Source organism: Dermacentor variabilis, chromosome 5 (assembly GCF_050947875.1).
Source record: "Dermacentor variabilis isolate Ectoservices chromosome 5, ASM5094787v1, whole genome shotgun sequence".
Lineage (NCBI taxonomy): Eukaryota > Metazoa > Arthropoda > Arachnida > Ixodida > Ixodidae > Dermacentor > Dermacentor variabilis.
The window spans coordinates 182,890,170-183,034,348 of record NC_134572.1 but is presented as its reverse complement, the minus strand read 5'-3'; the positions used below and the strand labels follow the sequence as shown (position 1 = coordinate 183,034,348).

Below are 144,179 nucleotides of genomic sequence, written 5' to 3'. Positions count from 1 at the left end.
TATTTACAAAGAAGCAACACAAAAGTAGAATCAGTGGTCAAACAGGAGGCGAGTGCAAACAACGCAAATGTGTATTGCATCCGCATCCCGGTGCACTTCCGTTCGCGATCGAAGTCCGCAGGCACTCCGGTCTGGAGCAGACGACGATCGCAGTCCACGTAGCGCTACCTTGCTTCACGCGCGCATCAGAGCTCCGCAAGCAGCAGCGTTATCATCAAGACCTTGCCCGTCATAACCACGAGGCGGCGCCGAAAATTGCCTCCTCATATCTCAAAGCGAAAGCGACGGGCGGCAACTGCCGCCCCTGCGGCTTGCTCCGTCTCCTTGCCGGAGGACTCGTAACGACCCGGAGACTGTCAGCACACCATAACTCTTCAGAGGCGCCGGTCGATCGGTGGCGAGGGAGGGCGGCAACAACTCGTTACGCGCGCTCCTCTTCTACGAGGAGCAGGAAGATAAAAAAAACAACAAGAGATGCGACAGTGTTGTACATCATGGATTCTCAGCGATGCGTCGCCTACGTATACACCAGTCTTCGTGTACACACCTATACCTTTCGCTGCCCCGTGGCATGCCCAGCAGAAATAGTAGTAGCGCCACGTAATCACCTGCTTAGTTCCCTGAACCTGTAAATACGGTGTTGCAACTGCCAAAAAGCTTTTTCGTAGCTCATTCTACTATAAGAAAAAATATTCAATAACTCAAATAATAGCGATCACTAGAAGAGCCACCTGTTTTCTGGCATGAGATTAAAGTCTAGACAAGTTTCCAAAAACCAGTACGTGAAGCCACATAGCTGTTATGCCTCTGTTCCTCGGTGAAACACTGCGAAACCTACAGCGCACGCCTGCTCCTGCAGCAGCAGCAGCAGCAGCAGCAGAAGGTAGTGGGAGCAACGAAGTGGGTACTGGAGGTGGAGGCGACGCCTTGTGCTATGCACCATTTTACTTGAAGTTTTTAGCCTTCAATACTTGCAGAGCAGAGTGGCTTCTTTCTTGAATGCAAGCTTTCTTATTTTCCCTATTCCTAGTCTCGTTGATGATTGCTCTTCTTCCTCAATAGCCTGTGTCTTTGCGCATGCTACACTGAAGCGATTGATTGCAGAATCTGGGGCCGTATAACGTAAAACTATTCCAATATGTTTTTTATTCCAATCTCCTGACGTCAAATTTGCGCAACCGCCGACGCATCGGGCGATCACCCGCAGGGTTGTCTGAATAAACCAATGAAATGCTCCCCTCGTTCATAGGAGGTTACTTTTGTTTGCTTGAAAAACGAATAACATTGCTTGCATTGAGCGGCTTGTCTTATCTAATTGGCTCACAAGAGGCGAGGAGCATGCTCAAGTGGAGAGGGATTCGATGGGGCCGTGCCACTGCACTGAATCTCGATAACCGGAAGAGAAAAGTGGTGCCGTCGTCTGCGATTCGTCCGCTTTCTCTTACTTAGATTGCGGTGGTTCGTCGACAGTCGCGGCGGCATGCAACGGAAGCTTAAGGATGACGCTAAAACGGATCCTCAGCAAGGAAGAATTGGCAGAACGAGGTCGTAAGCGTGCCAAAATTTCTCGAAAACGTTACACGGCCACGCAAAAAGATTTATTACATGCAAATAAACCCATGCTCTCTGGCAGGGGCGAGTAGTCAGTGCCGCAGCCATCGGCGGCAGCCATCTTTTATTCCTTACGGAACGGTACAGCCAGCGGTTATTCAGAAAAAAAATTCAGTTTTGTTCGGCACATTAATGCATCTTAGACCCGTACGCGACACTTTGACGCGGTAAGTTTTTGCGGTTTTGCGATGTCACGTGAGAGGCAGGCGAAGTGGGTGCAGCCCGAAAACTTTTGAGCAATAACCGAGAGCTAATGGCAAAAAGGCGTCGAATCAGAAATAAATATTTTTGTTTTGTTGGGTCAAATTATGCATAATCAGTGTGTACACGTCATACCAGATGGGGATCTATCGCAGTTTTCGTGACGTCGCGTGACAAACAGGTGAAGGGGTGTGGTCCAAAAAAGTTTTTGACCGATCGCAGTGGGCTGATTGCAGAATTGGAAAAGTTTGGAATAGTTTTACGTTATAGCGCCCCTGGTTTTGCTGCCCCACTTGGTTGTGGTCGCCCTGTTACGACTCTCGGATGTGGGGGCGTGGTCAGTTGTGTTGGAAAGCAGTCTCTCGAGGTAAGCATTTGCTCCTGCAGTCTGCACAGTTACATAGACCCCCAGTAGACACGCACCGTAACTGGTGCTCCCAGTTCGTTCTTTCCTGCTGCAGCCATGGACGAATTGTGCTTGTGGCCTTCCTCGGCCGTGGCTTCCTCAGAAGGGAGACAAGTATATGTTCTTACATGGTTCAAAGTGTATGAAGTTGATGGCCACATGGGTGAAAATGCCCACAAAAGTGGTTGCCGAAGGTGATGCCCACGGAACCGATTTGTCCATATTGAGACAAAGTGGGGCACCAAGTGCGAGCCACACGTTAGTGGCCCCCAAAAGAAAAGAAACGCGCAGGTTTCAAAGGCGTTAACGCTAAAATACCGGGTGTCCATGTGGTTGTGTTGGCTGCGGCAGAATATGCCGGCGTCACCTGATTGCTTCGCAATGGAAGTTGCTCGTCTTGAACAGCAACTGTCAGTTCAAACATGTGCGACGCTCGGTCCAATCTGTTCGTACTGATGGTTGTCGCTCGTTACCAGAGCACCCCGTGCGACGAATGCAAGCATTATGCCTGTAAGTAGGTGGCTGAATGTATCCTAAGAGACCCTTGTTCAAATACATGTTCACTGTTCCCATATGGTTCGTAGCCAATGTGTAATGCATTGTCTGAACCTCACGCGGTGATTTATTGCTGTTTAGTTTCGCTGTTATCTCACTTGGTTACGGCTGCCGTGTTATGTTTTTCGAATATGGCGGCCTGGTCAGTTGCATTGGGAAGCAGTCTCTCGAAGTAAGCATTCGCTCCTGCAGTCTGCACAGCGACATAGACTCCCAATTGACACACACCATGATTCGTGCTCCCCATTTGCCCATTCCTGATGAAGCCATGGGCAAATTGTGCCTCTGGCTATTCTCGGCCGCGATTAGGCATGAACGGAGACCAGCATACGTGCTTACATGGTTCGAAGTGTATGAAGTTGATTGCCGTATGGCTGGAAAGGCCGCAAAAATGGCTGCTGAAGGTGATGTCCACGCAAGCGACTTGCCCATATTGAGACAAAATAGGACACCAAGTGTGAGCCACACATTAGTGGCCCCCGAAAGAAAAGAAACGTACAGGTTGGAAAGTAGTTAACGCTAAGATGCCGGGTAGTCCATGTCGCTGTGTTGGCTGCGGCAGCAGATGCCTGTGTCACCCGATTGCTTCGCAATGCAAGTTGCTCTCTTTAACGGCGACTGCCACTGCAAACAGGCGGGACACTCTGTCCAATCTGCTTGCGCTGCTGGTTGTCGCTCGTTACAAGACCGCCATGTGCGACGACGGTGAGAATTTTACGAGCTCGCGTCAATGATTCCAGCGTATCTCGACATGCAAATTTTATTTCTGCTGTTGCACGAGAATGTAAACTGCTTGTCTTCTGCCAATAAAGTCGCACGTTCTGTTCACTCACTTCTGGCTTGCTTGTATGGGCTTCAGTAGAGGCTCTTTGGTCTCCTGGCCATTAAAACGCACCAGCTAGACTCTAAAAACAAACAGATCCATATTTCACTCTTTTCGAGAGATCGACCCTCTTTGAGAGAGAATAGGGCAAGTCCTCTTGACAGTTTTGTTACTCCACCGCAAAGCAGTGCTAGGGCTCTTCCGCAGAATGCTAATACTCTCCCCAAAGGGAGTGCTAGTACTCTTTCACGGAGTGCTAATGCTCTCCCCACAGGGGTAATAGTACTCCTCCAGACCGAGTGCTTCTACTCCTCCAAGCCGAGTGTTTCTACTACCCCAAACAGAGTGCGTGTACTACTTCAGAACAGTGTTAGTACTCTTCCCAATAGTATGAAAGCACGATGTAGATCCATGGTCACGTTTGAATGGATTCGTAACACTTACCTGTGGCAAGTATTTGATTCCTTCATAAGCAGCGTCTGCACTCAAGCTTAGTGAATTGGATGTAATCAGTAGTCGCCGAGTTACTCAAATGGCACATTTTCTCGCTTAAAAGGTGAAAATCTTTATTGATCAGTCACAAGACAAACTGAATAATAATTTGTGAACCATACCGACAAACACATAAAATCAGATTACAATGATGCCCATGAAATTTAGAAGACATCTTGTAATAATACATAAGTATATTCTCTGAAGTTTCATCAGTATTACAGTGTATAAATATCTTTTCATTTCAATTGGCTCCTTCTTTTCAAAAATAAAGTATACAATTGAAAGTTAAGCATAGAAGAAACATGTGCAAACTCATAAAGTATTGACACTGTGTGAGAGATAGAGCATGAAACCTTTATTTGAAGCAGCCACTTGTCAGTCGAGGTGGGAGGGTCCCTTATTCCAGGAACCCTCTCGCTTGGATCGCCCTCCCGGCCCGGGCGACGAGTTTGCGCTGATCGACCAGGTCAGGCTTGGAGATCGCAGCCTCCCACGTTTCAGCGAGGAGGTTTGGGTCTGCGTCTGTTGGGGCTACTAGGTGTGCCGCTGTGATGGTTTCTCGGGTTTTCTTGCATTGCAGTAGGATCGAAGAGAAATATACGCCACATTACTGGCCAGCAAACTCATTTCTGGCACAAAACGCGTGCACTTACATGGGAAAGGTTTCCAGATGACCTGCTATGCATGTGGCTGGTAATGTAGATAAATTCGGCAAGAAACTTCTTTTGTGTGCAATATTCTAAGACCGCAGCTCATTTGATGACGTCCTGTACAGCACATGGATGTTCCTGACTGAGAGCACAGTGCATTTAGGAATGTGTTGTATATTCTCTTTGCTGGCTTTGCTTATGTTTTACGTAAAGTTATTCATGTATGGACTGCGCCCCATTGTTTCGAAGTGTGTCTTGTCGTGGTTCTGCAGCAATATCCTGCCCGGTCTCAAACCGGTACAGAGGCGTATTCGGTTGGCCTCCTCACGAAAATAGTTTCCTGGTGCTGTTGTAATTAATCCATTACACTTTTTCACAAATAAATAAGTTTAAATTTACTATATTATCTAGTGTGTAGCAAATGAGAATGAAACTGCAAGGAGCATTGGCATTAAAATCTTGCGCATCAAGTTTCTTGTCACATATGGCATCTTTTCATTCCCATTACGGTAAGAATGCTATACTTATGAGGAGCAGCTTGCATTATTACATGATCAATTATTGTGACTCGCTAAATACGCAATCTAACTGAAGTATAGCATGGCTTCAGATGTGAACCTAAAGCAGATGTGATGAATATGATGCATCAAAGGTGACATGAGCATAAGTACAGGCAGGGAAGTGCACGAAAAAGACAAACAAAGAAGCAAAACAAACTGACACTAGCATCATCCCGTTTCATATATTCCTTCCATGCACGTGGATTTTGCATGCGACTATGCATATACTTGCACAATGAACCAACTACCTGAAATCAAAACTTTTTTCCAACTGAAGTGGTTGAGATGCGCTCAAGTAAGAAAAATTATCGCACTTACACAATCTTCGACTCAAAACAAGTACATATGTGTCTAGGAAGATTAATACATCACCTCACTGTGCACTCTATTTTAAGTGCAAAAGAATTATGTCTACAGAAGCCATGAAACTAAGGGGCTTTTGCTTAACACCATATGTTCACATCCGCCTATTGATTAGCAAGTTTTCTACTCAGATGCTCTCAGTTTTTTGCATTGAACGCATCCCTATCACCACTAGCATACTTAGTTGGCAAATAGGTTGAAGAAACCACAATTTTACATTTTTAAAATAATTTTCAATTCCAAGTGACTCTCTGGCTTCTGAGACGCAAGGTGTTGACCACTGTGTACACAGTTCAAGACTTTAATTGCTCCTTGCTTTCGCTTGGGGAGCCACAAGCAGTTCTAATGAATTGGTTTCATGAGCATGCACGTAAACCATAATGACTTCTTAAACATGGGATTCTCATCCCTCAATGCTTCCCCTTTCTGGAACCTAAACGGAAGCCATACTTCTAAAATATCGTGTAAAACGAGATAAAAGGGTAGGCATGCAAATCTATCTGCTTCATGTCGGCATTTAAAATACAGAATCACAGTAGTTTATATTTCCACCGCTGCATTCACATGCTGTTAAATGTAAGCTGTTAAATGTACGTAAGCACCTAAGCAAGCATGAGTTGTTGCTTATTAGAGTGAACGCAAGTACCGTCCTCATTGCAAGTATGCATCATGTCCCTAAGCAAATATGCAATTTCATTGTACAACTATATTTTATCACGTGGATATATCTGTTGAGAGGGCAATGGCACTTACTACTATGTCTTTGTCTCCAGAGAGCATACTTGATTTTCACTTTCCCATCAGAGACATTACATAAATATACCATGTTAAGATGACTGCCGAGAGCCCGTGAGAATTTTCATCTCGGTGGGACATACTCTATTTTGATTTTGTTGAGATTTAGTCAAATGGTACATCCAATACACCCACACTGTAGTTTTCTTGACCAAATTGCATGGTAATGTATTTTGATTCTTTGGCGTGCCCTTCTCTGCACTGTGTGAAGTCGCGCTGGGCTGGCTCTTTGACATTGTTGTGTTCTTGCAGCTGCCTTCTTGCGTTATATAAAGCGGGTTCCAGAAAAATATCATGCGCAAAAGTCAACACGAGCACATCGTGTAAACAACATCAAGATCGTCGAGGTCATGGCGCTAAAAAAAAGTTTTAGCTCTTAGTCTTCCTACTGAAATGCATGCGAAACATAAATGACTGCAACACTCAACTGCTAAACTAACTTCAATTTTTAGATTTAAACAAAAAAGAAATAACGGACAGTTCATCCTCGCTCGGCACCAATGTTAAAATACAGCTGCTAATCAATTGAATATTGGTCATTGTCAGATGTAATAGGTCTGTCATTAGTCTGATGTGTCGCAAACACCCCTTGAAACACATCCTAAGCACGTGCCCAGTGTGCCCCCCGCACCATCTCTGGTTGTGCCACTGGTCAAGCCATAAATTGAGGATTATATCTGCAAACATTATGCTCAATGGGGATGAAAATATGGTCCTCCAGTTCTATGGATATGACTGGACGTGCCCATAATAAAGGGCAACAAGGCTTCTTATTGCAAGCTTACCCACATTTCAAGAACAAGAAAGTTCCCTGCGGCCTGCATCTAAGCTTACTAAAAGGCATGAACTTGTTTTCATTTATGAGGTGCGCAATGGAGTTCATTTTGACAGACTTGACAACTGCTACAGTTTGAAATCTAGCATTTTATGTTCTTGAAGGCATGTGAAAGTTGCAGTTAGACAGCAGTTATTAATTTCTTAGACAACTCTATTTTTGTGTACGACAGATGACTGGAAACCCAGAATTAAAAGAACATTTTAATTTGATGCTTTATTTCTCTACTAGATATAGTAAAGTGATAAACACATTTTGATGTGCCATGCAATAGCAAGATGCACACATTACTCTTGTAACCCCCAGCGGAAGGGTGATTTAGCTGTTAATATGACATAACTCTGAAACGCCAACTCATATTAGCAAATGCACAGGCATGTCCAAAACAATAAGCCTATGCAAAAGCCGCTGCAGTTGTAATTACACACAGCAGCCGTTATATTCGATGCCGATGCATAACTTGCTTCTTCAACATTCACCGAGCTTGTAGACATAAGCAGCCTTTCAGATTCGCACCGTGCTCGAAAACCGCAACAGGCGACATAAAATCAGACATATAATCACACCATTTCAATACATGAGCAATAACAGCTCAGTGCTAGTGCTAAACACCATGAGAGCGAATTAGTGTGCAACGGCGAGGAGTGACGGCTTCGAGCGACAAAACGCGCCATCGCTTGAATAGATCGCTCGGTTCTGGAAATGTAGAAATTGTTGCTCTTCTCCCGGAAGTGCTATGAGCGACTAGCCAATAGCACGAAACCGGAACAGGATGTACATCGCTCAAATACTGCCGATTATCGCGCGAAACGAGCGAACGATTGAATTTTTACACGTGCAAGGATAACAACCGACTGCAAGACCTTCAGGAATATTTTATGCTACTTTTTACAGTAAGATACATCAACTTAAATTACTAAAGCACGCGTCACGCTAGTTTCGACGCGTGTTTGCAGCCCTCATACCGGCAACACCGGGGAGGCGTCGCTCAATATCGTCGATCGGCCGGAGTACGACTTGAAGGCGACGAGCGAACGCGACAGCCATTTCTATCGCATCGCTTGTAGCTGTCGCGCGCGAGATCGCTTATATGGGGTTTATACGGTATTTCGCATAAAACATGGTTTTCTCATGCGTTTTCAGTAAGTTCAAGATAATGCGCCCAGTTGGCCTCTTACAGCATGCAGCTGAATGCCTGCGGCAAAGTTTCTAACTAGTACTGGTGCTGCACGTAACTTCAGTGGTCGCATATTACTCATGGGCGAGACACCGTGAAGCACGCGGCTTATTTAGAAAGAAAGCACGCCACCAGCAAGATGACGCCTTCTGGAATGTGACTCCTTATTTCAACAGCCTTCAGTACACAGCAGACTGCCAAACTGAATAAATTCAAACACACAAAACGCACGCTAAGCACGCTACGCGTAAACTCGGAATCATGCCCTGGTGAACAAACCATTTTAGGCGTCCTCTCGTCACGCGTCTTATTGAACATACCATGGTTCTGACAGCGTTTCCGATTTTCAAAGATCTTACGGACAGCGGCAAGTGATAAAATCACATGCAGTTATCGCGACGACTGGCTTTTGCTATTGACATCGAGAGACACAGCGCGCAATGCCTAGGCCGTTGTCAATCGCGTCGGCTAAGCGCCGCGACGACTTCCTGGCGAAAGCATGTCATACACGCAGAATGTGCACCTAAGTTATAATTCACTTAAAGTGTAGGATTCGTTGTTATATCCAACGAATGACGAATGAGTGTCGTGTTTTCGCGGCGACACGAGATGCGATCGCCCTTGGATGGCCTTCGTTGCTGCTCGCTGGACGGATCACCTTTCTCCAGTGCTGTGTTGTTCCGCGACGTTGAGCGCGCGCGCGGTGGAGCAACTCCGTGTGAAAAAGTAGAGCGCTGACTACGCGTTCCTTTGAATTGTGGCTGCCTGTTCTCTTAGAAGCAGAACGGTGTGTTCTTTGCTCAGTCTGCGTGACTGATACATCGCCATGTTCGGGGCCAGCCTCTACAGTTGAAGCAGAAGACTACGCTACGTTTTGTTCTCCATTGCCGCAAGAGTAGAACGGAAATTCTACTTCCCCTCTGAAGGGGAGAGTGAAAAGAGCATTTGACATTCCCCTTGGTGACGGAGTGAAAAATTCATTTTACTCCACTCGACATTTCGAGAGAGTGAAAAAACGCTTTGAAGAGTAAATAGGCCGCGTCCCTCCTGCAAAACCCTCTCTAGTTTTTAGAGTGTACGCCGCAGCCAAGGCATTGAAGCATGCCGCATAGCCGGCAGGGCAAGCACGGCGCGTACCAGCGTACGCTACCGATGAAAAACGGCCATATTGGATTGTGCTCTAAAAACGCATTTCCGCTTGCTGGTTGAGCAGTGAAATCTGGCGTCCACCTAAGCAAGTTTCATGCGCTGCCGCTGCTACCACTGCGGAAGGCGCAGTTTCGATTCGTTAAAGTTGGTTCTTTATTCTATGGAACAGCAACGACGGCCATCCAAGGGAGATCGTGTGTAAGCCATCTCGTGTCGCCGCGAAAGCACGACAGGCTTTCGTCATTCGTTGGATATAACAACAAATCCTCCACGCTAAGTGAATGCTAACTTAGGTCACATTCTACGTATTGTTAGGATTGGGGGGGGGGGCTCAATCCCATCGCTCGTAATCAGTTGTCAAAATTGGACTTGGGCATGAATTAGATGGTAGCTGGCCCATGCCGTCGTCCAACTTATCCACGCTGAGGACGTTGTTGAAGGGTAGGACTGATTCTGATGGAGAACGAGGAACATGGGTTTATTTACAGTATCTACATGCAGTTCATCAGTCTAGCATGACTGCGAGAGAAAGTACCTCAGTCTAACATGACTGCGAGAGAAAGTTCCTCAGTCTAACATGACTGCGACAGAAAGTTCCCTGAGCAGCCGCAGAACAGCGGTTTATAAACACTCGGTCCTCCCTCGATCCCAAGGTAAGGGAAACGGCCGTCGAGTCATCGTAAACAAGTCACCCCTCTGCGGGACGGCTTACACACACACATTCACACACACACTTCTTTGCGCGAGGTTCACGGTCCGGAGTCGACGTCAGACGGACTTCGTAGAACTCGGGGCTTACGTCAGGAAAGGCGCCTTTTATTCCCCAAGCTGACGCCCGTAGCGGGCCGCCATGTGCCCATTGTCTTGCCTCTTTAACGGCGCGTGGGAAGGAGCCTCGAACTACGTTACCTCGGGGACTCCCTCGTTCACAGCACAGCAGATTGGCGGTGGCGGGTTCAGGCACAAAGCCTGCTTCAACGCAGTCATCTTGGCTCCAGCGACAGAGAGTTGAGGACACACGTATTGTCCTTCACACACAGTCGACTTAGTGACGCCGGTGCTAGAGGTTTGTGGTGGCGTTCCGGGAATGTTGCCGCCGCTGTCGCAACTTGCTGGCAAAACATGCACTTCAGCTGGCCGTTCTTAACAGTATATCACATGATATCGCCAGGATGTCGTCGCAGCGCTTAACCGACGCGATTGACAAGGGAATAGGCAAGTGCGCTGTGTCTCTCGATGTCTCGAAAAAGCCAGTCGTCGCGATAACTGCATGTGATTTTATCACTTGCCGCTATCCCTAAGAGCTTTGAAAATCGCAAGCGCTACAGAACCACGGTATGTTGAATAAGACGTGAGGCGAGAGGACGCTTAAAATGGTTTGCTCCCCCAGCCCATGATTCCAAGCCTACGCGGAGCGTGCTTAGCGTGCATTTTATGTGTTTGAATTTATTTATGTGTTTAAATTTACTTTATACGGAACATGAAGGCGACGGCGACTGCAGGAATGCGCCTGGAGTGTCCGTATAATTGGTGTCGCAATAATGTAATAAGAATATCCGGCAACTGAAGCGTCCCGTGGCCCATTACTTTCCGCAAAATAAGAAGTGACAAAATCAAACTTTCCCCATGCGACAATTCGCTGCGCCGCAACAATGTTTTTTTCTTTTGTGCTGCGTGGCGCACCGAAATGAAATAGCGGAAAGGAAAGCATTAAGACTACAATCGAATGCCTTCTTTGGGCACCTAGTGGGGCTACCGAAGGAATATCGAAGAAAACGTGAGACGCTTGGTCCACAGAGAACCATATTCCTGTTGATGGGTATCCTACACCGGCGAGACAAGGCTTTCTGGAGAGTTTGCGCTCAAGCGAACGCGTTGCAACACATCGAGTCCCCACAGTGATGGCGGCGAGAGACCATTGTTTCTTTTTCTCGCCTGCTAGCCAGAAGGAGTCCAAAACTCTGGCAGGTCAAAATGCACTCGGCCAGAGAAAAACGAACGCGCACCGCGCGTTGGCCGGGGCAACACGAGAAAAACGCATGCGCTCTGGCTGGCTCTGGCAGCCCACGGGTAGGAGAACAAGAAAACTGAAGAAACTCAATGTGCGCTCGCCATTAAAAGCCAAAGTAAAAAAACAAAGAACGTAGTTGCCTTTGCTGTGCCTTGACATGGTTCCTTTGGCGCAGGTGAAAAAAAAAGCATGACGGCAGAAATAAACCACCGCACTGCTTCGTCTCATCGGAACTCGCTGTGTCCTTTGTCAACTTGTCTGATAGTGTGTGGATTTGGCTTGTCTCGTATCGTCCGATGTACGACTTTAGAAAAGGCAATGCAACTTTGGGCGTCAAATGTTTATAACAGCATTAAACCCACAAACTTCTGGAAATGAAAATCTAAAGCACTGCTTTGGAAATGTCAATGCACCTTTCGCATCAAAACTTTTTGAGAACATTATGCCCAGAAAGTTTCAGAATTGAAATCCAAGCGCTCCCTAGATACCACGGCCTTTGCGAGATGCCGCGACCAGTGCGCTCGCCATCAAAACACCTTTCAGACTTTGTGCTCCGATGGGGCTCCTTGCGTTACGATTAGCGACTCCCGGTGCAGGGGCGTTGCCGCGAAATCCAGCGCGAGTTCGCAATGTTCATGCTAAAATTTTTTTCGAGCGTCAAAAGGACATTCTAGACAAAATCAAGCATGATTTTCGGAACCGGGAGTTGTTTTGGTCAGCGGTGCATGACAGCACGAAAAAATTTCGGGGGGGGGGGTGGGGGAGGAGGGCTGAAGCAAAATAAGCCCCCCCCCTGGCTACGTCCCTGAAGAGGTTCGGTCTACTCTTGAAAAGCGAGTGAAATATAGGGCAAGCAGATACTCCCTCAGAGAGAGTGCCCGGAACTCTCTTTGTTTTTAGACTGCACGACTTCACAATAAATCGCAAGACACCAGATTTCACTGGGCCAATTGAGATTTTTATGCGCGTGACCGTTTTCTAGAACACTTAAAAAATGGCGGAACTCATCTCACGATTACTGTCGACGATAATGCCATCAACATTCTAGCAATGCAGCGACGCGCCGTATTTCTGCTTTCGCGTTTAAGATAGAATAGGATAGGAATACCTTTAATAAAACGCCGGCAACCGATGGTTTGACGCGTCGTGACGTTGGCCAAGCGTCGATCCGGGGCTATGCTCTACTCTGCACTACCCCAGTTCGGCCCATTTGTGGCGGGTCGTGAGGCTCGTGCTTTTCGAGGGCACCCCAGGCCTGCTGGACGGCCCTTGACTGTACACTGCAATTATGTGCCATTGATCCGCTGGACCCACTGCACAAACACCACACAAATCACTCGGATAGAGTTCTGGGTGAAGCATGTGTTGCACTGCCGGGATGAGGAGTGGCCCAGTCTGTATCTGCCTTAGGATGACGGCCTCCTCCCGAGTGAGTGCCGGGTGGGGAGGCGGCATTGTCCGTCGAGCTAAGCGGTAGCGCTTTGTAACTTCGCCATAACTGGTCACTGAGTCCTTGGTTTCGAACCACCACACGGAACGGTCACTCTCGCGGGCGCGGAGCGTAAGCGCTCGCGCCGCCATATGGGCCGTCTCGTTGTGGTTCGGTGAGGATGCACACTCGCAGGAGTGCGCAGTGAACAACTTGATGCGGATGGTGCTGCCGCGGTCTTGGAGCTGGAGCTTGCCTCTGATGGCGGCCGCCGGAGCGCATACTCGCCCCTTGGCAAAGTTGCTCACGGCGTTCCTCGAGTCGCTGAGCAGGGTGCGACACTCGGCCTCGGAGATTGCCAGAGGGATGGCAACCACCTCTGTGTTTGTGGCGTCCGTGCACGTCACGCTCGCTGCCATTGTCTTGGTGCCGGTAGCCGCCGCAACGACCACTGCCGCGAAGCCTTCCAAGAGAATAAAAGCGCAGTGTGGCGACGATGGCTACTGATGACGCCAGAGTAGCGCGCGTCGTCTGGGAGGTCTGTCAGCGGCGGTTGTTGTGGAACGCGCCAACGCGTCACCCACGCGCTGCTTCTCGCTTTCTCCATCCTAGCGAGGTAGTCGCGCCACATTTCGATCTGTCTGCAACGTTCTGCAGATCTTCCGCGCTGGTCAATACATTGCGCAACGAAAACACGTATAGAGCTCCGGACAAGCCATTCCAAAGTGCAAAGAATGCGCGAACTGCTTTTGGTCTGGAGACTGTGAGCGATAGCACGTAACGGCGAAGGCTCAGAGAAGCAAGAGTGCGAAGTCGCGTCGCCGCTCTGAAACCTCTTCTCAGCGCAGCGATCAAAGCAGCTCGCCTCAACTTTGCTGCTGAACACCGCTGCCTGTACGAGGAGGGTGGAAGTATATGATTTTCATAGACTAGTCTACAATTTTGATCCACTGGGGTAGACAAAAGAATTTGTCGGACAAAAAGCACACGCTCCAGACAAACAGATTATCCAGGAGATGGACGCCAGTGAGCGCACGTCTGTGAAGGTGTCGCGGGTAGATACACGCAAGGGCATCGGTCCACTGGTAAGGATTGATGAGAGGTGTACTTGTGCTCTCTATTGTATCTTGCTGGAGCACCAGATGATTCTCTACGGGTAGAATGTAGCGCATACAGATGGGTATAATTCCTTCCAACAGGAATTGTATCCTGGTCGCACTGCAAAGGACGTGGCACGACTTTTCAACGAAGGAGGAGTCATACAACATCAATGGCATTGTCATTTCCGCCGGCAGCGAAACACCCGCTGACGTGGAAGGCGTCATCGAGGGCGACCAACGTCTAGTGCTCAACGGTGAAATTTGCGTCGCTATAGGGACTCTTCGACTGCACGCAGGGAAAGCGAAAGTGATGCGGCCAAACTTCACCCAGGAATTCAAGCACATCATCAAGGGCACGACGATCGCATGCATCGAAGGAAATTGGGCAAACTAGCATGCGCATCTCCTCTCGAATTCTGCCGCAACTACACCGACGAGCATAGTTTTCTCGAACCAGACGTCGACATAAATGCAGGTATCCCCCTGAGTAAAGAGCAACAGCTGAGAAGTCTTCTTCAACGATACAAAGGCTGCTTTTCGACGTCCTCGAGGATTCGACAACCACCAGTTGCAAAGCATCGCGTAATAAACAAAGAGTGCGCTCTACCACTCCGCCCGAGCCCGTATCAAGTTTCTACGCGAGAACGTGAAGCTATTAGGCAGCAAGTCGACGAAACGCTTCACGACGACATCATCCAGCCGTCGAAAAACCCGTGGGAGTCTCCGGTAGTCTTGGTGAAGAAAACAGGACAAAACCCCACGTTTCTCTGTCGATTATAGTCGACTGAACAAGATCACCAAGAAGCACGTATACCGCTTCCAATGGATAGATGCGCATTGGTTCGGCTCTGCAACGCTAAATGCTTCTCGACGATGGACCTCAAGTCTGGCTACTGGCAAGTAAGAGTCGACGAGAGAGATCGCTAAAAGACCGCCTTCACCACGCGAGACGGTCTCTATGAGTTCAAGGTTATGCCATTTGGACTGTGCTCGGCGCCTGCAACGTTCCAGCGCGTAATAGGCACAGTTTTAACAAGATTGAAGTAGCAGACCTGTCATGTTTACTTGGATGACGTCGTTTCCCTCTCCGGAAATTTCGACGATCACCTTTGGCGACTTGCGGCAGAACTAGACTAGGGCTCAATTTGAAGCCAGAAAAGCCCCAAAAGCCACAAAAGGACAACTGCCTACCACCCGCAGACGAATGGTTTTACGGAGTGCCTCCATAAGACCCTCGCCGACATGATAGCCATGTACGTCAATATCGAACACAAGACCACGGATGCCGTTCTACCCTACGCAAGTTTCGCTTACAGCACAACGGTGGAAGAAACAACACAGATGCCGCCGTTCAAGCTGGTTTACGGCAGGAACCCGACTACGACTCTCGACGCCATGCAGCCGCACGTCACCGACGAAGAGATTCTTCAAGCCGTCACCTTTGTGCATCGCGTCGAATCAAGAACCAGCACAGGACTACCAGCCAACCCTACAACCTTCGACGAAGCTACGTCGAGTACCAGCCCCGCGATCGTGTTTGGGTTTGTATCCCAATACGCCGAGGAGGACTTAGCGAGAAGCTTTTACGTCTGTATTTCGGACCCTACAAGATAATCCGAAGCAATGGCGCACTGGACTATCAGGTCGTACCAGACGGCATTTCGCTATCACAGCGGCGTCACTCACGTCCTGAAATAGTTCACACTGTTCGACTTAAGTCGTTCTACCAGCGCTAATGAACTTTGGGGCTTTGCGTAGCAGACCGTTGGAGTTTCTTTTTTGCACTGTTACTTTGGACTTTGTTTCTGTTATAAGTGATCTTTTGTGTTTTGCTCTCTCGTTATGTTTGTGGCATTGGGACGACGCTTTTTGAGAGGAAGGCATTGACACGTGGACTTGTTTATGTTTTTAGGGCGAACGCTTTTCACCGCCTAACCAAAGTTATCGCTTAGGGCTGGGAGCACCTGCATGTATCGGAAGCTTCTGGAATGTTATCGATGGTTGTTTCCGCTTTGGGCTGTCACATTGTGTAATCTGATGGCACGCTTGCGCGACGCGAATGGTGGGCGCTATAACGTAAAACTATTCCTAACTTCAGACTTTTCTATTGCATTTCTGCCGTCGGCCCTCCGCTATTGGTCCAAAACTTTTTTGTACAACCCCGACTTCACCTGTCTACCGCGCGACGTCACGAAAACTGGGATATGTACACATATCCAGCGTGTACACATCTGATATGATGTGTACACGCTGATTATGTATGATTTGGCCGAACAAATGGAAAATAGTTATTTCTGATTCGACGCCTTTTCGCCGTTAGCCCTTGGCTATGATAAAAAGTTTCGGCTGCACCCACTTCACCTGCCTGTCACCCGACGTCATAAAACCGCGGAAGCTCACCGCGTCAAAATGATGTGTACGCTTTAAAGATGCATTAATATGACGAACAAAACTGAATTTTCTTCTGAATAGCGGCAGGTTGCTCCGTTCCGAAAGGAATAAAAGATGGCTGCCTCCGACCGCTCACGCACTGGCTACTCGCACCTAACGGAGAGCATGCGTTTATTTTCGTACAATAAATCTTTTTGCGTGGCCGTGTAACGTTTTCGAGCACTTTCGGCACTTTTACGACCTTGTTCTGCCAACTCTTCTTTGCTGAGGATTCATTTTAGTGGCATTCTTAACCTTTCTTTGCATCAGCCAACTCAAGCTAAGTAAGGGAAAGCGGACGAATCGCAGACGCCGGCACCACCCTCTTCATCCGGTTATCGATTTTCAGCGTAGTGGCTCGGCCCCATCGAGTCCCTCTCCACTTGAGCGCGCTCCTCGCCTCTTGTCAGCCAATTAGATATGACTAGCCGCTCAGTGTAGGCCATGTTATTTGTTTTTCAAGCAAACAAAAGTGACATCCTGTGAACGAGGTGAGCCTTTGGTTGGTCTGTTCAGAAAACCCTGCGGATGACCACCCAATGCTTGCGTCGGCGGTTACGCAAATTGGACGTTAGCAAATTCGGAATAAAAATATATTGGAATAATTTTACGTTATAGGGACCGGTGTAGAACTTTCTGTAGGACCCGCGAGCACCAGCGATTTCTCTGGAATCTTCGATGGCTCGTATATAAAAGGTGACGCGTTTAACAGGCAGATTAGATTGCGACGATCGCCGACCGTTTTCGCCGCTATTGCAGTGTTTTGAGTGTAACTTGCTTTTGTTGGCACAAGTTCGCCCAATAATACTTAGTTTCATCATTGACAGTATTGCTAACGTGTTCTTTACCGTCACTACCACGTGACAATATAGACGACTTAATCTGTTTCTCGAAGGCAAATGGAGATCATGAAAGTCACGCTCGCATAGCTCTCAGTGCCCTCAGCTTCGGACATCTGAATGTAAGCTTGAAGAAAAGTGCATTCTTCGAAGACAAAGTAGTATTTATAAGCAGGGCTTTTGACGGCTACACCAAAAGCACAAAGCAGGAGTCCGTTGAAAGAATTTCCATGTTGGGGAAGCCTTACGACGTACAGTGGCGTGCAATATGACTTAAAACACCCTTGTTCGTGGTCGAAGGGGCTCCATGGGTACGCGGTAGCTCTGACAGGCGAAATAACGGCTTATAGAATACCAATAATTGAAGCTGTGTTTAGGTCTGGGACTTACCCAGTGTCTGCGCGGTCTTACAGTCTTGGACCCCCTTCGACCACGGGTACCGGTGTTGCAGGTCACATTGCACGTGGCTGTGCATTCCCTGTGTACATTCCTGGGCATCTCTGGACACTTTAGGGCCTTTATAAGTAACTACGCAGTAAAGACAAGATGCCTCATATGACTGATGCAGAAAGGCGTACCATTCCTGTGGAATGGCGAGTCTGAAGGCGTCTACCATGAACTAGTAAGGCTTATATCATCTGACCCTGTTCTCCGCATTCATCATTTCTCTCGACTATTTGTGCTAACATTGATGCATCATATTGCGCAACTAGGGCAGTGCTCTATCAGATGCTTTAAAACCGACCTGACCACCAAATACACTATGTAGTGGGACACTGCAGCTGTACATTTAAGGCTGCAGAAATTTACACCACCACCGAAGAAGAAACACAGGCCGTCTTGAAGCTGTTCATTATTTCCGGACATACCTAGAAGGAGCGAAATTAACACTTTTCACTGACCATCAGGCATTGACACACCTTGATATGGCCGAACCACGAGGGCGCATTGCAAGGTGGTTTAACTACCTGCAACAATTTGATTTCGTCGTTTCGCATAGCCCTAGTTTACTACTTACCGACGAAGATGCCTTATCCACATTGCTCGTCCCCGAAACGAGCAATCACGCGGAACCGATAAATTACGTGAAGCTATGGGAAGGCACACAAGAAATGAAAGTACATCGTGCCACTGACAATGGTTCTGAAGATCCTTCATCTTTACCATGATACTCCAAAATCAGGCGGACATTATGGACTTTGGCGCAGACACAGCAAGTTACTTAAGTGGCCACATATGGCCACATATGAATTAACACATTAGCAACAACGTACGAATATGATGTAATAGTTCTGCGGAAACCCGCACGGCGGAGGGAATTAATTATATTGAGGAAATCAAACGCGCACCCAACCGTATAAATTGCTACAAAGGAGACAATGGGTTTCCCTTGAAGCAATTGCTACGATTTGGTGGATGTCGGATAGTCTCTAAATCATGTAAGTACCTGTAACCCATGTCAATTAAACAAAATAAAGTTCACCCAGGCGACAGATATAATGGTAATCCCGCAGCATTCGCGCGTCCCCTTCGACGTTGTTCAATCAGAGTTTGCGGAGCTAATGAATGCGGGTGAAGGTTTCAGAAAAACGCAAACGTTTCTACTTTGCATAGACAAATGTGCCAGAGCGCTTGCGGCGAATGCAGGAAATTCATCCACGGCGTCATTCTTCTTGTTCAAGCCGAATGTGTTTAATATACGAAGATCGCAGTGCGTGACAACACACCTGCATTTCGAAGTGCCAAACTAGCGAAGTGTACTCGAAATCATGGCCTTACTCTCAAATTTTGCTCACCCTACCAGTCGACCGCAAACGATCGTGCGGAGGCGCCATTCGATATGTGAAGCCATGCATAAGTATGTACCCATAATTTGCAGGTGGTTGAAAATGCTACATAGGCGCTGCTGTGAGGCACCATGACCGTTCATGCAAAAGTGGCCTGGGGTGCAGCCCTCTCTTTTCCGCCTCAGGAGTCGCGCCGATCCTTCCTGCGGATCGCGAGCAGGGCATCCTGGGCAATTGCTTCAACTTACCGAAACAAAGAAAAGCGCTCAAGAGGAGGACATCTACAAACAACGCATCAAGCGAAACTTCCACAGAAGACACAACAAAGAAATGCCGCACATAGAGGTTGATGAAGTGTCTTAATAATGAAAGGCGTTGGGACTTCAAACGTGAAATTTCACTGACCCTTTCCTGTGGCAAAGATTGCATCACAGCTTGGCATATTGAAAACAATACTTTCGCAACAACTTGGCCACGTTCAAGTAGCATGCCTATCGCCCTTCATATTGGACACTGTGCGCGCCGTACCGTGGGGTAGTTCAGTGACAACAGGCAGCGACCGTCGTGGCACGAGTAGCCGGTGGGACCCGGATTGCATGCGCCATGCGCCCGACTGTTTACGCGAGGTTAAAATAGAAGACAGTTTGAGACCAGTTTAAAATACGACTAACGGGTGTTTTGACGACAGGAGTGACTTTGAGTTGTGGGCACAGGTTCGCCCTTAACCCTTTCACTGGCAAGATAAGAAATACCTGACCTAGAATGTATTATTGCTCTGTTTCTTCTTCCCATTCTTCAAATAGATACGAAATGAAATATGAAAAGGTTTCTCTGCCAATTAAGTGAGATACAGCGGGTCGAAAATATTTTTGATCGATGGGTTAAAGGCAAATGTTTCGTCGAAAACTGGTGTTTGCTACTGCCTTTGACAAGGTAAACGCGGGTTCTTGGGATGCACATCTATGGATAAAAAATAAAAGCTTTCTTAAACAACTTAAAATAACTTCGCGTTCACGATAATATGACCACCACGTTCGCTAACACAACGACAAGGTATTCGAGTTTTGTCACCAAATCATTTGCTACTACTCACGGTCGACATTTTTGTGAATACCACTGTTGATTGCGTACAGAAGTTAAATTAAATTGAAAGCCACAGATTAATATTTCGTTTTGTCTAGTGTTTGTAGATGTTTTTGTATGGTGAGCAATATTGTTGAGTTGCCAGTTAAAGGGTTAATAAATATCGTTGTTTTATTAACCTGTGTTCCTCAACGTCGCTACTATATGGTATCTGGGAGCCTCTGGTAAAGTTGGTTAACCGCCCTACCTTTTCTCCCTCGATTCTCTCTCTCTCTCTCCCTCTGGTAAAAAAGAGCGGGCCTCCATCGGAAATGTCGAGTACTACACCAGGAGGTGTGAACAAAGAGAGCCAGGGAGGGTGAAGCATGCTGCATTTGGGCCCTGAAAAACGAGGAATAGCCAAGGGTACGAAGAAAGAGGAGGACGAGGGCGGCAGCTTGGTTAAAATAAAATGGCGGTATACATGCCTCTGTGTTAAGCTGTGTGTTTCCTTTAATGGTGTTTATAAGAAACCCTACAAGTTTAACCGCTTTGAAGGATGTCCGTGTACCAACGGTATAACACAGTGGCGACTACGACCAACATCATTCCTGACACGTTCTTGACAAGTTCATTCCTGTCAACAGACATTGCTCGGTGGCACCATAGCTGGTCACGCTGTTTTCGCTAATCTGCTCACTCTGACCATGTGCATGGATGCTCGTCCGCGGAAGAGTCGGGGTCCTAATCACACAGTTTCGCCACATACGCATTCACCGTGACGTTGAATTTACGTGTGACTTGTACCGCAATTTTCTGGTCCTGCCATTTCCCGATGGCAATGCCTTCAGGTGGTTTTTCCATTCGTGATTAATCAAAGCGATGCTCTGCTGGAGCGTTGCTTCCGAGGTGCTGTTTACATTGAGAAGCAGCACACGCTTCGCGCGCGTACTATCGGTGTCATTGCTTTGCTCGTCGCGCGACGTTGTGATTAATTGAGGACTGCGCGCGTTCGTAGACTTGTACCGGCCAATGTGCAATGGAACTGCCGCTGCTTTTTAGAATGACTGCTATGATTGGCTTAGAATTCGGCTTGTGAAATGTGGGAAACGTTCCAACTCGCTTTCACTTGTCAAGGTTATTGTGCTTTACGAGAAAACGTCAGCCCTACAGACCCTTTCACGTCGTGAGCTGACACTGGCGACCAACACGCCGTGAAAAAGAGAAGGCCATTGACGCAACAACTTCACAAGCGGACAAAAGACTGCGCGAACACTAAGGCGCTAGTAAGTGGGCGCAGCGTCAGACAACTACGAAAATCATGCAACGAACAACGAGGTAGACGACCTGTTCTGTGGAGGGTTCCCCTCGTCCTTGGATATAAAACTTGTACGCCGATTACGTCGGATAGATGCAGGAGATTAGTTAAGGCTGCCCTGGCTCCCGTGATGACGGAGTCACCAATTCTTATGAAACGTGTAAATACAATCCTTCTCGTTTTGGGCAAGATGCCCGCCTTCGTCAGTGTCTCTTGCCTATTTGGTGAAGCTCACTTCACCTGGTTCAGATGTCCTGACGAACTCCTCATAGAAAGGAATCAACTTTGTTTACATACGCAGTGTTGCGCCCAGCAGCCCGATGCTCTACGCATTCGGCAATGGACGACCTAGTGACCCATGTTGAGAGCTCTTCTGCCTTACAGCAGCGACACAGAGGCAATTTCGGTAGATTGGCAGAGAAAGTTGAGCTTTAACATAAATCGTGATTCGAAGCTGTGTAATGAACACCGTCGAAGTTGACGGGGTGAAGTAGTGTCGTAATATTCATTGAGTCAATTCATGCGACAGGAACACCCGCATATGCTGCGTGCTTTAAGGCTTGAGTGTAACAACACGGCTTGGCTAATTATATTTTAATAGAGTGTTCTTATGTGACAACTGTGAGCTAGAATATAGGCACTTAAAAATCACATCGAAGACGGTTTCTAGTGTTTTTCTCAGTATTTACCTCGTTGATATAATTGTTACGGAAAGTATCTGTTGCCACCATACTAATGTCTTTGTTTTCAACTGATATATGCTATTTTTAGAATGCGAATCCTTCACGTAATGGATTATGACTACCCTGCATAGGAATACAAAGACCTAATCAAAATAGTAGTTTCTCTCTTAGCCTCCTATCGTAATCAACGCGGTTTTATTGTTTGAATTCAGAAACTATAATTCAAACGAAATATGCTATCCAGGTGATCTTCAGTAATAGAGAGGTGTACGACTCAAAAAACACACCATTTGTTATCTGCCGCACGAAGTAAGCTCAATGAACATTAAAATCATGCTTCATAATAATTGCGATATTACTTAAATAATCCACGAGAGTGCTCGTTCATTCGTAACACTTTATTGCGATGAACGTGGTGTTCAGGTCTTGAAGTGCACAATTATGCAATGATATAACCTTATAGGGCCAAGCAGCATTAATACTGATTTCTCGATTTTTTACACTTAAAGAATTATTAAATCGCAGAACAGAGGATCTGCAGAATCATATTGTTGTCTGGAAGGCTCCTAGTGCTAAAGGCCGCATACATTGTTCAAATGTTAGAATTCTGTACACATGAAAAAAAGGTTAAGTATAGGCACCGAAATCAGAGTCTTTCTACGGGTTGGTTCCACTTGCTTTATTGTGCGAACATTCACCTGATGTAGAGGGCGCAGGATATTGCAATCCGGAATGAGTTAGGATAATCAAAAAGGTAAACGAAATATGTCGTTATGTCTCCGAAGGTCAAATATGAACATTTGATGGAGCCCTGCAGCTTCACTGCGTAGACCTGATTTCTTCTATGTAAAAGTGACAAAATACGCGTGCAAGCGACCTCTCATGGATGATGATGCCGACTGAGGAAAGTAGCACGGCAAGTGACATGCAGCATTGGCACTTAGCTAGTTAACCATCGAGTTTTCTGTTTTAGACAAAACGATTGCGTGTCATTTTTCGCTGTTCATTCCGCTCATTTCACAACGCATTAAGCACAACCACAGCTTGCTACTAATAGTATTGTCAACTATACGGAGCCCGCAGATCCTTGTAATATCATAGATGCCCTCGTGTGCTTTGCTCCGTCTCGTGTCACGTCTCCGGAAAATGACAGGTTCCTGTGAGTATTGCTGCCTGTAGAGAGTAGAAAAAAACAAGCATGACATGACACAACAAGCACGGAAGTGCTACGTCACGAACACAAATGAAAAAAAAAACGCGTCGCGAGTGCACAAACGCCATCAAACTGCAAGTGTGTGCAAATGTAAATGGCCAATAACGAAAAAACAACAAATTGTTTCACAGATGCAGTGAAAATAACTGCACGATCATAAAACCATCAGCCCGCTGGTTAATACTGCTAAACACAATTTGCAGGGGTCGTACCGTGAAAGCAGATTGTTGAATTTCATGATACCACAAAACATTATGGGCAAAGCAGTGTTAAAACTCGTAACACTTACTGTCGTTAGCTGCGTGCATAGATGACCTGGAAATTGATTTGGTTGGTTGGTTATTGGGGTTTAGTGGCACAAGGGCAACTAAGGCCACGCTGCACCAGTCACAAGACAAAAGGAAACGCAAGGTTAGAGGGAAATTGATCTAGTGCAAAGATAACACAAGAGCAAATTACTGCCTCACTCTTCCTTTTCTTTTTTTTTTCTGCTGCTGCTGCAAAATTCCTGCAAGCCAAATTTTTCTGGAAGTGCATAAATAATGGAGACAGCAATCACACCAGCTTGCCATGATTAGACGCCGCTTTTAGTGCAAATTTATGCTTGTGTCAGAGTTTAAAGGCGCATTGTAGAGAAATGATTATTGAGTAAATCGCAGAACCACCTCTCAAAACCAAAAGCCTCTAGTAGCGCCGTCGTCTTCCATGTCTTTCAGCTTCAATTGGACACCTCTCTGTGCCACGCTCGGACTCTTCGAGCCGCGTACTCTCGAGAATAAATCAAAGGCCTCTGATGACTAGACTAGGCGGTCGTCTATGAATGTGCCTCGCCTATGACACTTCGCTGGCCAATAGGACCTGACATAGACCTTTACAGCGTGGCGACCTCGAGGCGGTAGGTTTGGAAACCACATTCAACAGCGACTGAGTTTGCCGTTTTGGCTGTCCAAGGGTTGTCACCACTAACCGTGGACGCCAATTCAAATTTGACATTGCGCTGACAAGCCTTCTTGGTGTCCGCCTTAGCCACAGTCCTGCCTGAGCAGGACTGTAAATCAGGCCTGAGCGACCGCGTCGTCAGCTCAAGGCTGCCCCATCGTCCGTGGTGCCGCTGCCTGCTGGGTCAACTAGCTTCCCGTCCTCCTTGCCGGCACCCGTTTTGCATTTAATCGTTGCAACGTCGAGCTTTTTCACAGGTGACGCACCCCCAGTGTCAGGTTTTTCTCTCGCTTATTGTAAAACGAACAGAGCCATTTATTTTGGCTTCTGCAAAAAAAAAGAAATGATACGCCTAATGGTAAATGTTGTTCTTGTGTGGTCCTCACAATCGTATCTGACGACAGAAATTTAAAAAGGAAAATGGAGGGACAGAAACGTGGAGACGTACCAGTACGTAGGTGACGCTGATAGGCTTAAAGAAGACCACACATGCAAGGAAGCTGAGATGATTTACGGCACGACTCTGCGGTCACAGGGTGAATTTTTCGCTCCGCTGCTTTCATCACTGTCTAATGCTCAGGAGTGTGTTGAGCAAATAAGAGTGCTTTTTACCGCCTACGCGAAGCCTTCCAGAAGCCTTCTATGTAACACATCTTTTTGAGTCAGAAACTAACCTTGTCGACCCACGCCAGTGTGTTTCGGGAAGACATTAGACTGACCGTTGCTCCACAATACGACGACCCTTTTCAACTTCTCTACCGAGCTGTGAAGACGCTGATAATCCGCGCTAATATTCGTGACAAACTTGTTGCGTTTAATCACGTCAAGCCCACGTTTACATCAAACACTGTCGTGTCATCAACGCCACCTTATATTTTTGCCCCTATTTCAACCATCTTCCTAAGATAATCTGTTTTGCGACATTAGCTTTTGACTCCAGTGCTGCCTACGGAAGAGAGAACCCTCTGGCGGCACCGTGGTCTCCTGTGAGCCCCACTTAGACGCGTTTCTGAGCTTTTCTCGGGTATATTGAGCAACACGCTCTCCTGAATAAATCAATGGACTCTGCTTCGTGGTCTCATCAGTAGCCTATGCGTCTGCATCACCCACGACAGGCCCTCTAATCGTAAGACCTCACTTCGGCATCTATAAGCCTGTTCTCGCAAAGAACAAGTGAAATGCTACCAATATCAGACTATCCATCGATTTCTGCTTTTTTTCTATTGTATTTCTCTAATATTATAATATGCCCTAGAATTCGTGCTACCGCGTTCTTATTTTGCTCTCTTCAAACGAAAACAAATGAATGATGGATTAGCTAACCATGGGAATAGAATAAGTCCAACGCTTAAGCATGGGGCGATTTTCAGGACTGTAAAGCTTGAAACAGGTGATGTACACGATAGGATGCTGCACCAGTCAGTCTTAACGATTCGTCAGCCTCGCCTTACATAATTGCTCTGTTTCCGTACAAGGTGTTTTGTAGTGCTTGGAAAAAGATTTCATAAATGCGGAAGGTGAGGTCATAAGCGACATACTTGCGGGTTTGTTTTACCACAGACGCGTGTATATTAAATTGACGCTCGAGCTAAGCATTAGACGAGTAGGTATGAAAATTATATCAGTTGACATTTTAACTAAACTCATCAGAAGACTAGCCGTAATGCGTGTCTTCCATGGTGATCGTGAGAGCGTCCAGAAATACAATAAGCTTATGCTGGTAATTTTTGCAGCGTAATTAAATTATGGCCAAAATCACCCTGCAAACAGAAATCGAGGCGCCGGAAAGTGCAAATTACGCTGCCTTAGCAGACGCCCAAAAATAACATGACTCTTTACGTCTAACTGTTGGGCGAGCACGAACACAGGCAGATCGCGACTTCATGAGGACACTCGCTTCACACTCACCCACTAGTGCAGCGTAGGCGGTGATTCCATCGTGTAGAGATACCCGGTGTAATGCCCCGCACAGACGAATTTGTTATGATTCCGAATAATTTTAACATGTTACAGCTATATTTCGGAATACTTTTATGTGTGTATATGCTTTGTCTATGACATAAAATATCTTAGGGTATCCAAAACTGCAGTAAAATAATTTTTTTCGTGCATGCATTATAACCATATTTCCACTGAACGCTTACGATATGCCAAGAAGTTGTTGCTTAGAGGACGCTGCTCCAATAAGGCACGTCATTTTACGTGCTAGATTATCTTTAAAACACATTTGTTCACAAATGGCTGATGGTGAGCTGAAACGTCAGACATAATCCTCATAGGAATCTCAACCTGTAATAGACGCTAAAATAGAAGTGTCTTTCAGCGAATGATTTATCAGAAGAAACATTAATCTCTGCCAAAGCAAAGTACAGTGCGTAGTTATTGTGTACTTTCGGAGAAATATTGCACTCTGTTGAAAACAACAATGCAAGAGACAACATTGCTGTAGCTATTAAGGCAGTGGTCTAGCAGGATATTGACCCGTACTGGAAGCACAAGGAGTTTACATGCAATATATGCCGCAATACTTTCAGTAACGAATCATTAACGTTGGAACATGCTCATTTTACCTTATGTATGTACAAAAAAGCTAAACTTTTTGTAAAAGTTGCCGCTTAAATTTGTTGGCTTTATATCTACAAGTACTAACCCCGACTTGCTTGTTCGATCGTGCAGTGAACATGCCATACCTCGGTTGCAGACTATCTAATTGCAGTTTTTGTTTTCTGCACAGTCCAATCGCTCTAACCAAACGTTCCAACGTAACGGTGGTCGTTTACGAACGGAGACACGCGAGCGCGTGACCTTTTCTCCGTTGCGGCTGCTTAGAGCAACCAGCAAATGGTAGCAAGAGGAAACATGTCTGCTTCTATCGTCATCTCTAGACGGCGATAATAACCAGCCATAGCGCATAGGCATCCGGCTGCTGGATTTAGCTGGATTCACTTCTCGCCATGACTGCTGCGCAAGGAGCCGGACGTGCAGCGCAGCGTCTGCTGCTAGCAGACCGCACGCGGTGCACCAGCGCGCTAGAATTGTCGAAAGTGCCGACAAATGTGCAGTAGTTCTTAGGTACTCCCAGTCTATTTTAATGCGTAAGCATTCTATATAGCTACTTCCCTCGGAAGTCTGTCCCTCCGTCCGGCTGTCTTTAACGCGTGAGATATACGATTCGTAGCATAGGTATACATGGAGTCCTATGGGAGCATATATAAGAATGTCTTCTAAGTGTGACTACTGAGATTTACGTACATGACTATATATGTTCAGAAGTGAAGAGGTATTAACAGTGTCCAATGTTATATACGGCTAATAAGATTAATTAAGAACAAATACCCTAAGCGTAATGAAAATAATTAAGGGTAATAAGGAATAGTGAGGCTAATTAAAATTCAATGAGGGTAAATAATCTGGCAATTCATGAATAATAAGGAGATATTAAAATTATTCCGCCCTAATTACCGTTAATTAAATAAATAAATATATACTTACTTTATTAAGCAGATGCCTCCTTCATACTGGTAATTCAGTCTGATAATTTAATACTCAATTAACTAATACATTCGGCAAATGCCACCATCACACAAATAGTGAAGCTAGATTATTCATTTAATTAGGCTGAACCACTGAATTATAACGTGAACGCATCGTTGTCTCCTAAATCGTTCCGTATCAGGTGAAGGTTCGCGTTAGGCGGGGAGGCGAGAATTCAGACCTGCCTACTGCAGTAAATACTCTGGGTGTAAATAACAATTACCGCGTCTATGTTGGCACTTGCACGTTTCCAGTCAGCTCGCGTATAAAGACCGGTTTGCTAGCCGCAGACGCTTCGCTGTTCGGCCCGTTCTTGAGCATCCCTCTAGCGGGGTAGGGAGTCGAGTAGGCGCTTGGCTCTCAGCCGTGTCTGGTTATTCTGGCCCCCAATAGATGACGCCAAATGCGCACGTGCTTCCCCTTGCTGCCGCTTGCTGCCACTGTGAGCTGCTACCTCAGGGTACAGGCCACATGCTGACGTATTCCCGTTCATAAAGGGCCACTATGCACCTCTAGTCTACGGATAGTTTAACTCGGGAAAAACATGTTTGAATCCCTCCTATACAAGATCACGCGGCAGTTGGAGGGTATACGAACCCTCCACCTGCCGATAATTGACTTGTCAGCTAAACAGAAATAACCCAGTGATAAATGTTTGCAGCAAAGTATGGATAACAACTACTATGTTGGAATAAAAGGTTCGTTTATATTGGTAAATTGATATCAATTAGAGAGAGAGTAAAACATTTTTATTAATAATGTTTCAATGGCGAGAGCAGTGTGGGAGGAACCATCAGTCCAGGGTTCCTAAGTTGATTCCGTCGATGTTTCGAGCCCGTTGTATCATAGCTCGGAGGACCTCGGGAGGTCCGTCGCGGAGGGCATCGTCCCACAGCTCTTTGCTGCGTAGGGGGTAAAGGAGAGTTGGCAAGGGAGGAAAGGGGTTTGCAGTGCACTCAATCGTGACGTGGAAGATTGTGGGCGAGCTGCCACAGCCAGGGCAACGATCTGCTTAACAGTGTGGGTAGAATTTATTGAGAGAGACAAGATTTGGAAAAGTTGCGGTTTGTAACTGGCGTAATGCCACTGCTTCCTCCCGCGAGCAGGACGGCGGTGGTGCGGCGTGGGTGCGACAAATGCGTGTATAATGACGGAGTATTTCTTTGTAACGGATTAAGAGATCCCCCCACTCTGAACTAATCGTCTCACCCCGCCGAGTCGCCGGGAGAGAAATTTCTCGGGCAACCGTATGTGCGCGTTCGTTACCCGGCAGGGAGGTATGACCAGGGGTCCAGAGTAAGTGGATGCGGGGAGGTTTGGTTGGTGTATTTTGCGGGATCTGTTTGAGAATTTGGTGCGCCGCTCTCGGGATGCCATGCCCTGATAGGAACGCCCGGCATGCCTGTTGCGAGTCCGTCAATATATACACTTCCTCAGGAACACGGATGGCGTATCGAATTGCAAGAGCAACACCGAGAATTTCTCCGTAAGCGGCATTTGTTCCGCGCATTGCAGCAGAGTCTCTCAGGGATTCGGTGCGATCCAAAACTACCGAGGTATAGCCCTCTTGAGTGCGTGATGTGTCCGTGTATAAAGTATGTGTTTCCGGGATGTTTGCAAGCATGCGGCCAATGTATCGTACACGGGCTTTGCGCCGCCCTTTGTCATGCTCGGGGTGCATATTACGTGGCAATGGATGAATACTTAGTTCTTGGCGTATCGCTGATGCCAAGATCGTTGGACGGGTTTCAGACTCAAGGGCTGGGACAGAGTATCCTAGCCGTGTAAGAAGATGGCGGCCAGTAGGAGTGAGTAGGAGGCGCTGGCGATGGCTGACCCAATGTGCCTCTAGCAGCTCGCCTAGTGTGTTATGTGTCCCTAAGTTAAGGAGACGATGAGTGGAAGTATATTTCGGGAGGCCATGGGCCAGCTTCGTCGCTTTGCGAATCATTGCGTCTATGCGAAGTTGTTGCGCTTGGGTCAACCGCTGAAATGGGAGATGGTATGTAAGGCGGCTGATCACGCATGCCTCCACCAAGCGCAGCAGGTACTCTTCGCGAAGGCCCGAGCGCCATGTTGGAGACCCTCCGGATCATGGCCAGAATTTGCTCAATCTGTCTTGATGGAAGGGAAACAGTGTGGTTTGACCTGCCGTCCGCTTGGACGTGTAGGCCGAGGATACGAGCACGATTAACCTGTGGTATCGGTGTGCCATCCACGTGCACAGTGATAGGGGGAGTAGAGGAATGGCTCCGGGGGCGAATGATTATGAGCTCCGACTTTTCCGGAGCACATCTTAAGCCGGATTTTTTCGCGTACTCGGAAACTGTATCGCCTGCTTGCTGCAGTAGGTCCTGGATGGCTCCGTCGGAACCCCGTGTCGACCAGATAGTAATGTCATCCGCATTAATAGCGTGGGCGACATCAGGGATCTGGTTTAGTAGCCGGGAGCCCTGCGAGCGCGATATTGAATAAAGTAGGGGAAAGAACTGAGCCCTGGGGTGTCCCACGTCCTACAAGGGGAATCGTACCGGATCGATGCGGTCTCATTCCTACGGTGGCTGTGCGATCTCAAATAAATGCGCGGATATAGTTGTACATACGAATTCCACAGTGTGAATGTGCAACATTGCGAAGGATGAGGTCATGTTCAACATTATCGAATGCCCCTTTTAGGTCTAAGGCGATGAGTGCTCTCATTTGGGCGGACGAAGGAGGTCCTATGACTTCCTCCCGCAATTGTAAAAGCACATCTTTGGCAGACAGATGAGCCCAATATCCGGATTGAGAGTTAGAAAAGAAGGATTTTTCTTCGAGGAAGGGCTGCAGACGGCGCAAGAGTACATGCCATAAGCTTACCAATGCAGGATGTTAGGGAGATGGGTCGTAAGTTTTCAACCTTAACAGGCTTGCCCGGTTTGCGGATCAGTGTGATGTCGGCGTGTCGCCATGCTGGGGGAAGCATGCCCTTGCGCCAGCAATCATTGAAGATATGGGTGAGGTGGGAAATATCCGCGTCACTGAGGTTACGAAGGGTGGCGAATGAGATGCGGTCGGCTCCCAGTGCCGTGTTGCGGCGTAGGTCTTGTAGGACCACCCGCACCTCGTCAGATGCGATGTCTGCATCGAGCAATTCGTTCGCCTCGTCTACATAAGGATAGTCGGGGTACTGCGGGGGCGGGCCTGTGGGTATGAAATGCTTCTCTAGCTCTCTGAGTAGTGTATAGACATCGTCGCTGTACTCGTGCATTAGGACGTGCAGCTGTTGAAATGTTTTTCCCTTTGTTGTGGTGGCATCTGCGAGTGAGCGAAGAATCGACCACGTTTTTGCTGTGCTCATTGTGCCTGAGAGTCGATCGCAAAATCCACGCGAGTTATTCCTCGTAAGGATCTCTGCATACTCCTGAGATTCCCGTGTAATTTGATCTATACGTTTCCTAAGTTTGCGGTTGAGGCCTTGTCGTTTCCATCGTCGTGTAACCATCTGCGGGCGTTCCAAATATGAAGTAAACGCGGGTATATGTCTGCTGTCTCGGTTGTGGTGCGCAGTGTGCTCGTGGTGGCCTCTAGATCTTGTGCAAGAGAGTCAAGCCAGCGTTCGTACCCTTGGCGCTCAGGTGGGTCCTGGCGACGTTCCCTGAATTTCGCCCAATCCGTTATACACACATTTCGCTCGGGCATGCGCGCACCCCGTAATGACAAGGTTGTCGCTACAATGTAGTGGTCACTACCAAGGTGCTCCTCTAAAGGCCCGAGCGCAACGACTGGGCCAGTATTGCGCACGAAGGTAAGGTCAGGGCAGGTGTCACGAGATACGCTGTTGCCCATCCGAGTGGGGTGCTACATCTTGCATAGGAGTCGCGATGTAGTGACCGTCGGGCACTGGTGGGGATGACACGAAGTTAACGTAAGTCAGTTCCGAAGGTGGCAAGCGAACGAAGTCGACGGAGCTGAGGCCAGTACGGTGTTGTTCAGCGGGGTCCAGCACAGGTAGGTCGAGGCGGAGAGTACTGGCGGAACAATCGATGAGAGCAGAATGTGCGGAGAGGAAGTCTAGGCCGAGGATGATGTCGTGGGGACAGTGAGCGATGACTGTGAATAGCACGGTAGTGGAGCGATCGGCGAAGGAGACGCGGGCGGCACACATACCAATTACAGGGGCTGTTCCGCCATCGGCGACACGGACAACAGGCGTCGTGGCGGGCGTGATTATTTTCCTGAGCCGGTTACGAATGTCAGCGCTCATTACCGACAAATGCGCCCCAGTGTCTATGAGAGCATATACAGGAACACCGTCGACTTGCACGTCAAGAAGGTTCAGATGAGTGGGCAACGTTATGAGAGGATTTGGCGGCGTAGGGAGCAATGCAGCGTCACCTCGAGGCGCTGCATCGTCTAGGTTTCCGGCTGGGAGCGGCGTCCGAAAGGAGTCGGCGAATAGGAGCGACGGGGCTGGGGGGGGGGCAAGATTGTCGTCGTTGGGACGAAGGCGAACGAGAATAGGGGCGGTTCGGCGCAGGAGAATCGGTGGCGGCATTATCTGAGCGGGCAGCATAGGGACGAGAAAGGCCACCTGGCGGGCGAGAGTAGGCAGTATATTTAGACTGGTTCAGGGAGCTCCAGCGACTGCGACAGTGCCGAGAAATGTGCCCAATTCGATGGCAGTGAAAACAAATTGGCTTGTCGTCTGCAGTGCGTCATTCAGAGGGGTTGCGGAAACGTGGTGGGTAAGAAGGTGCGGGACGGGGTGGAATCGAAGAAGCCGGGTGAGTATCAGGGCGATGGGCCGAGCCGATGGTGTGAAGACCCATGTTGGCGAACTCCTGGCGGACAACTGCCTGGATCAGGGAAAGAGTGACTGCAGGTGCATTGGAGGGGCTGGAGTCGAACGCAGCCGGATAGGCGGCCTCGATCTCACGCCGGACAATCCTGGTAACATCGCCAGTGTTGTTGGGACGAGGAGCATCGGCACAGGAAGATGTCGCTGGGATGTTGGGCCGACGGGCAAACTGTTGGTCAATACGTCGGCTTTTAGCGAGTTCCAGGCGGCGGCACTCTTTTATAACTGCATCCACCGTCGCCACGTTGTTAAATACGAGCAAGTTGAAGGCGCCATCGGCAATGCCTTTGAGGATGTGGGAGACCTTGTCGGACTCAGTCATGTGTGCGTCAACTTTGCGGCATAGAGCCAAAACGTCCTGAATGTACGTGACGTATGGCTCCGTTGACGTCTGCACGCGACCGGAAAGCGCCTTCTGCGCGGCAAGTTGGTGACCGTAGGGGCTGCCGAACAAATCTCGAAGCTTTTGCTTAAGCGAATCCCAACTGGTCAGCTCATCTTCGTGCGTCCAATACCAAACTCGAGGTGTGCCACCGAGGTAAAAAACTACGTTGGCGAGCATGATAGTAGGGTCCCACCGGTTATTGCGGCTGACATGTTCGTACAGGCTGATCCAGTCCTCGACGTCTTCCCCATCTTTTGCCGAGAATACGCCAGGATCACGGGGAGCGCAGAGGGTGATGTAGGTCGTCGAAGTGGCAACAGGTGTCGGAGCCGGCGGAGTCGGGTTGTCGCCGCCGGGAGCCATGAAGGAAGGCTCGACGTACCGTCCACTGCGAAGCTCCGTGACGAGATACAGGGAACTTCCACCTCCACCATTTATGTTACGTTGGAAGACACCGACGAAAATGTATTTACAAGTATATTTACAAGGCAATACGCCGCAGTTGGCCAAGAGGCCACAGCCCGCGCTAGTTTCCAATCGGCGTCGTCGTCTTCTTACTGCTCGGCTCTTTGTCATTGGAAATACTATCCCGTAGCAATATGATGCGTAAACTCAACAGCTTGCAAAATAAGCGCTCACGCGCTGCGCCTGCCGCTTCAGTTGGGCCTAATCTTATGTGTGTGTCGCACGGCGCGCAATTGATCGCGGTCGAGTCCGATCGGGATCGAATTTCTAGGTGGCGATTGGCTCCTTTGAGAAAGCTATGGGAGAGTCAATCGGGGTCTTGGAATTTCCCTCCGGATCGGGCTTGATCGCGAACGCCAGTGTTAAGCGAACATATTGTTCCGACATCCAATTTCGGTGGCCCAAAGCACATACAAGGAATCTTGGATCCGGCCTTAGTTGAAACGAGATAACGTATGTCCTCGCGCGTTCCCGCCACGTCAATTCTATTGTTTTGAAAAGGAAGCTGGTCATCGAACAATCAAGCGACTGGTGCTGCGTACGCACGCGCCTATTTTATTCACGGCGTCAGCGCATGTTAACGGACACTTTTTTTACATCTGTTTGCCTGCTACACAAGATCAGGCAACCGGACCTCACGAAGTCTGCGTTCCTGACGAGTTCATACTAAGCATTCCGCATTGTAAACATTGTTTACGGGCCCAAAAAGAGAAGTACAAAAGACGGGGACAGATAAATAGTCTGTGTGTGTTCTTTCTTTCTATGTATCTGTATGCGGCCCAAAGTGATGTTCAGCACAACCCATGAACTTGCCCAAGAAGTCGGAATGAGCCGTATTGACTTTGTATACATTCCCAGTCCACCGAATTTTCAAGTGCATCACAGTGCTCTGTTGTTTCCTGTACCTTTTCTATGCACAGTTCCAGAGAGGCGGGCCATATGTAAATTGCGAAAGCAGTGCCAGTCTGTGTGCAATTATTTATATCTGTAATAAGTAGCCCTGCATGTAATAATTTTTCCCCTAATAAGGCGGGCAATTCTATTAAAAGAACATTTGCATGCTGTGAGGAGTTTTGTGCGCTAAATGAAAGTTTCTTTAGTAAGCTGAGGCGCACTGGCACATCAACCGGCTAAAAAGGTGTCGAGTGGCCTTTTTATTGGCAGCTCCACTCATTGTTGGGCACGCTTCCTGTTGGAGGAGAGCGTGGAGGTAATTTGAACTGCTAATCATTACAGTGTTATATGTAGTTGGTGTACTCATGAGTACTCTCACTCGTACTTGCTCCCAACTCAATTCACAGGAGGGAGCACAGTTGAGTTTGATTGGAACTGAATAGGATGAATATTAATGTGTGGTAGGTAATAAGAGTATGAATGAAATTCAGTGACAGTGATTTTGAGTGGACCGAAGTATTAACGGGCGTGATTGTTAGCGAGTGTTAGTGGATGCATGTATGTCAGTGAGTGCCGTTAAGTGTGAGCGGGCGCAAGTATGAGAGTGAATGAGTGCTAGTACATGTGAATTGACTATGAGCGCTAGTCAGTGTTAGTGAGCATGACTGCGCCTGAGTGCCAGCTAGTGTCACTGAGTACGCAGCCTGCAAAAATGCACAGTTTCGAGATGCATCCGCACTTATAGAATGGTAGTTTAACTGTAAATTTACAAAATATGTACAGGGACTCCTAGACTAAATGCATGAAGCTTTGCTTGGCAAGGCACCGCAATGCGAACAAACTGCCTCATAGTTACGAGCACAGCGACAAACAATGCCAGCGCAAATTATAATTTAATAATTTAATGCGAGAATGAGGTAACACATGAATGCACTTTTAACTTATGATTCAATCAGACATCTAAATAGACTAACTCATTGCACATCATTAGACACAACATATTCATAAGAGAAGCAATAAAAATAGCTTCTTATAGCACAACTTCGTTTGCATTCCTCGACTGTGCGCAACAGTGGAACACATCTCCCTCAAGTTGTAGGAACTTCATTATTCATTTTTGCGAAAATGCATCAGAGCGTACGAACTTTTGTGAAAATGAACATCAAAATCTTCAGCTATATTAAATTATGAAAGTATTCTTAATCAAAATAAACATGGCGAAAAATGCGCACGCATGTTTATAAGCAGTAGATAGCACATTTGTATTATGTGAAGAGCGGAAATGTTTTTATCAAACAATGTTGAAGAATTCTACATATCTGTGATAGCAGCATTTTAAGCTGCTATCACAAAAATGAGCACAGGAAGTAAAAGCACAGGAAGTGAAAGAGAGAAACGGTCATCCACCTGTCTAGCACGAAACTGCACTGAGTGGATGACAACTTTTCCCCTTCGTGAAATTTTCTTCACCTTGCGGGCTTCCGCATAACTAACTGATTTGCCAGAAGGGACTTTGCATTGAAACGTTGACTTGTTTTCAGATGTAAAGTCTAGAAGCAATAGTTGTCATAACTGGAGAGAACTCTTGATCCTGACATGTAACATGCTGCAAGTAACATGTCTAAACAAAGCTGGTTGGTTTGCTGGTTTTCAAGTAGTTATGCTGCTGATGCAGCATCCAGTTTTTACAAGTGCACTTTGAGTTTACATGTACGCGCCATTGTCTTTTTCTGTCATACACAGGTGCAGAAGTTAATGAGGCACCTGATAAGCTGAAGTGATTGCGTCACGGGAAGCCGACCTATTTACTATTGATAATAGCGTGAAATTTATTATTACGCGGGCGACACAACTATTCTGGTTACCGCACCGGATTCCAGAGAGGCTATCGGGATCGCAAATGAGGCACTAACAAAGCTCTCCTTGTGGTCTACCGCAAATTCAGTTAATATAAATACTAAGAAAACAACAGCTGTTCTGTTCAGACCGAGAAATCGTAATGCAGCTACAGCCTTAACGTTACAACTTAAAGGGCCCCTGAAACGGTTCGGACAAATTTTTGTAGACGCGTAGGGTACAGCTTAAGTAGAACATTCGCACCACAATTTAAGTGAAGCGTTACGTATTAATGGAGCTACAAGCGATTAGAAGTTACCCTCCTCCCCAGCCATGCTTTTCCTCCTCAACTCGTTCGCCGAGCGAGCGGGGCTAAGCTCCGCCTTCACTGGTCCTGCGTCACGATGCGACGTCACATCGTCCACTTCCGGTTGTTTTGGAGCCCGCCCCCGCCCGCGCGAAACCTCTCCGCTAGCCGCTTGGCTGTCGACCCCAAGCGAGAGCTATCGAAGCAGCGTGCATTGCGAGCATTCTGTCGTAGCGCTGAACGTGTCTGGTATTCCGTTAACCATAGGCAAGCTGGTCATTTCGGAAATTACTGGAGGCATAAACTCAAGCTGATGAAGGAACTTTGGCGTAGACGTACGTGAGCGGCCTGATCGGTCTGCACGGTCCAGACACTTGTTGGCGCAGCGCTTAACCAGCCAAACAAAGCGCTAATATTACTGTAACCAAGTGTAAAACATTTTAAACATTTATAAAAACAACGATTTGATGATTACACTCCTGCGAAAAATACGCACCAGCAGCAAAGAAGAATACGCTTCGTTGCTGCTACTGCGTATGGTTGAGCTCTATGCCACCAGGTGGCTGCACCGTGCAGACCATTCACATTTGCCCTTCTGCTCATCTCGGCTCATCCCGTTACGGCACAGTCAAGCGGCCAGACCCTGTCCCCTTGCGCTTACGTTTGCTCTAATACGGGACTCGCGAAACGCTTTTCCGTTAGTAATCTTCCGGTGTAAAGTGACGGCCACAAACGCGCAAATCCTGGCGCCGATCGGATAGCGGCAGTCCGATGCGCAGCAGCCAGTTCGCTCGTACGCTGCCTTGCAGAGGGGCACGATGTCGCAGCTTGACATGTTGCCAGTCGCTACGTTTGCAGTCCACAAGGCAAGAAAGTCGAATCATAGTGCTCGCGAAAAGACTGAGACCAATTCTGACCGCGGAGCTCTCGTCAAAATGGAGTACGTTGTAACACAAGCAGACGACACTTGCTGTGTGCCGGAAGTGCTTAAGTGTACTGAAAAATTGTTCTTGTGCATTCTCTTTATGCTACTTTCTTTTTATAAAAACAAATTAACTAACATTCCAACTATTACGAAGATCATTTGTTTACCATAAAGTTGGAAAAATTATCGATCACGCGCCCTGGTCAGCCAATCGGATAGCTCGTCCCACTGACGTCATATGGGTGATTTCGGTCATATGGGTAGGGGCGGCTTAACATTCCGCCGAGCAGTGCGCTGCGATTGGCAGCGATGTGCATTTTTAAAACCTTTTAATAAATTACACGCTTTACGCAGAGCACTTAGATGTGTCAATTAATGATCAGAAGGACCTACTCTAACGACTCAGTACGTTTGTAGAAAATCGTCAAAAGCGTTTCAGGGTCCCTTTAATACTTCCATTAGTCCGATTGTGCCTACTCTTAAGTGTCTTCGGGTTGTATTCGAACCAAATATGTCGTGGAACATACATGTGGATTTAGTCGCTCCTAAAATATCCCGTGTGAGTGCGAGCTTCTTCTATAGAAATCCTTGCTTCTCAGTCAAATTAACTATGCCCATCTTGTTTGGGGTACTACGACACTTTCTAATATCACCACATTATACAGAATACAAAAAATGCCATCCGTAGTACCCTGGATGTTCCCCACGACACACATAGTCACCCACTTTTCAAAAAAACTGAATTTACTTCCTATGCTTTATATTTATGAGCAAACACTAATTCGCCGGTATAAGATAGGCAGATATTTAAAAAATTAACACGTTTAATACTATCTCGAACTTAAAACGTAGAGATGGGAAGCTAAATACGCGCAATTGTGAACTCTCGGAGATGCCTCGGGCAAGGACTAATTGCACCTAGCAAATGTTGCGCTTTACATTACTGTCTTGTTTAAACAAAATCTACACTGCATAACTGTCATTATTGTGCTTTTTTCCTGTCTTTTCTTTGTTTTCGCAAAAAAGAAAGAAATTTGTTTTTGGTAACATAATTTGTAGAATTGGACATTGCAGTATGTATTGTATGACACATTTGTCGACTTCATATATGTATAATGTGGATTAGTAATTAGCGTTAATTCTTTTTCTTTTTCCCTCGGTTACGTGAGTGCTATATCTACTATATATACATTCTGTGTCACTTGAATTCATTTTACATATATAAATGCATCATGTCTGTCACTCATGATATTGAGACTTAGGTGATTCTAGCTGAATATGTTACCCCTCACCTTATGCTTTGTCACTGCCTGTTAAAGAGAGCTGCGGACCTCGTCAAGCCATATAAAGGCTTTTTGTTCGCGGTCCTCAACCTTTTGGTCCTCAACCCCTCCTCTCTCTAATGCCTCTGACCCTGAGAGTACTGAAATAAATAAATAAATAAATAAATTGAATTAAAAGATAATCTTTCCGGACAGGATGTGTGGAAGGCAGCCCTGCGCCAACAAGTGTAAACTGCGAAGAGGCAGCCCAGAATGGTACAACTACAGCCGCCAGCCGCCGACCTGGCAGCATAAAGCGAAAGCGGCCGTCATCGCTTTTACAGGATGTGGTGGCGGTCCACAGCCGCACAGAAAAGCGAGCCGCAGAAAATGCAACACAGTCCATTAAGCTGCGCAAAGAGCGTGTGCAGCTGCAAAAGGACGCCAATGAAATAAACAAAAACAGCCTTCAGGTGATAAAAAACTATTTTGCGTTCAAGCTAAATAAAGATTGAATGGGAAGAACCCAAGATCAGTTTTGTTTTGCTTTCCTCAAACTCGTTCGTAAGATACTCATTCTGGATATCCCATACATCCATCTGTACTTGTTTCCACTAAATGTCTAAACCAGATCTATCACTATTTTATTCTAAGGAGGTGAGCCAATGTATCACTCTTGAATGTACTTGTTTCAGTGAGAAAGCCACAAAACGATTTCACTTTCAAGATAAAAAGCGCACATAAGCAGACCTGTCACAATTTTCTTCTGAATAAGTGATGCAAAGTTTCACTGTTGAAGAGATTTGTTTCAGTGCGAAAGCCACAAGGCAAACTTGGTATTAATATACAAGGCACGCTATGTGCAAATCAGCCTTTCAAGAAGATAGGGCCACCTATTTAAGTGCCAGCCAGCCTCTATGAGGCACTTTATCCCTGTTTTTAAAACTTGTATCCAGACAGTGTGCTTCCATCTGTCGGTGCCTTTCCTGACGTTGAATATAAAAAGTCAGTCATCCACTCCAGCCTTCTGTAATCTACCAGTACTTTAAAATACAAAAAGATAACAAGAGCGGAGCCATAAGTGCCCGTGCAACTGCTACGAAACTCTCTGCACTGCTTGTTGCCACTTTTGTCATTGCAGTAGTAAAACTGGCACACTAGTGAGTACAAGAAAACCAAAACAGACAGCACATTTACACTAGACGCTAAGTAATGTTCACAACACACTGGAAAAGTAAGGGGTAATCTCCATGGTTGGTGTAAGGAAACTTTCCTTATCGAGCACTGCACTGAAAGCGAGACCTTGCTTGTAGTAGACATACAACTTCTTGTACAATTCTCACAAACTGTGCAGATGGAATTTCTGTACCATATAGAATGTAGACTGAGTGCTTGTCAGTCTCATGGTGTCTTCTAAAAATGCGGTGAGTCAAAACACTTAGGTGGTCCGCCATGCGGCAATATGCTTTGCAAGAGCATTTCTCACTTCCACTAGTGGCTTAATATGACTGCTTGTAGATGCTGGCTGAGCCCGCCTTGCATCTTTACTGCGCACAACTTCAATCCAGGTTGCATCACAGTGATCTGTTAGCTGCTCACAGATGTTTTTCTGAACCCAGCAAGCACGGATGATGCAGTTTACGTTACCGATAGCACATCCCATGCCCTCATGCATGATTCAGAAGCGCGCTTTCAGTCTCCCGAAAGTATTTTCAACAGCACGTCTAGCGCTTAGCAGATTATATCGGAAGATATGTAGTACTGAACCAGTAGTACCTGGCTTTGCAAAAGGTTTCATCAAATGAGGCTGTAGAGTGAATGCTTTGTCAGCCAAGAGAACAGGCCCAACCGATACTCCTTCAATTGATTTGGCATCCAACCTGCACAAATTGCTGCTAAGTACACTTGGCAGACGTGACCGCTCGAATACTGCCGCATCACATATTCGACCCGGGGATCCAACTTTCGTGCACATAAATCTGTAGTGCTGATGAACAACAGTGAGAAGAATGGTGCTGTACCACCCTTTATAGTTGAACTAATCGGCAGTGTGCCCCTTCGGAGGGTACACTTCAATATGACAGCTATTCAGGGCGCGAATTCCTTCAGGAAACCTTGTAACAGCGTTGAACTGACGCAGACGCTGTACTAGACCTTGTGCTTAGAGGAACTGGACGTACCGCGGTTCAAGGCGCCGCACAACAACACTAAAATTTGCGCAATATTATATTAACCGACGAGCGGCCGACGCCAAAGAGATTGGCCCCGATTCTGTCTTCAGCGGGTGTAGCCAGCCGATATGACCCAATTGCCACGGGCTTCTCCGGAGGGATGGCTCTGCGCATGTTCGTGCCTTACCGTGCCATCGATTACCGTGCTATTCTTCCCGCTCGCGAGAACCAAGCCGAACAGCCGAGACCACGAGTAGACGACACTGCATTTCAGCTTTCTCTCTTTCCTGCTCGAGTTCCACAATGCCTTGTAGTACACGGTGCACCTTCATCTGCTTATTGTGCAGAACTGTTCGTTGAGCAGCAAACATAATGAAGAAGTCGTCGCGGTGTTCGTCCCCCATCACATGATGCAACCTTGCTCAGCACCATCAAACAGTTCGCGTCACCACATCAAGGCTAGCAGAAACGACAAAAGAAAAAAAAGACACAAGCAATAACGTACAGTCTTGCAAAAATACACCAGAAACACAGGGATTACAACTATTCGCAGCGCACGTGCTCAGGTAAAAATACCAATCCGACAATGGATTTTGGCTTTCGCACCGACCGTGAGACAGACATTGGCCTTGAGTCGGATGACTAGCTCTGTTGCCGAACCCCGCGAAAGCAATTTCATCAATATGCTCAGAGAGTGCAGCCGCTAACACGGCGGACATATTTTAAAGAAAATAAAGTTTTTATGTCAATATAATTAGAAAGAACAGCTAAACAAACACATTTTCATTGGCAGTACTGAGTATCACGTGACCTGCTTCACAGCGCTGCAGCAGCACTGAGGACAGGTTTTTCCGTGTAACATATGTCCACCTGCAGTTACTGGTAACCATAGTTCACTCCGGTAAGTGAGCTACGTTGTAACTGCGGTTAACACGCCCGTGTAACTAGGGTATTCCGGTATTCCGGTAAGCGCGGGCGGTTTGCCGCTTTAGCGAGGGCGTAAACATGAGCGGCCAGATTGGTGGCGCCATCTGGTGGGTAAAATCTTAACCACATAAACACAGAGCCCATTACTATATTCTTCTTAGCTGCTGGTGTAAATTTTCTACAGCGGCGTAATTGTGTTCACATTTACGACGTTGCCAAAAATTTGCACCGGCAGCGAAGGAGAATAAAGTAGGTTACTGCAATTTTAGCTCTGCGCTTGTCTGGTTGAGCTCTACAACACCAGAGGGCTGCACCGCTCCGGCCGCTCACGTTTACGCCCACGACCATCCGGTAATCCGCCCAAAGCACCCCCGTTTGCCGGAATAGCGGACATGCTAAAAGTCTCTACTGGCCAAGAATTATCTTCCACCGGAATTCTCAGTTCACAGATGTGACCGCATGTATGATGCGCGTGTTACAAACGTCGGTGGTGTCCTAATTGCCGTCCGGAATTATATTAGCTTTACAAGGCGTGCAGATCTTGAGATTGTACCAGAGATTGTGTGGGTTGAAATTCCTGTTCAAAGCGCCAAGAATTTGTTGCTCTGCGTAGCCTACTTCCCCCCTAGCATGAGTAACGTGGAGTTTTCTAACCATATGAATAACTTAGTTGAAATTATTGATGCTGCAAAATGTAATGTCGAGGTAGCTGGCGATTTCAATGTTTCGTCTATTCTTTGGGTTTCTTAACGCACGACATCTGTGCCTTTATCATCACCTCGCTGCGATGCGCTGTTCTTTCTTTATCGAATTTCTTGGATTAACACAGTTTAACACGGTTCCGAATTCCACTGGTAATGTTTTAGGTCCGATTTTGGCTAATTTTTGCGTTTCTAGTTTTTCTGCTGCTGTTAGCGGTTTAGTTCTTGTGGACCATTGGCATGTTCCGCTCAAATTCGTAATTTTTCTAGAGACGATTTATGTGTTGGGTGAGCTTGTTCGCTCATTTATTTTACAAACGCCAACTATCTAGGTAGGTCATTACTACTAATTGAATGATGCAGACTGGTCTGAATTGTACCGTACTGCAGACATCAACAAAGAAGTTAGAATCCATACTGATAATCTAAAATGTGCTTTAGAAGCCATCATCCCCTGCAAAGAGTTTCGTCCCACTCGCTATCCTGCGTGGTTTTCTAAGTAATTACGCGGTCTACTGCGTAAAAAGCTAAGATGCCATAGGAAATTCAAGAAAACAGAATCAATTGAGTGGTACGAAAAATTGAGTGTCTGGAGAGGAACAGGTAAAATTCGCAATGCGTAGAGACAGTGATGCATACATTGACTTTGTCGAAGAGCGCGTAAAATGCGATCCAAAACGTTTCTGCTCGTATGTAAAGATAGCTGTTCTGAGGGGGCTCAGATTTATGTCATAAATCATCCATCTCGTGGCAATCTTAGAAACTGCGACGATATTGCCAATGCATTCGCAGAACATTTTTCCTCGGTTTTCCTAAATAAAGCGCATGATAATAGCTCTGGTGACTGGCAGTATGGCTTCAGTGACAATTTCAGCATTTCAAATATTACAGAACGCAAAATTGCGGCGGCCGTAAGTTGAAACCAAAGCATCCTCTTGCTAACGACCGTATACGAACTTTTGTTATCAAAGACTGTTCTTCTATTTTTGTTCATGTCCTTTCGCAAATCTTTCATCTTGCTTTGCATACAAGTGTCTTTCCTTCTTGGAAGAATTCAATAGTTGTGGCAGTTCATAAAAGTGGCAGCATGATTGACATAAAAAATTATCGCCCGGTGTCCCTCTTGCCTCCGTTTGCAAAAGTGTTTGAAATAGTTATGTTTACACATCTGTTGTTTTTCCTTAAGCATAAGATTAGTGTATACCGATGTGCTTTGTTCATGGTAGGTCTGTGGAAATAAACCTTATTTCTTTTCATGGTGCTGCAGCACCTGCTGTTGCTAACCGAAGACAGACACCGTATACTTCGACTTGTCAAAAGCATTTAATGTTGTTTCTCATGATCTTCTTATTCACAAACTCGTGAGTTACGGCGTTAGTACTAGTCTATGCATGCTGATTACAGACTACCTGACAACTCGGTTATATTAAGTTTGCGTCGGTGCTAAATACTCTTTGTCTTATGAACCAACTTACGGTGTTTTGCAAGGCTCGATCTTAGGCCCATTATTTTTCAGTATCTGTGTTAGTATCCTTCAAGCACGTTTGTGTTATTTGCGTCTCCTTTTATACGCTGACGAAATTAAACTTTACCGCTAAATAGAATCAGAGCAGGATTGTGAATTATTACACGAATATGTGAATTTTCGAGCGGAGTGGTGGGCTTCCAACTTTTTGTGCATTAATCCAACTAAGGCAATGGTTTCATTCAATCGGAAAATTTACCCCTTACTATACGAATACTCATTTGATAAAATTCCTTTGAATAGAGGGAGTTGTGCGCTCGTCTTAGGAATATTGGTTTACTCCCGGCTAACTTTCTAAGAACACGTTTCAAGCATCCGTAATGCATCCTACAGGAAGTTAAGCCTCATATCAAGGATGACTAAAAGTTCACGAATGTGAAGTGCGTTATTCTCTTGTATTCTTCCTTTGTCCTCCCGAAGTTAGAGTTTAGTTTTGTTGTATGGAACTGTATTAATTTGACAAATGTCGCGAAAACTGAAAGTTTTCAGCGACGTTTCCTGCGTATTCTATACGATCGTTTTCTTTGACGCCGTGTATTTTATGCTCAAAAGCGTGTACTGCAGATGTTTAACATTAGGTCCCTAGAAATGAGGCGGAGATATCGTGTTAGTTATTCTTGTATCACCTAACTCACAACCACTTCTCCTATTCGAGAGAGAGACAAAAAGTGATGCATAGAAAGGCGGGGTTACTGTCAGCTCTAACGTTCTGCGTGCCTTGCCTTAACATGCGTAATTCTAGCATTTCCTGCGTGAATTCCTCTTGCACCTCTAAATCTATAACACGTCTTGTAACAGAGGAAAACACCTTGCGTCATGATCTTGATATGTTCAACTCTACTATCTGACTTCTGCATTTGATTAATTCAATTTTTTTTTTGCACTTTAGCATTGTTGTTTGAGATATTGCGTTTTGTTTTTCGGTCTTATGTTCTTTGTGTTACACAAGTGCCCCAATATTAAGGCGTAAAGCTGTTCTTGGGCACTTTCAGAAAATAAATAAATGAAATGAAATATTGGCCGATTAAGTTTAGAAAACTGAAAAGCCGATTTTGGAGAACGAAATATCACGTCGTCTTTTAGTGTTTCGACAAATGCATTCTAAAATTACAACGCCGCACATATAATCCAATGGAACGCTAGAAAATGCTGCAGGAGTTTGAAATTTGCTTGGCTTGAAATAAGGAATCACGTTAGTAACCTAAATAGTGTAACTCGATTTCAGAAATTTCCCTATAAGCGTTCCCTATAAGAATCTACATTGCTGTCACACCATGGGAACCGATTAGTGGGAAAATGTGAGTTAAGTTGATTTATTACTGCCTCACCAATGCGTCCTCAGAAATATAGTCTATTTAGATATTTATGGACGTGATAAAGCGAAATCAATCGATTGTCGAGCTTTCCCTATTGCAAAGTCCAGTGGCCCTTGCCCAGTGCGACACCTCATTATTGGACCAGTGTGGAGCTGGGTACTAGGACACTGGACGTAGGGACGCAAAATGCTCGAGTACGGGCAAGGGCCCAAAATGAGTTTTTATGTTACTTTGCACAATTTCTTTAATATTACGATTATAAATACAACCAAATCGGATACACTGTGACAAAATAATGCCGTAGTAATTTTCCTCGAAAAGCGAAGCATCGATAGCAGTAGCAAATTGTCAGACAGCTGTACGAAGTGAGGTTAGTAGCGTTGTTGGTCGTATGAACTCGTTAATTTTGGCTCATTAACTAACAAGCATGGTGTCGCACTTGCAGAGGCAAACCAGAACATAACTCACTCGACGACCGCCGACCCACGCTGTCATAACGCTGGGGCGCTATAACGTAAAGCTATTCCAAACTTTCTATTCTAACTTTGCAATCAGCGCTCCACCGTCGGTAACAAAATTTCGGAGCACCGCCAATTCGCCTGCCTGACACGCGACGTCACGGAAACGGCGAAAACGCCCCATTTGATGTGATTTGCGCACACTCATTGTGCGCGATTGTACCAAACGAAATAAACAAAATTATCTCTGATTCCATGCCTTTCTCGCGATTAGCCCTCTGCTATGGGTCAAGCGTTATCGGGCTCCGCTTACTTCGCCTCGCTCTAACGCGACGTCTTAAAACCACGAAAAGTCACCGCGTCAAACTGACGTGTACGCGTTAAAGGCGCAATAATATGCCGAACAGAACTGATCTTTTTTTCTGAATAGCCGAGCAGTGCCCCGTTCCGAAAGGAATAGAAGACGGCTGCCGGCCGATCGCTCTGGCACTGGCAAATCGGAGCTGGCAGGGAGCATGGATTTATTTGCGTATAATAAACATTTTTTGGGTGGTAGTGTAACGTAATAGAGCCCTTTCGGCCCATATACATGACCTTTCCAACTCTTGTTTGCTGAGGATCAGTTTTAGTAGCAATTTTACACCTTCCATTGCACGCCGCCGCAATTTTCGACCAGCCATCGCAAGCTAAGCTAGGGAAAAACGGACCAATCGCAGACACTTGCTCACGTTCAGTGAGGTTACCGCGCATTACTATCTGTCGAGACGGGTATTCCCCATCCCGCACCCCGCCTTATGCAGGGCGCGGGCGGTGACCCTTTGACCTTTACAAGCCCGTGTGTATCGTAACCTTGCGGTTCTTCATGCGATATACCCTGAACGGTATCCCAGTGCGGACAGCCCTGCCTGTGGACTAAGGGCAACATTGGACCATGTGTTGTGAGAGTGCGAAGCCATTGGCTCCTCCTTCAGCGAGGATAGGTTGGCTGCGCTCTTGGGCAGCCCCGAACTCAAGGACCAAACTCTGGCCGTCCAGAGTGCCCGCGATCGGGCCGTCAAACTCGGCTTGCCAGTCCCTGCGTGAGACTAGCTGGCTGGCGCGGTGTCTACCCTGCGTCTTCTCTGGACCGAAATCAAGTTATTTCACTCACTCACTCACTCATCGCAGACGCCGGCCCCACCCTTCTCATACGGTCACCTGCTTTCACTGTGCTGCATCGGCCTCATTGAAATCTTCCCCACTTGAGCGTGCTCCTCTCCTCATGTCAGCCAATTAGATAAGAAAAACTGCTCAATGTAAACAATGCTATTCGCTTTAAAAGCAAAATAGGTGCCCTCCTACAAACAAGGACCGTGTTTGATTGGGCTTTTCTAACAACGTTGCGGGTTACCGCTCGATGCTTGCGTCGGTGGCTACGTAATTTGAGGTCAGGAGATTGTAATAAGAACACATTGGAATAGGTTTACGTTATAGGGCCCTTGGCGTGAGAAAGAGCGGCAGCAGCAACGAGCGAGTTGCCCTTCATGCTACCTCTCGCTCCAACGCGAACCAAGCGGCGAGAAGACAGCGCACATGAAGCCATAAGCCCTCGGCGAGCCTAGAATCTGTAGCCTACGCAGATAGCTTTGAATAATGGTCCGCGCTCAGCCATGCCATACGCTGCCAACGCCGGAGAAGAACATCCCAGCCCCCCGCGCTGCCTTGCACGCGACGAAAGAAAGCGAGCTTCGTCCCCGCCTCCTTGCCTCTGGCATGCGAGATCGAGCCACCATAATTCTGGGCTCACCCTTGCACGCTCGCACTCTCACCCACAGCATATGGCACTCGAACACGATGTTGTCGCATTTGGACTTGATACGGAACATCACGGCTATACGGCGGATATGTGCCTCGAGTTTCGGTATAATTGATATCGCAATAAAAATAACAACGCCAAAAGAAAGAAAACGCTCGATCCACTGATCTCCAGATTCGAAGACCGACCCACTTAACACCAGGGTGTCTACAAAGTTGACATTTCCAAATTCCTTGAGTTTTCCAGGTTCTCCCTGAGTTCCTTTGCAAAATTCCCTTAGTTATGCAGAGCTATGCTTTATGTCAAGACGGGTTGAAACCATATCGCTCGATGCTGTCACTCTCTAGTAAGCATATGAAAACAAATTTTTTAAAAGACAGCTTAATGAAATTTGAATACTAAGGAGTAATGTTTATGCTATTCAAAAAAAGAATAGAAAGGAGGGGTTGGTAAAGTGCACAGCAAATAAAAAGCCTTCGAAAGAAATTGCAAATTGAGTCGAACATTCTCATATACAAATAAAAAGGAATGCATACACAAGCAAATATTGTCGAATATCAGCTATTTCTGTCAACTGATAGCAAGCTCAGTGGTATGAGGCCCGAACTTTGACACCAATTGAGATTCTCTCTCAACAGCTCGTAAGTCAACCTCAACTGTCCTGACATACTCTCAGCCCGCGAACGACGCCTCAGTGTATTGTTTCACTGCTTTAAATAATTATTTTGGTTTGGATGAGCGGCACCTGCATCTCAGCATCAGCCAACACTGTTTTTTGAGCTCAAAACGGCGGCAGCACGCTTCCTTTCCCGTTCATTCTCCAATGCGTAGGTGCTTTCTGTTCTTGTCCGCCTTCCGCCACTCATTCGCCACCCCGACCATTTGAAGCATCTTTTCGGTCAGTTTGAAAGTCCACTTCCGATTTTGGAACTCCCCAGGGGCCGCGAAAACGTCCGAAAATCAGCCGGTTGGAAAAATAAATGCATGTCATTTACTGCCCTTAAGGGTTCAATCCGCCACATGCACATTAGAAAACGCTCTGCAGGCCTGTCAGTACGCGTATTAGGCATATTGGCGCTTGTACTCTGACAGGAAATACCGGGTGCACGCGTGTATAATTAAGGAATACATAATGTGTCCCGTGGCAACCGCCCCTTCCCACGCTTGTTATGCTTCACTGCAATACTTTTGCATAAGCTTCACCAAGTAACATTTCTGTAAGAAGGCGAAGCTGACTTTCGGTAACCGGCATTATGCAACGCACCGTGCTTTCCAAGCTTCTAAGCCAATTGCGAGCACCACAAATGCGGAGTCCGTGGCATTGCTGAGAGCAGCAAATTCTTTCAATAAAAACCGCTGCACTCAACGGCAAGAAGCTTCATAGCGAACGTCGAAGCAGCTAGAATTAGCGTTGCCGCAGTGGTGGCTACGTCTGCCAGCGGATCATCGTGTGAGAGCGGCGGTTCGAGGCAGCGACGTAATCAAAATGGCAGCTGTGGTGGCTTTGAATAATGCCGTTTTGGACCTGTGGTCACGGCGAAACGTCTGGAAAATCGGACGGCGAAGAGTTCTTGCGTACAGAATTTCAGACGTTCTGATAAATTGACTCTATGGGGTACGCGGCGGGGCCGCGAAGCCATCCAAATAATCGGGAATCCGGAAAGTCTCTCGTTGACTGTACACTGGCAACTCCTCCAGCCGACGACAGGGCGTCAAAGACTATTCATTACGATTCCTGTCTGTTACTCGAGCCAGCGTTACCGCGATTTTCAACCCTTTCAATAAACTTACAGCTAATTTTTCCTGATAGAGGCACAAATTCCCTAAGTTTTCCCTGACTTTTTTCCAGACTACACAAAATCCCTGAGAATTCCCGGTTTTCCCGGTTTCCCCGGTTGGTAGACACCCTGATTACACGGCACCACACGACGACGAAATCTAGTTTACCTTTCTTTCCTCCAGGTAGCAGCCGCTTTCTATTAACCGTCTTGTCTTTCATTGTGTGCATTGGGACACATATTTCAGTATCGTAGTGTATATGACACGCAAACCGAAGCCAGCTCATCTGTTTAGAATGGCTTACCCAGAATCAAAAAGCCATTCTGGAAGTGAAAGGCAAAAGAAAAAAGGAAGAAAAGTGATCAGCCCTATGAATAAGTTATTCGGGCCGGCTCGCTGGGGGATGAGGCATTATTATTAGGTATAGGTATTTATTGATGTAACTTCATGTATTGTCATTTACCAATATTACCGATGCATTGTCATTTTGCCGATTATTCGCCACCCTGGCCTCCGCCAAGCTGTCTACTTTCCGCTTTCTTGCCAGGACAGCGTTTAACACCCAATGTTGTATGTGTACTGTGAATAAAAAAAAATTGCGCTGAATTGAATTAGATGTAAAAGGAAATTCGCTTTTGAACTTGACAAAAACAAACTCTTCATGTCACACCTGGTACAGCCGTACCGATCATTGTGCTTAGCGCTGTACTTGTGCGACGTGCGTGACAAAGAACCGAATTGATTAACCATGAAAAATTTAATACCAGTTAGAGTGTAGTCGCAATCATGATTTATTTAAATAAAGTAACATTTACTTATTTAAGGGGCCCTGTAGGAAGCAGGAAGCTTCCTACAGCCCTTGGACTTTAACGGGGCCTCACGGTGACGGTAGAAATGCACCTAGAGCCTCCATACAATTGCTATCACAATAAAAACTTGTTATACAAGACAAGCTAGTTTAACTGATAGCGAGTTCTCTTATAGTGCTTATACTCTGACCAGGACCACCCAAACTCCAGCACCGTGCGGCATTTTCATTATTAAACGAGTATCTACCTAACACATCACTGTGAATTCCTGTGTGACCAGCTCTCAGTGCGTTTAGATCCAGTGTACGCCCAGTGCACCAGTGAGCTCCTAATGCTCCCATTATGATCCATTGCGCTCGAAGGCCCAGGGACATGCTGTTTTTTTTTACGCTGGTGTATCGTTTTTACCAACGGTTTTGACAGAATTTTGAATGGCGGGCCCATTCCTGAGATGGTCCATCGATAAAGTAGGATGATGGCTGCACTTAGGGTTGTCCTTACCTAATTAGCAGATACTTAAACATGTCCCCGTAGGATTGTAACGTACGATTACCCCCAGCCAAAATTGACGCTCAACGACGACACTATGGCTGCACTTAATACATTCTCTGCTCTGCCAAGTCATTGTGCAATGAAAGAAGAGTAAACGAGTGAATGGAAGACAAAAAAGAAATCACATTTTGTATATTTGAGGCTCTGCATTCTTTTCATTCAGTTCAGAATTTGATTAGTTAGAAGAAATCAGTTTATGTTTAAGAGCATTCGGAAGAGCGAAAAAAAGTGAAAATTCACACAACTCACCTAATCCGGCATCCAGATACTATAGATGCTTAAGCTCATGGCGATGCAAAATAGCGACAGGATGGGCATCGTAGATGCGCTAGAAAAACCTGTAATAGATAGAGAAATGAGGGAAAAGCAGTGGGAGAAATAACTAATCGCTAATTATTGATCCGTGCTGCAAAAACTAAACTTTAACATAGTGAGTCTGACTGCATCACATCAGAAGCATTAACCGATTCGGGCACCTCGCTATCTGTCATTTCAAATTTAGCATTGAAAACTAATTGAATACAAAAGTGTGCGACGGTTGAACTTGTTTGGTCCTGTTTCTGAGTTTGTGATTTTGTGGGCTTTCTGTATTCAAATGAGCAAATCTTTCTGCTCAAGCGTGTTTAGCTTAAGCGGGAGCGCTCTCTCCCATAAACTATAATTAACAGAGCGACCTGGTTTCCTAATGTAACTGGGACGCATGACAGCGAATCTATAAACAACCGCGCACGTGCATTGAATGAAGGATCGCTCATGTTTCTTTTTACATTCCAGTTCTTTCGGACGTGCTTTGTTTCGCATGGATAGTTCACATACGTAGTTCACGTACACTGAAAAGAGGAAAATAACGCTCAGGAAATTCAATTCGTTCAGCCGTTATTTATTCAGAGTAATCTTAGGCGTATTTACAGGAGAGAAAACTTTTTTCTTGGAGTTTTAAGGCCGTTACATTAGTCACAAAATTTCGCACTTGAGGCTGATGTAAAATGGTATCGGGAGGATGGAATCTATTCTTAATGAAAAATAGTGAATCCTGAAAGACCCGCCGCGATTGTGTAGTGGCTATGGTGTTAGCCTGCTAGCACGAGGTCGCGGGATCTAATACCGGCCACTGCGGCCGCATTTTTATGGGGACGAAATCGGAAAGCCCCCGTGTGCTTAGCACATGGTAAACAACCTCAGGTGGTACAAATTTGCCGAGTCAGGTCGTGGTTCTGGCAAGTAAAACCCCATTATTTAATTTTAATCCTGAAATACTGTAATCAATGAAAATAATTATGCCAGAACTTGTTTTTTGGACTTCTACAAATGTCAATAATAACCATTTTTATTGACTAACCTGTCTAGTGTTTCTTAATTAGGAGCATTTATAATATTTTTACGACAACTGAGGAATCAACAATTGCTAACTTTCGACGCGTTGACGAATTAGGTAGCTCTACTAAAATTAATTGAAAGGGCCGTTGTTCGTTAGCTGACATTCACTAGCCACTGTATTTCATTCGAGGCAAGTTTCCATTCACGTGCTTGCTCAAAAAATCTGCCAGCTTTAACAAATCATGTGTTGAAGCTTGAGCGAGTTATTAACGGTTGTTTTAGATAGTGTTCCTAACAGACGCGCACTGAGGAAGCTTCAGTCGCGGCCTGTTCCTTATTTCTTTAGTAGGTGTGCGCTGTGAACGCCTTACCAAGCCAAATTCATATTTATCTCGTTGCGGTACTTTCTAAAGCACGAGTAAATTATACAGAACCAACACTCACCGTAAGCTCCCCAGGTCAGTTCTGCGAAGACAGGGAGAGAAAATAAAGCAGAGTGATCAACTGAAGATCTGGACAGACTGATGCACATATATGTAGTATGAACTAGACTTAAAAGAAACAATGCCACTGCATCAGAAAACTTCGAAAAAACACGCTATGTGCAGCCTAACCAAGTTTCACCCCTGAACATATCGGCATTCAAGCTGAGTAATAAAAGAATCGCCTTGCGCGTTTTATACCTATAGGAACGACGGTAAAAAAAGCAGTGAAGTTACATTCGGGAGACGAAGATCTAAACTACGTATAACATAAAATCGGCTCACGTCATGAGTAAATGAAGGACTTCAGCGCAAACAGCGCGAAAATCAGGACGTCAGTAAAGGACAGACAATTGCGCCGAAGAGCTCGTTTTCTCACGTGCTGTTTTTGCACTGTCTACGCTAACGCAATGAACCAACCAGCCCGAATGCGTACGCTCCTGTAAATTAGTGACTTCTTCATTGTACAGTTACACCTCGCAAGCTACTTACAAGATTCCAAACCAATTTTCTCTTACTTATACTGCGTCCGTAACAAGACGAAGTTATTTACAAGCCCTTTATTGTACCGGAAGTCCAATGAATTTGTTCTTCGTCCTATCGGCTTGAAAATACATCATTGCCAATTCAGTAACTTGGTGCATAGCAATTAACTATGTACGAATTGCCGAATTTGCAACATCCACACAAGGAGTACCTCTTGCACATGGTCATTTCCGATTATCAACATCACTTCCATGAACACCAGATGAATATTTTACTTCAAAAGCAAATTCGGCTTTCGCAGACGCTGCACGGATGACGTGCGCATTCAAAAGGTGCCCCTGCAGTTCCATTTCTCTAATCTGTTGTGTCGTGTTTGGTGCCCTCGTTTGCTTATTTAGAGAAAAAATTCTAATCTATGCATCTAGCCAAAGCAGATGAAAACGCAAGAGGGCGCATCATTTGCAATATCTAAAAAGCTTCATCAAGACAATAAGTAAGGTAACTGGCACACGCTTTATTTAGAAATCTGGAACTAGTGCATATTTTTAGTTTTTCATTTTCGCCTCCTGATGCAACGTATTTCGTAACAAAAGATTAATTTATGTGGCGAAGCGTAATGCAGGTGCTTCTGCAAATAAAATGGCTCTCAAGTGATCTTGCTGCTGTAAATGTTCTCAGATAGACGCTATTCTAGCGTACTTCTCAGAATAAACATCCCGCACAAGCTTATCATGTCACTGTCGTCGTCATAAATAGACATGGCGTAGCGGCCGTGTTCTTGATCAGTATAAACTGTTTCGTAGCAAACTTAACTGCAGCAGACAAATTGAAGGTTTTATCAGCCGTTAACGATATTTAGTGGATATCATGGACGTAGAAGTGTTGAAAATACCTTGACATTCACTTTTATCGTCCTTACACTAAATTTAATCGGAAGAACTCGAATTCTTGCCCTCTTCTGACGTCTGCCGAAAGGCGCAATACCACCATTCGTGCAACTGCCGAACTCTCACCAGCGCACCTTTTCCGCGTGGCAGTAACTCTTGCCAAGAAGCATTGTGCTTTGGAGGATGTTTTTGTTCGGTTTCCAGCATTACGAAAAGTTCGACGACAAATCTTGCCAACGAATATTATTTGTACATTCATTTCTACACCGCCGTGCCGGGTCAGAATTTAGTTCTGGCACTCTGTAACCCATTGAGGAATGACCTACAGAATGCTTCATTTTGCCTAATTCTCTATAAGGCATCTTGCTCAAAGCCTTCTGGGCAGATTTCAGCTTTATAGAGAGTTTAAGTTCATCGTCTCAACCACTCGGCAACGACTGCGCATATTATAGAGCGTTACTTTCGGGCATTATCAACAGTGTAAGTAAAGCAGTTACTACTGCAGTAACTCACAAATTTTTACACGAAAATGTGTGCAATGGTGCGCTCGTAAAGCTTGGTCAAAGCTTCGCGATATAGGCTACTGAATAAAGGCAGAAGTGACGGAGCAGTCGTAACTCACCTTGCGCGAGGCTTAACCTCCGCGTCTGTGCGTAGTTGCTGTATGGAATCTCCAGCACACACTCGAAGAGGTCGGCCAGCGAAGACAGCTGGCTCTCTGCCATGTCGGCCTGTAGAACCACTTCGAAGAGGCCTTCCGCCGTGGCTCTAGTAAAGGTTCGCACACCGGCTTCTCCCACGGGTCTCCGCCGGCCGCCTTTTATGAGGAACAGCTTGAGCTCCGGCTTGGGGTACATGCCCCGAGCCGCACACAACAACCGCACTGAAGGTTCTTGAGATCGCAGTCGCGGATGTTGGTCTGCAAGCTGCAGTGAATTGCTGTAGTTGAAAGAAAACGATTTCGCCGGAACTGAAACAGAAGAGAATCAAGGGGAAGTGTTAGGGATCACTAAACGAGTGCTAAATAATATCAAGCTGCGGCCATCTTACCAAAGATGCTAAAAGCGCTCTAAATCTCATGCGTTATCTCACTTTCAAAATGAGAAGCCTAACTGCGCCTCCATGGTTTTGCCAGTGTCATCCCGTCTGACATTACGTCTGGCGGACAATTCCTGGTGGTTTACCGTTTATTTGAATCAAACCGAGGCGTTAGCGCGATTGCAATGCAAAACGAAACGACGCCGAAGTGAACAGCGCACCGGTTCAGCAATAGAAGACTAACAAATACATTATTGAAGTGCAAAATTTCTGCGCTCTTCAACAGTCACAAAGAAATGTTCACTTTTCGCAATCAACCTATTTACTTAATTAATTTAACAGTACTCCTGGTCTCATCGTAGATTATAGCCCGAAATGAGCATATATCTTGTTATCAATTTTCCTGGTGCATAAAAAAACACAATCACATTCAATAACATTAGAATAATTAGATATAACAACAGCACATTTCATAACAACTGCAACATAAGAATAAGCAACACACCTAAAGCGAAGCACTCCTCTCGCTAAAAACTTGCCGTGTCTAAAATTTTACTTCGCATCCCTGATATTTAACTAAGATCTGCACTTAGTGGAATGTTTTACTTGTTTTAAATAGCTTGTGTACGGAGGAGACAAGATATTATTAGCGGCTTAGCAGACATCGCGCTCCTGCCGCTCTTAGAGGTCTCGCATTCATGACTGGCTGTACCACCCTCCTCCACCACGCTGCCATTACCAAACCACAATTAGGGGTATCTATAAAGGCGCAGGAGGAGCAGCGAACAAGGTGTTCGCGCGTGCTATAAATGTTTTTGTGTTTTAGTGCAAAGAACCGGATTGTTCTCGGCCATTGGCGCAAAGCTCCACCCTCACGCATTATTGATCGTACGTACTCAGGATGTCATCTTTGGCAAACAGCAGATTTAGCTCTCGGCTGTCGTTTTATTAGGGAGCCTTAATGGTAGCGGCAACAATTATTGAAAACGTGATCGCTGCTTCTTGTATTTCCTTTTCGCGATAACGGGAAGGGCCGCCGTGAAATGGCTCGTGAGTATGCTGAAGTAGTGGTTGTTTGCTACGATTTACGACAGCTCCTTTCTTTAAGTAATACTTGCAAAGAATTACGTATATCACAGAAGTTTTTATACAATGACCTCCATGCTCAGTGACTGTGATTTTCGAAAAACATCTGTTCAAGAGCTTTTTCGCTCTGTTATTTATGAACTTTGTGCACGAAAGCCCCACAAAGAATAATTGTGTTGAGGAAGAAAATTTGTTTAAACAAGTACTGAGCAACATTATCCCAGATGTATTCGGTAATTGTACGATGAGAGTGGATGAAAAAAAAATTCGCTGCTGCAGGAGACGCACGGAATTATACAAAGTGTACACACTGTACAGTTCTCGGGTACAATTTAACTACAAACCTTAGGGAGCAATTTGCGTGACAAATCCTATGGAACAATCCCTACGGATAGATTCAATTTTGACGGCCATGCATACTTAAGAGCAGATGTACTCTTGAAAAAGGCCTTAAATACCGAACCGGGATTGTCATGCCATGAATGTTATGAAGAGGTTATCACTCACTAAGGCTGCCTTAAAGAAACAGGCTAATGAAATACGCATAAAATACGAGAATGAGAACGAAGTTTCTGGCGAAATGTCTTCAACCAACAATGAATGACAAGCAGAAAGCGTGATTTGTTGCTTTACAGCAGGAACACTGGACGAGGAAGAAGAAGTTTCCCACGTGACCCATTGTCTTTTGAATGCAAGGCCAGATGAGCCAGGCTGATCAAAGATATCCAGCTGCAGCGGTGTCACACATGTGATACAAAGCAAATGAAATGTGCACCTGTGGTTCATACATGGTGACAACTGTTCATAAAAATTGAAAACGAAGCCTTAGGTGGCTTAGAGTGAAGCGCACTTCCAGTTTCCCAACTGGGATTTTTACCCTATTGCTGAAAGAATTACCACAAAAAATTTTTTTTGTAGATGATTGTTATGCTTGATGGGTTTTGAACATTTAAATAGAACATAAACAGTTTTCTGGGTATTTATTTTTCCCGCCATTAAAGGTTAAAGAAAACTTATAATGCAATATTTTATGTTGTCTCATAAGCGGGTAAATGCAGTGCTTGAAATTGTTAGCCTACGTTCATGTACGTAACCTATTGCTGCTGTTTGCAAAAAAAGGAGGAAAAATTGTAGGTTAACTTGCTTTCTCGTGAAGTTTCTGAGCTCATGTTGACAAGACTGCAGCATCTACTGGCACTCCAGGAGCTTTATTGCTTGCCTAATAATTGTGTAGCCTGTAATAATCTACCTGATCTACTAAAGCATGACATATACAGATATTTTGAAATTGTAACGTCTAGTTCCATTTATCGAATGGCATCATATTGAATTATTGCCGCAGTCCGTGAATCAAGACAATGCTTCAAAATGTTGTATTTAGGAACACATAGAACGATGATGATGATGATGATAGTGGTGACCCTTGTTTATGTTTCGTGGGCACTAATGGAGTTAAGCATAAAATGGGGGGTGGGCGAATCCAGCTGAAGAGAATTCTTATTTCAAAAGGAGAATTCATGTGTAGGCGAAACTATCGCATGGCCTCACTCCTCGCGTGCGCTACTTGGTCTTCTTCACTAATTAGCATAAATTTAATTTTGTTGCGGAAGGCTATGACTAGGGACATGACTGACAGGGAGCAAGGTTTCACATGGTTGATTAACAACAGAGGTCTTAACTGCACGCTTGGAGCATGTGTGTAAGGAAAGACAGACAGAAAATACGAATTCTGTGAGATTTCAGCACTCTTTTACTTCAGCAGGGGTAATCTTTTGTAGCAGACAGAGTAACATTGCTGGCTCACATAACCTTAGATACAGCGGGTATTTTCTCAAATGGGGCAATAAAAGTGTCGCGATGAAGACTAGGACGGGCAAACGGAAGATGATGAGGGTGAATTGTGTGTTGTTGCTAGCGCTTCGGTCGCCATGCTTTAGGATGTAGGCTTGAGTAGATGCAAGGATCTCGTCGGCAGACAGCGCTGGAAATTCAAGGATGACCCATTCGTAACCTACGTGGGCGTAGAGGGATACACCGAAGGGGGCTTCTTCGCAGGGGCCGCCGTGAACGGGTGAGACAACTCCTTGACCCTCGCGGCCTCCATCAGTGGATGTGCCCCAGCCGCGACTGAGACCAAAGCCGCGGCGCTAGTAATAAAACGATAAGATAGGGGTCGGCAGGGAAGTTCACATTTTTACCGACTCGCAACAGGCCTGCTGTAACTTTACCAACGGATGAACATAGCTGCGGGCGACTCAGATCCAAGGCCTGAGGCTGGATGAATCCCATTAAGTCACAGGAACTCCAGGGCACACGGGAATGGAGGGAAACGAAAGAGCGTACGCCTTAGCTCAAGTGCTAACCAACAGAGCGAGGCCGAACCAATCGTTCCATCAATCGCCACCCTTTACTTTCATGCCACAGCCTCCAATTACGGCAACGCCTAGAGATACAGCGGCTCAAACGCAAGATTTAATCACTTCCCGACAAAAAGCACAAGTGCTGTTTATGAGCGCAAGCACAACCACTGTCTCAAGAGAGAGAGAGAGAAAACATTTATTTCAACAATCGATGTCGTTGCACTTGAGATCGAGTGGGTGGTGCCCTCATTCCAGACTCCACTGGCTATGGCTGCTCGACGACCTTGCTGGATGAGAGCTTCTTGACCCGTCAGGTTATCGCCGGTCAGCTGTACCGCCCACCGCTCAAATGGCGTGCCTTTAAGTGTTGATGTTTACCCCCACACATCCACGAGGTCTGAAAGAGTGCAAAGCGTGTGTCGCTGTGCCAGGTACAGATGCGGGGATATGTTAGTCGGTACATTTTGGTGTATCTATGTACAATTGGAAATGTAGTCGTTTGTGTCAGTCTGAGAACTGCTCAGACTGACACACGCACGAATACATCACAAGCTGGGACGTATGCAAAGAGAATCTTCGGGACTTGTTTGGAAGGCCTACGGGTCACCAGATGGCAGCGGAGAAGCATCTTTCAAGCTGGGCTCAAACGTCGTCAGAGCTTTAAGGGGCGTATATTCAAGATGCGCTCGTGCTGTCTAAAAATCTATCACAACATGAATGACACGAACAAGTATGGCCAAACACTCAACGGCATTGCACAGGGTGCCTTTAACTTCCCTGCTCATCTACACAAACTGTAACTCAGTTAAAGCAATCATAGAAAAGCTTCACAAGTTCGCACAGGTGAAGAGCCGTCACATTAAGCAGCACTTGCGACCCCAAATACTGCCAAATATGGCCCCGAAATCGCTGTTAGAAGATAAACCAGCTGGAATCCATCCGTGTGGTCATGAAAATTTGACGCTGATGATTCGTCGCCAACTCGAAGCCATATCTCCAGCGGCTCCTAGTTACCATTTGTTAGATAACGCATCTTCAATCTTTCTCATACAAGGCGTTGTCCGACACGAGACGGCCAATTTAGGTCTTGCCCCACTGCGGTTGCTGCCGTCAACCACGACAGACCATCCATCTTTTCCAGTTTTCTACCTAACTCGCTGCCGTAACACACCAGAGTGAACACCCGACAACATGCCTATCTGTAATAATTGTTCGCGCATTGGACAAATTGCCCGTAACTGCCGCAATACTTGGTCATTGTCACCCATATGAATCTACGCGCACAACCATCCAAAATCAGTAGGGTCTTGCAGTTTCTCTGCGCGCACGCTGGCTTTGAATACTGACGACGCGCCTACGACCTTTTGGACCAGTCGATTTTGGCGCCCCTAAGCTGTCGGACTCGTTCACCGAAGGATCGCTGCTTTTCCTCTCCGACGAACACCCCATAAGAAAACTAATCGGTGCAGCTCCGGAGGTGGCGCCCCATCAACGACCCGGCCTCGAACTCCCCTGTTTACATTGCCTACCCATAAAGTCATTTTAGGCGTTGAGGTGGATGGCGTTCCAATTAAGTACCTGGTTGAGTTGACACAGGTACACAGGTACTGTCATGAGTGCCGTCCTTCAGGAGTGGCTTAGTGAAAGTGAAAGTGAAAGTTTATTCTCTTTTCAACGAAAAGAGGGCGCCAAGACAAAAGGCAAGAGCCTGACAAGGTCCAGGTCACCCGTACAACAGCTGGCATTGTGCACGAGCACTTCACAATAAATTCACAATTAATTTCTCAAGCATTGTAAAAGCATGAAGCCGTAAGATTACATGCATAAAATTTGTTAAAGAAAAGAATAAATTGAATACACAACTTATCGTATGAGCGGTACAAAGATCCAAAATTTTTTTTTACAAACATAGAATATCAGAAATATCAGTCCTAAAACACAGAAACAATACCACACAGCTTACAACATACGTGTTATAGAAAAAACCATTTGAAAGGTAGTAAAATAAATACAAATAAATAAAATATGTCGACTAAATAAACATCTCATTCCGTTTGTGCCAATAGGTATGTTTTGTAGGTTTAAAACGTTTTGGTGGAAGGTAATATTCCTTTTCAAAGGGAAATTTATTTATTACCGTGGGAATTTGGTAGCCTAGTGTTTGCTTGCCATAATTGGTGCGTGTGTTTGGAACAAGCTTACGTTTCTTCCGAAAAGCATAACGGCTGCTGGAATTATCTGGACAATAAAAGAACAATCTATGATGATGGATGTACTTAAGTAGACAGAGGTTGCATACTTCTTTTACTTTAAGGATGCCATGTTTCTGAAATAGCGGTGACGTAGGTAAATCTGAAGGTCTGCCACGAAACCCCTCAATAGCACGCATAGCGCGTTTCTGAATTGAAATTAGTTTAAGGTCGTTGCTGGACGTCGTAGTTCTCCAAACAAAGATACAGTATAATAAAGTTGAGTACAGAAGTGCGTAATACATGGATATCTTTACCCATGGGCAACAAATGAGATATCTTATACAAACAGGCGACTGTTTTACTTAGATCAGAAATTAATTTAGTGGTATCGAAATTCCAAGAAAGATTCTCATTGAACCAAACACGAAAAAATTCCTGGTTTGAAACGCGCTTCAATTCAGTATGTTCGTAGAAAATTTTCAGAGTGATACTTTCTACTGTATTAATAGGATGAAAAATTATGTAGTTAGTCTTCACACTTGCCCTATTGTGCACAGTGCGCGCTGCAAATGGCAGCCTGCCTCCCGTTGTCGGCATCTTTATCTACCCGAGTAGATACAGATCATCAAAGGACCGTTTTTTTATGTGCTGGAGCAGTGTCCGCATGACCGGATCTCGTCTTAGTAATAACGCTTTGCTGGACAAGTTGGTTCATGACTGAGAAGGAAAGAATAGTAACGCCAAAAAAACGAGGACGAGGCGATAACAGACGAATGGCGCTGATTTTTAAATGCACTTTATTGAGGAAATACGAAATTCATATACATCACGAGACCAGCAAACAGGTATCACCTTCCCGACGAAGCGGGTAGGAAACACAGTGGCCGAGATTTCCGAAACAACTATATCACCACCCCGCTCCTTTGCCTAACCGTGCGCATCTGTGGCAGAGGTAAGTAAGCAATCTAAAAAGTATGGAATGCCACCCTTCTCGCTGTATACTTGACCTTAGCTGAGAATGCTCATACGCTGAAACGCCGACTAAAACTGCGATTTATAAAAAAACTGCCGCGCTAAAATTAAAAATTAAAAGATTACATCGTAAAATCGGAAGGGATAAGAAGAACATTACGAAATAAAACTCAAGACCCCTATTCCTAAAACAAAAAAAGAATGTTCTACCTATTCCTTAAAAAAGGTCTGAAAAAAGTTAATAGCGATATGCTGCCTCAGTTAAACATGAGTGTACACAAAACAAAAAAAAAAAAACAATGGAACGTTATACATGTCCTTCCACGTAGCTAGGCGATTTCATTATTGTGAAGCGCTAAAGAGGACGCACTAACGCAATTGTCGTCAGACTTCAAAATGCGAAAGACTTCAAACATTTCGCTTTTGTTCTATTATATGACCTCTTCAAGAAGGTTGTACACGGAAATTCTAGTGCGCACCGTACCTGTTGCAAGGTCCGGCCAAATGCCCTCGCGAGATCTTAATCGTCATTGTGTGCTCTAGCCCTATCAATGCAACACCTTCCACTCTTTGTTACGTACATTTTTCACAATTCAGGGGTATCTTATACAGACTGTTAGCAATGTATGCTGTGAACCAATAAGCATGCCTGCTATCATACTTCTTGCAGTTTCTTTTTGATGTTATCGGGCATATATTTAAAGCTTGCATGGTGCCGAGAATACGACAATAACATCGTACTTGGAGAATACTTTCCTCAGATTGTACGAATTCTGGTGAATATGCGGCACGGTTAGCGTTGGCTCTCGTTCACGATATTGTTATTCAATTTTTTTCAGATCCTTTTAGCTGCAGCAAAAGCAACTCGCAAACACTGGCACTAAGCAAAGGAGGGTATTTGACTGTTTTTAGGCGCTACAGCTACTATATTGAGCTACAATATATATATTTCTTGCCTTCTGAGCCTGCTTTTGGATCTAGACTTTCCTTCGGCCAATTCTGGCCTGATCGGCTGCTGTACTGTTGTTTAGTTCAGCCTTCCCTCCGAAAGCGACTCTGTTTCTAATCTGCTTCCCACCTTGTGCTCCGCCGACTTCGCCCAGTTGCCGCCGCTTCTCGCAATTACTGTGCGTTTGGCCCTCCGCCTCCTGTTACTAACAAAGACTACATCGCCTCTCCACTTGGCGACGTCATCCTGAGGCATATTGTCGCGTTCCCGAGTATGATGCGGATAACTCGCCTTCCCATGCTCCCCTTTTGTTGCCCTGCACATGTTCTTCACTGCGACACTACGATGGCTTGTCTGACACCTGCGCGCAAGTGACAGATGTCGTCGATCACACTCGCTCTCTGTACCTCTATCAGCTCTGTTTTGGAGTGCTCCAAGTGCTCCAGTTAGGCTTCTTTCTCGCCCTGCCACCACGTTGACAAGATGAATGCTACCGACGTCACTGGTCCAAGCTGAGATGTAAGTCACCTAATGCTCAATTGCCGCGATATTTATGTTTACGGCCACCCACTTGGCGAGACAACCATCGTCACTCATATCGTCGCTCATCGTCATTCATCGTATTCAATCCGATCACGCTAGTCCTATTCACCAACGTCGTTATTGTGTCCGCAGACGAACGAAACATCGTTCAGATTGAAGCTGCAAAGATACTGCAAAAGAAGATCACCGAACCTTCAGATATCTATCGGCCTCGCCAGTTGTCCTCCTCATGAGATAGGACACCACCTAGAGTTTTTGCCATGACTACCATCATCTTAAGATTACAAAAAAATTACGTCTATCCTTTGATTCCCATCGGTGATGAACTTTATTGTCTACACGGAGCGAAGTATTTTTCATAGATTAGCCTCTGCTCTGGGTACCGGCAGGTGGCTGTTGATGAGAACGGCCGTCGAAAATACCGCGTTTATTACGCTGATGGTCCTTACCCGCTGACAGTTATGTCCTTCGGGCTCTGCAATGCACTAGTGGCATTCGAGAGAATTATGAACGCTCTTGTGCTAGGTTTGAAGTGGTCGATATTTCTGTCATCTTGATGATTTAAATTGGTTTGAACGCGAGCTCGTTGATATTATACCATAAAGAACTGCTCTAAAGGCGCGGATGAGCTCTGACTACCAACAATTGGTTTTATTGTGCGTGTACAAATATATACCTTGAAAAGGAAGGGCGAAGGGGGAAGAAAATGAGGGAGAGAACAAAACTTCCAGTCGCGCATGATGGGTCTGACGATAAAAACAAGCGAATACATGATTCGTCCCGGAGAAATCTTTACTCCTTGTCAGTGTCTACGAGTGAAGGGGCGATGGAGGGATGAGGAGCCTTTGCACATAATCGAAAAGGCTTCTAAGATTTCACAGGCGCGATTGTCTCGATACCTGCGCAGAACCTGAGTGTGTTGAAGTGACGGGGCGCACCCATAGTTTGCGCATTGAATAGCCAGATTGCTTCCATTCTTGTTCTTTTCTTTTTACGCATGCTCCCGCCAGCGGTAACTGAGACACCATCCTGTTTGGCCGAATTACGGCCTGCCACACGAATTCGGGATCTCGTAAGCGACTTTTTGCTGCACTGAACAAAGAGCGAAGAGTAGTTGTTACTGCAAGTCATTTTGCCAGTGTGCCTTTTTTTGTTTCGCTTTTCTGCACAATGAACCGAGTTTGTTGGGGCCTGAAAACAACAGGTGCACCTGCAGGCCGTGCTGTTTTATTGCGGTAGGAATTATATGTACACTCCAGGCGTATTTTTGCCATCGCCATGAAGTCCCGTATAATGTTCAAGGTCGATAACACCATCGCCGCGCGCCGCATGATGTATGCGCAAGTGAAAACGTGCGAGGGAGCCGGCGACAGTGGCTCAATCGCGCGTACATTGGAGGAAAGTGGGGAGGAAGCGCGCCGTCATCCATCAGGCTCTAGACACCGGGGGGGGGGGATGGGGGGGATGGGGAGGGGGGGAGTTCTACTCCGGCAGCAACGAGGCATTGCGCGGTCGCGCGCAGTCACGCGGGCCTTCGAAGCGATCTGCCATCCTAGATGCGCCAACGGATATACCTTTGTGCCTGATGTGTTCTCACCACTCAGTTGGCATTGAAGCCATCGACAGCTCGAAGTTCACTTCGCTCGCTGCTGCTGCCTCGCTTCTCACATCAGCATTTGATGCTACCACCGCCACTGCCTGACTGTGGCCCCTTCAACAATTTTTCATCCCTGCGCACCCGATGGAATCGCTCGCCTTCGACCGTTCAACCCCACCGACATCTGCACCATCGCCCGTAAGGAATTTAAGCTGTGGCGATTCCGTCCTCCGATTCAGTGGGCACGGGAACATTGCAAGAAGCATGGCTCCTGATTTTCGCTTTGCTCCGATGCAGGTGTGTAAGTTTTCCTTGTACGCTAAAAAGAGCGATGACATCTGCTTATTGCTGTTCCCCTGCCCAGGGGTGCTGTGTGAAACTGTGCATGATTGCTTTTCTATGGCTTTCCTACTCTTGTGCTCCGGCGACATAGAAATGAATCCCCACCCCACCACTCGATCCGGATCCCTATCAGAAATTGAATCGCTCCCTGAAGACCCTGCAAAACAGATGACGGTAATTTTTCAGCTGCTCAAAGATGTTCGCTTCCGCTCATTACAAAGTTCGAAGGCAAAAGATGAGCTGACCGCAGATATTAAATCCATTAAGGCTGGGCAGAAAAGCTTCGAAACAAAAATAACTAACGTTCAGAAGTGTTTGGATGAACTAGAAGAGAAAGGGAAAGTTCTTGACACCTTCAGCCGTGAGTTTGCAGGCATGCAAGAATGTGTTGAAAGCTTAACTTCACAAAATATTTTTTTTACAAAAGCGCCTAGATGATATGGAGGACAGGTCACACCGCGATAATTTGATTTTTCATGGACTAACAGATTCATCTAAAATTTGGCAACAAACTGACAGCACACTGACCAATGCACTAACAATGCACTAACAATGTAGGTTCTTGACTCGCTACCAAACGACCCATTTCAGTGTGTTCATAGTTTAGGGATATTTTTCGCTAATAAATGCAGACCCATCATTGCCAAGTTTACCAAGTACAAAATAAAGGAGTTAATCCTATCACACTGCAATGATTTGAAGCAACACAAAATTTCACTAAGCGAGGATTTTTCCCCTGCCACTCGAATTGCGAGACGGAAACTTACCGAATTTGAAATTGGTCATCCGGGATCACCCAAATTTCTTCTTCGCTACAATAAGCTACACATACGCAGCAAATGCTTCATCTACAATCAATCTAACGACACAATCGATGAAATCGAGCAGCCATCCGAACACGCGCCCCAAGGATCAAACGCTTCGTCACATGGGGCGTCCCAGGGGCGCGAGAGGGGCAGTGGTCGTTCAACACTATCTGATGTTACGATTCCGTATACTAACATTAGAAGTATCTTGAATAAGAAAACTTCTCTTTCATCGGCAATCGACACCTGTTCTGCGCATATCACCGCACTTACTGAAACTTGGCTATCATCTCAAATTCACGATAACGAACTCTTTCACAACGCACACCGCTTCGTAGTATATCGCAATGACCGAACTAATAAGTGGGGAGGCGGCGTACTCCTTGCTATTGCGAAAGACGTACCGTCATCATGCATCTACACTAATAGCGTCTTGGAAACTGTCTGGGTATCAGTTACTCTTCACCATCAAAAAATAAAATTCGGCGTATGCTATCGTCCTCCTTCTCCACGCTCGTTTAATAACGACCTTAATGACGAACTTAACATAATACACACCACATTTCCATCGGCTTCCTTGTTTTTACTAGGTGATTTTAACTTTCCGAATATTTCTTGGGTTACCCAGCCTCCCACCCTATCTCAATTTTCATACGATACCAGGGGTTTTCTTGATTTATGCTCTGTTTTTTCACTTACCCAATTAGTCTCTAACGCTACCAGAATCTCTGTCAACACCGACAACACTTTAGATTTGATTCGAACCAATCGAGCCGACTTTGCTTCAGCCATCACCTATTTACCTAATATAAGTGATCACTCTTTGCTCATTTTCAACATTAACACTGCCTGTCCTAAACCTGCAAGAAACAAAAAGACCATACTAGATTACATTAGAGCAGACTTCGATGCCATTAACAATGAATTATCAGTTTTTACTCAAAACTTCTTCAGAAACATTATCGAACGCTCTGTGCAAACTAAGTGGGATATGTTCAGGGCCAAAGTTCAAGAACTAACTCAAAAATATGATCCAAGACGCACCATCACTTCTAATCCTCAAGCCCCATGGTATACCGCCCATATAAGACGCCTATCTAACAGAAAAAGCACCGATATCGTGCAGCCAGGCTATCACAATGTAACGCACACTAGGACGCATACAAGACTGCCGCTGATGCGTATATAACTGCGCTCGAGCAAGCTGAAGATAACTTCCTCTCTAACACTTTATCATCGATGGTATCTACCAACATTAAAAATTTTTGGCGCGGCATCAACACGCGTACCGAAGAAGAATCTGTTAACTTAAGTGACGCGTCAGGTGACCCTATTCCGGCTCATTTATGCGCATCAGAACCTAACCAAACCTTTGTTCTGAACTTCTCGCGCACATCAAACACTAAACAGCCCGTTCCACTACGGTATAATTTCACAACTATGCCTCAAATTTTCATCGATTCACCTGGCGATGCTAAACTTATTGATGCCCTAAAATTTCATTCATCGCCCGGTTTTCACTGCATTCATGCTAAATTTAAAGAAATACAATTGTCTACAGTTCCTTAATACTAACAAAGATATTTCAGCAGACTCTCCATAGTACCACTCTGCCAACACAATGGAAAGTCGGGAAGGTGGTTCCATTATTCAAGTGAGGAAATAGAACATCGCTTATGAATTATCGCCGCCTCTTGCTCACTAGTACTTGTTGCAAACTATTAAAACATGTCATCTTCACTAACCTTGAGAACGTTTTCGAGTGTAATTCATTTTTTTACACCCGCAAAGCATAGCTTTCGTACGTCATTTTCTTGCGAAACGCAACTTGCCAGCTTCACTATCAAACTTCACCATATTTTAGATCGCGCATCAGAAGCTGACTGCATTTTCCTAGATTACTCCAAAGCATTTGACAAGGTATCTCACCGCTCATTATTTTTAAAGCTAGCCCAACTGAATATCGACTACGATGTTCTGAAATGGATTGAATACTTTCTTCTTAACCGATCGCAGTTCGGTTAGGCTAATAATTTTAACTCACCTTTCAGCGAAGTATACTCGGGCGTGCCACAAGTGTGAGTGCTTGGACCCCTTAATTTCTTATTTACATCAATGATCTCCCTTCCATTGTATCATCTAACATTCTTTTCTTTGCTGACGACTGTGTTGTATTCCGTGAAATAAAATTCCCCGACGACGCTAACAGTCTTCAGCGTGACCTCTCTACCATTTCTCTTTGGAGTAATGAATTACTTATGGAACTTAATACTAATAAGGGCAAAATTATGCGAATATCAAGAAGTGCGAACTCTCCGCCTGTGTACCACCTAAATAACGTTGCGTTAGAAGTGGTTAGTTCATATAAATACCTGGGTGTTCATATTTCTGCTGATCTTAACTGGACTCGCCATTTTGAATATATTACTAACAAAGCTAACCGCATGTTGGGCTACGTGGCCGTAACTTTTCCAAAACTCCATCTTCTTTGAAATTACTGCTTTATAAAATACTAATACGTTCTAATTTGTAATATGCCGCCGCGATATGGGATCCGCATCATGAAAAACTAATAACTTTACTTGAGCTGGTTCAAAATAACGCTGCTCGTTTTATCCTGTCCAACTTTAACCGTACCGCAAGTGTAACAAGCATGAAAACTAATCTTTCTGTACCTCTTTTAGCATCCCGCCGGCAGCAGTTCGTTTGAGCCTTTTTTATAAACTATACCATCACCCCATGCTACGCGATTCCCTCATTTCGTCCTGCAGATACGTGTTAAATCGCATTGACCATCGCCACAAAGTTGGCATTGAAACATGTAACACCAAAACTGCATTTCAGTCTTTCTTGCCTCACACATCACGCGATTGGAACCGCCTTCCCGCAGATATCGTCGACATAATTGATAACCAGCAGTTTCGTTCTCCACTAGCTAACATTGTGTAACCTGAGGATGATAACACTTGTTCTGTAATATGTATTGTATTTTTTATGTATTTCTGTTTTGTAACTACTCCCCTCTTTTATCGCCTTTGGCCCTGAGGGTTCAATAAATGGAAAAAAATGAAATAAAGAAGAACCTACTATACAGGAAGTGCGTTTTCAGCTCGGGTAGCGAACTACTACAGTTGATGGTCCCGAAGGAGCTGAGGGACAAGTACTGAAGATATGGCACGGTAGTGTAACCGCAGGACACAAAGTAGTAAAGGATACATTAGAAAGAATCACAGAAGAGCTCTTTTGGATCGGGGTGCAGAGTGACGTGAAATGATATGTGAAGGCATGTGATGTATGCCAAAATACAGTGGCTAAGGGACGTGTAAGAAAGTAGGAACAGAGGAAGGAGATAGAAAGGGCGAAGAACTACGAGAAGGCTAGAATTAGCACGGTGATTGCCAAAGAGAAAGACCGCGGGGAAGTGCACTTATATTGGTGAGAAGACCTTTGGAGCAGAGAGCGTTAGGTTGAACCAAGCCCTAGCGGCAATACAAGTAGAGAAGTTAACGGAGTTGATTCATAAGTTCGAGGAAGTTTTTGCAGACCTCCCAGGGCGGACAGAAGTAGTGTAGTGTGAGCTATAATAATAGTAGGGCGTTGGAGTGATGAAACGTCAAGAGTGCAACGAGGACGATTAAGTGTACATGTGTAAAGAGGCGAGAACAATGAACTCGCAAACGTTGTAAACTGTACATGTCGTGAAACATGTGTGACAGTGTGGTGATGTGTTGTGAGCCACGAGGACGCATGAAAAGCACTCAAGTGACAGCGGGAGAATCAAATTCGCCACCACGAAGACCGACAGAAGGCAGATTTTTGAAAAAAAAAACTCCTGAAAAGGGGGCCTATGTCATCTGTAAGAGGCATGGGGCACAAAAAGAAAAGAAGAGGACGCTGTGCGCCGACCGGTCCGAACGGCACGGGCCCTCGTGGTGCGTGACCCGAGGTGTGATCGGAGGAGAAGCGGCGCCAAGCTGGGATTATCGACGTGGCTCTGGGCCAAGAAGGTTGGAGCGCCAGTTTCGCACTGGGGACGGGAACCATGGAGGTTCAGACTCGCCCGTGACGCTGGCTATCCAGGGTGTGGCCGTCGACCTCGGCGACGTTAGAGCGAGGCTCCCTGGACCTGCTGCAGCCTCGCACGGCGCTGCCAGGCACTACAGGAATTCGATCCCCCTTCTTCGGCAGAGCAGCACGAACGGTAGTCCCGGGGCTTCTCGTCGGCACTCGGAGAGGTAGCGGCGGAGCCCGGCGGTAGGCCTAACCAGGAAGGCCAGAGTGCCACGTCAGACAGTTCGGGGCACCGACATCCGAGACGGAGGAGCTGGCCCGTCGATGCCATGACAACAAAGCTTACAAGTCGGCAGGAGCACCGACTCGGATCAAGAGCCGACGCACATTGGACTTGGAGTTACGTGCGACAACGGAACTTTGCAAGAGCGTTCCTTTGTGTTAGCTTGCAGCCATAGGCCAGGGTTGCCGGACTTCGCGCGAAACGCGCTAAGGACGCACGCAGGCGAGGATAAGGATATTGTTTTGGCTATGCAAGTGTGGAGTTTAGTTTCTTTGCCAATTGAGTTTTGACTTTCCCATTTCGAGTTTTGACTTTTCTATTTCGAGTTTGGGTAAATTAAAATATGTTTGCTGTGCTCGCCTGCGTCTCCCGACTCCATCTCTCCCTACATCCGCACGGCCCCGAGATCAGTGACAGCCACATATAAATCGATTACGAGTGAATAATTCTTAGAGTGTACCAAAAATATTCCAGAGCGATATATAGGAGGTAAACCCATGTCATGACCTATGCTTTCACCATCTTACTAAATTTGAAAGCACACAAGTGCCCTGTGGGAATACTAACGTACGGGTACGAAATATCATAGATATAAAAAAAGCCTCAGAAGGAGGTTAGCAGAGCACAATGACCGATGGGATGAAATTTGATAAGCTTGGCGTTAAAGAGATAGTAAAGCAACGTATGAGGCCGAGTAGGATCCCTACATTGTTTGTATAGAATGGTATAGTAGTTTGTTACGTGTAAACATATGCCTTTATTGAGTATAATTCTACCGAAAGCCTCACTGCTGCTTTTCACTTTGAACCCCAGAGCCAGAACGGGCAAGCCTCTGGCACCATTATGACGTCAGGCAATGTTGACGCCACGTGGGAGGTAAGAGTGACCAAAATACGCGGCGCCACTCCAACTTTGCATTTCATTCCCGACGTTATTAGAGATAGCTTCGACATAAAAAAGCGCAGTCCCGACAAAAACGGATGAAACCTCGGCAAGGCCGGGAGCCTGATATATAAAACTTAAGCGTAGAAACATTTTACTGGAAACTAGCAGAGCAAATACCCCTGATAACACCATCGCAGAATGCTATGAAATCCCAATACAGCTGTTCAAACAGCTGTATCCAAAATGAAAGGCACTCTTGACTAATGTCGTAGACGAAGTCAATGAAAGGAAAGAATTCTGGTTGGAAGGCATAAAAGCAAGATGCTCATCTACCAAAGCAATGGAGATAAGAATGAGGCGAGCTCATAAAGGCCAGTTACAGGAATATCGATGATCTATAGCATGGCGAAGCAGGTGGAGAAAAATGATATACTGGAAGAACTACAAAAAGGCTTCAGACCAGACAGGCGCTCAGATGAGTTGGCAAATCAATTCTGCTGAATCCCGCAAGTTGGAGGAAGTATCGTGAAAGGGTCACATTTTTAATCCACGCGAATACAGCGTGAAGCTACGAAATAAACCTCTACTAGACTGTCAAAAAGGAAGCTTCGCAGATCAGGAAAATTTGTCCCAGCACGGGATTCAAACCCGAGAATAGTGCGTTTCCTGGGCAGTTGCTCTTCTGTCTGCGCTAACCAAGCGGTTCTCAGGTCGTAGCGCGCCGGCAAACACGGCGCCATGGCAGATCGCAGCACGATGGCAACACGAAGCACAGAGACACTGAATACGGCAAATCAGTTCTGCAGAATCCAGCAAGGTGGAGGTAGCATCATGAAAGAGAGAAATTGTCATGCATCCCAGTGCAGCACGAAGCTACAAAGGCGAAACCCGTATGGGTTTCCTCTCTAGCTTCGTGTTGCATTGGCATGGATGAAAAATTTCCCTTTCGGCCTGAGAGACTAATATTTTGAATTAGCTCTGTGCATAGAGATTTCAATAGCTGAAAAAGGAACTTTAGAGATAGCATTTATAGATTTTAAGCGAACGAACGACAACGTAGACATGGAATTGTTATGGGCCATTCTCAAGCATGAGTGGGCGTGGTGGCACTTCAGAAGCCATGTCACCTGTAACTCGTCTTCAGTTTCTTGAACAGGTGCTGTTATTTTGCGCATTTTTCCACGAGAACGCATGCAACACGTGTATTGCTGGACCGGTTCCTGGTATGGCCTTCCTCGAATGGGAAGTGCCTGTCAGCGACACCCTCGACACCAGATACTACGGAAGCATGTCATGTCCTATAAAGGCAGCGGATTCAGCAGCCTGCATGAGTAGGCACAGTTGCACTGCAGGAGCCATGACACCACCTGCAACTCGTCTTCTGTTCCTTGAAAAGGTTGGTATTTATTCGTATTATGGTTGCAACAATGATAATCGCTGCATTGTAGTGCTGTCGTGCCCAAAAGTGCTGTATTTGTCATTCGCTTCTCTATGTCGGCTGTTATCTGGTGACATTGAGACGAATCCAGGTCCCAACACAGCAGCGCTCTTGAAAGAACTGATTGACGGGAAACAAGCCAAGTAAACGGATTTAGTCGCCTTGGGGAAAGAATAAAACAAGTTGACAAGACGGTGCACGTTGTCAGGGACCAAGGCAAAGTGATAGGTCAGTTGAATAAGACAAACAAAACCCTGAACCCTGAACCCTGAAACCCTGAAACCCTGAACACTGCGCGATAGGCTTCTGTCATTGGAAGACAGAAGTAGACGAAATAACCCCATGGCTTGTGGAATACCGGAGGGTGAAAAAGAAACCTGTTTATTTGATAAACAGCTGAACGTAACTTGAACGTTGAACGAATACATAGGATCAGGAAACAGCAGAGCAAACAGCCGCGACCTGTTATTCTAAAGCTTTACAATTCCAGAGAAAGTGAAAAGTATACAAAAACTGCAAAAAAATTAAGGGGAACTGGTATATCTATTGCTGATAACTACAGCAAGGAAACAGTTGCCAAACGCAAGCTTCACTGGAATTCTGCGCAGGATGAACGAAAACAAGGACAGTGCGTGCGTCTTGCCTATGATAAACTCTTCCTCGATGCTGATATCTACAGTTGGGAAGACGAAAAGAACCGTGGAGTCAAGATCAGGCGTAATGAGAGTACTCTATCAGCTGTAAGCCAGGACTGAACGAAGCAGAGGGCTTCATGAATTTCGTCTAGTTAATTTTAATGCTAGAAGTAACGGGAATAAGACTGCTGGCTTAGCGTAAATTTCAGTCAATTATGATCCGGACGTTTGTACGATCACAGAGACATGGTTGCGTTTAGAGATTCAAAATAATTAGATAATACCCACCCCATACAAGAGAGTACGTCCGGATCGGCAGTCTCGACGAGGCGGCGTTGCAGTAATATTGACAGAACATATTGAATTCAAAACACTATACGGTATCCCAAGAAACGAAAGTCTTTGATGTGACATTAATACTGGAACGTCACAAGTCCTCGATACAGTTTACCGACCGCCAAACTCACCTCTCTCATTCATAGAGTCGATACAGAGTTACTTAGAAGCAAGAAAAAAGCGCAACTGCCGGCTACTCGTAACCGGTGACTTCAATTTACCTGCAACTAACTGGGACAGATTCGCAACCGAGACGCATGAACAGGCACATTGCGACTTGCTCCTTCAGATTGCATTCACCCATGGATTTTCACAAAGTGTTCGTCAAAGTACGCTAAAGTCAGGGAAAGGTCCGTCAATCCTTGTTCTGGTATTTCTTGACGGGCGCTTTGACCAGCTTGCAGTGTCAGTTGAGAAGGGTATCTCAGACCGCGAAGTTGTGTTCGTTCAGATAGCACACAACGAAACAATGTCAAAACGTAAAGAGACGATTACATACAATGTATGTTCTCAAATTTTTCGAAGCTGATGAAACAAACATCATTGACTACTTGTCATTTCCACTGAACAATTTTGATTCTTAAGCTGCTATCAATACCATGGTGCAATCTTTCAAGTATATTATTTTCCATTGTATTAGCAAATTCGTGCCGCTTCGTAAAAGAAGAAAAACTAAAAGGAACCCTTGCTTCAACAGGGAAACCATCTAACTAAAACGTACAATAAGCCTATAGAGACGGAAAATAACAAAAGACCCCACAAAAATGACTGAGTTGTCTGCACAACTGCGTGCTATGATTACTGAAGCAAAAATAGATATTAGAAAGAAACATCGACAGATTTCATGAGGTCGTCTCCCGATAAATTTTGGCGTTACATGTCGAAGAAGGACGAGTCACATAGCACTGTAGTTGATAACACTGTAGTTACTGATCCTGCAGTGATTGCTTCTTCCTACAACGAATTCTTTCGTTCGGTGCTTTCTGTTCCGTCACAATCCAGTATTGAATCCATGCTCTCTCCATTGCTTTGCTCGGAACAGATGCCGGACGTTGAAATCTCGTATGAGGGAATCGCAGTTCTACTGAACATTGATGTCAAGAAAACGGTAGGCCGCGATGACATACCGAACGTATTTTTGCGCAGGCGTGCGGAATGGGTTGCGCATTACTTAAATATTATGTTTGACGCGTCATTTGCGGTAGGCCGAGTCCCTGATTACTGGCTTACGGCAAAGGTTATACCTGTGAACAAGTCTGGAGATAGACAGACAATTGAAAATTATCTTCCGATATTGCTGACCAGCGTTTGATGCAAGCTCCTAGAACATGCTGTAGCCAAGTCAATTTACACGTACAACTAATCTTTTCCCAACCCAACACGGATTCCGACACCGCCTTTCCACAACACAGCTTCTTGAACCAATCCATGACTTTGCCAGCACCTTAAACAATAAGAAACAAATAGATGCCATCTGTCTTGATCTGTGGAAAGCATTCGACAGAGTGCTACATGCAGAATTGATTGTGAAACTGACTGATATATAGGAATAAACGCGAAAATAGTAAAATGGATAACCGCGTACCTCCGGCGCAGAACCCAATACGTAGAAGTGGAACAAAATAAATCAAAGCCGTTGAACGTGACGACTGGTGTCCCACCGGGGTCTGTGTTACGTCCTGAACTATTTTTAGAATATATTAATCACATTTCCTCTGCAATTGACGAAGGTATCACGGTGCGACTTATCGCCGATGATTGCTTATTATACAAGGAAATCAATAGCACGGAAGATCAGCAATTACCAAGTGACGTTTTTAGAGCTATAGAAAAATGGTGCGACAAATGGAAAATAAAAAAAACGAGACTAAAACTGTTGTACTGCGGATAGCGAATAAAATAAACAATATTTGAGATTTTAATTACACAGTGAATTCTTAGGTGCTTTCCACGGTTGACGTGATGAAATACTTAGGCATACATATGTCCGCGAATTTCAGCTGGTCAAGCCATGTTATATGAATGTGCGAAACTGCGGAAAAGAAGCTTTTGTTTTTGCGACGGAAATTGCAGTTAGCCTCACAGTAAAACTAACAGCTTCCTTAACGTACGTTAGGCCCACGCTAGAATATGCCAGAATAATCTTGGACCCTTATCAGTCAGGGTTAATTGAGAGACTGGAAAGAGTTCAACATCGAGCATCAATGTTTATTCTATCATGTTAATCTCGCACAGATTCTGTCTCCAAAATGCTCAGTTTGCTACGCTCGCTGAACACAGGCGCATAGCTAGGTTAAAGTTCCTTTTTCTTGTCACTAAAAACACATTTACCATCAATCGTGAACAGTATTTCATAGCACGACAAGGTACAACGCTATGGGAAGCCAAATATCATCATCATCATCATCATCATCAGCCTAGTTACGCCCACTGCAGGGCAAAGGCCCCTCCCATACTTCTCCAACTACCCCGGTCATGTACTAATTGTGGCCATGTTGTCCCTGCAAACGTCTTAATGTCATCCGCCCACCTAACTTTCTGCCGCCCCCTGCTACGCATCCCTTCCCTTGGAATCCAGTCCGTAACCCTTAGTGACCATCGGTTATCTTCCCTCCTCATTACATGTCCGGCCCATGCCCATTTCTTTTTCTTGATTTCAACTAAGATGTCGTTTACCCGCGTTTGTTGCCTCACCCAATCTGCTCTTTTCTTATCCCTTAACGTCACACCCATCATTCTTCTTTCCATAGCTCGTTGCGTCGTCCTCAATTTCAGCAGAACCCTTTTGGTAAGCCTCCAAGTTTCTGCCCCATATGTGAGTACTGGTAACACACAGCTGTTATACACTTTCCTTTTGAGGGATAGTGGCAACCTGCTGTTCATGATTTGAGAATGCCTCCCAAACGCACCCCAGCCCATTCTTATTCTTCTGGTTATTTCAGTCTCATGATCCGGATCCGTGGTCACTACCTGCCCTAAGTAGATATATTCCCTTACCACTTCCAGTGCTTCGCTACCTATCGTAAACTGCTGTTCTCTTCCGAGACTGTTAAACAATACTTTAGTTTTCTGCAGATTAATTTTCAGACCCACCCTTCTGCTTTGCCTCTCCAGGTCAGTGAGCATGCATTGCAATTGGTCTCCTGAGTTACTAAGCAAGGCAATATCATCAGCGAATCGCAAGTTGCTAAGGTATTCTCCATCAACTTTTATCCCCAATTCTTCCCACTCCAAGCCTCTGAATACCTCTATTACACATGCTGTGAATAGCATTGGAGATATCGTATCTCCCTGTCTGACGCCTTTCTTCATAGGGATTTTGTTGCTTTCCTTGTGGAGGACTACCGTGGCTGTGGAGCCGCTATAGATATCTTCCAGTATCTTTACATATGGCTCATCTACACCCTGATTCCGTAATGCCTCCATGACTGCTGAGGTTTCGACTGAATCAAACGCTTTCTCGTAATCAATGAAAGCTATATATAAGGGTTGGTTATATTCTGCACATTTCTCTATCACTTCATTGATAGTGTGAATATGGTCTATTGTTGAGTAGCCTTTACGGAATGCTGCCTGGTCCTTTGGTTGACAGAAGTCTAAGGTGTTCCTGATTCTATTTGCGATTACCTTAGTAAATACTTTGTAGGCAACGGACAGTAAGCTGATCGGTCTATAATTTTTCAAGTCTTTGGCGTCCCCTTTCTTATGGATTAGGATTATGTTAGCGTTCTTCCAAGATTCCGGTACGCTCGAGGTTATCAGGCATTGCGTATACAGGGTGGCCAGTTTCTCTAGAACAATCTGACCACCATCCTTCAACAAATCTGCTGTTACCTGATCCTCCCCAGCTGCCTTCCCCCTTTGCATAGCTCCTAAGGCTTTCTTTACTTCTTCTGGCGTTACCTGTGGGATTTCGAATACCTCTAGGCTATTCTCTCTTCCACTATCGTCGTGGGTGCCACTGGTACTGTATAAATCTCTATAGAACTCCTCAGCCACTTGAACTATCTCATCCATATTAGTAACGATATTGCCGGCTTTGTCTCTTAACGCACACATCTGATTCTTGCCTATTCCTACTTTCTTCTTCACTGTTTTTAGGCTTCCTCCGTTCCTGAGAGTCCGTTCAATTCTATCCATATTATAGTTCCTGATGTCCGCTGTCTTACGCTTGTTCATTAACTTAGAAAGTTCTGCCAGTTCTATTCTAGCTGTAGGGTTAGAGGCTTTCATGCATTGGCGTTTCTTGATCAGATCTTTCGTCTCCTGCGATAGCTTACTTGTTTCCTGTCTAACGGCGTTACGACCGACTTCTATTGCGCACTCCTTAATGATGCCCATGAGATAGTCGTTCATTGCTTCAACACTAAGGTCCTCTTCCTGAGTTAAAGCCGAATACCTGTTCTGTAGCTTGATCCGGAATTCCTCTAGTTTCCCTCTTACCGCTAACTCATTGATTGGCTTCTTGTGTACCAGTTTCTTCCGTTCCCTCCTCAAGTCTAGGCTAATTCGAGTTCTTACCATCCTATGGTCACTGCAGCGTACCTTGCCGAGCACGTCTACATCTTGTATGATGCCAGGGTTCGCGCAGAGTATGAAGTCAATTTCATTTCTAGGCTCACCATTCGGGCTCCTCCACGTCCACTTTCGACTAACCCGCTCGCGGAAAAAGGTGTTCATTATCCGCATATTATTCTGTTCTGCAAATTCTACTAATAATTCTCCTCTGCTATTCCTAGAGCCTATGCCATATTCCCCCACTGACTTGTCTCCAGCCTGCTTCTTGCCTACCCTGGCATTGAAGTCGCCCATCAGTATAGTGTGTTTTGTTTTGACTTTACCCATTGCCGATTCCACGTCTTCATAAAAGCTTTCGACTTCCTGGTCATCATGACTGCATGTAGGGGCATATACTTGCACGCCCTTCAATTTGTACCTCTTATTAAGTTTCACAACAAGACCTGCCACCCTCTCATTAATGCTATAGAATTCCTGTATGTTACCAGCTATTTCCTTATTAATCAGGAATCCGACTCCTAGTTCGCGTGTCTCCGCTAAGCCCCGGTAACACAGTACATGCCCGCTTTTTAGCACTGTATATGCTTCTTTTGTCCTCCTAACCTCACTGAGCCCTATTATATCCCATTTACTACCCTCTAATTCCTCCAATAACACTGCTAGACTCGCCTCAGTAGTTAGCGTTCTAACGTTAAACTTTGCCAGGTTCAGATTCCAATGGCGGCCTGTCCGGCCAAATATATTACTTTTCAAATACCTCGGATGCAGATTAACGCTTACGCATTTTCCTTCTTCCCAAGAACCATTAAATAATGGAATGAATTACCGGTGCACAATAATTTGACAAAAACTTAAAGCTACATTGAAAGATGCGCGCATCTATGCGTACACACCGCTTTGTGTGCGTGTGTGTGTGTATGAGCTCATTTTTTAACACTGCATGTATAGTCTTGTATTATTGATCGGAGTACGTGCAGAATAATTCGCTTATGTATCTGTTTTGTTCGCCTACGTTCGCTTATTCGTGTATTGTACTAATTTCCGAACTGCTGCTATTGACATGTTTTTTTGTGCTCTATGTAATACTGGAATATTCATGTATTGTAGGAATTGTTAAAGTGCTGCTTTTGACGCGCCCAGTAAAGGCCGACAGGACAACAGTTTGAGTAAAAAAAATAAATGCATAGATAACGATTTCCTGGAGTTGTTGAGATTTATAGAGAACCGAGCACAAATTGAGCACCAGAAATGCAATGCAGTGATGGAAATACACCAAGGACTGAAGCAAAGATGTCATTTTTCCTTATTTACGACTCATGTTAAGGACATGGAAAGACGACTGCACAACAGCAAATTAGGGCTCGACTTATCTTACATTCGTAATGGGCAAATGGTGCAACAGGAGGTCCCTGGACTAGTCAATGCGGAAGACATAGTGGTACTAGCGACAGGCTAAGCGATATATACAGCAAGCCCGCGAACACGCGTGGCGGCGCAGCGGCAAATCTAGGCTTTAATTTTAACACAAAGAAATGGGGCTTTATTATGTTAAATGAAGAGACGAGTAATTGCGTGGTATCAATTCAACAGCAAGTATTTATCCATAGTCAAGCAATAGGGATGCCTGGGTTTATACGTAAACGAAAGAAAGACTTACTCAAGCACACACCGGGATTATCTGAAAATAAATGGGAAGCGGATTGCAGCAATAACGAAGCATAGCGCACTTTGAGGCTACATTAAATATGAAGCGGTGCGTGGAATCTGGAAATGATTAATGGTATCCGTGCTAACGTTCGCAAATGCTCATTCTGCGTTTAAAATCAGATATCTTCTCGGGGTTGGAAGTTTACCAAAGAACGGTAGGCTGGTTGGTTTTGGTAAAAGCACAAAGGAGACATTGCAGGGTGACATGGGTCGGGCCTCTTCTATAGTCAGAGAAGCGCGGACTAAAATTGCTTTTAGAGAATGACTGAGGAACATGGATGAAAATAAATGGATGGCAAAGTGCACAAGTGTCTGTGCCTAAAAGGCATAGACACAGAATGAAGGAAGAGGTCAAGAAGGTTGGCAACCATGTACAGGGTAAGTGAATATAAAAATGTACTACTAGGAGTCATCAAAAATAATATCAGAGAAACATTGACAGTAAATAGGATACAAAGAATGGAAAGAACGAAAACATGCAGATTTACAAGTACGGTTAGAGGGAAATTGAAAGGAAAATTTGTACAATAACACAAAGGGCAGCGCCTTGCTATTGAAGGCTCGACCTGGTTGCCTGAGGACAAAACATACCGGGGCAAATATTCACAAGGCGCTACAGCAAAAATTTGGAAACCGCTCAGCACATCGTAATAGAATTTGAAGGTATTCGCCAAGCGAGACGCGTACGTGACGCACACTTTCCAAAAACGTCTGTATTTATTACGGATGAAAGCAGCAAACGGCCAGCAGTCGAAATAAGGAACAGTTGTTTAAAATATGGGTGAAAAAAGAACAGGGAAGAGGTTAATACGACCTAATTCGTTAGAGGCCGAGGCAGCTGTGCATTGTATACATAGACGATTGGAGGAGGAAAACAGAAGATTAAGGAGATGAATACAAAATGCTAGAATACGCAGCACGTATAGCATGTCTGATTATCTCATGCAGGTAAGGTGACTATTTGTCACCGCATCTTTTCAGAGGGGACGCCAAGAAATCATCATCAGAATCAATAATTTCGTCATTTTCTAATTTATAAGTGCTCTCATTCTTGCTAAGAATGACAAATTGGTTATTGCAGAAGTGTTTAAAACCGCCTGAATCAATTGTTTTTCTGTAGTGTCCCTCTAGGAGCCGAAAATACAAAGGTACGGATTACAGAGCAAGTGGATGAAGGTAGATTTTTGTTGCTATTGAGATTAGTTCAAGTTCGACAAGTGATGTGTAGTCATCTGGAGCAATGATTGGATGCAAACTGAAACGAAAGACCCAATGAGACAGTCGATGATTATGAGGTATGACAAGAAAATATGCATTCACAAAATTGAGTCTTCTGAAGGATCTCAGAATAATTGGAAATAGGTGTGCACAAGCGGGCCTAAGGTATTTCTAGATAATCTTGCAGAAGAGAGCATGAAATACAATAAGCTGGTGGCGGCGGTGACGATCACAACCACGATGCATGGTAAATGGTAAATGGTGTCAATAACGAGCAAACGACACAACTTTATTGTGATGTTTCATAATGGACTGTGAAAATTCATTGACGAGGCATTTTAAAAGGCATAAATGTATTTTGATGTGCTCACTAAAAATACATTTAAGGCAAAAACTGCGTTGCCCTGTAATATCGTCATCGTTTCCTATTCGCTTTCAAATGTGTATGAAATCATTACTTGGATTACTTTCTGCTTACACAACCCTTTTTTTCATTGTGTTGCACGCGTATAGCGCAGCACAGGTTTCAGAGACGCTCCGTAGGAGCGGTGACATAGTTACGCTTTGTTTATGTTTATTAACCGCCCATACAAAAGTGGCATGTATTCCTACGGCCTGCCAAGCAAGCTCGTGGCCATTTTTACGATCAAGCGTTGTACGCCATCAAATATAGTGCTTTATGGCTCTACAAAGAAATCATCAGCAACGTAGATCCACGTTTTACTTTATTTTATTGCGTGTGCTGATTTCTGTGACTTCAACTTTAAAGGCACGGTTGAGCCCGCAGCCGACTGTCACAATTGAATTACCGGCAATCACCGACCAGTATTGAGCGACGGCACTCCGAGGCTGCGGACTCACGACTTTCGTAGGGGACGCTGCTCACGCTCGAGCACCGCCGTGGCGCCCCCGCTTCGATCAGTCCCGCAAACAACACTGACGTGCCACGCAGCTAGCAGGCAGCGACGTGGCCTGCATTTGTTGACTGGCCCATGTGTTGGGTGGCGCACCGTTATCAGTCTCTTGTAAACACAGGCTGCCTAAACTTTTGCGACTGAATTTTGCATAACCTTGGATCAAAAGAGCACGTAATTCTGTAAGGCCTGTCCCATCAAGTTTCGTGTACGCGGGCAGCCTTTTAACTTACGCACCACATGTTGCCTGTCGCTTGACGTGAACTAGAACAGAAGAGAGATTTTTGCCGCCTGTGACAGCGATGCCACTGTAGCCGCAAGCTGCTTAAGGACAATTTCCTAGCGAAAGCAACATCACGTTCTTTATTAAAATATATAGTTAACTCAGTGATGCACATTTACATCATTTCACTACTGCTTTCTTCTGAGTGTTTCGCTGCATTATATGTGTGGCTTGGTTGTATAAATATTATTGTTAGAAGCGGCAGTACTCCATCAGCCTCATCTACGTTTGTATACGCTTTTAAAATGCTTGAGGAGACATGTGAGGTGGCCAGCGAAAGGGACAGGTCACCAATGTCATAAGCTGTACATACAGATAACCACAGATTACTTTCATCTGAGTTCAAAGCAGGCTTGTTTTCTTTGTTTGACAATTAAATGCACTAGCACCCTAGGCGAATCACGAGCTTATTTCAATTGCCATATCATTTAGTTATTTTTCGGAGAATACGAAGCATTGCCCACAGTAATAGCCCTTGATGCTGTAGCAAAGTACTAATAATAGCATTACACCAAATTATGCAGCAGTCGTCGTTGCCACACAGTGAGCAAGCAAATATAGAATAAAGGACGAAAAGGGCAAAAGATAAGTTCAAAAGGTATAAGAGACTACAGTAGACGCATTTCACCGTAACCAAACTGGGCCTTACATATATATTCTTCATTTCTTCAAAAAAGAATAGAAAAAAACGAGCGAACATAGATTTTCACATTTCAAGCAGTTGCATTTCTTTGTGCTAGTTCAAAAATAGAAGCTAGGCAATACACGAATTCGATAATTAGATAGTTTAGCGCTGCTTTTATAATTTGGCCACTCTTTTCTACTACTATGTGGGTTTTATTTTTCTTAATTACCTTACAGGCCCCTAGAGGCATTTTGTAAGGGGAGAATGTACACTCGAAGATTAAACAATAATTAGAATACATATATGAATACATATAGAAAAAGTACAGTGTAATAAATGCGATAACACTGTAGTAATGTGGTGTCCAAATTTTAATATGGACAAACCGAATGCTTTTGAAAGCGAGAGGTCACTGAACAAGGAACTTTTAAACAGTAAAATATAATCAATGCAATTACAGAACGAGCGGGACATATTTCGGTATAATAAAACAGTATTTAGGGGTAGCAGCAGAATAACAACGCCAAAGGCAAGAAAGAATAATGCGTTAGGTTATGTAAAGTTTGAGAAATGCGTCGTTGGAAGATGCCGGAAATTTCCCTTGTCATTCTCATAAGCTATGGCGTTAGGAAGATTGTTCCTAAGGCGAAATGCTCTTGAAAGAGCGGAGTAGTTAAATGACTTAGCCTTTCCGCAGATGCAAATGAAATTGAACTGATTCTACAACCGATGTGACCTGTACTGAGGAGTTTCAAGAGAACTGATGGCGCTGTATTATGGACATCTTTAAGAAATAATGAAAGCAGGGCTACATCACGACCATCATGCAACGGCTGTAGTGGGAGGTTGAGTTTAATTTCTGTTATGCTTTTGTTAGAGTCATAACAACGTGAAATAAGACGCACAGCCCTATTCCTAATAGACTGGAGTTTTTCGATCAAGTATTTCTAATGGGGAGAACAGACGGATGCGGTGTATTCAAGATGAGGTCGGACAAACATTACATAAGCTAGTTTACGAATGTCTTTGGTATTATTATGCGACTAGCGTCTTATGTACCAAGATGATCTCGAAACATTGGCGCATATATTTCAATGTACTTTGACCACGAAAGAGTCAAAGTTAGGTTAACACCAAGATATTAATATTGAGTACCATGCAAAATAGTGATCTTATCTATGTGATAAAAGAACTTAGATTTAGTATGTTTGCGGCGAACAGAAATTTTACATTTAGAAACCTTAAGCTTCATTAGCCAAGTGTTACAGCAAAGAGAAATAAGTTCTACATCGTTTTGGACGACTGTATGATCATCGGCACCTTTGATGGAACGATAAAGAATGCAGTCGTCTGCAGAAGTGCGCATGTGTGATGAACTGTTATTGGGTAAGTCAATAATGTACATTAGAAGTAGTAATGACCCAAGAATGCTGCTTTGTGGTACACCTGAAGTAAAGTGCGACAGAGGAGAGGAATAATTATTAGCTGCTGTGAATTGCTCACAATTATAAAGGAAATTGCGAATCCATGTTAGCCTAATGAATCTAATTAAAGAGACGATAATTTCAAAATAAACGGCAATGTGCTACGACGTCAAACGCTTTCGAGAAGTGTAGAAAAGCTCAATCAGTTTGTTAATCCTCTTCCATGCTAGTATGAAAATCAGCTGTTAATTCTAATATCTGCGTTTCACAAGAGAAGTTTCTCCAAATCCGCGTTGATTAGAAAAGAAAGATTTGTTACGATTACCACCGTGCGCGATTTCGTAAGCTTCAGTAATTGATTTAGCCGTTTCCAAATATTTCCTGCTTTGTCATAGCATTCCTGATGAACAGGGGCATGTAAATACTTGCTTCTTACGCTCCTCAGGAAAGACGTCATCTTATGGCGCTACTGGTTAAAATTTGCTGGGTCCGGGAGTGACTGTTCCTCGATTTATTCTTCGACAATCACGAGGTATCCATAGCTTACCGCATTTGCCACGTTTTCTTATCGAAGAAGTTTTGGTTAAGCACTCACGATAAATACAATAGAACGTGAAAATAAAGGCTGTATGAGACTTATCAGCTGTTCTACCACGCGTTATTTCGTCCTATTTTTTTCCTTTTTAGGTCACAGGTGATAAGACAAGCAAGGTCTACGACACGACGTTCTCGATCGTTACTATTCAATCTGGTTACTATCGTTCTGGCTAAGTTAGTGTGTCTGTTCACTGAACGAGTAAATAAATGGGACGATGATCCCTGATACGAGAATGCAACACTCCCAATAAAACACCGTCTGTATAGTAACGACATCAGTAAGCGATTGCGCCAGGGCGGCAGAACGCCTAGCACAATTTGTTAAAACGGTTGAACATCTTGAACGGGCAGCGCAAGACGACGAAGACAAAAGGCAGCAAACAGAAAGGGCAGCGCTCAACTCACGACTAACAATATTAGAAGGCATACACAAGCTTATGTATTGCAACCATCACCTACGTGCTCTCCAATCGTACCATCGATGGCGTCATTATCAGTGCACAGGCAAAAACGAAAAGCCCTGCAATCCAAGGTTAGTCTATGAGGTGATTTAAAAGTTCAGATTCACTGTCATACAAATTTAATGATCGCGTGCTTACACAACGCGATCATTTTTCATGATACCGTAGGGCCTCAATAATCTCCCTCGTATTCTGATTGCTATGCGTCGAAAGTATTGTGGTGTCTTCATAGATTGGAGTGCACCCATGCTCTAAGCAATGTCGCGCGACATGTGGGTAGGCATTACCCGTTAGCGAGCGCCTATGCTCTGACACTCGAATGTTCAGGCGTCAACCTGTGTGGCCGATATAATGTGACCGTTCTTGCCTGTGCACTTGTAATGACGCCATGGATTCGAGAACACGTAGATAAGTTTGTGTATGCCTTCTTATGAAGTTAGTTGTGAGTTCAACGCTGTTTTGTGTGTTTTCTGCCTTTTGTCTTCGTCATCTTGCGCCACCCGTTCAAGATGTACAACCATTACCAACTCCCCCGAATGTCAATTCTTCTTTGTTACAACGGTATGACCATTTGATTCCACAATACACAAAGACGTTGCCTGATCAGCATAGAGTTTTGATGAATCGATGGTAACATCACTTCCAATGATCGTTTGCGTTTGTTTTCAATTGTAATGTTCAACAGCTCATCAACATAATGGATAAAGAGACCCATATGACCAACAGGTGGACGATATGTTACGCAGTAAGCGTTACTGTTCCATAATAAGCATAGGAATTCAAAGTCTGTAGTTGTAATGAAGAATTCTGGAATAATCTGGCGTTTCAGTTCACGTATTGCCAAAATGACAAGGCCACCAGCCAGCCTACTTGCTCGGCAGAGGAAGAAGCTATAGTAGCCACCAAACCGATACACCTCAGCGCTTCACCCAAGCCATGTCTCAATGAGCATGATTAAAGCAAGTGAATAGTCAAGCACTCACAACTGATCTTCGTTGTGTCTGGCTGAACGATTGTTTCAGTGAAAGCAAATTAAAGGAATGTGCTTGTGGCCATTATATATGCGATTTACATAGGGCGGTGAGATAGCCATTTAACGTGCAAACGGCAACACTCACTCTACTTTATCGACGTATTACGCAGTACGGATGCGTGCTATGTATGAAGACTCATTATTTCGAGTAAGAGCATCTGCATAGTTCGTCCACACGAAACTCCAGCGTTGGGCTTCCTTTTTAGGAATTTCCATTCCCGGTAGTTGCTTCATGGCTGGGCTTAGGTGCTCATTTATAAAAACTGGTTGTCCTGTCGAGAGGCCGCAACCTTGCGTTGTTATACGCGTCCTTTGCAGTGCCACAAGCGTCGAGTGAAAATCTTGTTTCTTGTAGAGCACTTCCTGTTCACCTGAAATGAAATCGAGGGTTCGACGGAAGCCCGTCTGGTCGGGATGAAGCATTGAAGAAATAAAATGAAGGACACCGACCAACAGAAGTGCTAGAACATGAATAAATCTAAAAGACGTTTCGGTTCACCTGCTCAGACGACCGGGAACGAAATTCAATATAAATCAGAAAGAAAGGGACACAATAGTACTGTACAGAATTCATGGGTTTCCTTATCGATATATTCCCACAGCATAAGTTTAGTTAAAAGATGAGTTAATGAAGTGTCTATAATTATTGAATATAATTAGAAATTACTGATTATCCCACATCAAAGCACAGAGAATCGTAGACATTAGAGACCCGCCCCGTGAGCATGACCTTGGCAAAATTCCTGGAAACCCAGAAGTAGAAATCGGAAGTAATGATGTCACTAATGACGCCACACAGAAGGTCGCATGATGTTTAACCGGCTTAATAATGAAAAACTGTTGCGCGGCATCGACTGAACATTTATTTAGCGGAGCGGATGTGACGCCAGTCTCTCCTCTCTCGCCTCTGCCGGCGCGCGCCTGCTCGCTCGCTCGCTTGCTCGCAATAGCTGTGCGCGCGCGCTCGTTACATGCTGTGACGTCAACACCGGAGACGGCGCGCAAGGTGCGCTTTGTGCGCCGCTCGCTTGGGGGCTGCACCCCGCCAGGTGGCGCGCGCTGCGCTTCCTCCTAGTAAGAAGTGATTGGAAGAATGGTGGAAGAAAAGTAGGGAAACGACAGAAAATGGAGACGTACAATCGCAAAGTTCGCAATATGGCGTCAGAAAATTTGGTTCTGGGAGTACATATTGTTTTGTTTTCGTTTTTTCTTTCTTGTTTAACTTAGGTAGGACATCAGGTCATATAGCAAGAGCTTGGTGGCGCATCCCACTGCCCCGTTCCAAAGGGAACGTTCATAACATCTATGCATCCATCCACCTCGCCCTCCTTTGCTTCTCGACCGCATATCATGCTAGGGGAAACACGTTCGCTTCCTTAACCTAAAGAACACCAACGCCAAGGTGCGAGTGCCACAAATAGACACCAGTCAAAGATTGGGTTCGCATACCATTTTTTTTTGTTCGAGGTCCCTCCCCACTCTTTGACTATGGGACCTCCTAGAGTTACTTTTTCTGTACACAAATTCAATCGCATCAATAAACTGAAACTGAAACTGCAGCACAGCTTCTCGTTTCGCACGGCTCCTAAATTGAACAACGATGTTGGAATGCCCCTGTGAAGCCTCCATTGCTAGGCAGTGGCACACTTCTACATCTTTTTCCAATATTGGTTCCCTCAGAAGTTCACCAATTGGGTGAATAGCATTAGGAAGGCTTTTGTCCTATGTCTGAGGTAGTCCCTAAATCTCAAGGTTACAGCTGCGTGAATATTGTACCGCAGCTATGATTCTTTATTCTTCTTCACTGTTCTGCTTTTTGATAATTTCCAACTCGTTACCAAGGTTTGTTTCTTGGCTTCCTTCTCTAGCTCTTTCTGCTGCAGTTTTGCTTTCTCGTGCTCCATATACATAAAATCCCAGCGTTTCTGGTGATCTTTTATTTCTTTCCTTAGTTCGGGTTTTCATTTTTGGAAACGGTGTTCTGGTTAATGCATAATGCGTAACTGTGGAGCCTGTTTGGTGATTTTAACAAATTACGTGCCGCACTCTATCTCTTGCCACAGCCATGACGAAAGCTGCTCCAGCGGAGCAATTATTTTATGTTTAAGGAGCGGAACATCGACACGTTCACCTAATTTCCTTACACCCCGTGAGAAGGGTGTAAGAAAATTAAGTGAACATGTCGATGGTCCCAGAAGGTCGGTTGTGAAAATGTGTAATAGATTTATCGTTTATCGTAGCATGGCATGGATGCTGACAGTCTGAACTTACTTTCTGAAAGTACAAGAAACTAGAGTACGTCCTCTGGAAATGAAGAGACGACTCATTTGATCCTACGTAGGAGCTCTGTATGGGACTTGTTCTGAAGTTGGCCATCGCGACGTGGGTGCTCAGATGGCATACAGGATCTCGCTAGTATCTTGATGGCGCTGACTTCAGCAGACTGATAAAGAACAGAAGCGTGGTCCAAACGAGAGCCTCTAAAGCTCTTTTACAGGGTCATGAAGCACTTTCTGTCACTGCCCCGTGTTGAGCGCGACAAGACTTTCAGGATATTGTGGGTTCTTAAGGATTTAATTTTTAATATGCGCTATTTGGCAAAGAAACCTAAGCATTGAGCCTAGCATGATACTTAATAATTTGGGCTCTGCATTTGCGCGTATGCGTTTTCCATGGAGTTCAATATTGAGATCAGTGACCAGGCATCTCTTCTAAACAAGTCGCAGGAGCTCTTTCGGGGATTTAGCTCAAAATTATTCTAATCAGCCCCCTCTTGACACCTTGTTATGGCCAAACTAAACTTGTCGCTCACACAAGAACAGGTTACGTGAATTTATTCCTATCCGCATGTCATCAACATAGGCAGAATAAAGTAAACTCTGCGAGATATAAAAACTTAAGGACTTCATTTTTAAAACAAAGGTGGTGTAACTAACTAAGATGGTGCAACTCTAGATTCCTGTACAAATTGCTTAGACAATGTATTTCCAATTCCTACACGGAATGTCTGGTTAGAAAGGTAGCTTTTCATTATGTTAAACATGTGTAAGGGCGCGAATATCGCCTCCAAAGCAGGCGATGAAGAAGACGGGATTGCGTGTGAAGAATTCACACGGTGCAAGCACCGTGTGAATTGAACGCGCAATCGCGCTCGACCTGAGTGCCGCCCGTTCACGAGATCCCGCTGCACCATGGCTGGCTGGCCTAAATAAAGCATGGCTACGGCGGCTACGTCTTCGTGCCGCCTCCCAAAAAATGGTGACCTGGATGACCGAACCCAGCATTCCCAGAAATTGGTGACTCTGGACGACCCAGCCTTACGACAAATTGGTGAGACCAGATAACCGAGCCCAGCAATGCCAGTGTCAGCGCACCGACTCCCCTAAGGAGATTACTGACGTGGTCTACCCGATCTAGCAGATGTCCCCCGATTGCACATCGACATGCCCGACATCTGGTTCACCCACCTGAATACTCGTTTCTTTCTCAACAGCGTCCCAGCCTCCGGCTACGTTCCATGCTCCGGTTGTCATCCTCCGGCCCCGACGTTTACGCGGACTTGCGGGCAGCCGTCCATGCTCACTATGTCACCTCGAGCGCTTACTCACAACTTTTTGAACCACTTGAACCGTCGCGACATTCCACGTCTTGCCGGCCCACATCACCTGCGTCCACCCTTGCCGATCGTCAGCAGGCTCCAGCCCCAGCATCAGCCACATACTCGGTCCGTGAGCTCCCACGCCAGCTCAAAGGCAGCTGCGCGACGACTCTTTCTAAGAAATTGACTTTCCCCAAGGCGAGCGCTTTCAGCTACTTTACCGCCCGTCGCTCTGCTTCCGTGGACGTTACCGCAAGCTGTGCGCTTTCTGTTCAGGGGCACTTTACTCAGCACCGACTTCATTAGGTGCAATCAAATTTCACTTTCTCTCGCACGGCGACGCTCCAAGCACAACCTTAGCGATGCCTTCAGAGGCCACTGAAACACTGATGCTATCGCCATTCGAGATTTCACCGTAAGCAGCAGCAGGCGAGCCTTTCGATGTTCTGCGACATCATGACTACCGACATCTGCGACTAGCGAAGTTTTACAGGAGTAGCTCTGCCATCTGGTTTCTTCAGCTCGAGCATCACTTCAACGTCTACATCGTGAGTGACCAGCACTTGCGCTATCTACACGAAAGTTGTGAGCTGATAGACGCTCTCCTTTCGGAGTTCGGAATTCCACAGGCCTAGGCCTCTACGAGCACGTGCGACAGGTCGCAATTTTGCACTATGGCATCACTGTGGCTGCGCCTCACTCACAACCTTCGCTGCCGGTGCTGTCTGGTATACATCTCTATAGGGTTGCGTTAGCGCGACACTACCAATGACGACACATTCTGCACACTTTATCTGCATTTTACCATTTTATTTTATTTCAATCGCGCTTCGCACTAGAAGGGGGGCCCTGTAGCGGCGCAACTATCGCCTCCAAAGCAGGCAAAGAAGAAGATGGGCCCACGTGCAGGTAGCGCGAGAACAGAACACGCTAGCGCGCAGGACTTGAGCGGCCACAGTGTTGGTTGCTCCCAAGATCCCGCTGCACCATGGCTGGCCGGCCTGTATAAACCGTGGCTACGACGGCTACTTCTTCGCGCCAACTCCCACGCATGTTTCCACGGATTCTCATTTTGGCAACCCGAATTAGTTAATTAAATAGGCGGAACGTAAGAAATACTTTAAGAAGCATCACATGATGGCCAACCATACGCCACTAGTTTCATTCCGCTACGGGTACCCACTTTTTCTATGTCTTAGACACAAGTTACGTAAAACACCCTGTATATACAAAAAAGAATCGGTGATAACGGGCATCCTTGTCTGACTGTGCGCTACACTGGTATGCGCTCACCCACTGATTTGTTTATTATCCGCCTCGCTGCACATCTGGCGTAAGCCTTCCACACACTTTCGCTGATCACCATTGCCTACATTCACATAATCAACTATAGATAGAAGGAAATCGAGCGGAACGCAGTCCACTGCCTTCTCAAGGTCAACTTGCAGCATGGCGATACTGTTGCATAGCGTCACAGCATTCGAGGATTGGTCGTGCTATAGTGTATATTTCTCATAATTGTCCTTTCTTTTATTCCGCACGTTTGATGCGCACCGACTAAATCATTCAATAGTGTCTGCAATCTGTCAGCCAATACATTCATTAATATGTTATAGTCTATGTCAGACTAATCGGTCTATACCAGGTACCATTGCGTAGTTTGATTGGGTTTTCAGTTTTTGTATTGAGACGGTGTGTGCTAAAGAAAGGACGGCGCAAGATGTTTTTTCTCATTAGCCTCGGGTGATACTTCAGTCAAAACAAATGTGATCTGTGCTACAGTTGCTTTGAACATTGTATACCATGATAAGTGTCTTGAACAAGAGGTCCCAATGCAGTCTTCGACTATGGGACCTCCTTATGTATACTAAACGCATGTAATATTTTGGTAATTTTAACAATAAAATATTCTGAAATTCGTATAGGATCCCGCAGTCCAGTGGGCGCGTCGACTTACAGCCACCGAGTATAAGCGACGCCAGCCTGTGTTGGCTGGTTACACGAGACTTTTTGGAAAGCCGCTACGGGGCGCCGACGAGCGAAGTACCGCTCGCACGCGCTGCGCGAGTTTTGCTCATTTTATGCAATCCCTGCCTGAGTTACCTGGACTCTGTTGGCACCACGATATCACGGAACACCAGGCTGCACGCAGATAACCAATCTTCCCCAGTAAGCAGCCTTTACAAATCATTTACAGGCGAGGACATGCCCTCAAGACGTGTGTGAGAAACGCAGGTGGGGGCGAGGCGCTGACACCTGAGACACGGGAAGCGTCGATGACGCGAGCACGCCAGATGGTAGTAACTCTGGCGGCTCCTCCGAGAGGAGCAGTGCCCACGCAAAAAGCGCTGAAAACAGCGATGGAGAAGTCTACGCACCTAAAGACAGACCATAGAGCACAACCTAATACCTCGGACTTAGACCGCAACCACTTGGAGTGCCAAGATACAGAAGCCGGGGATTACATCGTCCTCCAAGACAACGAAGGCAAAGGCGGGACTTGCGGACCTAAGGTAAACGACGATAATGTTGGCTGGCAAGCGGTCCTTTCCGTTCGTCAGAAGAGAGCACTTGAAAAGGCGGGAAAGAAAGCCATGAAAAATCGTGGGAGTCTATGGGTCCTCGGGTGCCCATTCTAAATCGCTTTCGCAACACACGTCACAAAGAAAATCGAAGAAGCGGAAGCTGCCACCACTCCCCAAAGGATATATTACAGTGGTCGTAAGGCCCCTCCCAGGGAATACCTATAAAGGAATTAACGGCACCACGAATTGCAAAAGTAGTTGCGAACGCTTGTCAAGGAAAGTAAGCGGTAGCCGGATCCTCTTCCCACTGAAGCCAGGATCCAACATATTCATCATCTCCACTCTCCACCAAGAGGTGGCGAATATCACCATAAAGGTCACAGATCTCACTCTTAATGGAAAACTGCACGCTCTCAATACCTATGCAGCAGTGGGGGACGACACAAAACAAGGAGTTTTACATGAGCTCACTACCAACATAAGCCCGGATACTTTTATAGCAAGTCTACGCATAAGAACGCTAGGAGTGGACATCCTAAAAGCCAGAATGCCAGAAGAAACTAAGTCAGCGATGATCACCTTTTTTCTGTCCCATAATAAATAGACTTGTGTACTATATGGGCCTGGAGATTCCCTGTATCCCATATAAAAATGAGATACAATCTCGCTATGCCAGCTAGCAGACGGGACAAAGAACAGACGTTTGCCCGAATCCCCACCTCGCAGTGTGCCATGTATTTGTTATATAAACATGTTGCATTGTTATTCATGTTTTTTAGCTGATTTTACCCCTTATGTAATACCCCTTCGTGGGGTCTTTAAGGAAATAAAAATCAAATGAAATATACGGCATAAAGGAGCCTCAACCGGACCACCCTTGCAACCCCGTATTTTCCACGAGTGGGGAGCTAGACTTGATGGGCAAAAAAGATTGCAACGAGCGCTTAAAGCAGCCAGCACAGCAGCGGAATCCCAAACAACCGTACCGAAAGACAGAGAAGAAGGCATCTCGGACAGCTTTTTTAATCGCCGCCAAAGCCAACATGGTACGCATTGCAGCACACTGACGACGAATAATAGCCACCACTTAGGAACCAGGTGGACATACCAGAAAGAAAAGGCAGAAACGGAGACTGCGCTCCAGGTGAATGGACAAAGGGAGAAACTATTCACAACAAGGAACTCCAAAGTCGCAGCCAAACTGCCGCCCCTATTTCCGAAGCCCTACCCCAAACAGGGTGTTGCGGCCTGCGGCGAGCTCGACCCAGCAACAGGTGGGTTGGGCGGCGGGGGTGTATCGAGGAGCGGCCCCAATAATACCGAGCCTTGAGAATCAGAGGGTGCTTTTGGAAAACCAATAATTAAAATATCCTTTGGGCGAACTCAAGTTTGAACTGGCAGAACTTAGTGCGAAATTACAAAACTCCAAGGGCGCGACAATAAAGCCAATGAAACCGAGAGACCATCCAATCAGCCTTGGAATGTATTGAGAAAACGACGAGCCAGCTAGTGCGACAGATGCACGGCCTACAAAAGTTTCAACAACATTTATGTGTGGAGGGATAGAAGTGCCGAGCAGTGCAGATGTGGCAACAGTGGCTTCCGCTTTCTTAAAAGTTCTCGGTTGCGAAATTACCTGCAGTCCTCCCAAAAACTATACTAATCGACATGTTAGGCACCATGGATTACTCCAATACCAAGATTTTCACGGTGGGAGGACGAAAGCTGATGAACATGCGATACTGAATCGATTATCTCGGTACCTGGAAGAGCGCGAAGTTTATTCACAGACGATAATCGGTTTGAGACCTGGTCTATCTACGCAAGGTGCCATGCTCCTACTCAAGCACCAACTAATCAGCCGCAAGACTAGGGACACGAGAGCGATACTGGGACTAGGCATGGAGAAATGCTTCGATAATATCGTCCATACGTTTATACTGAAAACCAGTTCGGAGCTCGGCTTGGGTAGTCACTTTCATGAATATTTCGAAGCCTTTCTCAGTGGAAGGATGACCACGCACAAGGCTGGGGACCTAACATCACATACAATGAAGCTAGGCACCCGAGGTATACCACAAGGAGTAGTCATCTCGCTCAATCTTTTCAGTATCTCCATGATAGGTCTCTCTAGAAGACTTGAATACCTCGAAGGCATAGAATACATCATTCACGCAGATTATGTCATGATATGGTGTACTGGAGGCAGCGACGGAGAAATAGAACAAAGATTACAAGATGCCGTAAACTTCATTGAAGAGTACTTTATCCCAACGGGACTTCGATGTTCACCCAAGAAATCGGAACTCCTACTATACCTACTATATATTCTGTAGGGTGGCTGCGGGCCTCGTCAAGCTGCCTCTACTGGAGCAGCTTTTACTTGCAGCCTCCTCCATCAAGCCGACGGTTTTAAAGTTATTCTATTCTATTCTATTCTACCGACCTAAGAAACGACGCCGCAAACCAGGAGATAGCTTCCTCGTGGGGAGAACGACATAACGCTCTATACCAGAAGCGGAAGTGTCATCCGAAGAATGGACTCCATCCGGGTTCTAGGCTTCGTGATAGACGACAATGGGTCCACTAATCAAACAATTCTACATAAGTGTACAACGCAACGAGGCTAGTGAAAAGAGTAACTAACTAACCGCTGACATGGGCTTGGAGAAGACAACGTCGTCAGACTAGCTCACGGCCCTGTGCTATGTCAATTCGCCTACGTAGCAAGCATGCACGAGTGGCAGAGATCTGAAAGAGACAAATTTTCATTGCGTCTCTGTACCACTCCTGCACGGGCCGTGAAGGGCCTGCAGTATATTCAAATAAAAAATAAATAAAAGTCAATGCATTGTTGAGGAAGGTAATCTCTTCGCCTACCTATGTACACAGAACCTGAAAGACTCATGCAACTAGCGCTGCATATTATACTAGAGCAAATAACCGAGGTACACGAAAGAGCCCAGTTCGTTAGTCTCTCCATCACGCGATCAGGAAGACATCCTCAAACAGATTTGTGTACCAATCACAGCAATACATTGTAAACATACAGAAATTCCGAAAGATCTGTGTAAGAATATCACAGTTATTACCTGTTCCAAGGAATGTTGACCCCATTCATAATGTGGGCAGAAAATAAGCCACAGCCAAAGCCTTACTAGAGAAAGCTAAAAATCAGGATGAAGAATGCTCGTTCATCGACGCGACTTTCATGTCAAATAGACGAGCCTTCAGTGCGGTCCTTTTGAACGGCAAAGGTGAAGTCGTCAACTCTGCTTGCACGTACATCACGCAACCAGAAATTGCAGAACAGGTAGCCATCCTATTATTATTTTTCGACCGAAATTATTATCTTTATACCACGATCCACACCGATTCTAGGGCAGCCATCTGAGCATTTGCCAAAGGAGTAACCTCTAGACAGGCCACGCAATTTTCGTCAGAAGGTCATTAAACCCCACATGATCATCTGGTTTCCTGCTCGTATAGGATAAATCACCCGTGCTCCCGCGAACTTCAATAAATCTGCCCACAATGCTGCACTGGCACTTGACAAACCTTGCAGTCACAAGGCAAGAAGAGGCTGAGGTTCCAGATTGCAGGGACCACCTCCTCACGTACAACGAGCTAACCAAGCACTTAAACCGCGGACGCGACGTCTCCCCCCTCCACACAGTAAACTAAATACAGCTCATGCCATTACGCTAAGGCTCTTGCAAACCAGAACCTATCCGAACCCGCTATTAATCAACAAGATCCATTCGGAGTTCTCTGATCCTACATTATACGATAAATGTAACGACACCATAGATCTTAGTCATGTGCTCTGGCGTTGCTCCGTGTTACACAGCAACAAAGACAAGACTGAGAAGCGGGGCCACGCAGCTCCACACAGTCTCACATTAGAAGAACAGCAATGGACGGTCCGAAAAACCCGCGAAGTGGCCGGCAGGCTGGGCCTTTCGGCCTCAACGTGGTAGCTGTCTGTTTCGGGCTAGGAAACTAGCGCGACCTAATGGACCTCAATAAGGTTTTTCCATCCATCCATCCATCCATCCATCCATCCATCCATCCATCCATCCATCCATCCATCCATCCATTTCTTCAGTGTCACAAGCCTTATCTTCACAGCCACAAGCCTTATCTGAACGAGCAAATTAACAAGCAACAAACATCGCGTAAAGGGCTGGCAACAACGCAGGCGCGCCCTTGGCACGTAAATTTAAAAACGGAGTAGTCTGACTCTACAGATGCCGAAAGTGTTACCAGCCATGGCCAGTAATACCATTCGCACCACTGACTCCATTGGGATAAGGCAATGGAACTGCCGTTCATGCACAAGTGAGTGGCAGCGCTTCAATCATATATAGACGCCATAATTTTGTAACCACAAGTAATTTGTTTTCAGAAGATTGGTAAGGGAGTAATAAAATAAAGACATTACAATACCATTCAAAATCTAACATACTCTACGATAGCCACATTAGTGCCACATCGCGAGCAGTGTTTATCACTACTCTCAATGCCTAACAGACCATCAATTGATCGAACTCCACGCCAGTAAACGAGGACAGTCCAGACCGTTTATCATCAATACTTCAAGCCCACCGAAGGAGCGTCAAGGAAATTTTCTCGGGATGCTAGAGTTGTACCTTGGGCACGTTGAACATAAATTTAGATTATTGTTTGTAGGCGAATTTACTGCCCCTCATAATGGTTGTGGTTTCCAGAAAAAACACCAAGAAAGGCACAGATTTATTGGAGGCACTAGAGAGATATGACGCACAAGTGGAGACTATGCCCTAAGCCGCAACTAGAATTGGTAATAGCGTTTGCATAGACACGTATCCACATCTTACCTTTACTTACAATGTGTCGGGCCCTTGGCCCTCTCTGCAGCGCGCACGGGGGAAGCCTTTGAAACGCGCGCCACAACGGCACTCGTCGCATGGAGCATGCGCATCTATCGCGGTATCGTAAGAACTCGCGCGGGGACTGCCGGGAAGGCGGCTGCCAGATAAGAAGGCAGCGGAGACTGCACAAGGGGCTTTCTTTTCGGGGCGTGGGCCTGGGGAGGCACTGGTGGGGCGTGGCCCGTCTAGGTTTTTTTCCAAGCGTGCTGCAGAGCAGGGAAAAAAGCCTATTGTGTCCGCGGAAAGAGTTCTCTTGTAGTTCGCTTTTGGAACTGTGTCTGCGCGCCTGGTTCGGTGCTTGTTTGCTTTCTGCACTTTATGCATTCTGTTATCGACCGAAAGATTGTGTTGGTTGATGGTTTGTAACGGCCGTTCTTTCGTCGCTCTCTTTGGCTTGTATATTTTGTTGCCTCGCTGTTTTGCTGCTTGCTTCTTTGGTTTTGCTGCTTTTTGCTGCTTTGCTTCTTTGCTGCGTGCTTCTTTGCCTTGTTCTTTTCTGCTATTGGCCGCGAGGCTGCGGTAATTGTGGAGTGTTACATTCTATCGTAAATTAAAGCGGTTTTTGTTCCTTGCGCCTTTGGCCCTTTGTCGTGCTGGTCGCGGCTCGCGGACCCCCTGAGCGAAGGCGAGGGGCCTTCATCTGGCGCCCAACGTGGTTTTTCTTCTCGTTTTTTGTTCTGGAGTACGCTTCCGCACCGCAGGGACCACGAGCACGGGAACGAGGGAACCGCCCCTATCTCCAGGCAGCTGGCACTCTCCCCTAGGCCTACTTGTTTCGCTCCGACATCGGGTCCCGCAGCTCATGCATCTGTACCTAACCTCTCTGACCGGCGTAAGCTCACTGAACGTTTTTATTCTACCTCTCGCTTTACTTGCGCCCCGCTATTCCGCGCCATCCTGCCTCCGCAGAACCGCTTGACCATTCCGTCGGACCGCTTTGCCCGTCCAATTTCAACAGCAAAGACACACCGCTGGCATTTTAATGCACCAATGTTCGGGCAATGTCAAGAAGAGCGCGGTTGAAAATCGCTCGAAAATCCACTAGTACGATGCCTGATAAGGACCAGGATGCCCCCGCACAAGATATGTGCAACATTATTGTCCAGCTGACAGCGCTGCTCGAGCATCAGACAAACATAACTCCAGCAGCCAGTTTCCATTTGCCGCTCGCTGTGCCTACATATGAAGGGCACACAGATACGAAATTGGTGGCGGACTTCCTCCAGGAAATGGAAGATTACCGCAATGCGCAAGCAATTACGGATGACGTTCTTCTTTAGCGCGTTTTGCCCGTCGCCCTGACTGGGTCCGCCGCCCGCTGGCGTCGTCGCCAGTCATTCCAAAGTTGGGCGCACTTTGAGCAGCTCCTGCGAGCAGAATTCCTCCCCCCCGACTACGTTGTCCGCATGAAAGACGAGCTTCGCGCCCGTAGTCAGGCGGAGGAGGAAAGCCTCCAAGAATACATACGGTCCTTTCAGGAGCTTTACGAGCGCGCAGACCCTTCAGCACCCGAAACAGAAAGAGTCACCCGGGCAATCCGGCAATCTCACCCACGCTTCCAGGCTTATCTAAGGGGCCGCACCTTCTCTTCGCTTGACGATCTCGCTAAAGCGGTGTCCGATATTCAGGCGGCGATGTTGGCAGAGCTAACTTACCAGCCTCCGCCTCAAGCCTCCCTCGAACCGTCTTGCGCGTGGCGCGGTTCTCCGTTTGCAAGCCCGGGGGATATGGTACCGCCTCCAAGGGCGCTGGATCTATTTATTCACCGCACCTTCGCCACCCAGGTACCTTTCCGGCCTCCGGTACGGGAACCTGCAACAACGTTGCGAGGAACTCGGGGCCGCAGCAGGCCTGTAGCGGCTGCCGCCCAATCAGGCGCAGAAGATACACGCAGGAACATTCGAGTCTGCTTCCAGTGTGGGGGACGAGGCCACTACAAGAGCCAGTGCCCGAGCGCCGATCAGACAGCTAACCGTGCTTCAGTCATTATACGAGTGCAGCAGTTAACGCGGCTCTGCCCTACATCCGTTATCTGTTAATGGCGACGTTTTTACATATGCTGTCCTTGGATATCCTCGCCTTACGCAGAATACCACGCTACCACTCCAACGGGCGTGACCAGCCTGGCTGCCACGGCGGCCCATCGAAACATCACCTAGGTCGTCGGCCTCTCACCGAGGCGACCGATGTGCGCTAGCGTCAGTTGGGCGAAAAGTGCATTGTCTCCGAAAGAGCGCACCCCTTAAGCGCACGCCAATTGGAGCCGTCACGTGGAGCTCCGAACGACGCTAGACACCATTCCAGTCCATCGCGTGCCAACTGCCCCGAACATTTTGCTTCGCAAAAGCCGTGATGTACTCGACTAGGACGATGCATGGTGCGGTTGGACATAGTGTCCTTATATAGCGTCGTTACATAGTGCTGTTGGACACCCAGGCGGGTGTCCGGTCTTGTACGGGGGGGAGTGTCGCGGCTCGCGGACCCCCTGAGCGAAGGCGAGGGGCCTTCAAATGTTATTGAAGGATCCTGTAAAAATCCAGGTGAAAATATGGGGAGTGATCACTTTATAATCAGATTTTCTACCTCCACTCCCAAACCGACAAAAAATTTGTAACTGCGATAATGACGGACTGGATAGCCTAGATGAATTATTCAGTGGCGCAGCAGCCGTTAGAAACGCTAGAAGAATGGTCAAAGGATACAACGCAAGCGTACAAAGCAATTCGAGCAGTGGACTCCCCCACCCCCCACCTCTGACCTATGTGAGGGAAGGCCGGCATAGCATCACGAGAACGTGAAAGAGACTGAAACTGAACAGAAAACTAAGATAGGATAGAGGAATGGTCAGAAAAAAGAAATTAATATGCCCAAGAGCTTCAGGTCTTTCTCGCAGCAGATTCTCTTCGCGAGGCAAGCTGACTTTGGAGAGTGGCGTGCAAGCTTGAAAGTTGTGTTTAGGGTCTATGAGTGTGAGTGTCCGCCAGCGACACATGTAATTACGGCGCAGGTCTTCGCCGTCTTCTTCAAGGTGCCACTGAAAAGCACAGGAGCGCGTCTGCTTCACGGAACTGTCACAGAACTGTTGTAGGCTTTGTTCTGACACGCATCGGCAGGACACACTTCCGGTGGCTCGGAACAATGCAAATTCAACGCTCGCGATTGTTTGCTCCGGCGAGCTGATTGAAGGCGCACAGAAAAATTATAAACTGTCATGGCTGCATTTCCGGCGTTAAAAACATGACGCCAGGGCTCCTCCTATTTTGTTCCTTTCCAACATGTGTCACGCAATGTGAACGCCTTTGAAAGCGATCGCTTTAACCGCTCCGTTACGCAGAAATTTCGCTGTCGTCTTCGTTGTGCGTGCGTTGGCAATGCGCTGGACGTAAGAAAAAACTCCCGATAGAAGTACAGAATTAATAAAATTCATTAGCACGTCAAACAATGTTTGCATTGGCTCCAAGTTTATCATACATGTTCCTCCAACCAAATGAAAGTAGTTCAGCTGAAAAGAAAATTGACGTTTAGGTTGAAACTGAACCACGACTTTCGGAATTCGAAAGGATCACGAATACTAGTTAGTTCAAGTGTGTTAGAGTGGGTCGTAATGAATGTTTTGTGGTCTTTGACTCAGTAATGTTTCTTAGAGGAATGTACTCTTGCGTGCGTGGCAATTAACACTACGGTAATTAAGAACGGGCTAACTAGACCAAGGTGAATGCGAGTGTTGGGTCGATTCATTGCACTTCCACAAATGGATGCGTGATTATGTGTAATGTACCGATAAGCACGTTGTGTTCTGGCTTGGTAAAGTGTCTTGGACAAACGTAGTAACGCGTACATAGTAATTGTGAGTATGCTACAAGGAATGAGGTAATTAGATTGAAGTAAAGACGTCTGGTGCTTCATTGGACCTAAACTACTGGATGCATGTCTATGTGTGATGTATCGATGAGAAGACTGTGGTTCTAGTATCAGGTATCGTTAATGAGTGCAACTGGTAATTGGGAAGGTAATTACAGGTGTTATGTTAGTGCGTGGATGCTTCAATGAATTTGAATTGATGTGATTGTGAAGATATAAGAGCGTGTAACCTGATTGAGTATACGAATGTAGCTGTAATGGATGATGATGATGATGATGATGATGATGATAACGGATAATAATATCCATTATTGATGGATTTTCAACTGGTGATTAATGATAGGTGGTTGATACCGATTTCATCATTCGTGATTGATAATGTGTGCATAAATGCGCGTTGCCATGTGTGATGTAATTGATAGGAGGATTTGTGCATTAATTATCGCGTTGTATTCCTAAAGGCAAAGTTTTAGCGACTCATGTTTTCGGTAGATTTCCTATGGTACAAAAGGCTTTCCAGCGCCCCTGTGTCAGGGCTATAAGTCGATGATATATGTGTGACACGTCATGTGGCTATCTACACGGTGTTTATCAGGGGATGTACTTAAGGACGATGACTTTCGGCGATACCATTCCTTTCGCGTGACGTACTGCTCAAGCAGCCAATCAGCAACAGAACACTTTTTAAGCACTTCCCGCGTGGAAGCCCGCGTGCTGAAGCGTTTGACACGTTTTATTGCAATATGAATTATATGAATGCTACATGAGATATTTCGCCGTCATCAGTAACTACTGATAAGAATACAGAGTTGTTTAGTCTTCATACGTTTTCTGAAGATCGTTGCTCACATTAAATTAACGCTTTCCCTTTGCGTCACAATTTGAACAATAAGTGGCGAATTATGTCTAGACGTGTTCGTGTTCCACTCAACCGCAGAAGTGGCTTAGCGGCTATGGTGTTACGATGCTAAGCCACCTCTAGCAGATAGCTCAGAATAACCACCTGTAGCAATCTAGCAGATAGCTCAGAATAACACACATCAGTTCTTGATAGAATTATATACTTTCACTGGTATTCTGAAATAAAGCCACCCTCACCGAAGACTGTCATGTCTTTGTGCCGCGCGTCTTGGCCCGCGAGCGACGCGACGACGCACGTGTACTTGCCGGTGAGCTCCCAGGTGGGTCTCAGAATGCGGATGGCACGGTACTGCGAGTAGGCGTCGCGTGAGTTCACTGAAAACGTGTCGTCCAGGCGTCCCTGAAGCACTCCGAATGCCTCGCGGACCCTCATCTCTGGTATCCACTGATACACTGGCTCGGGCCCGTCGTTGAAGAACCACTTGACCACCAGCTTGAGGTCATTTTCGTTGTACACGTACTCGCAGTCCAGCACCGCGGGTGTCTCGGTTCCGTTACGCACCCAGCGAGGTACGCTCAGCCGTCGGATGATCACCGCAAGACAGGATCCTGTGTCAAAGAAAGCACCAGAAAAGTAGGTCGTGTCAGATTTCATTGCCAGTAGTCGGCTTTCTTTCTTTTTCCTCTCTCAACAGAATTCGATCCCAGCACGATGGGTTCCGATTCATAGAAAAGTTTATATTGCTTATAAGGAATGTATGTATGTATGTATGTATGTATGTATGTATGTATGTATGTATGTATGTATGTATGTATGTATGTATGTATGTATGTATGTATGTATGTATGTATGTATGTATGTATGTATGTATGTATGTATGTATGTATGTATGTATGTATGTATGTATGTATGTATGTATGTATGTATGTATGTATGTATGTATGTATGTATGTATGTATGTATGTATGTATGTATGTATGTATGTATGTATGTATGTATGTATGTATGTATGTATGTATGTATGTATGTATGTATGTATGTATGTATGTATGTATGTATGTATGTATGTATGTATGTATGTATGTATGTATGTATGTATGTATGTATGTATGTATGTATGTATGTATGTATGTATGTATGTATGTATGTATGTATGTATGTATGTATGTATGTATGTATGTATGTATGTATGTATGTATGTATGTATGTATGTATGTATGTATGTAATGGGGTCCCTGTTTCAAACAGTGTTGTGGCGGAAGCCACGAAGCTCGTTATTTTCACCTCTCTCTTGGGCTTATTATTGGTCTTTAGAACACATCATCATCATCATCAGCCTGGTTACGCCCACTGCAGGGCAAATGCCTCTCCCATACTTCTCCAACAACCCCGGTCATGTACTAATTGTGGCCATGCCGTCCCTGCAAACTTCTTAATCTCATCCGCCCACCTAACTTTCTGCCGCCCCCTGCTACGCTTCCCTTCCCTTGGGATCCAGTCCGTAACCCTTAATGACCACCGGTTATCTTCCCTCCTCATTACATGTCCTGCCCAAACCCATTTCTTTTTCTTGATTTCAACTAAGATATCATTGACTCGCGTTTCTTCCCTCACCCAATCTGCTGTTTTCTTATCCCTAAACGTTACACCTATCATTCTTCTTTCCACAGCTCGTTGCGTCATCCTCAATTTGAGTAGAGCCCTTTTCGTAAGCCTCCAGGTTTCTGCACCGTAGGTGAGTACTGGTAAGACACAGCTATTATGCACTTTTCTCTTGAGGGATAATGGCAACCTGATGTTCATGATCTGAGAATGCCTGCCAAACGCACCCCAGCCCATTCTTATTCTTCTGATTATTTCCGTCTCATGATCCGGATCCGCCGTCACTACCTGCCCTAAGTAGATGCATTCCCTTACGACTTCCAGTGCCTCGCTGCCAATTGTATATTGCTGTTCTCTTCCGAGACTGTTACACATTACTTTAGTTTTCTGCAGATTAATTTTTAGGCCCACTGTTCTGCTTTGCCTCTCCAGGTCAGTGAGCATGCATTGCAATTGGTCCCCTGAGTTACTAAGCAAGGCGATATCATCAGCGAATCGCAATTTACTAAGGTATTCTCCATTAACTTTTATCCCCGATTCTTCCCAATCCATGGTACTTCCCAATCAAGAACACATGGTACTTGTTAAATCATCGAACATGTCAAATTCAGTTTTTATTCGAAGAATTCTTTTGCTCATCCCATGCGACTTGCGGTAGGTAAGTGGGTTCCACTCCCGCATCGGGCCTCTTCATTGAAATCGTTTTGGGCCTCTTCAATGAAAAAACAAATCATTCAGCTACCCGAACATCAGTCTCCCATCATAAAACCCCGATGCTCGAACCGTTATACAACACACGCCAACGGCAACTAACTCTATGATGCAACAGAACGTGCGTCACTTCGCATAGCACGAGTGAAAGCACTTGCGAGTGTGCCAGTTTGCATTCGGTCACAGTCTTTCCACTTTCTTTTACGTGCCTGACGCCGCATAAAAACAACTTGTTCAGAAAGCGAGAGCATGCCAGCTTCTCCATATTTTTACACGTGATAGCTAGTGCTTTGAAACACTACCTAAAGCTGCACCTCAATCTTGATGGGCCCACATCTTATCATCGTCGCAGTTAGCGCTACATAGGTACTGTGCAGCACTCAGTGCACTGTGCAACACTGTGCAGCATTCAGTGTTGGAGCAGGTCGCAATGTAAACGGTTTTCACGTTTCTTTGCTAGAGTGAGAGATAGCAAAACAAGCGCTGTTACCGTCTTACAACCACAGTCGCAGTCGTCTTTGTATCAATTCTGTCATCACACACGCGCTCTGCACAGACAGAGAATTGCTCGCTCTACAGAAAGGCTTTCGCCTAGCTGGTAAAGCCTATGAAAACCGAAAACATTGTTGGCTAGCCAGCTTACTGCAATATGCTTTGAATAGCATAGATTTCCACAGCACATGGCATCAGCAAAATATTTCTTATGCAAAACATCAATCGCCATCTATTGACGCTACAGTAAACGACAGTCCGCGTGCTTACCTTTAGCACAGCAAAACGAAACTACTCTCTCGACGGCAAAACTGTTTCACGCACCTTTATTTACCCTATTTCTGCCACTGCTGTGATCTGCTGTGGGTGAAGCAACCAAAACAAGGCAACGCTCGGAACATGTTAAGCATGTTCTTATGACGCACTGGCACAAGGAATGGTTGAGCAAAGTTGGAAGGCGTTTCAACCTCTACGAGGTCGATGAAAGATGAAGTCCACCTGAGCGAGTTGGGGATGGGACAAGGTAGAACAACAGTGCCAGTGGACTTTTATCGCGACATTACTCGGTTGAAGGGGGTTGGAGGTAGGCGGAGTGTCGGATTAAATTATTTTTCATTGCACTATCTTGAGGATCGGCTCAGACTTGGTAGTATGATGACGTATTATTTATTTTAAATATTTTCCTGTGTTTAACGCGTCAAACCGACGATGTCATTATGAGGAAAACCATTATGATGCAAAGGCGTCCGTGGCGTAACGGTCACTGTACCAGGCTTCTGTGCTTAGACGACTTCTGTTCGAATCCAGCCGTTGGAAAATCTTATTGACTGACATATTTTTAAGAAATTACAAATTAAGAAATTTAAGAAATCAAGAATATTACACGAAGTAAGAATCGTAGCTTTAGTGACAGCATCAATTGCAGTAAACATAAGCTGGCTATGTAAAGCACCGCAAGCTAAGTAAGGGAAAGCGGACCAATCGCAGACGCGGGCACCACCCTCTTCATCCTGTTATGGATCTTCAATGCACTGGCTCAGCCCCATCGAATCCCTGTCCACTTGAGCGTGCTCCTCGCCTCTGGTCAACCAATTAGATAATACAAGCCGCTCAGTGTAAGCAATTTCATTCGTTTTTAAAGCAAACAAAAATGAACTCCGATAAATGAGGAGAGCATTTGATCGCTTTCTTCAGACAACCCTGCGCATCACCGCGCGATGCTTGAGTCGGCGGTTGCGCAAACTTGACGTCAGGAAATTGGAATAGTTTTACGCTATAGGGCTCCAGGGGACTCTCGCTATACATTGCGAGCTTTGCGACAGACTTCAGACAACATCCAGGCCCTTGCTTTATTTTTACTGCTCTAGCTGTTATGAGCTAGGTATAGGGATGTTCGTGTAACACCACATCTCCTCGTCAAATCACGCTTGAAGCTTCGGAATTTAATACGAAGCTTGGGATAAATTTACCTGTTTGCAGGCGCAGGCAATGGTAATAGTGCACCATAGCATTCAAGTGAAGACCGATCTTGAACGTTGTTCACGGAAACACTCGTTTCGTTGTATGAATAGGTTTTTAGGTCACTAAAGGGGTACCTTGCAATGGAGAGGCTTAGCGAAGTCTGAGTCGGAGCTCTTGTCTGCACTTTTACGCACCATGTCTAATGACTGTATGTAACCGCGTGCTCATCCAAACTGAATAATAGCTAGCAGAGTAAGTAAGTAAGATGGCTTGTAATATATGGGTGGATTAGGAAAAGATTGTGTTACAGAGAGCTAGGCACTAAAAATGAATGCAACTACACAAAAGTCGAGAAAATTTAGTTCATTGACGTACGTATCAAACAAGTTCTTTGTTTCTTTCTTTCTTTCTTTATTGATTTATTTAAGACAATGAACAGATTGTCTTAGGGGCATAATAGGTCAGGAATCTGCAGAAAAATTGCGAAGAATGAATAGTGATAATTAGCGGAAAAAAAATTACTGCTCAACATAAAGATCACAAGCAAAACTATCAAAACGCAAGATGTGCGCGCACAATATTTTGTAAACCTGTTGCGTCGTGTCTTGTTGAATGTGATGAGACAAGATTTTTTTTTTTTGCAAGCTACGCTGTTCCAGCGACTGGACATAACGTCTGAACCACGGACTTAAAGACGAATACGTTCTGCTGCCGAGCAAAAGACGACAAATTCTAGTCTCTGTAGTACACGTCATGTCTAAAACATGGCGGCTGTGAAGTATTTCAGCATTTCAAACAGCTTCCGGTGCACACAGTCAGCAAGAATGAGAACTATTTCTGGCGTACAGAGAGCAGTCACTGGGGCATGGAGTTGCGCAACGCCTATTTTGTTGGGGGCGGTAGGCAAAATGTCCTGCGTTGACTTCAGGCGCACGTCAATGAATAAAAGCTGTTCAGAATTATTCTAGGAAACGTCCTACAGTGGATCTCCTAGCCTGCAAATTTTGCTAAAAAATTACACCGTGCTTTTGGTCATAAAACATTGCCTGATGAGCATTCTAATACATGTTTAGGCAACAAACTTTCTGCGATGAGTGAGTAAGAAAACCATGCATAACTGTGGATACATTGCACACTCGAAGCGAGTGCAATTCTAGCTTTTGAAAAGCCGGCGTCTTCAGCTAGCCCAGCAGGCCACACTCGATAGACCACTTCACCATGACTATATCCAGAAACAATGCGATATTAGGAAATTTCCAGAGCAAGCTATTTTAACTAGACCATCTTAGAGAATGCACTTAGGAGAACGGATAACAAGGCCTCGTTGTATTACATGACACATCGCCGCTCAACATTAGCGGAGAGTTTCAGATTGTCTGGCAAACTGTCTGCGTTTGCAGGATTTCAGGTTACGGGAGAGGTGTGCGGCAGCGCTAATGCTGCGAGAGCGATCCCCTGAAGCAAAGATTAACAGAGAGCACGCAAACCTAATGCTGCAGAGTATATAATCTATTTAATTGTTTCTGTAAAGTGTTAGAAACGTGATCGTGAACGGTCAGTGCTTTTACATTTTCTTTTTCGGACAAGAACACTGACGCAAGAGGAAAATTTTTAATATGCATTGTAGTACAAAAAATCGCTACAAGATGTTGCTATCGGCTTTCCCATTTCCGTCCACGGCTTCGGTAGCCCTCTAATCCAGACAGTAAGATGCCATGGACGACCGAAAGCTCACGACCGATCCTACATACGACTGGGCAAATTGTGTTCACGGTGCTACTAAGTTCATGGTTCATATGAGATAGGCACGTGATGCAACCCTGTAAGATTACGCTATAAACGACTTTTCCGGCGGCTCGAAAAATTGCGGCTATTTGCAGGCGTAACCACTGTTGTCTAAACCGTGCCCCAGGAGCGCAATCACGCTCATTCCAGGCTACCAGAACCACGAAAAAGTGTATACATTTTGTTCATCACAAACGTGCTACGAGAATATTGATTTAGTCAGCTTCTTCCGCTTTGCTAAGACCATAATATATACAAAGTAAAAAAAAAGAAACAAACACGACACATAATTGAGAGCGCAGTCTCCGCCAGCCGTCACGTGCCCGCGTTGTATGAGGGAGGGCTGTTTCCATTACTTGCACACTAGTGCCGACAAATGGGGCGGAAGAGCAATATTCTAGGATACGTACAGCGGTACGTATCCTAGAATACTATCGGTACGCACGTATTTGTTTTCGTGGTTTTTCAACTTGCTTACAAGTATTTTTTTTCGTATCGGCGAAAAAAAATATATATACTAGCCCTGTTATGGCGGACGACAAACAGCGTCCAACTGCATCTCCATACAGCATGCGTAGTAAACGAGACACGAATACCCGCGCACTGCCAGCGCGGAGAGGCGATCGATCAACCAGATGAAAAGCGGCGAAATATGCAAACCCGCACGCGACCGGATAAAAGAGTGCGCGCAATATGGTTGCAAAAAAAGTGACAAATATTCTTTCGCCCGAGCTTCTTCTTGGTGGGCGGCACGTATAACTGTGTGTGGAGGCCGGGAGGGAAGGTTGCTGATTCGGACCCGAGTCCGGCTTTGCTTGTGCAATCTTCAGAGAGGAGGAAGGAGTTGGAGTGGGGGTGCGCCAGACGAATGCAGCGTAGCGGCCAGCATGCTTTCTTTCTTATTGAGCTGAACTGCCGTCCTGTGCCCTGCGTTTCTTGGCATTTTCATGAAGCCGAAAAGAAAGTGAGCGTATAGGAACTATGTCGGTCTAACCATTATAGTGCAGGTAATATGACGTGTCATTTTGTGAGTTTCCTTTTTGTGTTCTCTTTTGCGATGCGCTAGTGCTGTGGTTTGACGTGTCCATCCCTGCCGCCGCTGCCCAACATTTCAGTCCGACGACGGTGTTTCTTCTTTTAACCACGTCATTCACACGTATAACCGTCGTTAAACTCTACCATTGCCAAAAACAACTTCCGGTAGCTAGCGCTACATATCGTAAGCGTTCAACATAATAAAATCATCAACAAACAGCGTTTCAAAAAATCATGCTTCAATTGGGGGGGGGGGGGGGGGGCAGAACGGCGGCACAGTACCGCGAAATTGCGCACTAGTGTAATCAAACGTGGAAGCGATGTCTATAGCAGCAGTATCTCTTCATATTTATTTCTTGTAATTTTCAAACATTGATACTGCTATCCTTCTTCCCTCGTCCACTCTTTTCTTTTTGGTACAGCACACATTTTGTATTTGCTCATATGCCGACAACTCCACTACGTTATATTATTTGTAAGGACTGCCATTCGGCGGCGGCATTCTCATGCAAATGTTGTGCTCAATCTTTTCAACAGCAACCAGCCATTCTTGCTAAATTCCACAGCGTAATCTGCGAATTTGGTTTCTGTCGCCGTAATCAGAAAACTTATCACATGTATAGCTGAAAATAACAAATTGGTTACACGTTGGAATTTTAAGTGGAAAAGTCACGATATGATTATGAGGCACGCCGTAGTTGACTCCAGATTGATTTTGGCAACCTGGGTTTCTGTGCCGGGCCCCTAAATATAAATTACATGTCATAGCTGTTGGGATACCGCGGCTGGTATAGCTGCAATGCGAGGTTTCTGGAAGATTCTGGCGTATTCGCGCTGGCCGCTTTCGTGTGTTGCGCGCAGCCGAACGAAGGCGAAAGAAGCAATGCTGCTACACGTAACAGGAACTTTGTGAATAGGTACTTGATCATCAGTGCAAGTTTGAGTTAGTTGTTTAGGAGTTATTACACTAGCAGCGCGAACATAACATTTGGACAAAGAAAAACATTTCGCGAAGGCAATGCGCCGCGTTCTCGTCGCTTGTTTCTACTGTCGAAGCTTTACTTTCGCACTGCTAGTTTAAGGCTGTGCCGAATTCATAAAGCTCGTCGCTCGCAAGTGCTCTTTGCAATGGCTCGCCGCCCTCACTAGTAATGTTTCCTGTTTCAGGATTGCCCTTTCTTTTCTTTTACGGACAATTCTAGCGTAAGAACGTTTTCCAAATAAAGGCCCTGCTGAGCTGCAAGGACACATGGCGCCTTCATGGACGTTTCACTATGCGCATTGTGACTAGTGCTGCAGAATTATTGGACAGCGCGAGCAGGCAGTCATCTGCGCGACCTTTCCTGCAATTATTCAATGCGCCAGGCACAAAAGATGTTCACGGTCCGCAATTCGTTGCTCGAAACTGCGCTCAGAAACTATCTACGGAATACATTCTTTTTTCTTAGGGAACGTCGAAGAATGTAGTGCTTACAGTTGAACCCTGTAGAACTAAGATATTTAGGGGCGGTGGCATTGCCAGTGCTGCAACACACAAGAGCCCTTCCTACGTTGTGTTGGAGCTTTCATGGAGGGCTAGGGATGTCACAGTCAGAAATGTACAGGAGCCCGAATACAGAGTCCGTATATACACGAGTACGTGTATACGAGCAACTAAACAAGCGATAAAATGAAAGCACCAGCTCAGCGTAAGAAATTGTGCGTCTGTGTGCGGGGAGGGGGATGTGCTACAGGGGAAAAGGGAAGCGGACGCGCTCTTGACATGTGGATCGAGAGGAGGGGGCTCGGGCGCGAAAGGGAAATAGTGGCGGCGGGTCGATATATTTTCCGCTGCCTCATTTCCGAACACTGCGGGCGGCCGACCCTTAGGGGCTCCCCAGAGGAGGTCGGGAGCCAAAAGAACACTGTGTCGGCGCCACTCTAAGTGTACAAATAAAAATATGTGCGCCAGAAAGGGCGACCCTTTCATTCGATTGGCCTTCTCTCGCCTCTGCGCGCTGTCGCACAGCAAAGCGCCCGACAGCAACGACAGAAATAGGCGGTGGCGGTTGCCTTGTAGCTGAATACGATGAAGCCGATGTAGTGCGGGCATGGAAAAATAAAAAAAAGAAAGGGGGGGGGGGGGGGGTCTCGTTCTTGACCCTACAGCAGCTTCCGTAAAATTAAGGACACTCAGCGAAGATGGATGAGGACCTGGATTAATGAACTGTCGTTAATTAATTATAGGCGCCAACGTTCTGGCAAAACCAGAGCCGTTGAAAGCGAAGAATGATGTGGGATCAACAGCGTGGTGGCGCCTTCAACCATCTCTGAGTGTTAGAAGAAGGCGATTTCACTAAAAGAAAAAAAAGGGTGTTTTTATTCTGATAACTTTTCTGGGAAATTTTTCTATTACCGTTAAAAATCACAATATAAGCGATACAGCCACAAGTGTGGCGAACACGCAGCCATTATTCGTAGCTTTGCTGCGAACTTTTCAGAATTTGGAAGACTTATTTCACTCAAGTTGCAGAATTGATGGTGCATCCACCAAATATTTAGCGAATAAATTGAATACATGCTATCAGGGACACAAATGAACTGCTACTCACTCTCACATAACAGCACTCATGTGTCCTCTTAGGCTGGAGAACCGAGTCAAAAAGATAGCGTGAAAGATAGGGCGCGCCTTTCATGCACTATTATTCTCACTAATCCTAGAACCAACTAGCCCAAGAGAATGTAGTAGTCGCTCGTCTTTAATAAAAAATCTACGCCTCGCTTTTTCCTGCGCCTCAAGGCTTTCGAAGACGTTACACTGAATTAGTCACTGCATATTGTTAGAAAATATTATCTGTTATGTGGTTGGCCGAGGCATAACGCTAGATCTCCTGAAAGGTTATCTATCTAATCTGCATCGGAAAGTACGTGAAAAAAAACAAGAACTGCAGTCATCAAGAAACCTTGAGCACTGTGTACTTCCGCCAGCTCTTATTCTATATTAGAGAGATTGTCCAAGGGGAACAGCACACACACAAACAAAGCATAATAATTAGCGCTGTCCTGTCTGCTTTTCTCTGTTCCCTTTCTTTTGTGTCTGTCTTGGTGCGCTTCAAGATCTGTCTATAATAAACATCAACTGACGAGCCCGACAAGCCTTCCCGTTGTGACATTTCTTTATACGTTAACGTACGAGCTCATTGTACCTGAGGGTAGTGTGTAACGCATAATTGCGCGGATGGCACAAGCCTGTTCTTGACGGGAACTGAAGAAATAATCATTGTTGAATAACGTGAATGTGTCTCTAAACGGTCCGAATTACACCTGCTCTGCAGGGTGCTTTGTTTTTTAGCCTCACAAAACTTTTAAACATTGCCTGATGCAGATAGCGCTGTTGCAGCCCTTAACCTAAATAACTCGATGAGGCGGCCATTGAGTCTACGAAAAGAAAGTACGTTATTGAGTAATTAAGATTATTTCCCTAATTCATTATTTAATATATACAGGAGATTTATTGGGGTTCCGGTCCCTACGAACCCCAATAAATCTCCTTAATATATATATATATATATATATATATATATATATATATATATATATGCACCGAGCAGTTCCCGAGCACGAGCCTCTGCCGCGCGCTTCATGCTGCCGATGCTGCTGACTCTGTCCGCACGTTGGTTATCTTCTTACAATGGCCCCGCGGAAATAAAGGAGCCATCCTGGCGACTTAGTTTTCTGGAAGGACGGTAGAATGGTGATACGGCTTGAGACGGTGAACGTGAACGACTTCGAGGTTACGACGTCGCGTGTCGGACGGCGGCGTTAGTGGCTCAACCAGGTAATTAACGGGTGATGTTCTCTAGAGAACGCGGTATGGCCCGTCGTACTTCGGAAGGAGTTTTGAACCGAGCCCAGGCGTGCGGTGTGGCACTAACAACCAGACGAGAGCGCCCGGGAGAAAAGTGGGAGTACAGTTCTGGGCATCGTGAACGGCTTTTTGACGGTTGTGGTCGTCCGAGGTGAATCGGCGGGCCAGCTGGAGGTATTCCTCGGCGTGTCTGGCGGCTTCCGCGATCGGCAGGCATTCGGATGGGTCCGGCCGGTAGGGCAGAATGGTGCCAATTGTGTGCGAAGGATAACGGCCGTAAAGAAGGTAAAAGGGTGAGCATCCGGTACTGGCCTGAGTCGCGGTGTTGTAGGCGTAGGTGACAAACGGAAGAACTAGGTCCCCACTAGAGTGATCAGGTGAGACATACATGGCGACCATGTCACCAAGAGTTCGATTAAAGCGTTCCGTGGCACCGTTAGTCTGTGGGTGATAAGCCGTGCATTTACGATGAACAACAGCGCATTCAGCAAGCACTTGTTCGATGACTTCAGACAAGAAGGCGCGGCTTCTGTCGCTTAAAAGTTCCCGTGGACCTCAATGACGAAGGAGAAAACGGCGAAGTATGAAACTGGCGACCTCCTGCGCTGTAGCATTTGGTAGAACAGCAGTCTCCGCATAACGGGTTAAGTGGTCTACCACAACGATTATCCACCTGTTGCCGGTAGAAGTCAACGGAAGTGGCCCGTAGAGGTCTATGCCCACGCGATCAAAGGGTCGGGATGGGCATTGTAAAGGCTGGAGTTCACCGGCTGAGTTGTGCGGTGGCGCTTTGCGGCGTTGGCACTCATGACAAGAGCGGACGAACTTTCGAACCAAATTGTACATTCCCCGCTAGTAATGGCGGTGTCGAAGTCTTTCGTAGGTCTTGAAGACTCCCGCGTGGCCACACTGAGGGTCGACGTGGAACGAGAAGCAGAGCTCTGATCGCAAGATTCTCGGAATGGCGAGTAACCAGGTGCGTCCCTCCGGGGCATAGTTGTGTCGATATATTAGCTGGTCTCGAATCGCAAAATGAGGAACTTGGCGGCGAAGTGCACGTGACGCCGGAGCTTTCGACGTATCCGAGAGAAGGTCGAGCAGAGATGCAGTCCAGGGATCATTACGCTGTGCAGCAGCGATAGTGTCAACGTCCAGAGAGGATAATGTGCACTCGCAGTAGGAGTCGTGACTGGCCTTCGGGGGAAGCGGCGATCGGCATAGCGCGTCAGCGTCGGAGTGCTTTCATCTGGAACGGTAAACCACGCGGATGTCATATTCTTGGATTCGCAATGCCCAGCGGGCAAGGCGGCCCGATGGATCTTTGAGCATCGACAGCCAACATAGTGCGTGGTGGTCGGTCACTACGTCAAACGATCGGCCGAATAAATATGGGCGAAACTTGCCAAGCGCCCACACAATGGCCAAACACTCCTTTTCTGTAACGCTGTAATTGGTCTCCGCCTCGGTTCCCGAGCACGAGGCTCTGCCGCGCGCTTGACGCTGCCGATGCTGCTGACTCTGTCCGCACGTTGGTTATCTTCCTTACAAATAATTATTTTACAGCGCATAACCTACAAATTTTAGCTAATGAGTTCGCTAGGTGTATCCACTTGGAACGAAATCTCAGGACTGCACCAGTTTCGAGATTATTTTTCAAGATGACTTATAAAGTGCATTGGTGTTCCAATTGTTTTTGTACTTAGATTCCTAAAACAGCGTTTTCTTTAGGAAAATCTCATTGCAACGCCATTGCATTTCGTCGGAGACTGAAATATCTCGAAATCGGTGCAGTGCTAAGAATTTGTTCCAAGTGGATACGCCTTGCAAGCTTGTCGGCTATAATTCGTAGATTCAAATATGTTCCGTAAAATAATGAATTATTTAATTAGTTAGGGCAATTACCGTAATTACCCAATTATGTATTTTCATTTCTTGTACAAGTAATGGCGCATGACCGGGTAATTTAGATAAAAAATTAGAATTGTGATATCTGCCATAGGCTGCTTTTTTGAAATATGGTGCAGCTAAAGAAAAACAGCGTACATAACAACAGCTGTGTCTTCCCGCACGAAGCAACCTGCTTGTAATCTGTTCACTTCTTTACTAGCAAACAGCATTAAAGCTACTGTGTCACCTAAAATAATGCAATGGGTGATATTTTTTATAAAAACACGCTTTCCAACATCCATAGAGAAAATATAAAGTAGAGATTATTGAAACCTCTGGGCTCGTGTTCAGATGATGCTAACAAATGTTACTAGGTAAGCTAATGTTACTTCTCTATAATACGAGTATTCTGTTTGACACTCATTTACGGTACTCCTACGCAGTACGGTGTAACCGCTCAATGAGATCTACTGAAAAGTAATAGTTTTGCAAAAAATTATACGCTTCATTATTACTTCTGAGTTGAAACATATGATTCATTTCAAGTTTTCAATGTAGCAAAAATCCATAATCATTTTTGCCTAAGCTAGCACTTGAAAACAAGCCTCCAATATTGCCAGAAACTTGATACAAATCGCCAACTTTCATAAAAAAAACACACTACGTCTGGAAGTATATTGTGCTGAGAGAATTCATTTAGTGTTCGTCTAAGAAGAAACTGCGACTTAGAGACATTGCATTATGCTGTACCTGCTACGGTAAGCAAATTCGGTTTGGCTGAAAAGGAGCTAAAACCATTGTCTAACAAAACTTTGGGGCGGATATGTTTCTATAATATAAGGCGTCTTTTCTCTAGTAATGCTTCAGCACAATTGTCTTTAATATTCTCTTGATGTCATTTGTGTTTTATTATTTCAGTATGTCATTGATATGCAATGTGACCATGCTGTCGAAAAATTTTATGTGAAATATTGCCACTGGCCAAATATTGCCAAATATTGTCCTTTAAAAAAATAACGCAGTTTCGCGCGAAATACGTAGCATCGATTTCCGTAACAAATTAGTAGACAGCTATAAGAAGTAAGGATAGTAGTTTTATCGGCCATATAAACATGTGACATTTACTTACTAGCCAAACTAGCAAGTATCGTGTCACGCGCGCACCGAATTGACCTTCGTCTTGCCTCTCTTTTCAACGCGAACTAAGCTGCGAAAACACAGCGAACATGAAGCTATCAGCACTCGGCGTGCTCAGTTCATTTCGCAGACCGCTTTCTAGATCGCACCCCCGCAACCGCGCCATGCGCAGCAGCCGCCGAAGTAGATAGCCCCCTCCCCCACCCCCCTTGCCTTGCACGCGACGAAAGACGGGGCGCTTCCTACCCGCTTTCCTCGCTTACGCGCGCGGGATTGAGCAACGCCTGACAGACAGCAGGCCTGTGCGCATTGGTTTCGTAGGGAATAGCCAGAATACTACGGACGGCCTTTTTTGTATTTTATGTAGTGTGCTGATATTAGCCAGAGTCGTTCGTAGTACCCCAAACCTGATGGCAATAGTTAATTGTATATGACTTGTATATGTGAAGCTTGATGAAACTTTCAGGGAGAGAAAATCTGAACCTGCACAAAATTCCACCCACACGGGATGTTTAAACAGCGACTAAATTCACTAGTGTATTCCACGGCATATGTTGCTCGAATAGGAGCCCAAGTCATTTAACTATAGGGACAATTTGAATAATCGAATTATTGAGTTGTAACGTTAAGCCTGTAGGGACATTACGATTTTTGGTTTGAACAGCTGCCTTTCTTTTCTTTAGTACTTAAAGCAAGTGCATTTGCGGTAGACCAAGAGAACAGTTCTATTAGTGCTTGATTTGCGATACCGCTTGCCTCAGTGGAACTCGAACTCGGTGTAACCAGAATAGTTATGACGTCCGCGTACATAATAAATTGTACAATATTAATAATACCAACTAAGTCATTAATATAAACACAAAAATGTAGAGGCCACAGAATACCTCGCTGCGGCACTCTCGCATGAACTGGCCTTAAATTTGACATGTATCTGTCTATTATTCCTTTTTGCATAAACTGTTGAATATATGATCGTGTTAGTTCAAGAAAGACATCACAAAAACAATGTTATAGCTTGTCGAGTAGTGTAGCATGGTTTATACAATCGAATGCCTTCGAATAATCAACACAGATACTCAGAGTACATGACCGGTGTTCAAACGACTGCAATAATTTTTTTTTTGAGTAAGTAAGGCAGTTTCTGTTGACAGCCCTTTCACAAAGTCATACTGCGCACTAGTAATCAGTTTGTGTTTAAGTTGGAATGATGTTATGTGGGCACGTGCTAGTTTTTCTTTGCCTTTAAAAGAATGGGCAACACCCATATTCGTCGGTAATTTACTAACTCGTTTTTATCATTCGGTGCTCAGTTTGCGTTGAAGCGATATACTGCACTAAGGCCACTTCGCTCGCTGCGGCTGCCGCGCGTGCCCACGCCAGCGTTTCGACAGCAGGTGCCTGCGCTTATCGAGACCGATGTGTTCATGTTTCCTGTGTGCGCTGACACCATGCTTGTTTAGTTCGCAAGCGAATGTTTAAAATTCATACGAGCGATAAAAGTGGTATCCTTACTTCGTATGGATGTCTGCTCCTTTGCTATCGCAATCGATGCTTCGCGTTTCTTGCGAAAACGCGACTTTAAACATTTATTTTCTCTCATCAAGTGAACTAGCACTATGTCATTCTTTTAGACATCCCGGTCATTACAGTGCGAGGACAGGGCGAATGGTGAGGCTAAGCAAACCATTAGTTATCTTTTTTGTACTAAGAGAGACTGAGTAGGCTGAAACGCATACGCCCCGTAAACTGTGTCTGTGTGTCTCGACAATTAAGACGACGATGTCGGTGTGGGCTGGACTCGTGCTCAGACCAGCCTGCGTAACTAGTGTTTCTGCAAACGCGGCTTCATCGGTGACCCCCCAAAGATGTTCTCATAAACATGCCTTTAGTACGAAGTCAGCGTCTCAAGCTCATAGGATGATTGATAAAGCACTGCATAAGCCGCCATACCAAAAACACCATAGAAATCGTGTGAATTGTCTACACACCAGTAAGCATTGTTTGGCTCAGCCGTGACTTCGTTCTTGCTTAGTTTTGCTTACGTACTTTTCCTACCTTGGCCTATGGCCCTTGACCTATGGCCTTTCCGGTGGCAACGAATGCTATTTAGTAGACAATTGTCACATTTTCGCACCGCATCCGGACTCTCCAATATAATCGTACGAATTGAGCCGGAACGCCAGGAACGATCGCGTATCGACGGAGCAACGCGGTCGCAAGGGAACGCCATCCGCCGCAGTACCGCGTTAGTAGTTTGAGGGGAGAGTGGATCGCCGCGACGTCATGGCACCCTGGCTGTCGATCACGCAAGCCTGTGTTATGCCGCGTTCCTTGAAGGCGCTAGCTCTCGCCTGCGTTCTGAGTGGGCCTCGGCAAGGTCCAATGAAAACGCGCCAAACCACTCAACGCTCCACTCGTAACTCTAAGGTGTTCATAACTAGAAGGCCGCTCCGCTGCGTTCAATTGGACATTGGGCACGCCGATATCTCTAGTTGGCCCAGCCCCGCATTTTATTCGTGCCAAGTGAAATTTCCAGCAGGCCTACACCCAAATTTCAGTTGGGCAACCCCCACCCCTCCCCCGCCACTTCAAGTTGACCCACCCTTAAATTCAAGTTCGCCGACCTCCAACTTTCAAGTTGACCCACCCCCAAATTTAAGTTGGCCCATCTTCAGGTTTCAACGTGGTACATCCTCAAATAGTAGCTTATTGCAAATATTAGCAAATATGGCCCGTCCCAAATTTCAGGCTGGCCCACCCCCAAATTTACCTTGGCCCACTCCCAGATTTCAACTTCGCACATCCCCAAATTTCAGTTGGCCCACATTCTAATTTCAAGTTGCCCCAACCCCAAATTTTATTTGGCCCATGTCTAAATTTGAAGTTGGCCTACGCCCAAGTTTCTTGTTTACCAACCCAAAATCAAGTTGGGTCACCCTACATTTCAAATTGGGCTAACCACACATTTAAAGTTTAGCTGGCCCATCCCTATCATAATCTTCCCTATGCCTTTTCTAAGGAAGCCTATGCATGTCTATGGGTATCCTTTTTAGATCGAAAGCTCTACTACGCCACGTCTCTCAAGGTCATTCATGGCGTCGTAATGACCTTGAGTCGCCGGAGCGCGTGTGACGTCACGCCACGTGATCCACGGCGGAGAAGCGCCGCAACTGCGCTCACTAGGAGCCTCGCTGCTGCAGTACCACGAGACTAGGCGAGGGTTTAATGGCTGCTTCGCCAGCACTTCGTCGCTCATTCTCGCCATGGATGGTGCACCGGCTGCGCCGTCTGTGCGTGCGCTTAAGCGCCAGCGACATGCTCAATCCAGTCCTCCAGTAGATATAGCTACACGACAGGCTGCTAAATCTCAAGCAAATGCAAAGTTACCTGTTGAAACACCGGAGAAAACGGAGGCCCGATTAACACGTTATAGAGGAGCTTGCCAAGCGCGGAAGCGTGCCAAGATTGAAGCTACTGCAACCACGACCATAGTTCAGCAACACAGACAACAAGGAGAAGGAGACAAAGCCGTGGATACAAGCAACGGCACCCACATCAAACCTTTGACAAACCACACCTTTCGGCTGGCGGCAATCTCGACTGCGACGGCCAAGTTTCATTGCGACTTTAGGGACAATCCGTTCGGCAGCGTGTGTAATGTGTGTGTGAGAGACTGTGGCCTAACTGTAATGAAACTGTGTGTGTATGTTCTTCGGTAAACCAAGCCAAACCGACCTTTGACTCGTGATAACTAGGTTTAGAAGAGCCTAAAAATTAAACTACGGGGTTTTACATGCCAAAACCACTTTTTGATTACGAGGCACGCCGTAGTGGGGGACTCCGGAAATTTGGACCACCTGGGGTTCTTTAACGTGCACCTAAGTCTAAGTACACGGTTGTTTTCGCCCCCATCGAAATGCGGCCGCCGTGGCCGGGATTCGAACCCGCGACCTCGTGCTTAGGAGCCCAACACCATAGCCACTAAGCAACCACGGCGGGTTTACAAGAGCCTCAGCCCATTTTTTGTTTTATATTTTGCTTTAAGTTGTTCCTGATCGTTTAAACGCTACCCATCACCTAGATTCACACTATCATAACAATTAAACGTCTTTGCAAATTACGCAATTCTGTCCCTATGAAATGCATTACATTTTTCGCTTGACAGGGTTGAGTTACGCGCCAAAGAATCCTTACGAATTAAAACTATTAAAGCCAGCTACGCTTGTTCACGCAATTTTTCTTACCAGATCGAGGAAATGAAGATACATTTAATATACGTTACGTCATACTGTTGCAGATAATTTGTCTGCCCTTACAACCTGGAGGCTTCTAAGCTGACTATCCTGCTGATTTAGCCATAGCACTAGGTTTCGCCTGGTTTATACATGCGCGAATCACTTGCAGTAAGTAGTAAATTCGCATACTTTAGCAAGCAAAAAAAAATACTATTGCGGTATAAGAATTGACAAAATATTTAAGTGAGAGACTACGAAAGAGGCCCATCAAGGTAAATCTGCATCAGAAATATTTTCAGGTTTCTTCCACTTAAGGCACTTTGCACATTCCTAGTTGAATGGAGTTCTCTTGCAAATGTGACAATCTGAATGAAAAGGGAAGTTGGTTCCTTTTGTTATTCTTGTTCACCCTGCCTAAAAATTAGCCTTTCGTTTTGTGGCTGCTCCGTTACATAGTCCTTGTTTTGCTATTTGATGCCTTCACGTAAGATCCCCTTTGAAGAGCTCTTAAGTTTTCAGGTATATTTTTCACTGTACTTTGCAACGTTGTTTATGCCGAGGAGTATGTTCGTTGTAGCATCAACTGAAAGCAGATAACGAACGTCTGTGTCAAACTTGAAGTTTGTGTTTTCTTGCATGTTGCTGTACTTTCTTACCTGTTTTTCTTGATGTCATACTTTTCTGGCATTATTTCGTAAGATATTCTGCGCTGCGCAGTTTTAGGCAAACCATGAAAAATGCGAGCGTGAAGCTTTTTGAATCGTCCGCTATCCATAAATGTGCTGAAAATTGTATCAGCTATTCACTATATATTCACTATCGTGTACTTATCAAGTAAGTGACAGATCATTCCTAACTATGGCATCTTACGTGGTGCGAATTTCTTTCCGTTGTACTGATATTACTTGAGATATATATTGACGTAATGTAAATAGTTGTTGATTGTCAGCGCTCCGCTTGTCTCCCCAGGTCCCCCCTGTTTTTTCAGCGCTGTTTCCTACAAGTTCAGTAATGCACCAACCATCTCTATTCTACACACTGTTGCAGCGCTGCCTTATCAGCATCTACTATGACAAGTACCACGGTCGACGCCGCCTTCATAAGAAAGTTTCCAGCTGATTCAATAGGTACATACAAAGCGCAAACGTTTGCTTCCAGAAAACCCAAACCAGGTTGCTATTCCTCTGAAATGTTTGCGCGGTCTAATTGACACGCAGACTTCGAAATAGTTGTGTTTAACAAGCCTATGTGGCCACATAGACCAGACAGTTCCTTTTATGTAAATAAGTCGTAGTCTACGCACGCACTAACGGGAGTGCAAATTCTAGCTGGTGAGATGGTCAACAGCTCGAGATTTTGTAGCGCTGTCGACAGACTGGACTCTGTTGAAATATGTGCGTCTTCGTTGAGTGAACTTGAATTGTCATTAAAAAATAACGTTTTGTTCAATTTGTCCTATTATATCTAGACATCATACTGCTTACGGGCACAAAAAATACAGGCTTGCTTACGTACTAAAGGACCCTAATAAACTTTTTCATCGATCCATCCATCCATCCATCATACTGCTTACGGGCACAAAAAATACAGGAGAGAATGAATATGTAAAAAAAACGCACGAGTTATTGAATCGGAAAACCGACAAATCAATCTTAATGGAATTTGTTGCGCGAAAAGACCTTTCATTTAAGGTCTCCTTGAATGAGACAAGTGTTCATTAAATTGAAAAAATTACAAATTCATAACCCAGCACCGAATACACATAACGGACTTAAATGTAAGTCCATGCCTCTGAAGCGGATAAATTTGTCAGAAGTACAGCTTACGTGACAACAATGACTTTGTAAACGCTTTACTCACAGATTAGTGGCATGTTTTCAAGTACTGTAAAAACAAAGTTGTCCGTTTGAGATGTTGCAAACGGTTCAGCTGCCAGATTCGTGAGATCAACTTTCTTTTGTCCTGAATTAGAGCACGACCAGCATAAAATTTGTTTCTTCGCAACTTTGATCAATTTTCAATAAATTCTGGAATATATTTGGCTTTCTTAGTGCAAATTTTTTGACCATTAGTATATTTTAGCATTTTTATTTCTTTTGAATAAGACAAACATCATCAAATCTGATGCCGTGGATGCCGAGTGTAACAAGTCTTCCTTCCTACTTATTCATACAGGAGCTCTCTGGGTAAAAAAGTACCATTTAATTTGCGTAATTACTTGACTAAATACGAGTTCTAATCACCCTATAATGTTGAGCTTTGTAATGGGAAAGAAATAATTCATCGCATTCTTGCTATTCTTAGGCATTCACAGAAATGCCCAATAGGGAAGCGTCTCCGCAGTAAGCAACGACGCCTTTCTTGGGGGCTCTTCCCCACAAGAAGCTGCCCTCCTCCCACATTTCTTTCTCATCTTCCAAGGCCAAGTAATCGTGAATGGGATCGCGCAAATTATCCTTAGGTCTTCAGAGAAAGCAATAAGCCAACCATGATTTGTTTCTAAACGCGTTGACATACTGCTGATAATGCGACGGTGGTGCAAAAGTTTTCTTTTTTACTTAGCGTTGTCTAGAGTTCCAGGTATATTTGTTACGGGGGTAGAGTTTCGTTTATCGAGAGTTTAATGGAAGTAGAATGAAAATTTATTTACGGGAATAGAGTTACCTGAAAAGTACACAGAAGAAACTGTGATTTCAGAAGTTATATCGAAGAACACAGAACGTTTGAGGTGATGTTAACACTTGATGGAAGAAAGGTTAGGAAAAAGCTCATAAATATAGGTAATCGCGGTATTCTCACGACACGTCAAGGAGTACCTCGTAGGTTATACGCAAGACACGCTCATAGTCATAGGAAGCAACGCTTTCGAGAAACCGATCATACAAAAAGAAATGACGTAATTTAACACATTAAGTCCTGTCTGCGTTGGGCGCATTATTACAATTCTAACCTATAGAACAAGGCTGTAACTTTCAGCGGAAAAAATAAAAATACATAGGTAATATTGGAGAATTTGTTTCTCGTTCTTGACATAAAACCTAACTTCCTAAAGGACACGTTAACAATGTTTTTAACTTGTTCCTTGAAAGTTAAGGGGTCGAAAACTGCCACGCCTAAATCGCGCATACAGCCGGCTCCTTTGAAAAGATGGTTTCCAAGAGCATAAGCACACTGTACAGTACTCATTTTCTGCTAATGGAAACAACGAAACTATTAGTTAAATTAAATAGCAAGAAGTTTGCAACACACCGTTCAGCGACAGAACTCACATCTTCCCGGAATACCTGTAGATAACAATCATGTACTGAATATATACAAGGATTAAGTTTTATATCATAACAAAGTTCACATTATAAGTAGCACCAATTAGCGTAGTAGAGTTCATAGCTCATACAATCGTAGAAATGAAGCAATTGTAAGTTTGAAAAGACGAGAGGGAGCGCTAAAAAATAAAAATGTGCGAGTGTTCTGCTCTCCATTCAACTAATAGGAACAAGGAATAAGCGTCATAACCAAATTGCACAACTAGCGTGTTTACAGAATCTAAGCGTGCGGACTTACCACGAAGTGAGAAGAGCACAAGGAGAAACAGACCGCACGGGTGGCACCTCATGTCGGAGTTATCGTAAGCAGTACATCTATTCCTCCGCGGGTTGCTCAAAAACTTCTAGCCAGAGCCGTGTTCCAAGCATTGCGTGACAATACGTGCGAGCCATTGAGCGAAAGAAACACCGATGACAAGGAGGAAGTGGCATCAAATGTACTTTGCGCTTCCTCGCGACCCGTTCGCCATTCGCCGACAGTGCAGACGTGGTGTCGCTAAGGCACGCTGGCTCTCCGCCTGCTCTGCGGCTGCCGCACTGCACAAGTAGGCCGCTCCGCTCGAGGTCGCAGAGGCGAAACTGCCGCCCAGCACGAGAAAGTAATGCCACGGCGCATTTCTGACCGCAATCGAATGTACGCTGCAGCTCGCTAGTCGACGTCTGCTCTTTTTCAGGGACCGCTCGAAGCCACGTGGCCTGGCTCAGGCTCCGACGACGCTGTGACGCCCTTGGTAGCTCGCTGGCGCCACCTAGGAACGAAGGGCAAAACTTCTACGCGCGGGCTTGCGCCTGAGAACCGCGCCCTGGCATCTTAATCGCGAAACTCGTCCTCGATGTAGTGGTGAATTTCACAGCGGCACAGCTCCGGCGTCGGTATAACATACATATTCATCTTTCGCTATTTATTTATTTATGCGAATAGTATTATTTGTCTACTTCAGACGTTTTGCATCTATCTATCTATCTATCTATCTATCTATCTATCTATCTATCTATCTATCTATCTATCTATCTATCTATCTATCTATAAAGAAAGCCTTAGGAGCTATGCAAAGGAGGAAGGAAGCTGGGGAGGATCAGGTAACAGCAGATTTGTTGAAGGATGGTGGGCAGACTGTTCCAGAAAAACTGGCCACCCTGAATACACAATCCCTCATGACTTCGAGCGTACCGGAATCTTGGAAGAACGCTGATAAAATCCAAATCCATAAGAAAGGGGACGCCAAAGACGTGAAAAATTATAGACCGATCTGCTTAATGTCCGTTGCCTACAAAGTATTTACTAAGGTAATTGCAAATAGAATCCGCAACACCTTAGACTTCCGTCAACCAAAGACCAGGTGGCATTCCGTAAAGGCTACTCAATAATTGACCACATTTACACCGTCAATCAGGTGAGAGAGAAATGTGCGGAATATAACCAACCCTTATATATAGCTTTCATAGATTACGAGAAAGCGTTTGATTCAGTCGAAACCTCAGCAGTAATGGAGGCATTACGGAATCAGGGTGCAGACGAGCCGTATGTAAAAATACTGAAAGATATCTATAGCGGCTCCACAGCCACCGTCGTCCTCCGTAAAGAAAACAACAAAATCTCAATAAAGAAAGGCGTCAGGCAGGGAGATACGATCTCTCCAATGCTATTCACAGCGTGTTTACAGGAGGTATTCAGAGATCTGGAGTGGGAAGAATTGGGGATAAGAGTTAATGGAGAATACTTTAGTAACTTGCGATTCGCAGATGATATTGCCTTGCTTAGTAACTGAGGGGACCAACTACAATGCATGCTCACTGACCTAGAGAGGCAAAGCAGAAGGGTGGGTCTAAATATTAAACTGCAGAAAACAAAATAATGTTTAACATTCTCGAAACAGAACACCAGTTTACAATAGGTAGCGAGGCACTGGAAGTGGTAAGGGAATACATCTGCTTATGATAGGTAGTGACTGCGTATACGGATCATGAGACTGAAATAATCAGAAGAATAAGAAAGGGTTGGGGCGCGTTTGGCAGGCATTCTCAGATCATGTACAGCAGGTTGCCATTATCCCTCAAGAGAAAAGTGCATGAAAGCTGTGTCTCACCAGTACTCATGTACGGGGCAGAAACCGGGAGGCTTACGAAAAAGGTTCTACTTAAATTGAGGACGACGCAACGAACTATAGAAAGAAGAATTGTAGGTGTAACGTTAAGGGATAAGAAAAGAGCAGGTTGGGTGAGGGAACAAACGCGATTTAATGACATCTTAGTTGAAATCCAGAAAAAGAAATGGGGGGGGGGGGGGGCATGGGCAGGACCTGTAATAAGGAGGGAAGATAACCGATGGTCATTAAGGTTTACGGACTGGATTCCAAGGGAAGGGAAGCGTAGCAGCGGGCGGCAGGAAGTTAGGTGGGCGGATGATATTGAGAAGTTTGCGGGGATAACGTAGCCACAATTAGTGCGTGACCGGGGTAGTTGGACAAGTATGGGAGAGGCTTTTGCCCTGCAGTGGGCGTAACCAAGCTGATGATGATGATGATCTATCTATCTATCTATCTATCTATCTATCTATCTATCTATCTATCTATCTATCTATCTATCTATCTATCTATCTATCTATCTATCTATCTATCTATCTATCTATCTATTGTTTTAGCCTCATAGGCTGACGCAAAGGACTAGGTTGTCTACTTGCTTGCAGAACAACGTATAGGCTCCTTATTGTGATGCCGTCGTGTTCGTTCCACCGTCCCCATTCAAGCTTGGTGATCTTACTATCGTAAGAAATCTACAGGTATTACAGGAAGATGTGAGTTTTATCGCTGAACGGTGTACAAACTTCTTGCTATTTATTTCAGCTAACATTTTCCTTGTTTTGATTACCAGAGAAATGATTACTATGCAGTGTGCTTATACTTTTGAAAACCACCTTTTCAAACGAGCGAGTAGTACACGCGATTTAGGCGTGCCAACTGTCTATGCCTTAACTTTCAAGGAACAAGTTAAAAACATTGTGAATGTCCCCTTTAGGAAGTTAGGTTTCCTATCAAGAACAAGAAACAAATTCTCGAATATCAACTGTAACCTTCTACTGTATTTTTCTGTTCTCCGCTCAAACCAACAGTTTTTGTTCAGTAGTGCAGAATTGTAATAATGTGCCCAATGCAGAGAAGACTTAATATGTTCAACCACGTCTAGTTTTTATTTTGCACGATTCGTTTTTCGAGAGCAGTCCTTCCTATCAATAGGAAGCGTGTCCTGCGTATAAACTGTTAGGTACCCCTTGAGGTGACGTGAATATACTGCAATTATGTATTTCTTAAAGCTTTTTCCTAACCATTTTTTTTCGGTCACGTACTAACATCGCCTCGGACGTTTTTGTTTATTTATTTTATTACTTATAGATACTACAAACCCTGGTAGGGATATTAGTAGGGTGGGAAATGAGCGATACATGATTTGATGCAAAAATATTGGCGGACATGAGAAAAAAAAGAGAAATGTATACAAGGCAATTCATATACTCATAGATATACACACATGCACATCATCATCATCAGCAGCAGCAGCAGCATCATCATGATCCTGGTTACGCCCACTGCATGGCAAAGCCTCTCCCATACTTCTCCAACTAGCCCGGTCATGTACTAATTGTGGTGATGTCGTCCCTGCAAACTTCTTAATCTCATCCGCCCACCTAACTTTCTACCGCCCCCAGCTACGCTTCCCTTCCCTTGAAATGCAGTCCGTAACCCTTAATGACCATCGGCTATCTTCCCTCCTCATTAAATGTCCTGCCTATGCCCACATATGGACAGATATATGCAAATATATCCACAAACACGCATGCATCCACCTATATTCGGTGTACACGCCCTTGATTCATATAAAGCAATAAACATACAGAGCAGGCTAGCGAAACACAAGAAGAAAATATATATAAAGAACAGGATTTATTGGCACAAGCTTGAAACTCAGCCAGAGAGTGCTGCAACGCTTGGTGGTTTCTTAATACATTCCACCCCAGATCGTTCTTCAGAAAAAATTAATATTTAAAACAATTATTACGTATCTGGTACGGTGTTAATGTTCGACCATGCTGTTTTCTTATGTTATTACTTGAGGAAAAACGAATAACTGAAGATGAATCACCCTTAACTTGTCTCGCTAATATTCCATACAGGAATTTTAAACGTGAATGATGGTTTCTCGTAACTGGAGGTTTTAGGTTAGCTCTAACAGGTCTGTTAAAGATGTGCGGTTATAACGATTGCGTATAAAACGAACTGCTCTTTTCTGAATCATTTCCATCTTTCCAATATTCCTTTTTGTGAATGGATCCGAGCTAACATTGGCGTAATCTCGGCTAGGCAGATTTACCGATTTATACGCAAGAAGGACTGTAACCGCAGCTAGTTTCAGAGCCCTGCGAAGGAAAAATAGTTTGCGTTGTGTGTTGGCTGTGAATTAGTCAATGGGCTTATTCCATTCCATCTAAGATCACTTGTTATGAGGAGACCTAAGCATCTATACTCTGTTACTTGGGTAAGAAATTTTTTATTCATGGAGCACTGATAAATGAGGGGTAGTTTTTTTATAATTTTCATTGCTACTGTATCTTCAAGATTGAGCGACATTTGTCAATTTTCACACGATTAGGCAATCCTTGAAAACGCTTCATTTAAGAGCAGCTAGTCAGATGTGCTTTTAACCTCGGAGTACAAAACACAGTCGTCTGCGAATATTTTAATGTTAACTGGGATGCGTCATCAATGTCATTTATAAAGATGATAAAACGGGTCTTAGCACCGAGCCCTGTGGGACACCGGACGACACTGAAACTTTACATGAGCAATGCTGGTGAAAAGATACAGATTGATCAATAATCGATAGAATTGATTGATACAATTGTTGGCGGTCAGTAATGTATGATGAAATCCGGGATATTAGCTTAGAGTTTTGTAGCACCAAGTTCAATTTGTAAAGTATTTTATTTTTAGAAACCGTATCAACGGCTTTGCGAAAGTCTAAAAAAATTGCATCAGTTTGATTTTTAATATTTACTGAAACCGCAAAATCTTGTATAGTTTCTAGTGATTGAGTGTGTGTAGAAAATCCTCTCCTAAGCCCATGTTGGTCTTTGGAGAAGATGTGTCGCTGAATAATAATGAAATGTGTTTATGCATTCTACTCCATCAATTACAAATAGTAGAGATTAATGATAGGAGACGGTAATATATTATGCAGCATTTTCTGCCATTTTTGTGTAGGGGTATCAGCTTAGCTATTTTCCCGTCTCTTTGAACATCTCCCTCCTGCAACGATTTCGAAAACAATATGTGAAGGTACTTTGCCACCTGTTCAGCCTACCGCTTTAAAAACTAATTTGGGATGTCATCAGGACGACACGATTTTTGGATATCCATACTTAGTAGCATATTGAATATGTCCTGTTTACTAATGACCATAGCGGGTATAGGTGGAAGGCAGAAACTCAAATTGGGCATGAAATGATTGTCTCTAGTGTAAACAGATTGAAAATTATTGGTTAATGTGTTTGCTATTTTTGAGCGCTCTTCGATAATGCAGCCTTCAACATCAAAAGGCTTGCAGATGCGTGACGAAGGAGAAAGCAAACGTCAAAATTTCTCTTGATGCCGAAATAAAATGTGGCAATAACAGTACTACATAGTAATGCTGTTTACCTTTCGCAACTTGATCTCGGAGTTCTGAAATCTTCTGAAATAATTTCTGAAATCACAGTTTTATTTGTGTACTTTTCGTCTTTTCTTCTCATCTTACTCACGTCGTTACGCTTTCTACTCTGACCCAGTGGCCCGAGTCATCTAATAACTTGGGCTATTAAGTATGGGTGCATAGTCGTGATGCCGTCATGGTCGTTGCATCGTCTTGATTCCAGCGTTGTCATTCGATTCTCGTTACACCACCATCCTTACGCTGTTGCTATCATACAGTTGTCATGTACTTCCCGTCACACCACCATCGTGATACCGTCGTGGTCATACAGGCGTCATTCCAGCTTCGTGATCTGACTCTCCTCAGGCTGTCCTCGTTACGCCTTCCTTCTACTATAATCCAGTGATCCAAGTTGTCCAATATACTTGAGCTACTAGGTATGCGTTCGTCGTTGTGATGCCCTCTTGTTCGCCGCATCGTCATCACTGCAGATTTTTCATCGGACTATAGCCATGCCATAGTGATCATCGCATCGTCGCCACATAGTTGTCGGCACGATGTCGTTTTATAATTGTCATTGCTTCAGTCACGTCATTCCACTGTCGTTCCATCGACGTCAAATTTTCTTCGTTATTGACGTCATACTGTCGTCATTCAATGGCGCTTATACTTCCCTGTTCATACCATCATTGCGGAAGAGTCGCTATCATAGATCCGTTGTCAGACCATCGTCGTGCCGTCCTATTCGTGTCATTGTCGTCACACCAGCTTCGTCATACCACTCTAGTCATGCCGTCGTCGTCGCGCAATATACTTCATAGAGGTTTCATACACAGCCATCCTTACGCTATTGTCAACGTACACTCCTCGTCATCTTTTTGTTCTCAAAACAGTCACGCCAACGTCGTCACTGCCCCGTCATGATGCAGACATCGTCATGCTCTGGTCATAAGATCGTCGTGATGCCTTCGCGGTCGTTACTATTGACACGTGTGCTTATCTTTATCGGGCGACCACGTTTCGCCGCTTAACAACTGTAATCGCACAGCGACGGACGCGCCTGCATGTATCCAACGTTTCTGGAAAGTTATCAATGCTTCTACCCGGCTGTCTGTTGTCGCCGAACCTTGTGTTATCTGATTTCATTGCGTAACGCGAATGGTGTAGAACTTTGTGGAAGGCACGCGGGTCCAAACGATTAGTCCGGAACATTCGACGACTGCTCTATAAAAGCCGACGCGCTTGACCCGCTGATCAGATTTCCGACGATCGCCGACTCTGTTCGCCGCTTTCGTTGTGCTATAAGTGTAGCCTGTTTTGTGGGCACAGGTTCGCCCAATAAAATCTAGTTTTGCCTTTCACAGTATTGCTACTGTGTTCTTAACGTTACCACTACGTGACACTATTGTCATCGTAACTTCGGCATCCGATCCTTGTCGTGCAGTCGTCATGAGATATCGTAGTCTCTCTGTCGTGTCACCTTTGTCATCACTTGAGTGTCATTATCCCCTTGTGGTTATTCCTTCGTCCTCATACCACTTTAGTTGATCCATCAATGTCATTCATTACTCGTCATTACATCCTAATTACGCTGTGATTTATGCGTGATTATGCCGCTGTAGTCATGACATCCTCGTCAGACCGTCGTCGTTAAAGAGACGCTATCACGCATCCGTTGCCATCGTCGTCATTCCAGCTTCTTCTGAGGTTCTCGTCATACCGTTGTCGTCGCACCACCGTCGATATACAATCGTCGTCATCTCATTGTCCTCATGGCGTCGTCGTCCCGTTGCTGTCCTTAAACCATCGCATAATTTAGTAATCATCGCATTATCCACATGCTGTCCTGATTATGCCACCTTTGTCGTTTCATCGTTATTATTGCGATAGCAATTATACGGACACTACAAGCGGATTTCTGTCGTCGGCATCGCCGTGAGGTTCCGTGTAATGTCCAAAGGCGATCACACCGTCGCCGCGCACACTACGCTGTATGGGCGAGAGGAGCCTACGATCGCTACTCAACAGCGCCCGCGCGAGGAAGACGAAAGTGAGCAAGGAGCTCGCCGTCTTCCGTCACGCGCGAGGCACCCAACGTTGCGACCCACTAGGGACAGGGGAAGGAGGGGGGCGGCTTTCTAATCCGGCTGCAACTGCGCATGTAGGGGCTGCGCGCGGTCGCGCGGCCACGTCTTGAGAACGATATGCATTGGGGGCAGAGTGTACATGCGTCGTCGGCTCGTAGCTTTGTGCGTGCTGTGTGTTCTTTGTGCTCGCATTGCGTTGAAGCGATAGACAGCACGAATGTCACTGCGCTCGCTCCTGCTGCCGCGTTTGCCCACGCCATTTTTTGACAGCCAGTTTCCGCAGTTATCGAGTGAAATGTTTTTATGTTGGATTGAGCGCGCGCGATGCCATACTTGTTAATTTAGCAAGTATCCCTATTCCAAAAACCAGCATCTTTGAATGCCTTCCAGTGTGAAACCAGTGCGTTTTTGGCACTGGATTGCACTGGGTAAGCTGGCGCTTGCTAGGACTCACTGGGACACCAGTGAAAACGCTGGATCAGAATTGGGTAACACTGGAATACACGCTGGTTCTACTGCCATGACGATGGGCCGCACTGGTTTGTTCTGTGCAGGCGCTGGCTCTCGATGCAGTTCGCTGGCTCGCACTGGAAACTGCGCTGCTTGTGTTTGTGCAGCGCTGGTTCCAGTACGCAAGGACGAGCGCTGCTGAATATTAAATGCTTTATACAATTTCGTCACTTAATGCTAGTCTTTCGTCCTAAATAATGGTATATCTTGGGGTCATAAAACTCAATCTCGTGTCGCAGTTTGGAATAAGGGTGCGTGAGCTGCCCTGTTTATTCATGCACATTTGCCCTGCATTCTACATTTTGACTGGCCGGATAGCTAAATTCTTTAAAGAAAGGACGCAAACGCGGACGACGCCGCGTTTTTTAGTAGTTCCCACGTAACATATGACTGGAAGTTGTCACCGTTGTCGCAGTGTTGCGGAGTGGACATGAAATCCAGAAGTCGTTCAGACGCGCTCGAATGGACCCCGAGTTCGAAGCCTACCGCTGACTGATATTATCGCACCGATAACAAAGCTAAAGTGATTCGTGCGCTTCCACTTTCCCTATTGTACTAAAAAAATTCTGCGGCTCACATACACATATTTTAGCTTTCGCCAGCTACCCGGGCCGAGATCGGTCCCCACCGAAGTTTAGGCCTAGCGTATCCGCCTAGTCCGTCTGCTCGCTATCGGCGCGTCTAGGCTCAGGAATCAAGAAATCTAACAAAGATAAATCACTCTATATTTCAGCTTTCGCATCGGTGTTCATAAATAAACAATTTTTTTCATGTCTACAGTGCCAGCACAAGAAGTGATGACCACCGATATGACGCATCATAAATACAGGTATATGTGCTGTCGCCGAATGCTCCCAGCACTAGCCAGCGCTTCTCTGACGAAGATATATGACTTGAAAGATGTCTAGACTGAAAGACATCACTGAACTAAGAAAACGTTGCATATCCCTCACGCGAAGAACAAGAAACGGCTATCAAAATCGGCAGTAACAGCCCATATAGCTTCCCGAGTCGGCGGTTCATTTAGGGCTTTTTTCGAAGTTACAATACCAATCGCATGTGGAAATCGATGCTGTGGCACTTACAAGCATGCTACTGAATACGGACAGCAAATTTTTCTTTGTAGAAGAGGCGTGAGTGTTATTTGGTGGGCGATATCACATCTACGATATCTCTTCGAGACGCATCACTGCGAAACTAAAACAGCTTCTTGATTTTGGCATGGCAAATTATCAGTGAATGTTCACCTGCTGGCGTGGCGTAGCGGTAAAGCACCGGGTTTATGATCACGGGTCGGCCTATCAAATCCTGGTCGGAGCGCTTTTATTTTTATGATATTATTAATTTTTACTGCATTAAACGCTCTCTGTTGCTCTCTGTATTAAAAAAATGTACATGGTGTCCAGACACCGCGTGTTTAACGCGCTGGAGCTGTTTTTCGGACCAGTAGCCAGCACCTCCCAGTAAGCCGTGCCTGCCCAGCATCCAGCGCGTGGCACTGGGCCCATAATCAGGCTCACTGGTTACTGGGTTTTGCAATAGGAATATGCCTATGTTTAGAAATGTATACGGACGATAAAACTACTATCCTTACTTCATATTGCTGTCCCCTAATTTTCTATAGCAATGGAGGCTTTGCCTACCGGGCGAAACTGTGGCTTTTATTATTTATTCTTAATTCTATCAGCCCTGTCTCGGCCTCATACAGTTATCTTCATTACGCAATGCTCATGGACGACAGTGGCAAGTGAGTGCCACAGCAAAGTGGGACGATATCGGAGGATGTAGCAAACAGCCGAAGCAACGAACGTCCCAAGATTACCACTACACGTGTTAAATATACGTGAGTTCCGAACTGTGGTTTGGTGCATAATTGCTCAAATGAGTCATCGTGAGATCAGTTTCAGCATAATTTATTGATTTCGGATATTTTTATTCGTTTATTATCATGTACCGCTCGCGACAGGGAATCCTGGTGATAACGCGAGTATATGCTAGCTGCTACAAATGGCGAACTCTGAAAAAGGAAATATTTGGAATAGAATAGCTACATTATCCCAAGCCAGGTTTCCTTACGCATCCTTCTTGTAGAATAATACCAGATATCTATTCCATAACAAGAAAAAAAGGACATATATATGCTTAAATATTGCTACGGAAGAGCATTTGCGATGACGAAGAGGCAAGCAGTGTGAAGACGAGGACGGTTAGAGGCTAGCGCGGGCTGTTGCCTCTTGACCAAGTGCAGCGTATTTCATTGTAAATATACTTGTATGTAGCTTTTCGTCTGCGTCTTCCTACGTAACATACCTGGTGGAGGTGTACGTTCCCTGTACCTCGTCACAGAGCTTAGCAGTGGACGGTACGTCGTGCCTTCCTTCATAGATCCCGGCGACGACAACTCGACTCCGCCGGCTCCGACACCTGCTGCCACTTCGACGACCTATATCACTATCCCCGCTCCCCGTGATCTTGGCGTGTTCTCGGGCAAAGATGGGGAAGACGTCGAGGACTGGATCAGCCTGTACGAACACGTCAGCCGCAATAATCGGCAGGACCCTACTATCATGTTCGCCAAAGTAGTCTTTTACCTTGATGGCGCACCTCGAGTTTGGTTTCCGACGCACGAAGATGACCTCACCAGTTGGGTTTCGCTTCAGCAAAAGCTCCGAGACTTGTTCTCCAACCCCTACGGTCACCAACTTGACGCGCAGAAGGCGCATTCCGGCCGTGTGCAGACGTCAACAGAGCCCTACGCCACGTGCATGCAGGACGTCTTGGCTATGTGCCGCAAAGTTGACGCGCACATGACTGAGTCAGATAACGTATCCCACATCCTGAAAGGCATTGCCGATGACGCCTTCAACTTGTTCGTATTCAAGAACGTCGCCACGGTGGATGCAGCTATAAAAGGGTGCCGCCGCCTGGAACTCGCTAAAAGCCGACGTATTGACCAGCAGTTTGCCCGTCTGCCCCACACCCCCGCGACATCTTCCTGTGCCGACGCTCCTCGCCCCAACAACACTGGCGATGTTACCAGGATCGTCCGGCATGAGAACGAGGCCGCCTACCCGGCTGCCTTCGACTGATTGTTCCGCCAGTACTCTCCGCCTTGACCTGCCTGTTCTAGATCCCGATAAACCACACCCCAGTCGCCTCAGTTCCGTCGACTTCGTTCGCTTGTCACCTTCGGCACTGACTTTCGTTGACTTCGTGTCATCCCCACCAGTCCCCGACAGTCACTACATCGCGGCTCCTATGCAAGACGTCCTCCTTACGCACGGGATTACAGTACCTCATACAGTTTTATCTATAACGGCGAATTGCGTCTGCCAGCCAGTGGTCAATTTTGGCTTCACGACACAAGTGCTACTACGCGAGATGTCTCTGGCCCAGCTTTGCTCATTCGAGGATCACTCAGTAGCATCTATTGCAGTAGACGACAATTCAGCCGAGCCTCCTCTACCATCGCAGTCGGCAACTTTTACCATTGCCGACTTACAGAAAATGATTGCGCCCGACATACCGTCCGAGCGCGCCCGTGAGCTCTATCGCGTCTTCTTTTCCTACTACGATATTTTTTACCTTAACGATCGTCCTTCGGCCCAAACTACAGCTGTTAAACATCGTATTAATACCGGCGATGCCCCTCCTATTTATCGCCGCCCGTATCGAGTGTCACCGGCTGAGCGTCAAGTTATTCACGCCGAAGTTCACAAAATGCCTGCCAAGAACATTATTTAACCGTCATGTATTCCATGGGCGTCACCTGTTGTACTGGCAAAAACGAAGGTTGGCTCATGGTGCTTTTGCGTGGATTATCGGCACCTTAACAAGGTTAACAAAAAGGACGTGTATCCTCTACCTCGGACTGATGACGCCCTTGACTGCCTCCACGGTGCTCGCTATTTCTCCTCTATCGACCTTCGCTCCGGCTACTGGCAAATTGCTGTGGAGGATCTCGACCGCGAGAAGACTGCTGTTCTAATACCCGACTGTCTTTATCAATTCAAGGTGATGCCGTTCGGTCTATGTGATGCTCCTGCCACTTTTGAACGCATGATGGACTCCCTTCTTCACGGTTTCAAATGGTCCACGTGCCTGTGCTACTTGGACGACGTTATAGTATTCTCCCCAACGTTCGCTACGCACCTCGAGGGCCCCTCAGTAGTCGTGGACGTTTCTAGTCGAGCTGGTCTGCGACACAATGCATCCGCGTTTCAATTCATCCGTCGCCAGATTGCTGTCCTTGGACATCTCGTTGACGCAAACGAAGTGCAACCAAATCCAGGCAAGATCCATGCTGTTACGCACTTCCCTTTTCCGAAGTGTGTCAAGGATGTGCGCAGCTTCATCGGCCTTTGTTCGTACTTCCGCCGTTTCGTGAAAAATTTCGTACCCATAGCAGGCCCGCTAACCGAGCTTTTGGAAAAAGACGCCCCTTTCCAGTGGGGCGATAACGAGGCCTCTGCATTCTCGCATCTAATCGAGCTTCTCCCAAGGCCTCCCGTTCTGGCCCATTTCAATCATTCTGCGCCTGCCGAAGTCCGTACTGATGCCGGTGGTCACGGAATTGGCGCAGTACTGGCACAACGCCAGCGCGGCCACGACGGTTTATCGCTTACGCCAGCGGGGCCCTCTCACCCGCGGAGCGCAACTATTCCGTCACTGAAAGTGAGTGTCTGGCCCTAGTTTGGGCGGTTGCGAAGTTCCGCCCATACTTATATGGCCGACCCTTTTGCAATTTCCCAGACCATCACGTACTTTGCTGGTTATGCTCACTGAAGGATCCTGCAGGAAGACCTGGTCGCTGGGCCGTACGCCTCCAAGAATATTCGTATTCTGTCACCTACAAATCTGGCCGACTACACAAGGACGCTGACTGCCTGCCTCGCTACCCGGTAGACGAGCCTGACGACGGCGACAGTAGTACCGCCAACGGCATTTTCTCTGTGTCTGCATTCGCTAACATCGCCGGTGAGCAGCACCAAGACCTATCGCTGCGAGCACTCATCGAACGTCTGCGCTCTACACCTACCGACGCATCCGTTCACCGATATGTCCTTCAGGGCGGCATTCCATACCGAAGGAACTTCCTCCCTGATGGATCTGATCTTCTTCTTGTCGTGCCAAGACATCTACGACAGACTATGCTCTTTGAGATGCATGACACACCAACTGCGGGACATCTTGGGGTAACCCGCAAGTACGACTGCGTCCGCCACCGCTTCTATTGGCCTGGTCTCGCTCGCTCCGTCCGACGCTATGTTGCTGCCTGTGATCCCTGTCAACGTCGGAAAACACCTCAGGTGCTACCTGCGGGTCGTCTCCAACCGATCACCGTTCCTTTGGAACCGTTCTTTCGTGTTGGATTAGACCTCCTCGGTCCCTTTCCCACGTCATCCTCTGGGAACAAATTGGTAGCCGTCGCAACTAATTACCCCACCCGATACGCTATCACGCGGGCTATCCCAACCAGTTGCGCCACCGACATCGCGGATTTTTCCCTTGCGTGACATTATTTTGCATCATGGCGCCCCGCGACAGCTGCTTACTGACCGTGGTCGTAACTCCATCTCGAAAGTTATCGCTGACATTGTGCGTTCCTGCTCTATTCGACACAAGCTGACTACCTCACACCATCCTCAAACCAGTAGCATTTACAACAGTTACCAATTTTTACAACAGTTACAAAGAATGTCCCGGTATCGACAATTGGAAGTTTCTGCTACCTACACATTACACACCGAAGCGGAAGGACACTTGTAAAAACGTGAGAGAACATAGGTGTCGCATCATCTACCCAAAAGTTTTTTTTTCCAAGACAATCATCAAATGGAATGAGCCATCTGATTAGACAGTGTAATGTCAAAATTCTCGGACGGTATTTATTGTTCCGTGTGAACCTTATACCCTGGAGAAACCTGTTACCTACACTCTACCCTGTTCTTACCGTTGCCTATTGTGTGGATTGTACTTTAGTTGTGTTGTCCTTTTCATGGGAGGAGGAGGAGGGGAAGGGAAGCTGCGCTTGCATCGGTGCTTTAAAATCGCAGCTTTTCTTCGCTAACCTCACGGGGTCTTGGGACCGTGGCTGTGGCCTGGCTGTTCCCTTGCCGTGTAGGTAAACCAATCACAGCTAATTACGCGCGCCGCTATGTTCCTAGCGCCACCAATCAGATAGCGTTCGCGTCCGCGCATACACGGCAGAGGCGGCGCCGGCAGTGCCTGGAAACAACAAAAAAAGAACCAGAAAGTGTGCCTTCGTGCATCCATGGCTGCACGATATTGAGGAAGTAACCCCTTCTCGCGGATAGGATGCATTCTCATTGCACTATGAATGTATGCACATGCTGCTTCTGAAACCATGATGTGTTCAAAGCGTACGTCGTACTCGCGAGTAGTCAGCAACTCCGATTATCAAAATCTCTGTATAATTTATTGGCCCCCGCAGTTGTGTGTGTGTGTGTGTTTATGTGTTCGTTTGTATGCATGTACTCGTGTTTCGACAATTTATGCATTCACACAAAGCTTTGCTGTATATATGCGTAGATTCCAACTCGTTGGATCTACTGCACTTTTTGTTGACATTTCGTTTGTGGTATTAACCACCCTACTAAATTTTCTCATGAGCGCTGCAGGTATTCAATATAAATAAATGAATATAAATGAGTATTACTTCTGAATGAAGATATAGCTGGCCTGGGTCAAAGATAACAGGAATTCGCAGAAAGAGGCCTTCTACTGCAGTACAGTTAATAAATAGGCTGATAGTGATGAGGATGATTGTATTTCGTTGTGTTTATTTAAATGTTATTACTTTCTCGGTGAAACGATGAAATCATTCTTAGCCGAGTGCCTTTCCCTTCAAGCCTTCGTTCTATTTTACTGCAGTGAAAATTCAAGGTATAGAAGACCCGAACACCGGCAAAAATGAGACGAATGCCTAGTTCTACGGAGTGCATTTCACTCACTTATGAACTGATCACACATGATTTTATAAAGTCATTCATTGCTAGAGGTCTTCGGCGTTGTTCTTTCGTGTGCGAATTTTATTGCTTTCTCGTGTACAGGGCATGTGAGCTAGTTTGCACGAAGCCAAAAAAAAACTCATATGTGCGCTAATAGAACGCAACAAACCTATAATTTTGAAAGCATATTTAGCGCCAGCAAACAAGGACGGAAGGGAGACGACAACACAATGCGCTAACTTCAACAACTTGATTTTCAGGAAATACACCTATATAACCCATGCACAGTGCCGCCACCTTATCCAAATCTTATCCATCCAAAAAGCCGTCTCCTTATCTAACAGGTCGATTGAAGGGGCACTAACACACGTGTCTCTATTCCGCCAGATAGCCTGAGCTTCAATGATCTCTCGCACGTCTTTATCTTTGTGCTTCGCAAGAACCCGGCAGGATTCACACACCGGCGCACAGCCGCATTCTTGACAGTGGGTTGACAGATGACCGTATTGCTTATTTTTCACAGTTTGGCAATGTTCCCGTAATCGGTCATTAAGACATCTCCCTGTCTGTCCGATGTATTTTTTCCCACAGGACAGCGGAAGCTCATATACAACAGTCTCTACGCATCCCACTGGCACTTTTCGATGATTCGTAGATCATCCGACAGCTGGCTTACGGTACGGGTCCGTCAATCGACATATTTTCGAAAGCGTTTCTGGTGCGGAAAAGACCACTTTTGTGTCCACCCGGCTAGCCATTTTCTTAAATTTATGTGCCGTTCTATGCAGGTATGGCACTACCGCTACCTTCCTTCTACGTTCCGTCCCTTGATTTGCCGTGTCCTGAATTGTGCTATCTGACCTGCACCTTTTTAGCAGCCCCTTGACGACCTAAATTTGCACTGATTCCGGAAACCCTGCTGCTGATAACCTTCCCGATTGATCCATAAGGCTCGTATAGATCTTGTGGTGGCAAGACTTCTTTAGAGCATTTCCAAAGCATAAGTTGGCAATGCTCCTCTTGACGAGCTTCGAGTGGGCCGACTTATACGATAACAGGGGCTTATTAGCCCCTGTTATCGGATTTCAAAGTGTTAAGTGTCAAAGTGTTAAGGATTTCAAAGTGCGCCCCACAAGGTGAAGTGAATCGATGTATCTCCGAAGGGGTTGATGTTGTTTCGCGCAACAAACCGATGGTCTCACGTGTACCGGTTAAGCGCGCAACTTCGTTTTTGAGGCAGAACGGTCTGTGTGTTTGGCAGCGGACAAGGAAGGTGGCTTTGTTGTCCTCAAGGAAGGTGATTTTAATACGAAAGCCTGCTCTGCGATTGCCTCTGTGTTCGACCAGTGTACTAATGTATCTCTCAGAAAAATCAAGCTAGAAGCAAAGCGTCTTTGTAAGAAGGCAGACCTGAGTCAGTTGGTTCGTGAAATTGACAACGCAAAGTCTGGTTGCCTTCAAATTATGTTTAGTGCGAAGACGCACAAACCCGATTGCCCATTAAGGGTAATAGTTTCAGAAACAGGGTCATGGCAGAAAAAGTTCGCTCTTTTCTTGCAAGATAAGCTGCGAATTCTTAATATCGACGACCCATTTTTGGTTAGGAGCTCTACAGAAATGGTAGATTTCCTGAAAGAAAATTCTGGCAAATGCTTATCAGCTTGCTCCTTTGACATAGAGGACTTATACTACTCCTTACCTCAAAAGAAACTAATAACTTGTGTAGAAGAGTGCACAGACGCGTATGGCGTGGTTTCGTTCCAAAATTCAGCCGGTTTGTCTGTTCAGAGCTTTTTAGATATGCTTAGTCTCTACCTTCACTCTACATATGCAGCATGTTATGACGACATATTCATTCAAAAGCAAGGGGTTTGCATCGGTTCATGTTTGGCGCCCATACTAAGTGACATTTTTCTAGCTCACCATAACAGAAACCTGTCCCGTACCTTGTCGGAGCACAGGGTGGTTAAAGTTGTCAGATACGTTGACGACTATCTCGTTCTTTTTAAACCAGACGCACGTCTGGTTCAAAAAGAACAGTAGGCAAGCTTTACGAAGTATTTTCTGCAGGCCTTAGCCCACTTACTCTCACGGTTGAAGAGCCCTCCAATAACGTGCTGCGCTTCCTAGATATTCAGCTCGAGTTCATGGAACGGCACACGTGTTGGGAGTATAAACCTAGAGCTAATAAGCCCCTCTTATCGTATAGGTCAGCCCACTCGAAGCTCGTCAAGAGGAGCATTGCCAACTTATGCTTTGGAAATGCTCTAAAGAAGTCTTGCCACCACAACATCTATACGAGCCTTACGGATCAATCGGGAAGTTTATCAGCAGCAGGGTATCCGGAATCAGTGCAAGTTTCGGTCGTCGAGGGGCTGCTAAAAAGGTGCAGGTCAGATAGCACAGTTCAGGACACGGCAAATCAAGGGACGGAACGTAGAAGGAAGGTAGCGGTAGTGCCCTACCTGCATAGAACGGCACATAAACTTAAGAAAATGGCTTGCCAGGTGGACACAAAAGTGGTCTTTTCCGCACCAGAAAAGCTGGCAAAAGTATGTCGATTGACGGACCCGTACCGTAAGCCAGCTGCCGGATGATCTACGAATCATCGAAAAGCGCCAGTGGGATGCGTAGAGACTGTTGTATATGAGCTTCCGCTGTCCTGTGGGAAAAAATACATCGGACGGACAGGGAGATGTCTTAATGACCGATTAGGGGAACATTGCCTAACTGTGAAAAATAAGCAATACGGTCATCTGTCAACCCACTGTCGAGAATGCGGCTGTGCGCCGGTGTGTGAATCCTGCCGGGTTCTTGCGAAGCACAAAGATAAAGACGTGCGAGAGATCATTGAAGCTCAGGCTATCTGGCGGAATAGAGACACGCGTGTTAGTGCCCCTTCAGTCGACCTGTTAGATAAGGAGACGGCTTTTTGGATGGGTAAGATTTGGATAAGGTGGCGCCACTGTGTATGGGTTATATAGGTGTATTTCCTGAAAATCAAGTTGTTGAAGTTAGCGCATTGTGTTGTCTTCTCCCTTCCGTCCTTGTTTGCTGGCGCTAAATATGCTTTCAATTTACCAACACGCCCAACAAATGGCAATGCTAGAATTTTGTTCTGTCATTCAGCGGGAATAAGAGCAGGAAGAAACGCTATTTCTTTTCACATCGTTTTTCCACAACCACATCGTTTCTTGCTGCCCTTATTCCGCCCAACATAACATGATGCACCAACTGGCCCAACAGAGAACGATTCTAATCTTGGAACTGTCCCCTTGGGGCCACTCAAAAGAGGTATTACATGACCTTAAGCATTCATTACTAATAATTATTATTCAACATTTCGAGTCATAATTTAGACGCAAAGCCTGAAGTGAAGAAGTCCCAGAGCGCCCTTACACCCTACTGAGAAACATACAAAACATTTCTTGCCGTGATGATAATTGATGTGGTTTAAATTTTTTTTTCAAGCAGCAAGGAAAGCGCCTGAGATTTCAAAATATACCGCGCGACTAGCCGCTTGTGCGCAGTGACATAAGTACCCTCAAAAAGCTAAGAACGAATAATCGATGTTGTACGCACACCAGACGTGCGAATAGGCCTTGAGCGAAAGAGGGAGTTGGAAGACAATGGTCTTTTCTTCTGCTTTGACACAGCTGATTGGCTGTTGAGGCAATGAGGCAAATAGAGCCAAGCTCTATGCATACAATAAGGCAAATTGATTCTTAAAAGTTTGTCAGCCTTATCCTGTTGGACTACACAAAGGCGAGGAGGCTTTGGCGGCGGATGACGATGAATTCGAGACAACGTCATCGCCTATCATTCCGGCCTATTTGTGCCTTCGGGTGCGTGCCGCACCCATCACGCACTGTCATCACGCCCGAGAGCACCAACATCGCACCGCGCAACAACACTCGGAACTCTTCTTTCAAATCTCTCGACGTTTCTTTGCAGCCAGGGAAAATGGAAAGCCTAGCAAATCAGACGGAAACAAAGCGTTCGGATATTTCTCAGAAAATTCCAGATCACCTATTGATGTTTTGCGTTTAAAACAACAATATCGTTATTTATTCATTTTAGTTATTTACCAATGCGCAGAGTAAAATATATATTGAGTTGCTCAAGAAGACAAGATAATTTTCTTTATTTTTTCCTAAGAGAATTTGATTGATTTGATTTGATTTCTTGATTTCCATTTACACACACACATGTACAGAGGAGTGGTAAATGGAGGTGGATGAGGGAAAAAAGCCGCAGAGACGCGGCTTGAGTTAACCTCAGCCCCTTATGTACAATATGGCTGCATGGGGTAACACATCAAGCGCCATATAAATTACATTTATATAGTGGCCATAAAACATTGCAGTTATACAATATATGAAAAAACAGTGAAACATTTCCACAATAACAATGCAAAACACACTGCGGCATTGTAATAAATAAATGGTATGCACTTGGTAACATAGACAAAAAAAGAGGAACATAACATACATTATTAATCATTAACAAACGCGCTCTAAAGAGGTGAAAGCAATAGAATTTTAAATTCTGTCAGTGATAAATCCTGTAAATTGAAGCCTACTCTGTCATATAAATTCAGTAATCTCGGAAAGTTGTTAGACAACATTTGACAACTGTAGTTAGTTCTAGAGCGCAGAACCTTTGATACTTCACGTGTACGAGTCGAATAACGGTATGAATTGACGGATAGATTTGCAAGTTGTACAAGTATTGTTACGTTTGGTATTAAAGTAATACTCGCGTAATAGTCTGCAGTTATAGATGTTATGGGCTGTCGCAATGTTGTATTTCTTGAACAGGTTTTCAGTACGGGCGGCAAACGGTACATTAGCGATGACACGTATTATTTTCTTCTGCATACGAAATAATTTACTCAAGTTACATTCTGTTGTGGTGCCCCATACAAGATACCCATAATGTATGTAAGACACGAATAAGGCATCATAAATTAATAATTTTACAAAGACGGGTAGAGTATATCTGTAGTGATTTAAAACACCCGTTATGCGGCTAAGTTTTTGGAGTACAAAGCTTACATGGGTCGTCCCATTGCATAGTACTCGTGAAGTGTACCCCTAACACCTTTGCAGAAAGAGTGAGTTCTATGTTTGTGGATCTATAAGCTAATGTTAGATCTGGAGGAAGAAGACTCATGCCTTTGTTATGAAAAATTACGGCCTTTGTTTTTGCCGTATGTACTTTTAGACAGTTCTCAGCGGACCAATAGGATAGGCTGCGCAAGAAGTCATTTGCCATACTGACTAAACTGGTGCAAGAACTGGACGAGATGAAAACAC

The 144,179-nt window shown here is 45.5% G+C and overlaps 1 protein-coding gene and 1 pseudogene across 1 annotated transcript; one reads left to right on the top strand and one right to left on the bottom strand.

Annotated features, from left to right (window-relative positions):
* Positions 1 to 22,700: 22,700 nt before the first annotated feature.
* LOC142582057 (uncharacterized) lies at positions 22,701 to 124,238 on the bottom strand. The gene is made up of 6 exons (XM_075691478.1): positions 123,850 to 124,238; positions 102,333 to 102,704; positions 54,707 to 55,054; positions 52,674 to 52,694; positions 51,162 to 51,250; positions 22,701 to 23,452 (listed from the first exon to the last, which is right to left on the bottom strand). The coding sequence occupies exons 1-5, from the start codon at positions 123,899 to 123,901 to the stop codon at positions 51,162 to 51,164; spliced, it is 882 nt and encodes a 293-aa protein (XP_075547593.1). The 5' UTR covers positions 123,902 to 124,238; the 3' UTR covers positions 22,701 to 23,452.
* On the top strand, positions 98,423 to 99,412 carry LOC142582103 (uncharacterized; annotated as a pseudogene).
* Positions 124,239 to 144,179: the final 19,941 nt, after the last annotated feature.

Excerpts from the sequence above, each read along its gene's own strand:
- LOC142582057 (XM_075691478.1), bottom strand. The coding sequence starts at position 123,901 with ATGAGGTGCCACCCGTGCGGTCTGTTTCTCCTTGTGCTCTTCTCACTT. Across the intron at positions 55,055-102,332 it reads CAAAGACATGACAGTCTTCG|TTCCGGCGAAATCGTTTTCT; the intron begins GTGAGGGTGGCT and ends CTTCTGTTTCAG. Across the intron at positions 52,695-54,706 it reads GAGGTTAAGCCTCGCGCAAG|AACTGACCTGGGGAGCTTAC; the intron begins GTGAGTTACGAC and ends CTGTCTTCGCAG.